The following is a 143,209-nucleotide window of genomic DNA, read 5'->3' on the forward strand; positions in this document are numbered from 1 at the left end:
AGTGCTAGCTAATGACACAAGGATGGTATTTCCTCATTCACTTGTAATTTTGTTCTGAGTGACCATCCTATATTTCACAGTAATTGGAGCCCTTATTTAGAATTACATAGTTGGAGCCAAGATTTTATTAGATCTCTAACCAGTTTAAAAACAAGACTTGCTAAAGGATTAATTGATTTACTATTTCAGCTACTGAAAATAGGAAGGAACTTAATGAGTCATACTAGGTACATACAGTGATACAAAAGTACTGTTTATTTTCAACATCAAAAAGTTACTTGTCTTTGGTTCTGTGACTTGAAAGTCAATATAAAACCTGTTCACTTTATCAGGTCTTAGTGAAATGTCAAAAAGAACTAGTGTAATACTTGTAAAACCCATCCTGAACACAAGCATTTCCTGCTCCCATTTATAAGCAAGTGCTATACACAGCAACCTTTTGGCTGATTGTCTGTAAGAGGGAGCGAACTGTCTCTTCCAGCTCCACCAACTGCTTGGCTTTATCTTCCAGAACTTTTTGATTGTTTTCATATGTATTTTCCAAGTCTGTCAGCAAAGGAAGGGAAAAAACAGCTTAGTTAGGGGTGTTTTAATGCAGTAAAATGTAAATCACTATCGTTACGGGTAAACTGCTACTCAAATTTATTTCTCCTGCAGAAGAGAGAATCTGATTAGAAAAAAAAAAGGGCTGGAATGGCACCTTTTTGTTCCTTAACACTGGGACATAAAGCAACAAGGAAGAAATTTTCTGTAAGTGGAAATCCAAAAGTATACTTTGATTCATGTTGAAAATGATTGTCATTCTCTACTGTGTGGTGGCTTTTACAGAACAGTGAAATGTTTTAGCTTGTTATGGTTAAGACTATTCACTGAGTCTTTGTAACTGTGCAGGAACATCTAAGGGGAAGAATGAGTTCCTGACCTGGCAAAAACAGAAGGAAAACTTAACTCCCTCCCTGGTAGTTACGGGCAGATTTCCCCCTCCTGCTTCAATTAACTTTAATTGGCAATGGGAAATGTTAAATTAATCTGTAAACTGGAACTGATGTATCCTGATTACATTTTGTTTTAATAGCTTTTCAGGGTGGGGTGGGGGTAGTACTGTTTGAAGATGGGGGGTCTTGCTTGACCAGGTTAGTCCTCATCCTAAGCATGGTAGCTATGTTCCTTCCCTGTAGTGGTTCTTGGAGCAGTGATAGGTGCCATAATGTCAATTTGTGTCTCACTGGAAGCTTCAGCTTTTTTATAGAAATCTTGGATTCAAAAGACTATGTTGTGTCCATAAGAATAAGGAAAGCAGATCAAACCTCAGTAACAAAGAATTAACTTACATTTTTTCCCTACTGCTGCTGAATAGTTGGTTTAATAGCATGACATTGCTTCATATCCTAAGATGATGACTTACCTCCTCAGAACAGCCTTACCTTTGAGCAGCTGGAGTTTGCTGTTTGCTTGAGCCAACAAGGCTTTAGCTTCATCTTGCAACATGCCTACTTTCCTCCTAGCATCAGCTGACTCTTCTGTCTTCTTGGCAATAAGATCTTCCACTGTTTTATACTTGTCGTTCAGCTCAGTATTGAGGACCTGTTGTTCCAGATTCAAGCACAAGATGGAGCTCATTCAAAAGACAATGCCGCGGGAGTTCGCATTTCCTCCCTCTCTCTTTACTAATCCAGGTCTAAGGAGAGACTACACTGTTAGCTCAGTTAGCAAAAGCAGAAACAGTGTTGGGGTACTTCCTACTTAATAGTTGGGACTCTAAGAGCTGGGGTGAAGATTCGTTAGTTGCCCTTTTGCAGACCTGTGGCTGTTTTATGGCTTTAATACCAACACTTGGCAAGGATTTATGGGATTCAGTTACACAATTCTGTAACTAATGGAAACCATGGCCCCTAGTACAGCTAGAAAGCTGCATATGGTAAAGAACTGGCACTGCTTCTGGTTGAATGCTTGCATCTGGGGAGGAATACCCTTGTTACTCCTCCAGTAATGAGAACAGCTGCCTAGTTTGCGTAGGTGAAGGTACTGGACAAGTCATGATGTTGATTTCTCAGCTGTGCTTTTCTCTGCAAGGTTAAGATTAAGAAGTCCTATGACCCAACTGAATTCAGCCAATAAGTAAGTTAAGAAGCTGTAGCAGTACCAGAAGTCTCTTGTGTTTACTTGACAGCCACCTGAAATACTACTTAGTGTTTGGAAATAATTGACTTGATGGATAATATGTCTCTCCTGGCAGAAAATACCTCTCTGGAGACTGATGGGCTAACTACAGACAACAGATAGGAGCAATGAAACTTCCTATTACAAAGGTGTATAGCAGACACGCGGACAAACACCATATGGTCATAGAGCAAATTTTGCATCTCTGATACTTAGAAATTACTCTGGTTTTATATTGAGCTAACAATTTTTCTTGGTGCTTGATTCTGTATATGCCAAATTCTGGGTGGTTTGTCCTGAACCTGTCATTGTCATAGAACCATAAATACTCTATGGAAGGGGGAAAAAAAAATCACCAGTTCTCCTGTGGCAGACAGAAAAGCTGAGGGACAGGTCTATGAAAGGCTGACAGTGTGATAGCATGATAGGTTTCCTGCAGCTATTTTAGAACCTGAAAACTTCCCAGTACTACTCTCTCTCTCTGTATCTGGTACCGAAGTAAGTAAAAAGCAGCTATTGTTAAGTGCGGGTTTTTTTGTCCCTGATACTTGACCAATAAATGAAATGGATCACATGTGTTCACTAATGTTCCATTAGCCAAACGTGGGGTGAGAATTTTGTTGGCTTTCCTTTAGCATCTTTTGTGAGCTTCTCACCTTTTTAGCTTCTTCAGCATTTTGTTTTGCAGTAATAATTTTTTCTTCTATATTGTCCACATTCTCTGAATTTGTAGCAGCCTTTTGCTTGAGGTCTTCAACACTCTTCTCTAGCTCAAACAGACGTAAGGTAGCATTGTTCAGTGTTTCTTCAGATGCTGCATTTTCAGATTCAATCTAACAGAAAGAAGGATGAGAGTTACATTCTCCAAAGACACTGAATATAATACTAAACTTTCTGGATAAGCCCTGATGAACTAATTAGTTCATGTCCATAGATCTGGTATAAAGCACAGTGTTTTAGTTTTGCTACAAATGGCCAATTGCAGTCAGCGTGAAAGAGCCCACTGCTTGAAGATGGGGTACGTATGGGGCTGCAAAAGCATTAAGGAACATGGTTAAAAAGTACTTGATTGTACACACAATAGTTGCCTAATCCACAGGCAAAACTTCAGACGTTTGACTCCATGTAATAAAGGACGTGTGTAGCTGCGTATCTTCTAAGCTGGCCAAGCTTTTTGGGTATAGATAGCACCCTGGTCTGAGGGCTTTGAGATGAAGTCTGAAAATACATTATCTGACAAGACTACAGCAATTACCACTTTAATCCAGCATTCATTTGTTTTAGTCTCGTGCTGCAGTGGTGGATGACACTGATAGCATGGCTACACCAATACACTACTAGTATGGTGACAGGTATGACTTTCCAGGGATGCTGGCACACCTGCTGTGTTAGAGGGCTACAATCCTGCTCATTTAACTGCAGGGGTGCAGGATATGGGGTGAGAACAGCCTTTTGTTTTCTTTTTTTTTTTAAGAGCAAACAGTCCCCTACCATCTGCCATACTAACTCAAAAGTTTACGTGAAGGCAGGAATGGTTTAGATTCATTTTAAGTGCGGTCTTTGATTTGCAGTACCCAAGAGCCTTCCCTAGACAGGCTTACACCAGTTTCTAAGTATCAGACTTGGTGCTGTTTCTGTATCTTAAGAAATACTTGTAAAGAACTCACTGAGGTCAGCAGGTCTTGAGTTCCTTTAATATCTTCATCAGCTTGTTTGATGGCTTTTTCAGCTGCATTTTGAGCTTTTTCAGCTTCTTCCAGTGCTGCTTTCACCATGTCTGCAGTGACTTTAACATCTGTTGCACCTTTGCTGTGGAGTAAAACTATGTTAATGCTAAAAATGCTTTTACTTTGGAACTGGAGAAAGAAATAGTCATACACTGCAAAGGGCCATTTTTGCCCCTTAGTGAAGGAATGAGAATCTACATCAGGGAAAGTTAAACACTGCATTTTTGATACAATGAAATTGAAGTCGCATTCAAGCTCTTGGTGATGGAGAACGGCTAATACAGAACAGGGTTGCATACCTTGCTTTTTTAGCTTCCTCCAGTAGCATTTCTGCTCTGGCAATGTCTCCAGCGCTCTGCTGCAGAATGACCTCAACATCAGAAAGGCTTTCTACACGCTCACGAATATCTTCTGTCAGGGCTTGCAGCTGCTGGGGAGTGCTTGGCATCTCCATGTTCAGCACTTCATTAGCCACTGCCTCAATGCTATCCAGGTCAGCGCTGTCTTCTAGTAGATGGAGACAAATGACAAAGATGTAAGTAAAAGCTTCCCCCTGTCAAGTCTGGGTACTCAAATTTTTGTCCAACTGCTCCCTTAAGAAGGAAGATCATGGGAAAACTTCCTCCCCCAGACTTATGGAAAATTAAGGTGTTAAAACTGCTTCCTCAGGGTGCAACTTCCCTCTCAGGAGAGGCCCAGCAGGCGTGTAAGCCCTGCTGGCACAGCTCTCTTGGAAGCCAGTTGAAGATCTCTGTGATTAGCTACACCATGCTGGGCTGTGGGGGGAGATGTGAGCCCACAGGAAACAAAGCCAACAGCTGCACATAAATCTATTTGTGCTAACAGTATACTCAGCCTTGTGCAAACAGGGAAGGAATGGGTTGGCCATGCTGCCGCTTGCAGGCGAACAAGGCCCTCATTTAACCTTTACCTGCTTTCTTACAGAGAGATAAACTCACAGTTTCTGACTTTCCTCCCCTTTAATAGTACTTTGTCTTTCTAGCCACAACTTATGAACACACTTGGCAAACTACAGAATACAACAGCCTCAGCTGAAACGAATGCAAGAACATGTCCCAGTTTGCTCTCACTTTCCTATTGTCTTGGTTTTCTCTTGTTTCCAGATTTCATCATACACACTGTCTGGCTGAAAGGGGGTGGGGGAGGAGACACAACTATTGCATTACCCCTTAGAGGATGATTCAGAGCTAAAGATAGCTTTCACTATCCCAGAATTAAAATAGAATTTAAATGTAAGATTTTTACGCATTAGGAAGTCTCTAATCTGTTTAATAAGACTTCTCAGATCTTCATTGCTTCTGTCCACTTGTTCTTTTGTAGCATTGGTTTTGAGCAAAACTGCTTGTGCGTTTTGTTTTGCTTCATCAGCTCTCTGTTTCGCCTCAGAAACCTAAAGAGAGGAAAATAGAAGGCTTGACTGCATATTTGCTTATGCTTTAAGGCCTGTTTTAAAACAAAAATTCAGTTGGAGTCAGAGGTAATAGTAATGAGAAATGCTTTTTCTCATAAAACTCACAGAACACTTTTAAAAGCTGGCCATGATCCATACCACCAATGCTAGTTTAAACAACTCAGCCTAATGTTTACAGTGATCCATGAAGGTTCACTTTAGCAAGCTCCCTTTCTGAGGATCTTTACAAGCATGATAAAGTTACTTCGAAAATACTTTTCAGTTGTGTAAGCGAGGCACATACTTTGTCAATTAGTGTCTAAACTTGTGTTAGAACTGAAAGTTGTTTGGTTTTTTTTTTTAAATATCTAACAGTTGATTTGGCATATTACCATTCTGGAGAGTTGCTCAACTTCTGCTAATGCACTGAGGATGTCTCTGTCAAAATCCATGGCTTTCTGCCAGGCATTGTGAGCTACGGTCACCAGCCCGTCACAGCCAGGTCCTCCACACTTCTTCTTTCCTTCATCTGTTCGACAGTTTAAACCACCACACGCGGACTCGGCACACGAGGCTCCTGCAGGAGTGCCACACGTCTGCAGAGACACATTAGACAAGGGAAGCAGTCACAGCTTCGTTTCCATTGCTGAGCCGTGAGGTGGATGGAGTAGGACACTGCAAGTAGAGCTGCAAGCTGGAGGTGGTTCCTGCAGCAGGTCCATACCAGCATGACTTTAATCTTTCTTCTGTGCCCCCCTGCACCTTCCTGCCTTTAACTTGCTTACAAATTCCCTGATGCTGAAGCAGCTGGAGCTTATGAGGGAAGCCTTGCCTTGCTTTCATCATCCACTTTTTCTGTACATCATCTTTCACTGGACAGCTGCCTTTAAGCTTTGGTTTCAAGCTGGAAGCTACTACTGTCTGTATGCCTTTTGTTTGCATTCAGTCTTCACTACTGTTGGAGGAAAAACTGGCCATCCTAAGAAGCTATTTTATAAGGAAGAAAGTGTTTAGTGTAGTAGTTTTAGAGTAGTATCTTTTCCTTTGCTCTAATGCCCTAGAAATGAAAAAGAAGCTGAAATGCTCCAAGTTGAACAGGAAACTTTTTTTTCATCTCCCTTAAAAAGCTGTCCCACTCCCATCCACCAAATGTTTGCTCTGATTTCATCTTTCCAGAACACTTTCCAATTTGTGAATTGTTGTCAAGGTTGTGTTCCCACAGAAAATTTCAGGGTAGACTTTTTTTTTTTAAAAAGCGAAACTATTTCAATCAGCAACAATGTATTGAGAATTATCCACTTCTTGGTCAATTGTTTCGCAATGAAATTGCTCAGGAGTTGTTTTAGCCAGAGGGAAAATAGGAAAATTCCCCATTCTTGTGAGGTTCTTTTCCCTTTCCACCCCACCCCTTTTGCCAAATGATAGTCACTAACCCATGTACTTTGCAGCCAAAAATATCTCTCTGGGAAAACCTAGGGGCTGTGCCAAGTTAGCTGCAGCTGTCTCCTGTGAAGTGTAAATGAGGCCCTCTTACCTGTTTGGCATGCAACCCTGCAGTAGCTAGAAAGCAAAAAAAATTTTTTTGTGTGTCCCATGATTACACCTCCAAGCAACTCAGTGTTTATGGCCTTGATAAACATCTACCCAAGATTTTCAGTCCTCAAGAACAGTTAGGCAGGAATGTAAGGAAGGGAAGGGAAGCTAAACAAAAAGATGCCTCTTTCTTCCCTCCTAGAAAAAAAGGAGGGCTGGGGTAGTTGGGAGGGATGACCGTAGTTGTAAAGGACAGGGGACAATTCAGTATGTGAAGAACTCGTCCTCTAACGCAGGCCTGGCCTGCCCAGGGGAGTTAATGAGCAGTCCCCTGCAGCCTGCCTTCACGCAGGATTGTTCTCTGAATGCAGCTGGCCGACTTCAAAGCGAAACCGAGGGAACATCCAGCCTCTCCCAAGAAAAAGCCACCCTTGATCATATTTACAGATGAGCAGGCAGCTTCAACAGCGAAAATGCCCTTTTGATTCCAGCTCCCTGTAAGTTCTGCTTTGTCTCAAGCACGAGGATGGGAGCGTGGTGATGCTGAGGAGGGCGGCCCGTCAGCGTGGGTAGAAGCACTGCCTGGCTGGTCGCTGCACCGGCATAGCGTGTACCCTACAGAGCTGCAAAAATGAAGAGAGGAGCCTAGAGAAAGCAAGCACGTGAACTGAGAACAGGCTTAAGAGGATGGCTCTCTCCAGCAGACTTGCTACAATTTTCTGCATGTGGGAGCTCTGTCCACAGCAAAGGGCATTGGATTAGACCCGGGGTGATGAAAAGATGGTGCTTTGTCAGGGCTGGGAAGGGTAGGAGGGAGACTAACATGAAAAGCTGGTGCCTGAAAGCCAGTAGGTCTCAGAGCCCACCGATTAAACAGTCCTGTTCTAGCCTGCAAAATACCCCATCATCCAAGAAACATGCACTTTTCATGAACAAACTGTATCTTAACACTCTCAAGCTCCGAACAGTTCCTCCCTGCCTGTCACTTCTTCACAAACCCGACTTTTTTTTTTTTTTTGCTACAGGTTTTATACCAGGAATTCTCATCCACGTACCTTCTCAGCCACTTCAGAGAGATCAAGGCTCTGCAGCTTGCCTGCGAGTTCATCCAGAAGGCGCGACTGCTCCTCTTGTTTAGCCTTGAACTGGGCCTCCTTCTCATTGATTAAGTCTTCCACTTCCTGCCGTGTTTGCGCTGACAGCTCCACGGCGCTATCGGGGTGAACAGTGGAGGCATTGACCCTCTCCTCTGCCTCCAGGGACATCTGGAAATACTTGGTGATACTGTCCAAGGCTCCTGCAGAAATCAGATGGAGCTGCTCAGAAATCTGTTAAGTAACCCAAAGTAATTTGTATTACAGAGGTTGGCAGATGACACATCAAGGTTAGCGATATGAATATCAAGTTAAATGAAACGCTAGCCTTTGCAGCTATATTCAGAGCCATTGCAAGGATGACAGAATTTGGCCTGTTGTGGGGAAAAAAGAAAGTTCTATTTTTTTTGATTGATTGACAGTGTGTCAAGTTTGCTGGATTTTGAAGTTAAGCCTTTCTCTGACCCTCGTAACTGAATTCTGCTTGCCCTGAGGGCAAAAGGAGATCCAGCCTTTTAAGTTTACAGGACAACAGTCTGTTTTCTAAGGATTCACTTATCCCATTAGTTCTTGTTGCCTGCCTTGAGATGTCTGGCTTATGGAGTCACTGCTTGGAAACTAGTCAGAGCTTTCCTAAGAAACAACTGCATGATGAAAGATGCTGATTTATGGAACTGTTAGTTTTGGACAACTCCCGGACAGGCCTTGAGCGGGTGTGAGGGACCCCACAGGGGCAGCCACACTCTGCACCTCGCGGCAGCTTTCCTCTGCAGAATGCAGCAAGCTGGGGACTCCCCCAGGAAGTTCTACATCCTACTTCGCTCCACAAAATCCCACGTTCACTGGAAATAATCTCAGACTTCCTGCAAAGCAGGAAATTTAAAAAAAAAAATATTAAAAATCTGTTGTTTCAAGTTGGAATGAAGTCAGCTTTCAAAATTTCCAAAGAATTTGGTGATATTCCTCTTTCTTTCTCCAGCAAATTTTGGTTCTTGGCATATTTCAGTGTGCCAATGGGCACTCAAGGCTTGGGTGGCTCGGAAGGACTGAGCCCTTACAGTGTGCTCTTAGCCACCAAGACCCGGGTAGTTTTTCAAACCAGAAACAGCATTTTAACAGACTGGGGAGAGCAAGGAAGATCTTGAAATCTGTCTCACTTTCAGCTATTGTGTCTCATCTAAAATTTATTAATCGAGAGCCTTTAAGACAATTCTGTGCCCCAAGAACTCGCGCTGGCTTTGCAGTGTGCAGAGGGAGAGAGAGGGGGTGAGGGGGCAAATCAAAATTCCTGCTGCATCAGCAACTCTGCTCATGCACAGAAAGAAGCCGCCCTCCTAGGAACTGAGTTTCATTACAAGTTAGAAGATTAACCTGGTATTTAAAACCATGCACTAATTAAATCTTTGGCTACCCCACTGCTTTCTCCCCCTCCCCTGTGACACTTACCCCGAACATCAGAGATCTTGATGAACTCTAGCTGTTCTGCAAGTTCTTTCACCACATGGTCTAGGCTTTTGGCATCTGTCTCCAGCACGCTCAGGTCAGTGTCTGTGCTATTGCTCTTCACTGCTAAGGCTGACAGGTTTTCTTCAATGTCAGCTATCTTAACTGTAACATCTGCTGTCAGCTTTCTGTAAAACAGAGGTACAGGACTCAACAGGGGGAGGAGGAAGGGTTGTAAGCCTCGGTGCTTCACTTCACTGGAGAGTGGTGGCTAGAGCCGTGCTGAGCTTCTCCCACAGCAGGACCTGTCCTCCCTTGGTGGAGCTGTAAGTGATTTGTAACAACATGCCTACCTAGAATACTGCTTTGTTTCCTTTATCATACAAAACTACTTTTTAATCTACAGCACGTTTATAAACTCAAAGCACCAAATTGCTCAGAAAACAGCTGCTTTGTGTAAGATTAACTGGAGGCAGATTCCAGAGGACTGGTGTAATGCTCTTGTATCGTGGCAACTGCATAGGTCAGAGTTGACTACTATGATCCATACATAATTTGCTTCCCATCCCACACAGCTACAAATGCAGTTTTGATTACTACGAGCTCATGGGACAGATTTGAACTTCAGGAAGCAGTGGGGGGAAAGCCTTAGTTTTAACACAATAGATTCTTTTAACTCGTCTGTAAAGATCCCTCCTCACCAGCTGTTTCTCTAGGGCTATGAAGGAAAACCTCCCGCCCTCAGCATTCAGCATGGCCTCAGTGAGCCACAGAGCAGGCTTTAGTTAGTGGGATAACCCTAAAAGGAAAAGCAAGTGTATGTTACTCGTCAATGCTGCTGCAGAACAGAAGTGGGCATAGGAAGCTACTCCCATCCACGGTGATCCCACCAATCCCAGTGTTTCCTCATTCTGAAAGAATCAGGCAGTATTTAAGCTCTACGATCAATTTACAGCCCCCTCAATAGCCCAGAAGCCTGTTGTTTTCCAGCAGTCCTCCAAAGCCAAGTATTTCTTTTCATCCACAGAGGAGCAAGAACAGATATATATATATACCTACATTAGGGAAATGCAGCTCCTCAGCTGCTCTGACCTCCCTCAGTACACACACAGCACAAATGCAGCAGCAACCCCCAGCTCTCCAGCTGGAGAGGGGGATCTAGAGGGCACAAGCGCATCCCTAATTGAGACATTTGTGGTTTAATCCTTGCCCCTTTGCTTTGTGCAGCCCCCTTTACAATGCACAAACAAGCTCGAGCAGTTGCATACAGGGCTAGAAAGCATCTGTAATCCTACTTGATGTTAAACTGCCCCATCTCCAAAAGCACAAACTACCATCTTTTGTATGCTTACCCCTAAAACAAAATACAGGACTCCCACCTTGAGAAAAATGGAAACAATCCTTCTTATAAAGCTAGTGCTTCCCCACACACACACCAAGTGCTGAGCCCAAGTTTCCAACTCATCAGCTACACATGGAAATCCAGGAATTTAATCTCTCCCCTCTTCATTCTCTTACATAATAGCAGCGTTTGTCCTTTGCCCCAGGGGAGTGCAAGGCAAGCATGAGTGGCTCCGCAGTAATTAGCTGTCTGATCCACAGTGGGAGCAGGACAACCCCTGGCCGAGAGCATGGTAGCTGCACTGCTCCCACCTTCCCCGGCCAGGTTTCGGCTTGTGGGACCGATGCTCACTGCCGGCACCGAGCATGGCGAGGTGCTCCACCAGTGCTAGGAGCCGCAGCGTACCTCGCCCAGCTGGAGGAGTGGGGCCAGGGTGTCCTCAGCCCAGCGTGGGGGCATCAGTCACTCAAGTGAATCCCAGCTCACTGGCACTCCCACTCCTTCCCACACTAGACCTACTTACCCACGTAACTGTGACTGTACTCACTCTGCTTCCTCAAAGAGATTCCCAATGTTCTTCAGGGGCTCGGCAGCTGGATTTTGAGCGATGATGGTTTTAATTTCACTAAGCTTCTCCTCCAGGGTGTTGAGTGTTTGTTGGTATGGGCCAGTGACTCCAGTGATTTTGAGGGCGTTAGCCCTATCCAGGAACTGCTGGGTCCTATTAGCCAGCTCGCTGATGATCACGTCCCAGAGGGCGAAGCACTGGTGGCACGGCACACAGTCAGGGAAGAAGCCTGAGTAGCCCCGGGAGCACTTGTCGCAGCGCAGCCCTTCCACCCCTTCATTGCAGATGCACTGCCCGGTGGCGCGGTCACACTGCGGGGTCTGGATGCCACGAGGGTTGCAATCACACGCTGGAAGGAGAAAAAAAGCATGTGTGAAGGCTATGGTGAGGGAAATGACAGTGATGTTGGCAGGGAGGAAAAAAAAAAAAATGGTTATAATGAAGTGGTGAAATGAGTATAGAAGTGGTCTGTGTCTGGATTATAAAAAACTAATTATGGATGTGTCTGCTTGGGTATGGGGGAACCAGGGCTGAGTGTGAAAGGGGAGAGAGATAGGGAAATATAACTAGGGGAGACCAGAATTTGCGTATCAGAAACAGGCACAATAATGGAGCAAGTATGGAAACTTCTTGCAATGTTTGGATGTCAACTGGATAGCAACTGAAGACAAAGATCCCAGTTTCACTCCTACAGTGAAGAATAAGTAGGGCAAGGCTTTCCAGACAGGAATAGAAATGACAGGCAGGCGCATAGCAGAGGGTTTAAGAGCAACACATAAGTGAAATGGGAAAAGTGAACATGGAACAACCATTTACTGACTCGTCCAGCACAGGGGTAGGGGTCAACTGAGGAATCTAACAGATCAAAAACCAACCACCCTCCCCTGCACCTCCCACAAGCAGCACAATGAAAGGAGATGATAGCTGATTACACAGTACTTAGTTAAGTGGTCAAGATCCCTTCCACAAGACACTGTGGGTGCTAAAAGTTGAGGTGGCTTCAAAGATGAACATGACAAATTTATGGAGTAACAGCCTTTGATAGATCTTCTATGCAGAGGTACAGGGCCTGGCTCAGGACATACTCCTGCCACGGATGGTGGGAAAATATTCATGATGTCCATCAAGGAGCCTGGCACTGGGCTGACGTTTTGGGTATACAGAAATAGGTAAAAAAAATCAAGCAGTGAAAAGTAAAATAGAAAGAAAGAAGCAAAACAAAGAATGTGGTCATGGGCAGCCCTGTCGGAGGGGGAAGAGGGAGGTCTTCTCCAACACAGGTGCTAACAACCAAAAGCCTACACACTGCTTGTCACCCTCAAGTGGAATGAGGATTAACAGGTTTGGGGTTTTTTTTAATTATTTCACACTGTGAGCATCATCTCAGGAGTTAATAGTCACACCTTCCTGAAATGGACTTTCATTCTCATTTTATTTTTGTTACTGTGAACACCTACCTATCTTTATATGCTGGTCAGGTTAAGACCCAGGGGCTCAAGATGGTTGCCAAATTGGAGTGATAAGGTTTGGGCAACACCCTTTTTTAACAAGCTGTTAGAATAAAGACGCAGTTCTTTGGCACTAACCCACGATGAAGAAAAGTTACTCAATTAACTTAGTGATGCACTGTCATTTCTAAAAGCACAGACACACTTTGTACACAATAACGCTATCAGGAGAAGCGTGTCCATGCAGCAGGGCTGCCACTTGACCTCTCCTCCTCCTTAATTATACATCAGCAGCAGAGGAAATTATCAACCTGCGAAGCTTTTAATAAAAGGACGGCAGCAAAGAACAAAAAGCGAGGCCTTGAAAATAGGCAGGTCATCTACCTACCATTGTGGCAGAGTACACCCGAAGCAGGTCAAGCACACATTCCTTGAACAGGAAAAGGACTGCAATACCTGATAAAAGCCTTCACTTACACATCCATTTACCAGGCATCCTTGAAGGATGTTAATGGCTCAAAAAGGTCCATAAATCAATTCACACACCCCAAGCACATGCCCCCTTGAAAAAAGGGCAACACACAAAGCCGTTTTCAAGATTGTACATTGTTTGCTTCAATGCCAAAACACAGTGGTGGTTTTCAGTTCAAAAATTACACAGAGTCTCAGCAGAACAAATCGCTCCTCAACAAAACGACTTTCTTGTACAATGTGAATATGATAGGCAAGAGACAAAAATAACTTCTGCTGCCTGCACAATTGAGCAAAATGGTCCTTTGTTCTTTGAATTATACCCTGACACAAGAGATTGTTTTTACTTTACATCAAAAGTGCTTAAGTAGTCAACTCACCATGGAATATGTTCCCTGCAGGCAAACCCTCGAGTTCCTGTTTGAAGGAGGTCAGTTAACCCTTCTGTCAACTAATAAGGCCCTCAGTATAATGATGAATTGTCCAAATTCCTCTGCATAGAAAGGGGCTAAATGGCATGTGTTTTTTCTCAAAGATCCTGAGATCTGATCAAGTTACATGAATACTTACTGCTGGCAAATCAGATCACTATATTTACTTGCAGATTTAAAAAGCTTAAAGTGAAAAAAACCCCCATGTTGGTAATTCTACTCCTGAATACCTGCGTGTTCAGGAAAGGCAGATGACATGGCTTTATAGCATTTACAGGGTAATGTGGCTTCCAAAACCTCTGGAGCCAGAAAATGCTGGGGAAGGTGAGAGGAAAATTTAAGTACTAACTCGTTTGCAAAGTGAAAACCCAAACTCCACGGCTGCCTGTTGGAAGATGACAAAGAACAAAGAAGTAATTTATTCTAAATGCAGCAAAACAGTTGGAAGAATCATCACATTTCTAGAATTCTACAAAACTTCCAAACTGAGCATTGTGGGACCCATGAGAAAATTGTACAAGGCAGCTAGAAACATTGCTGTGGGTTCTTTCTCCATTTTAGAATTCTCCGTCAAGCCCAGAAGCAGGCAATTCTGGCTCTGCATTACCTCAGTAGTGTGAATCCAACATACATAAAATGGCTTTCAAAAGTGCTGGTTTCACACTTGCTCTTTTCTTTTCTTCATGATCTTCCCAAGTCATTAACTGTGCACGGGACCGCCCTAGCTTTCAAACCAAAGGTAAAACTGAAGATATTTTTACCTCTATTTTTAATTAAAATCACATAGTTTAAAGGAAAACAAGAAAAAAGCCTCCCTCAGTACTGGAATAAGAAGATTCCAGTCGATTTTATTTTCTTTTCATTTTGAAAATTTGGGAGGCATTTCTACATGTTGGTCTCTCTAGCTACAGCCCTTGGACATTCCTTGCTGTGGCACTGACTGAGACATTTTTTAAATTCTCACAAAAGCATCACTGCTCCTCTTACAGCTCACGTCCTGTGAGTAAACCCTTTGTCTCACAAATGACACAGGCATGCCAGTTTGCTTACATGTGATCTTCTTTTTTAAAGTCCTTGACATTAGCCAAGCGCTTCCACCAGAGATGATTGAAACCATCTCTGTTCCTCCATAGAGTCAGTCTCTGAGTACTTTTATTAGAAGCTGGGGCCCAATTTCTGGACACTGTATTAATAATTAAGTTAAGCCAGCCAGAAACCCACAGAAACTGCCCTCCAAGGTCATGTGGAACAGGACCTCCACCATCTCCAACCCCTCTAGTGGATGAGTCCCATATCCTGTGCCCTGGCCACCACCAACAGGCTATTTTAAACCCCAGCAAGGAGCACATCCAAGGCCATTGCAGAGATCATCTTTCCTTTACACCATGGTGAGGATCAAACCCTCCACTGACTTCAGCTGTGGCCAGTTCTCAAGAGGAGGAAAGCAAGCCCAGGCCAAGCCCGTATAAAACCTTCTAGGGTAGTGAGGAGCGCCTCGAACACCGTGGGCCACCAGGCAAATAGCTCAGTGCGTAGGTTTCACATCGTTGCCTGCCTGCCAAGAACACACTGGCTTCAGTCTCTGTGAGATTTCACAGCACAACTTTGTCCTAAAGTAACAAAAAAGCAACTTAGTCCTAAAGGGATAAAAGCACAGTGACACTGGTGGGATCCATGTGAAAGGAAAGGAGGACCTCCTAGCCGGCACAGGCTGGAAAAGCCTGGTGCAGGAGCGGCAAATAGCTCATGGAAGAATAACTTGAGTTACATATCCATTGTTCATGACAGTGGATGCACATCCACCAAAAGGATTCATGTGACATTTGATTGTCACCGCCAATGAACTGGGATGTGAAAAACATAGACACCCTGATTCCTATCACCTGCTAGAAACAGAGCAAACACCATGCCAGAATGATCCAGCATGCCATGCCCAGCATCGTTTTTGGCCAGAGTACCCCAGCATCGCTTCTAGCCACAGCAGAGTTCTTGCTCCTCTAACACCTCCTTCATTAATGTCCAACTATTTCTATGGCCACCATGTGAGTCAACTCCTATGCAGTCCAGTGCTAATGATGCTCTCTGTTACAGCAGTTTTGCTTCTGACGTACTCAAACAGACTAACTCAAACACAATCTTAAAAGTATCGCTTGACTCTGGAGATTTCAGCTCTAACCAGCACACTCAAAAGCCTGATGTAACACCTGAGTAGATGTAACACATCCATTTTTAGCATATGTCTGGTTAATTTGATTTTTTTCAAGAAGAACAAGAAACACACAGGCACATCTAGGGATGCAGAAGTGTTTCAGATATTACTCAGTAGCTAGTGATGGCTTTATACTCCACTTAATATAGTATATGTGGAATAGGGAAAGACATAAAGTCCTATAAGCTCCTTTTAAATGCCTTGCCCATGCTTACGTGACTAGAAATTGGGAAAAAAGTGGTTCATTTTGCACCGCAAAACCACACAGATGTTGAGTTTACTATGAGAAATTTAGATGCCTTCACCAGTCTGGGTTGGAAATGGCCTTCAAGACAAATATTTGGTTACTCTCCCTTCATAGAGATGGGTGGACCAAGGCCAAGGTGAAGGGCTGCAAGTTAACACAGACTGGGCTGCTTGCTTTGAAGATCTGTGTTAGACAGGGATCAAATCTGCCCCTGGGTAAGCAGAGCAGGACGCTGCAGTACCTCCCATGGAAAATACAGTGGAGGAAAAGAAGTCTTTTGAAATCATTGGCCAAAGATTTAAGGGTTTTCAAAGGAGCATTTACTAAATTAAACAATAGGTTTCTGTTTTGAAATGTCATTTTGGAACTGGGTGTATTATTTTCTTTAATTGAGTGTTTAACTCAATCAGATGTTCTTCTGGGGCATACTCCAACTTAAATGAAATCACATTTTTGACAGGAAAATTTTCTAGCCAAATTCTTCAGTCAGGATCTGCTGATAAGCAACTTATGAGTATAAAAGATTGTAGCTGTTCACAAATGCATGTGCACATATGCATTCCATTTAAACTACTGTAATTTAATATGTGGCATATTTACATTTCACTTAATTTAAACTAAGGTGTGTCACAGCAGTTGATACTACAGGTGAGAAGATATAATGGATACTGCAAGGGCTGTATGAAGATCAGTCTGTGTTTAATGCCTTATTGCAAGTTGTTAGGAACAAGCAAGCGTCATACATCACCCTACACAGAACAGAAATAATTTTTGCAGAAATATTTTCTTTACTGCTTAAGATCAGGGATGGAGAGCATCAATGCTCCTCCACAGCAAAAAACCAAAGGGTTTGTTCAAACATGATTTCCTGGCATCATTTCCCAGTGGTAGTGAGGCACTATGATGATAAAACCATTCAGCAATTTGTAAGGTTGAAAGTTTTGCAGAGTTAGCAAATTTCTTCTGAATAATCAGCTATTGATTCAAATTACCCTGTAAGCATATTGCTAACTCCTCAGTGTTACAATTTTCAGTACGAGTGTTAAGATAAGATCCCAGCCTAGAGTTATTAGAGTTGTGCTGCATTTTAACATGCTAGTAGACCTTGCCAAGAGGGTGATTTTCTGGAAACAATCAATATACATTACAATATTTTAAGACCACAGGTCAATTGAAATTAGGGAACTCAAAGTGAAAATTATATTTTTTTTTAGTGTAGAATTTGTCCAACTTCCTTTAGACACTTATCACAGAAGGAAAAGAAAAATCGGCTAATCTTTTTCTCCGCACCGTAAACACCTCCTATAAAAGCAGCCTACGTGACTAGTTTAAGACCCATGTGTTAAATTAAGACTACAAAGCCTATTCTTAAATGGCAATGGGGTAATTTTCAGTGAACAGATGTTTTGGCACCAGGTACATAACAAAGACTAAAAAGTGAGAAAAACAACTTTCTGCAATGTCTGCAATGAGTATTTGATAAAACCTTGACTTTTTTTCATCTTAGTTCAACTAAATTCTGTTTTTTACAATAGGGCTTGATGCTCAAGTCCAACACAGAAAAATACTGACACAGGCATGCTTCTTGTAAAGGGGATATAGCAATACAACCTAACTTTCAATCTCATACAGTACCTTTTACTAACTGCACTCTGTTCTTTTTGTTCAATTTATTGAAACAGTAATGATAGTAAAATTGTCATCTCCTTTATATTATAAGAAACACATAAACTTCAAATATCTAGTGTGCAAGGGCATTGTTTGAGCTGCCTCTGCAGCCCCACCGTATCTCAGAGGCTTCCTCAGAGCCTGCAGCCTCCTGCCAGAAATGCGCTTTGCGGGCTGAAGTCGGCGCAGAGCTCAGCATGCTGAGTCCTGCACTTTGGTTGCCAGGCTTTGGAAAAGCTCCAGCAGAATGCCTGGGAGGCTCGAGTTTGATGAAATTTGTAATCCTATTATTTACTACCTTAGCAAGGATTTTTATGCACACGCACATGTTCACGTGCAGGCTCGCGCAGAGCTGCATATAACTCGTAGCTGAAGCAATGGCCAGAAGAGTCCTGCAAAGGGTCTGGCACAGCCCCCCAGCAGACGATGCTCACAGCACAGCTCCTGCCCACTGTAATCCTCATAGGGACCTGCACGAGGCCGAGAAAGACACACTGGGCTTCTACCTGTCCTCTATGCCTCTCCTGTGCTTGTTTCAGGCATTATGTTATATTAAACGAGTAACTGTTGTGCTTTTTTAAAGCACGGGGTAAGCAGTCTCCGAAGACCCAGTCCTACAGACTCTCTGCAGTGTGCAATCCCCAATGGACATCTGTGGGTGGTGGGAGCATGCCCAGTACTGAGGGGTCGAGATGCTGCCCAAATGTAGGCACCCAGCTTAGCTTGGTCCAGCGGTTTGGTCCCAGCGTGATCTCTGGGGACATGCAGAGACACCAGATGACGCCTTCTCTCCACCGCAGGGAGCACAGACTGCAAATCAAAGCACCCAGACCAGGTGCAAAAACCTGCCTCCCCCAGCTTCTGCTTCACCATTTCCAATCTGATTTCTAGAAAACAAGTCACACGCAGCAGCCAGCAATGGTCACTGCCACTGATGGGGACAGCGGGGAAGTGTGCCCTGGAGTCTGTTTTCCAGGGGAGCATGCTGGGACCTGGGGGCCACATCCACAGCTCAGTGCTGCTGCGAGTGCCTGGGAACCCGTGGCTGGCTGCGGCCCCCGACCTGCCCTAGATGGGCCATTTTGTACATCTCCACATAGCTGTGTCCAGAGGTTATTTGCAGGCACTTATGTTCGCATCACCTCACTTTTTTTTTTTTTACTAATTAAAAAATTTGTAATGGGTGTCACAGCAACATGGGCAGTACAGTCCCCATTTCTCAGCAGGAGCTCGTGTCTATTGCCTGAAGAACTCTTGTGAAGAGCTCACACACTACTGTCCCTTGAGTGCTGCACCCTGCGATTTGCAACCTTGAGCAGAAGCCACTTGCCCTGGCCGGAGGAGGATCCCACCCTGGAGTCATCGGGACTGACGTCTACAACTCCGCATCAGGTCGGTGCCTGCAGCAAAGACTGTCCATCCATACTCACACAGCTCACAGCTCTCTCTCCATTCCCCATCCAGATCAGTTTGTATTTTCTTCCTGAACACGGCCTAAAATGTGGCCATTTTGACTGCTTGGGCCAGCATGAGCATGCCACTGAGGGCAAACGCCACGGTCAGGAGTCTGTGTGTCTCCTTGCAGCTGGAGACGACGTCTTTGTGACGAATCCTCTTCTCAGTTCCAGCTTCACCTTGGCCGCAGGCCATATTTAAGTTATCTTCCAAGGGCATCACTCTGTAACTCCTTAAATGGCACAGTTTTTCAATTTGCCTGCAAACCGCTTACCATGGAGAGCTGCTACCTGCCCACGCAGCAGCTGCACGTCTGCCAGCCTGAACATCACCCCTCCGCTCACTGGGACTAAATGCAGGCCGAGAAGTTGCTTCTCTCCCTGCTGAGGAAGGACGGGAGACAGAGCGGGAGGCACTGACCTCACCACGCCGGGGAGAATCGGCAGCGCTGCAGGGCTGGATGTGCTCCACAAGCGAGGGCGCGCGCATGGAGCCCTTCTGGGGCATTGTGCCACGGGCTGCCACAGCTCAGCCCTGGGCACTGTCTCTCCCCTGTCTCTCCCCACCTGCCACAGAGACCTCCTGTTGGATGCAATCCTGCAGCATTAAAAAGCAGGTTTTCACATGCTCAAAAGGCAGCAGAAACTCCATGAGAGCCAGAAATGCTGGTACGCTGCAAAATCCTGCTGATAAGGTATCCAGATGGACTCCATCAATAAACGCTGATGGAGACAGCTGATACCAAGAGACAATCCCTGCCCCGGAGCCGGCAGGGTCAGCGCCCCTCACCACGGCAGAACACACACAGCCTCCTCGAGAAACCCAGTATGTACTCAGGAACCGGGACAATTCCCCAGTCCTTTCATCTGCTGCATTAACCAAGTAGCTGTGACCTGCCTATCTGGTTAGATAATGGGCTCTAAGGTATCTCTATTGTGAGGGATTTATTAAAGACCACAGAAAGCACATTCCTCCCTGCAGGAAAAAATACCTTAATCTACTGCAAACCCTCCTGGCAAAGGCTCCTATTTGAACAGATCAGAGATACAAGTTTGTTCTGGTCTGGACAGTGTTTGAAGTTTCTTTTCCAGCTAATGAACAGACTTGTTTATAATGAAAGGACAGACAGCATCCAGTTTTCTAAACAAGCGACTTCATGGCGCTCTGTTTTGCAGCACGTAGCTATGGCTAACCCGCTGCATGGTCTCTGCTTGCTCCTTTATTTTCATCTAAAATATAAGCAAAGTCTCCTACTAAATCAAAAACCTTATTTCTTCAGGCCCAGTCTCCCTAACAAGACACAAGAGGAGATAGTGGTCTTCCACTACGTACAACCGAAAGGCAAAGGAAGCTGGTTTCCAGACCAATTCTCAAACCTAAACACTTGCGATATGTTTTCTTATCACACCCGCTTACCTGACAGCATTGCAACCTAACAGTTAAAGAGTTAGTTTCTGAACAGAGGGGTTTGTTTCTAAATGAGGGTCCAACAAGAAATAAAATAAACCAGTCAAGCGCTGGGCCAGGCTCCTGCCCCGCCTCCTCTCCCCGGAGGCACCAAAACCCCGGGACAGACCTCGCCATGCCCTCCTCCCTCATTTCCAAGGTTCATGTGGGCACTGGCGGGGTCACCGGAGGGGCTGCTCCCGGCAGGGGTGTCCCAGCACACCGGCGGGTGACGGCACGCCTGGCCACCGGCCAACGGGTCATTTCCAAAAGGAGCAGGTGGAGCAGGCGTCGGGGTTGGACTCACCTCGGCACTCCACGCCTGGGTCTCCCCAGAAGAGCTCCTGGCACTCCCGGCAGGTCCGGCCTCCAAAGCCCGGCATGCACTGGCACTGCCCCGTGAACTGCCAAAAAAAACCCAACAGGAGACGTGACCACCTCAGCCACTCCGCCCCGTGCCGGAGCGAAGGCCAAGCCGTCGGAGCATGCCCCCCGCTCCCCTCACCTCGTTGCAAGCAGGTCCGAGGGAGCGCGCGGGGTCGCAGCCGCACTGCTCGCAGCCAGTGCCGCTGGCGAGCCTCCACGTGTGGGGTGCACAGCGGTCACAGGTCTGTCCCACCACGTTGGGGAGGCACCGGCACTGCCCCGTGGCTGCCTCGCACGAGCAGCTGTCTGAGCCCTCGCAGTCCTCCCGGACGGTGCCCAGGTAGTTGCAGACGCACTCTGTGAGGGAAAGAGCGTGGCGCCTCAATGTCAGCCTGCCCTCTTGTTACCAGACCGCCTGGAGTTCGCATTGAGTTTGTTCTCTGAGTCCCCAGGGGTGCAGGCAGATGCCGGCACGTCCCAGTGCCCATGGCCAGGCCTGGCTGACCCAACGCTGAATGACACCCAGCACCGTGCAAGACCCCTCCTCATGTCCCAGGCTGGCCACGTCTACGGCTTCTGCCCCAGCACAGAGGAGGTGACAGGAGCCCCTCTCTCAAGCAGCCCAGCCTTCCCCCTCTTCTCCTTTCCTCCCTCTGTACACAACCAAAGCCTGAGCCTGCCTGGCTCCTGCCAGTGGGCTACAGTGGCAGATCTGCTTGGAGCGGCCGATGGAGTGCCAAGTGGGCTCCGCTTGCCCACTCAGCGACCCCTCCGCCCTGCCAGGCTGCGTCTGATGCTGAGGGAAAGGGGGGTCTGCCTCCCCACCACCCGGTTCGGCTCCCCGCCATGCTCGTTGCTCCCACGCCATGGCCCTTGCTCCCACTGTCCAGCCACATCTGCAGGGACACTGGCTCGTGTAAACAAAAGACAAACCCTCACCCTGCCACCCCCACCTCTGGAAAAGAGGTAAACAAAGACTGCTAACAAGAGGGCAAGAAACCCCCCTCCCAAAAAAGCCTCCTCCTTTCAGCACATGTAAATACTGTCCCTGCTCTCCCTGTCAAATGTAAAGGACTTCCCTCCCAGCCAGGAGCCCCGCTGAGCTGCCGGCAGCTTCCCGCAATTCCAGCCGGAGGTAACGAGGTTTCCCCTCCACCCCAAATACTCCTAGGTGAATTAAAGAGTTCAGGCAGCCGCTGCCACCCCGTGACACGGGTGGCAGAGAGGTTGTGGCTGTGTCTCCCCACTCACTTCTGCAGTCCTGCTGCAGGGCGCTCCCATAGTAGCCCTGTTTGCAGAGGTGGCAGTTTTCACCCTCCGTGTGATACAGGCACTTCACGCATGTTCCCGTCTTCTTGTCGCAGGCCTCTGGGTCAGTGGTGTCGATGTTGTTGTTGCACTGGCAAGGCTGGCAGGCACCACCAACCTCGTCGGGGCTCCCAAAGAAGCCAGACGCACATTCATCACATCGACTGCCTGTTTGAACAAACAGGCACAGTGGGAGTTACCATCACGGCTCGCTAGCGCACAGCCCCGTAAATGGCAAGACAATGAAGGCCATTAATGGGGGGCGGTGTTAATTGGATCATGCTCAAAGCAACAGAGGCAATGCTTGGTGAGGCTGCGGCAGCTTGGTGCAGCATGGATGGCGCTGCCTGGGGCACCAAGGCATGGTGCTGCAGCTCAGCTGCCAGCACGCTCACCCCCTCGACTCCACTGCTGTCCTGTCCACCTCTGCTGACCACCGGTTATCCCTTGCCACACTGCCGGGGATGAGGTTCACGGTGGTGCCAGCATCGCCTGTACAAGCTGCTCTGTCCTGGCACCTTCCTAATGCTGCCAGCCTCCAGCAGCAACACGCTGACGCTGGTGCTGTGGTCACATCCAACAACCCATATGAACACACCCCTTCTTGCCGGGAGGTTCAACCCAACCAGCCCCTCTCCACGCACCCGCCAAGTACCTATGTATCCCACGCTACAGACACACACGACTTGCAGTGTGACCGGATCCTGGTAACAGCCGCTGGCAAACTGGCGTCCGCTCTCAGGGCCATCAGGGCAAGGGCAGGGGCGGCAGTGGTCGCCTGATCCCAGGACGGGGTCTCCATAGTAGCCAGCCTGGCACCTGCACAGTGGGGTACACAGCATGCAGGAGACTGCAGGCAAACAGACTGCAGCCTTGCCGTAACTACACTCAGGTTTTCAACCACTGGGAAGAAACAAAGGGCAGAAACATCCTTATGGCTCTCCCATGCCATTCACGCTCCAAGCAGCTGTGCCCACAGAGGCAAATTTGTCTGGCTCACGCCAGCACAAGAGCAGGAGACCCAAGGCAGATGCCTCTCAGGAGGCCTGCAATGGAGAAAGCCTCTCTGAAGCCCTGGAGTCCTGCAAGGTGCTCTCGGCCGCCTGGGCAGGCGCTGCTGGGAGGCGCAAGGCTGCAGGCAGGGAAGACAGTCCCCACTCCCATCCTCATCCACAACCACCAGTGCTGCTCTGGCTCCCAGGGTCCAGGGACTTGCCCTGTGGCTTCACACCACGGGAGCACCAGCGCCAGAGGGGAACAGCTGCTGCACCCATCCTACTGTGGGGAAGGAGAAGGGCTGGGAAGGGGGCGTGCGCAACGTACCTCTCGCAGTTGTGCCCCGCTGTGTGGTCCCGGCAGCTCAGGCACTCCCCAGTGTAGGGGCTGCAGTCGTCAGCGTGGCCGTTGCAGTGGCAGGGCTGGCAGCTGGGGAAGCCCCAGAAGCCGGGCAGACAGCGGTCGCACTGCCGCCCGTACACTCCAGGGAAGCAGTGGCACTGGCCCGTCTCTGCATCGCAGAAGGCGTTGTAAGAGCCTCGGACGTGGCACTCGCATGCTGCAAGGAGAGGGAGAGAGGGGCTGCATTTCCACGGCAAGCCCTAAACGCAGGGCCCCGACCGCAGCACAGCCCAGAGCCAAGGGTTTAACGTACGTCGACATCCGCTCGGCCCGAACCCAAAGGTGCCAGGGGCACATCTGTCGCATTGTCTTCCGACGACGTTGGGACGACACTGGCACTGTCCTCCGCTGGGGTCGCACACTGAACTCAGGGAGCCCTGGGGGTCGCACTGGCATGCTGAGGAGAGAAAAGCATCAGGGGGAGTGAGTACCACAGCACAGGCCATGAACTACCTGCCTCATCGCACGCACATGCCTTCCCTGTGCAAACCGCTCTGCCTGCAAGCGCCATCCAGTTTCCCGGCACAGTTTGCCTTACAAGCAGGTGGTTACGTACATAACGCGGTCTCGTGTAATAGAGCAGAAATGCTGAATATGATGTTCTTGCAGACGTCCGTCATGGGGGTTTTCACAACACTCCTGCTGTTTTCCAGACACCGGTATCTTTGGAAAGTTTCCCAAGCGCTGTTCGTGACCACGTCTTCGCCTGAGCCTCCCACTGTGAATATGTCCAGCGATTTGCAGTATGGCATGAGAACAAGCTACGGAACAATTTTACAATGACAAAGTGTCACTATTTATAAATAGCCTCCAACAAAATTGTGAAAATTCACTATTATCTTGCTTCCTATGATCCTTTTTTGGCCAAAAAGCAAACAGCCAGACAGAACTGGAAAGGGAAATGACAGTATTTTTGTTGGTTTTGGTGGAATAGTTCTGGTACCTACAAAGTTCTTACCAAGTCTACCAAATTCTACCCATTCAAAAGAAAAAGGGTGACATTCATGACATATATGGCACTCATTAGCCTCCCCAAAGAAACTAGATGTCTGTGGAACTAGCTGCAGTCCTGTAAAATACAACAAAAACAACCCACATGCTTTGAGACTGAAGAAACCTACAGTGCTTTACATTGTTCAGTTAAAATCTGACTTCAGCCAGCAACAACATTATAAAGCACTACTTTGGATTTACAGACGCATCCCAGAGTAGATGCAAACTTTCAGCCTTTTAAATATACTCTTCCACCAGAGCATCCCCGAAATAATTTCTGCTCACGGAGTCGATAAGCGTGTACGGGCTCTCCGTCTCCGTATCCACCGAGGAGTACTGTGGCAGCTCCAGGCGGATGGTGTAATTCAGCCCCTTCTCAAAGCAGACGGGCCGGGGGAGAACGACATATCTGGATTAGGAACAGGAAACAATTCTTACTTCAAATGTTCAGCACCATAAAGCGTTTCAGGTGGCCCTATAAAGCAATTGAGATAACAGAAAGCAGCCAAGACCAGGCAGAACAAAAGCTACGATGTGGAAGAGGCCGTTTGGAGGCTTGTGCAAGTCAGAACCGGAAAAGCTTATCGGCAAGGTAAAGAGTCATACCGATGTTCACTCACAGGCTGTGCAAACACTTGCCCCCCTCTTTACTCAGTGAACAAAACAAATGAGACAACAAGAATAAACTTAAAAGCTTTGAGTCTACAGACACAATGCTAAATATGTTTTTATAACCCATTGGAAATTAAATTTCATTCATTTTCGTAGAGGCCATGGCAAACTGAAAACGTGATGTTACTCTGTTTCAATTTTTTAAAATGTTTTTTCTCCTTTTGGCCCATCCAGTTATACTGACCTGGAGCCGGGTGACAGTGAGACGACCTGATTATCATCATCAGGAACTGTATTGCCACACCGGCTACCCGTGGGAATCTTGCCTGGGCGCGAGACGCTGATCACAGCTTTTTCCCACTGATCTGGCAACTGGGGGAAAAAAAAGCAATGGCTGTAAGCTCCTGGGAACATCCAGAGCTGAGGCCAGGAAAAGCATGCACACAGACAGGGTGGTGGTCACTGTGCTGCGGGGAGGATGGGGCTGCAGCTTCAGCATCAATGGGGCATCTACCGGCTGCAGGTTTGGGCTGAGACAAGACAAGGCAAGTGCCCCTGGGCATCCTGCAGCACGACAGCCTCTCTCCCTCCCAAAAAAACGTGACTAGGTGTAGGCGGTCAGCAGCCCCATCTGTGGAACGGCATCAGCGGGGGGCTTGGCGACCTCCTCTCCCCCCACCTCTGGGTACTGCACCTGAGTCTTTCACTGCAGCCGACTGCTGCCAAGCTCTAGGTGAGGAGGTGGGGGGATTTTTCTCTTTCCCTTCACCCTGTGAATTATCCACAGTCAAAACCAACTGCTTGCAAACCCTTGGCTGCAGGCATTCAACATCCAAGACAGGCAATTTGTCTCCTAAGGTGCATTTCCACCCATTAGAAGGCCGTCTGGCTGATGCCATAATTATATTCTAATCTGTCCTGACGGGACTTGTCACTTTTTAATTTGCTCTTTAAACAGGTGCTGAAACAATGCAATAATGAACAAAACTGTAAAGCAAATAATACTAGCGATAGTCAACATCTTCTTGGATTTTCACACATCTCAGACATTTAACTGAGCGTTCATCCTTGTCTTTGAGTCCTGATGACTCCTGGAAGTGCCAAGCTCCTGTCAGTCGTGCACTGGGACAGCCAGCACCTGCTGGGAGGCAGCAATGCCCATACTCACAGACCTACCTGCGGCTCGTAGCGGACCAGAATATCGTACTCCATGGAGTAGGGGATGTTGTCGATGTAGAATTCCAGGTATGCCCCCTCAGGGACCCTCACAAATCCTATGCCTGTCCACGACGGTGTGCGGTCTGGCGTGTACTGGCGCTCTATTATGTTTACTCCCTACAAAAACAGTGAACAGAGATTTTAATACTGATACAATAAATTTGCGAGCCCCATGGGAGTGCATGAAGTGGAGAATTCTCCTGACGGATCACTTCTGGACTGCAGCGTCCATCGTTTGCATCCCAGAGACCACAAATTCTCTTTTAAACCCATATGCATACACACTGTTGCCCTTTCGTTAACAATATACAAAAAGCAAGAAAGATAAAATAAAACAACACTGCACAACTCTGCATCCATTTCTCTGTTATGGTGGGGAATTAAATTTAAAAACTTGCTGTGAGTTTTTAAACTCACCAGCTACGACATCTTGTTCACCGTAAGGACTTTCACATCACAGTCGTAGCAGTAGGGTTTACTGCAGTGGCACATAACTGCTCTATTAACTGCCCAAGCTGAGTGATAATTACTTCCTGATGACACTGGGCTGTTCCAAACCAAACCACTGCTCAGGATAACATTTGAAAAGCAGATCATGGCTGTCATGAGTAGGGTGTCACTAAATAACAGAGATCCTAATCATTGATGGATATTTAATAGCCAAATCAAAACATGGTCACTCCTTTCTGTCTGAGATGCCAGGTTTTTATCTGCTACTCTTTATATAAAGAAAAGAGGAAAAAGGCAACAGAAAATGGAAATTTGTGGTGCTCAAACTTCCCGTTTCAAGTATATCTGCATCCACGAATAGTTCTCTCCATAGAACAACATCCGGTGCATTGCTAAGGAAGCTGCTTCAGCAGAAAGGGATAAAATGTACGGAAATGTCTATATATATACGTATCATTTCAGGATGTCCCCTCATGTATTCTCACACTCTTTGAAGAGAGCCTGGCTATAAGTTATTACCCTTTGGCCTTGCACAAAGGGTCGGAGCTCCCTGGAAAGGATGGCATGTGGGATGTGAGTGGGGCTGTGCAGCTATGGGGAGCATAGGGGCTTGGCACCACCTGAAAATCCCTGCAACTCTACACCACTTCATTTTGTCTCGTGCTGGGCCCCTACCTGGGAATTCAGAGTTTTATTCTGCCACCAGATTTGTGAGAAAGCTTTGCAATACTGGTGTGTTTTAAAATAGTTTGTTCTGAAGGCTTCAAAAGGCAAACCAGCAGCACATCCCCTCACTCTGCTTGGCAAGGTGGGTTTTCACGCTGGGGTCCTCCATCCCCAAGCCTCAGCGAGGCCTCGTGTACCACCGCTCCAGTCACGCAGACACAAATGCACCAAAAACCCTGTGCCAGCTCAGATGCCCTCTGCTGCGGTGCAACGTCTGCTCTGCACTGTCTTCCCTCCCTGCAGTTATCTAAGAGCAAAAATCCTCTGCCGTGGCTGAAACTGCAAAGTGCCTGCATTTTGCCTGAAACAAATAAACGAGGACCAAGTGCCCCAATTGCAGGCAGACATGGATCTGCTGCTTTAGAGAAACCATTATCTCATCTCCCTGACGCCTTGCTGGAGGCAAAAATAATTGATGTAATCACCTAGCTGCTGTTAATGAATTACAAGCAAGGCTGTGCGGTGGTGAACAGAAAGAGCCAGGAGACCTTGATGCCAGCAGGAAAAACAAGCTAGAGGCCACCTCACTTACAAAAACAGTTTTTTGCACAATCAACTGTGGTTTTAGTCATTAATAAAAGAAATGCTACTGATGTACAGAAACTCTAAAAGCCACGGCAACGTGCTTAAATGCATGCTTTGTTCCCTCCTGGTTTCAGTGGCACCAAAGAGAAGAGCCAGTGTGGGTGTCCCACTGCTCTAGAAATAAGACGGGAAGAAGTGGGTGCGGTGGCCATGTACACAGTGGGGTAAAGAGAGGGATGCTGACAGGAAACAAACTGTACAGTCATGATCAAAGAAACCGGTTTAAAAAGAAAAATGGCACTTTCCGCCATAAATTACTACATTATTTATCAATAGTAAGATTGAAGAGCTACAGGATGATGGTTTTCTGATACAATTCAGTTTTGCATTTCCCACTTTTTAATTGCAAAACACTCAGGGTATATAAACCAGACGTTTCCAACACCCAAATGGTGAAACAACTTTCCCACAGCTGTCCAGACACACCAGCCCACTAAAACTGCTACTCACAGGACCCAAGCTGGCCTCCTCCGCCTCATAGATGTAATGATCGAGCGAAATGAAGTAATAGCCAGGCTCCACCTGGTTGCACTGACGTCCAAACATGCGGGGCCGGCATTCGCATTGGCCAGATTCACTCGAGCAGCTAAAATGGAAGAGCAATGAATTTGCAACACATCTTGGCTACGCTGAGACAGCGCTAGAGCTATCTCCCGCTTTGACATTTTAAGTGACACAGGAGGAGAAGTGCTTCTGGACACAGCTGCGTCCAGACACGAGATGTTCTCGAGCTCTGCAGCTGGACCATCTGCCTAGCTAAAATGGCAGCATGGTCCCTGGCGCAGTCTTGGCTCAACCCAACTATTTTTCTCCTAAACAACTCCTAGGCTCAGGCTGCGAGTGAGCACAGGACAGGGACCGTTTCCAGCAGGCACTCTGCATGCAGTTTCCTCTGCTTGGATGGCTAGAGGATTTCAGGCTATGGATGCAGGTGGTTCCCCAGGGCCAGACAGCAGTCCTGGGAGAGCTTCACTTGCTACCACAGACGTAGCCAAGAGGCATGTCTGTCCTGCAAGCTGAGGGCAGCCTTCGGCTCCAGGCTTGCAAGCCATGCAAGCAGCGTATCTGTATGGGCCCAGACAAAGCAAGAACATGCATGACGCTGCATGCCCCAGGACGTCAGGCTGCTCTCGTATGCTGCAAAGCATATCCCAAGAGGTCTCCCACCAATAGCTACACACACGGGAAAACCATACCCGGCTGCTTTAAAGTATGTCGGACCCAGCCAAAGACGTGGAACAGACAGAGCCATCACTGCGGAATGCAGGAGGTCTGTCCAGGGTGACATACAGCAGCTCTACTTCCTTCATAATGAGCCATTTTCTCTTCTCAATGCAGCTCTATCCCCAAACTGCCTTTTGGGGGTTTTATTGTCCCCAGAGAGTCTGCCTTATGTATGAAGAAGCCTTCGGCAGGTTGTATTTTTGCATGTGGCTAGTCACACTTTTTCGTGGGAAGGTTTTTTGGTCCACCAGAAGACACCCCTTTCTTTAAATTCAAGTTGAATTTAGAAACATTTTCTAAAGTCAAACCCCTCTGGTTTCCATGGAAAATCTCCAGCCTTTTCAGGCCCACATTCTAAGAGTAATTTTTAACTGAAACAATTTTTGAAATTGCAGAGATTCACTTAAACGCTCACTTTGAGATGCCAGAAATGCCCTAGTTGCCCCAGAAGGGGAGCTGGGAAGTTTCCCCTCCAGGGACAGCAATGACTCCACCACCTGGGTTACAGCGCAGGGATGAATTTCGGGCGAGGTGTGGCTGCCCCAGGCGCTGCATCCCACACCTTGCATCCCACACCCTGAACCAGAGCCAGGAGGTGGCAATTCAGTTGCTGAGGAGAGGCGCCCCAGGGAGGGCGAAGCTCCCCCTTCCCACTGATGTTAGAGAGCAAAGCTGGGAGCCAGAGCTGGGCTTTGCAGCTCTCCTGCAGCCAGAGGAAAGCGCAGCTGCTCCCTGTCCGTGCCAGGATGCCGCACATCCCCTTCCCGCGTGGTTTTGCAATCACTGGGCTCAGTGCATGGGAAACAGGCTGCAAAGAGCCATATCCCAAACCCTGGAAGCGGCTGCACCGGGGGAGTTGTTATGAGCTGTGCAGCGTAATGGATCCGCACCGCCGGGAGCGAGCATGGGGGAGTAAATAATCATGAACGACCACACTGCTGTGTGCTGAGGGGTAATAATTCACTCAGGAGCGGAGGGGAGAGACAGCCTGTGGGACACTCCCACGGCGATCCCTGCCGCAGATGGGGTGTCCACGGGCTGCAACGACCTACAGGAGGCACACCGGCACCAGTTCCAAACTCCCCCAGCGTGGTCCTGTAGGCTCCAGTGGGAAACAGTTCATCCACCCCATTGGGAAACTTCTGCAGCTTTAGACAAAAGCAGGACGTTTCAGAGGGTTTGTGTAGGGAAGGGAAAAAAAAGAGTGAAGGAACGCGCTGCTGTTGAAAAGCCTGGGGTCAGACACACACGTAATGCACGGAAAACTGCTCTAGTTGGAGGAGCCGTCTGGCTACCCAGCACCTCTCTGACTAGGCATTTAAGCCAGGACTTGCCATGCTCTTACTGATGGATGCATCTTCAAAACCTATGTTTTCCTCTGAAAAATCTCCACCTCCCCAATGGGCACTTCCAGGCCCACATCCCACGCAGCACTGCCGGAGCAATGCAGCAGTACTATGCAGCTAGCGTGCTTCCCCCAGTGCTGGTGGACCAACAGCCAGACTGGCCAAAGGGCCAGTTTGGGAGGAAACCAAGAGCTAGCCTGACTTCCCATGTCACCGCCTGATCATAGAATCGTTTAGGTTGGAAAAGACCTTTAAGATCATCAAGTCCAACTGTAAACCTAACCCTGCTAAGTCCACCACTAAACCATGTCCCTAAGAACCTCATCCACACATCTTTTAAACACTTCCAGGGATTCCTGCTTTGATTCTGTAACAGGAAAGCTTTGACACGGACCATACGCCGGGTTACGGCCAAGGCAGAGCTCAACCCACGGCTGGCTCCTACCTTGACTGACCAAAGGCAGAGCTACACTAAAACCAGTTTTATGTGTGCATCTGCACCAGTGGCACAAATGGAGGCTGCTCAGCACAGAAAAGACACAGATGTCTCCATCACCCCTTACTGCAATCCAGATTTGCCACTTTCTGCACACCAGAGCAGAAACATGGTCCCAAACATCCCCCTCCAGAGCACATTGAGCCCTGGATATTGTGGTTGCAAATGAAGCGAAACTCGCTGGGGTGAATGATCACAGGAGAGTAACCAGGCTGAGACTCACTTGTTGTTCAACGCTCCTCCCTGGTCGCAGTCGCATGGCCGACATCCATCCATGTCATTGCTCAGACCCCAGTGCTCAGGCTGCAGGATGAAACATCACCAGTGCTGTAACCCAGTGCCAATTTAACCCCATCTACCCCAAAGGCACATTTTGAAATACTCAGCATAAGCCACCCCAGACCACCACCACCCCCCCCCAAACCATGAATCCTGCTCCCTGGGTTGTGGGGGTAGACCCACAACCACCAACACAACCTCCTTTCCTGCTCTCCTCCACCTTGTTCACCGTCTCAGAGGCTTGAGAAAAAAATACATCTCTCCACCTAGTTTTAAAAGCGAGATTCAAGAAGACCCCAGCTCAGAGACCTCACTCCTACTGCACCATTTACACCAGTTTGGGCTCCCGACCCATGACGGGCTTGGAAAAATCACAGCCCAGTACATCACACTGCAGTGGAGAGCAGCGCATGGGGTGGCAGGGCTTTGCATGGGGCATTGCCCTTGTGGGGCTGCTACTCCACAACTTGCTTGGCAGACAGACAGATTTGTTTAGCTTTTCTATGTAGTCCACTGTCAGATAAGAGAGATTGTCACTGTTTATACAAACACATCCAGTTATCTGACAGTGTGTTTCTATAACACTCCAGCATGCATAACACTATATGGAAATGTATATGTACAAAATAACCCCTGCCTAAAGTAATGGCCTGTATAGAAAGCAATTTTTTTGGTAACACTGCTTCTCTGACTATTTTGTCTTTCACCCCAGTGAGAGCTCCAGCAGAACTGCCCCAGATCCCTCATTTTCAGACCAACTGCAACAGGTATCCTAACGTCTCGCTCCTTATAGTCCTGGGAATTCATTTTCGGATGCTCGTCTGCCTTGACTGCCTCCCGGCTCCCCATAACACAGCGTGCTTCACGGCTCCTGACATCCCAAGGCGGCTGCACCAGCCTGAATGCCTGGTGCCTGCTTGCAGACAGTCAGAGACAGCAGCCAGCACCTTGCTCTGTGCTTTCTGCACACCGGCCTTCCTCACACCAGTGTCTTCTCATTTATTTTACGCTAAGCTACTTACCAGGCAGTGATTGCACTGCTTTCCTGTCACCAGGCGCTTACAATAGCAGTTTCCTGTCTCCGAATCACAAGGATTCCCCCCGGGATGGGTACCCAGAGGATTGCACGCACAAGCTAGATTGGGAAATACAAAATAGGCAGGTCAAAACACAGGACTGGAGTTACGTTTTAGACAGTATCCAACTTAAATATTTACATTAAAGCTTCCCCTAAATTCCCCAGGACAGAGATTAATTGCACATTTTGCCCACCACCCACCCCAGTAAAACTTCCCTGGATTAGAGACTTATAATTAAAACAAATAAGCAGGATTCAGCTATTTCCACTGAATGCACAAGGAGGATCAGCTGGAGTTTTAAGGGCGGGTGGACTCCAAGCTAAGGCAAATCTACAAGAATGTTTTTCCTTTAGCAAAAACATGAAACAAAGGGGGAAAAAACCACCCCACAAACCAACTTCTCCCAGTTCTAGCAGCTCCTCAAAGAGCTTTTGATCACACATAAAGGAACATATGTTTTTACTCACACTGACAACCCGCTGGGTCATCGGCACTCAGGCCATAGAAACCTTCTTTGCAGAGGTCACAACGCTCCCCTTCGACAAATAATTTACAACGGCATTGTCCGGCAATGAGGCCAGTGGAGAAATCGGTGTAGCGGTCGCAGATGCCACCATTTTGGGAGCCAGCTGGGTCACAGTTGCAAGCTAAGAAGGAAACATCACGCGTGTTTTATTAACTGCTACAGAAGAAAAGGCTAAGACTCACACTGAATTATTTAAACTCAGCTGCTGTGTAGAGATACTCTTATCAGTCCTGCAAGTATTAGACGTGACATGGGTTGAACACGTAATAACCAGATAAATTTCCAGGTTCTTGAAGAGAAAACAAAACCCAGCCAGGCTTGCTCACGGCCTCCAAGACAACCACCTTCCCTCAAGGATCTTTGTTCGGGAGCACAGCACAGGCCAAAAGAAGGCCAGTAAATACTAAATTCTCCAGGGAAAACCCTGGGGGTCCACGGTCAGGATGCCACGGCCATTCCCACCCCGAGGAGCAGGGCTGCACTTACGCTCGCAGACGTCAGGGTCCCGCAGATCTCTCTCCGGGTGCTGGAAGTAGAAGGGCTTGCACTGCTCGCAGTTGCGTCCTACGGTGTTGTGCTGGCAGTCGTCACACACTCCCCCGCTGGTATTCCCCGTCGTCATGTACACAGCCATGTCAAAGTGGCACCGGCTGGAGTGGCCATTGCAGTTGCACTCTGTGGCAAAGACAGAAAGCAGAGTCTGGTCCAAGTGGAGATGCAAGTTTGCAGAAAAGACACACCAAAGTCAACCAAAGAACATGCAGGACTTTATATATTGTTACAAGTTCCCAAGTAACAGCACGTAACGCTCACACCAGACTCCAGTTCTGCATTTTACTCAAACTCACTTTTGCATGCGTTACTATTGCGGCCTTCAGCGGGTCTCCAGGGTAAGTCATGGTAGAAATCCAAACACTGCTCACAGTTTAACCCTTTGGTATTATGTCTGCACATGCAGTGCCCATGGACCTGTCATTAAAAAAGGAAAAGAAGAAAAAAGGAGGAATATAGTTGGTTACAAAAGAGGAAGGGAAAAAAAAACCCATGCTCCAATTAATGCAAAATATAGCTAGTGCATAATGGATATACTTTTGGAGACTTTAATGCACATAACTGGACGTAGAGAGAAATAAACGGCCACGTGACTGTCCTTCACCTTCCAAGGTAAGAATGTCTTCATACAAATTTGTCCCTCTTTCCTTACCGGAACTAATGCCTGAATAAATGTTTTCAGACATGAACAAGAAGAGCAGTTCCACCTCAATAATCACAAAAGCCTCTTGGACCTAAAAGTTAGCTGTTTATTAGCTGTTAACTAGCTACTAACATGCATCTAGTTATATCATCACTATATCATCACTAGCCCAGCATCTTCTTTCCAGCCCTACCTTGGTTCTCAAAGCAAAGATAACAGATGGTTTGGATGGGTTTTATCCATCAACCCCAGACTTTGCCTTCAACATGCACAGAACAAGCACTAAGCCAACCAGTAGCGATTGTACGACAGCCGCTGCCTTAGACGACGGGGACTACCAGCACTGGAGGCATGATTTTAAAGGCAAAGCCAGTCTCGCTGCTGCTCGGATGGAGACATTCATGGAAAGCGCAGGGCAACGGAGCGTACCCGCTCGCCAGCATCCTGCGGCCCCTGGGGCAACCCACACAACCTCCCCATATGCCTCCACATTTTCATCCAGTTAATAACTCACTCATTAACAGGGGTGCTATTACTGCTTGACAGGCAAAAATCATGGGGAAAAACAGAACCCAGAAGGGATGTGGCACTCATGCAGCAGCATACAACGCAGGCAGCAGGATTTTTCTTCAGACCCTGCTGTTACTTAGGGCTACAGTCTCCACTTCTCAGCTAACAATGGATACTAATGCAGGTCATGTTTGATTCACGAATGTGTTTCATCCTTTGATGCCCTTATTCACTTCAATTTTAGGGCAACCAAGTCAACCCACACACCCATGTCTGGCCCCATACAGTTACACTCCCTTTCTGCATTCCTGCCTTTTAATTTCATCAGCTCTTTAATATAATTAGAACAGGAATGCTAAAATAATTTTCACCTAATCTGAGCCCTCTGTGCTTGATTAACACCAATAATGACAGATATGTCTGTTGAGGAGGAATAGTTTTAATGCTTTTCTTGTTTGAAAATTAAGGGTGGGGAATGGGAAGGGGCAGTGTCATCTTTAAATTTGTGTTTTAATCACTTAAAAGAGGCAGAGGCAGGAACAGCTTTATGCAGAAAAGTGTGAGTATTTACCATTCCTTCCACTTCTTCGTTAAAGCCATCCACCGGCGCACACTCACTGGCGTGTCCGTAGCAGAAACAGTTCCCACGAACCACCATGTCATAGATGGCGTAGTAGTATTTCTCTCTGATCTCCATCCTCGAGTCCAAGAGGTTATCTCCCAGCGTGTGCAGCTTGATGAATTTGACTCTCAGATTTGTGATCTTTAATAGGTCTGTAGGGGACACCAAAAAAACCCTCCGTTTTGGAATTATTTACCAGATATTGTATTGAATGGGAGGAAGCCAGGAGTGACTTCCCAAGGACATTTCCTATGGGCAGATTAGATCAGATTTAATTTCAGCACTTACGTACTACGCATCACATCACTTCATACTCCCAAATTAAAAAAAATCACATTATTTTACTACAGGTTGATCACTGTATAAGTTAGTTTAAGCTTAATTTAAAATACTAGTCTATTTTATTGTAGGCATACACAGGCACAAACACAAATACTAAAGGCCATGCAACAGTACCACCAGAAGATACTGGTTCCTTGGGGTTTTAAAATGGGCAAGGATGGGCAAGGACCTAACATTAAGGAACTGCTAACAAACGGACCAGGAAGAGTTATGAGCCTTTTGGAAAAAATCTTTGTTGAAACAAGACACAAATATATTCTTCTTTCTTACATGCTCAACTTTCCTAGCAAATATAATTAGTTACATTTTGCTCAAAGAAGCAACACCCCATCACTGACCAAGTACAAAGGAGAATTTCTTGAGGGATAATCCATGGGAAGACAATATTGAAGTAATTAATTCAGTCTACATGTTGACTTTGATATTATGAATCCTGTGTAATTTCTTATAGCCTTGAAACTAGTCTTGAAAAAGCACTTCAAGCCCATTAAAGAAGAGTTTCTCTTTTAAAATTAAAAAAACATTCAACTGATAAAGCAACTAGCAGGCACTCTTCTACTTCAGTTATTTTCTTCTGCTCCAGTTAGCTTTACACTGAAGGACATGAACCGAAACTGAGAATGCATATGATATCAGAGGTCAAGTTTAAGGCCAAGCACTGCAGTTCCCTACTCAGGCCAAATGCCCCATGAGGTTTCTCTTTGAGCCATGCTCAGCAACAGATCTCTCTACTTTTGCATTCCTGGATTGTCATGACCATACATGAATCCTACAATCATTTGTGTTTTATGACCTCATCTGTGTGATCCAGCCACACAGTGCTACCAAGGCCAACCATTCTAAAGTCATGACTCAGATGTTCTAAAAAATAAAACATGATCCCCTTGATTTTAGATAGAAATGCAAAATTATGTAAGTACCTTTGTACTTCTGTTTCTTTGTTTTCTGAATACTGTACAATTACAGGATCATGTTCCAAGGTTTCTCTTGACGACTGCATGTATTTTGGGGACAGGGGGTCTTTAATGAAAATAAATCCCTGATCAATTAAGAAAAGTACCAACTACAATGATACGTGTAGGAGCAATCACTTGAGTTGGCAACACCTATCATTATTTCCCAACACATCACTGTCTGAGTCAGGAAAAGAAGCCATACCACAAACGTATTCATATAACTTCAAAACTGTTATCGGGGCTAATGCATGGCTTTATTTGTGGCTTACTGGTTTTTGTAAGCAAATAGGTACAGAAATGCTTTCAAATGAGCCTGGAAGGCAACTGTATACGTACTTTGAATCCTTGGACTGTACGGATCTTCAATTCGAAAAGCAGGATCTAAAACACGATATATTACCTGGAGGAAAAATTGTACAACAAAAGGTTCAGCTTTAAAAATCAGAGAATCTGAATTTGTATGGAAAAAATCTGTACCATAAGCATATTGGAAAATCCCCCCTCTGACCTCTCCCTCTGTTGAAGGTTCAATGTCGGAGTATCGGGAATCACAAATGATATCATCCACTTTCTTCATGGGTCCAGTTGAAATCCCAGGAAATGAACTCTCACAGTCATATGCAAAATACCTATATACTTGCCACGTTTTTCCAAAATCAGATGATCTTTCTATCAACATTGCGGCAGGACGGAATGTCTAATAGTAGGAAAACCAAGAGAGATTTTATTCAGTTAATTATTTTTTGCATTTACATTGAGCGCTTTTAAGCATGAGCAATCCACATGCCTGGATTTTAATCTCTCTACACTGAATATTTCCAATATTTGGGAAATATTTTACTCCTGATACCCCACTTTCTGCTCAGAGGCAGATCTCTGCAATAACACACATCAAACCACAAACCATCTGATGGCCAAGAGCTTAAACACGCTTACAATAAATAAGCAAACTTGTAAGTTTTTTGGATTCCAAACCCTCTCTCAAAACTGGGGGTTAAAGCAGGGCTTCAGGCAGACAAAAGGGTTTTTTCCACTGCTTGTGGAAAGCAGCACAGCCTTCTTCCTTGCCTAACTCCTCGCCTAATCTTCTGCAAAGGACCTAATGGGCCTGATCTCCTGCCCCTGGGGAGTGGGAAGCCACTTTCAGTGCCTCCCCTCCTGCTCATAAATTCTTGCTGAGCAGTTACCTTTGATACTTAGAAAAGCCCTGGGATTGCCCACCTCTCTGTCTGTCCACACCACCTTTTGCAGCACCTCTGCCACTCAATGCCAGCCACCCTCTGTGCCACATTAAGAAAAAACTTCCTCTTTAAGGAGACTGGGAGGTTCATCTTCAGCCACTCTTGCTGCATTTGACTCTCCCAGTCCCAGTGACCCTACTCCAGCTGGCCTTGCCCTGACTCCGGCAGGCTGCATTCGCTTCACACAAACCATCGTCTTTCTTACCTACACGTATTCAACTCCAGAACAACTAGCTAAAGAGATTTTAAAAAAGGTTTTTAATCCCTCTGACCTAAAATTCTCATGTTTCAATTTATGAGCTGCATTTCAAAAAGCAGGTATTAATTTAACACCTGGCTTGCACCTACTGAGAAACACCAACACTCTCTTCATTACTTTTATGTATTCAGAGGAGGCCCTCCCAGAGCCAAGCGCAAAAGCATTTCAGTCACAGTCAGAAAGAAATCTTCTTTCTGCTTCCTGGCTGAAAATATCACCCAACTTACAAACTGGTACCTCACCCAACAAAAAATGTAGCAACCCGGAGGTAAGGCAGCTTAAGTGTCTACCACACAAACAAAGTCAACAAATCATCATTAAAACTACCCTTCCCACTCAGTCTTCCTGCTGATGGCAGACAAAGCCCAGCAGCACCCGGGCACGACGGCCACAGCACCCGCGTCAGGTCAGGGGTCTCTCAGGGGTCCCTTACAGCCGGGGGCCAGCAGAGAGGACTACCTTCCACCTCAGCCACCACCTTGGGGCAGGGCGAGAAACCCAAACCGACACGGCAGGAAAGAGGAACCAGCTCTCATCATAGAAAGCTGACGGTTAAAAATCAAGAGATTAATTTGTCTACAGGCAAAGAGCAGGGATTTAGCCCTGCAGGAACAGCAGCCCCTGAAACCTCAGCTGAAGGTTGCCACTAGTGCTTGCCTGCGATTTAGGATGTACGGGACATAATCTGCCATTCCAAGACATCTGTTTGTAAAGAAACAAAGACACTTTGTGTACAGATGTTCCTTCTTCCTGAAGACCTTTCCATTTGCCAAATGAAAACTGATACCATGGCCAATTTTTTTTTAAGAAGAAAAATCCTTGCTCCTATATGACTTAGCTAATGATCTTCTAGAACACAGCCACTAGAGAGAGACACCAACACAAACCCCAGCTTCAGTATGAGTCCTTCTGCAGCCTCACTGGAGTTCAAACACAACTAAAGCCACAAGCCACAACTCAGCCTTCCTGTGCAACTTCAGCAGGAGTTAATAATGGTTGACAGCTCTAAAACATCAGGCAAAACAGCTCACTCAAAGCCCAAATCCCAAATATCAAATAGATGTGAAAGACTACGAGATCTCTTACTTCCTTGTGTTTTAGGGTTTGGGGTAAGGCTGTGGCTTCCTTACCTTGAAGGTCATAATGAGATGAGTGAAATGAAACTCGGCCTCCAGGTTCAGCTGGATAGTCACGTTTTCCAGACCTGCAGGGGCAGAAAAAAGAAGCTGTGCAGCAAACAAGGACAGCCGCCAGCCTCTACATCTAAATTTTGCCAAAGCTCTTCGCTCCAGTGACGCAGGGACTCTTTTCGTTGCCACTTGGCTCTGCTGTCAAAAACGGACATGAGGGTTAGCGCATTACTGAGGTACAGGGGAGACACCAAGCACCTGCCGAAGAGTGTATCGCACATGGGATTCCTGTGCATCACCTGCACCAAACACGTTACATCGAAAGCAGGAGCCCGCACTGCCGTTATTTTAGACTGCATAACATGGCTAACATCACTAGATGTAGGGTAAGGACGAGGACTGCTATGGGCTGGATCCTGGCACCAAAGCACCCAGCGGCTGGTATGACTGAGGATGCTGAGCCCAGACCTGCGTGGTGACCCCAGGCTGTCCTCGCACACTGCAGCCCATCTGGCAGCAACAGAGCCGCGAGCTTCTGCAGCCCTAACACCCCAAATCTCACAGATGGCTGGTGGGGGCCATTTTCCGCCTTTCTTCACTCACTTTGGACTCTCCTGTCCATCTGGGTGCAGGAACAGTTCCTTTGCAACCTGGTTTTGAAATACTCCTAAAGCAACGATCACAGCCGTGCTTTGCAACTGTGAGGGCTAGGAAACCAGTGGCAGGCAAAAGGTTTTCCAAACTCTGTTGTATGACTACCTACGGCCAAGAACTCTACACAGAAAGGAAGAAAAACAGTTACAAATATTGTTTTGTCATGTGAAAAGACCTCTCAGAACAGCTGGATACTAATTATACTGTAGTTAGAAATTTAAAAAAAAAATAATCAGGATTTGCAGAGAGGAGAAAGCGTAAGAAATGAAAATAATAAACCAATAAAGCACTTAGATTTTCAACCAGCTGTAACTTTATGTTGCGCGTGCAGCAATGGTCCCTTCTGCTGTATGCCTGAATAGAAGAAAACATGAATTGGACAGAAAGAATCATTTGTTTTTTATTGTTAAAGGACATTTTCATGACCTTATGAGCTAAGAACTTTTCTGTGTGAATGCTGCCAAGCCTGTTGCGAAAAACATGAATTATTTGGAACGCTAGAACAGAGCCGCTGGAGACAAGCAGCTTGCTAGTCTGATCTAAATGGTTAAAAAGGATTTAGTGAAAATCTTTCTTTACCAGGCAGCAGAAATGTTACAAACATTACCATTTTATTTTAATATATAGTAAGACAGCTACTGCCAATGCATTTGCAGAAATCCCATCCTGTCCAGCTGGCTTTAAGGCTTCAGGGTAGGACTGCTGTTTGAGAAACCTCAATGCCTTGTTTTGTGTATGAAGGCATGCCAAAAGCATAACCATAAAAGAAAAAAGGGCAGAGGAAGAGCAAAAAAAAAAAAAAGAAAAAAGCCACCAAACTAACATGCAATATTTTTTTTAACTAGTTGGCTTGTTTCTGGTGTTCATTTTACTGTTTGGCATATGGATGCAGGAATTCAGGGAGCCCAGGAGGGGAAAGGCAGTTTGCAGGGTAGGAGATGTCCCCAGCTTTGCTCTCCTGGGGTAGGAGGGCAGAGAAGCGGGAGATCTGCAGGCGGGAGGGCGGCCCCCAGCTCTGTGCCCAAACCTCCTCCTTCCACACCCTCCCTCCAGCCCAGCGGCGTGGGGAAGCCCTGCGGTGCTTCCTTGGCAGCGCCGCCCCGGGATATTTACTCCTGGAAGGCTTCTCCCCTCCCGCTGCCCAAACATGAGGGAGATCTGGAGACAGTGTGGGAAACTTTTCTCTTTAGGAAAGGATTCTTGCAATGTGGTGGGACGGCTCTTTCCAACAGTCCCAGAGGGCGGAGGGCTGACGGGGCTTCCTTATGGATTAAGGACCACTTCAGGGAACACAAAACCAGCCAGTTTTACTCAGCCCTCCTTGAACAGCATGATCCTTCACACAGCAGTAATCACCAAGCCAGAGATAATAGCAAACCTGCAGGTACCCTTAAACAAAAGGAGGGAAAGCAGCTCCCAGCCCTTGAAATGGCTCCCAGAAAAACCCCGTACCGTTTTCTGACTGCCACCAGAGCTTCAGGCGATTTGGAGCGAACGTGGTGACCACGTTTTCAATGCGATGACTGTCAGGATTGAGAGTATCGTGGAAGGGATCCTCGGAGTCACATACGAAACATTTTTTGTCCTCCTGAAACAACAAAATAATCAGCATTACTGATTTTATCCGTGGGGCAATAGTTGTTTCCTGCAGATAAGAGTATTTTCCATCCATATCACATTCCACTCATTTTGCCTGCAGGAGTCATCAAAGGTATTTTTTTTGTTGAAATGATAAGTGTATTTACCTTTACGAATTAATGCAAATTGCCAAATGGAAAATATGCCAGGAATTCCATAAACTTTATTTTTAGGAGAAGTATGCTTTCTATCGAAATTGCGATTTCAGGAAATCTCTTCCAGCGCGCGTACTCTCCAAAAGTCAGAACCAAAGGCAGCATCTACAGAAAATCACTGAATTGCTTCTGTACAAATGTACATGTGCAAACCTTCGTCTTCAACAACTTGTGTGAAATAGCGTTGGCTTTTGGGAGCTAGCTTGGGGATGTAAGTTCTTGGCATTAGGGATACCTCTGGTGAGGCTCAATACACTATAGGGTCCATCAGTGGTTTAGTAACTGGATCCTTTCAGCACGGGGTTAACTTTATTCTGAATCCAGCTTGTCAAGCTCTTACCTCAACCTTGCATCTTCACCTTTGATTGCAATCCCAAGCTACGCACATAAACCCAGTTCGCACACGCTACAAGGTGTGCCCATAAAAAAACAGTTGGGTGCAAGTTTGGCACATGCTGCTTGGGAAAGCCAGCCACTTCTTCACCAGAAGGACAAAAAACCCATCATGACTATTACTATGAATGCTATTTTTACATTGTCCTGGTGCCTAAACCCACTACATTCCAATTTTGCAAGGTAGGATGTGAACCGAATCAAAAGGGAGGGCTCCTGCCCAAACTAACTCAGAGTTTGGCGGACTGGAGGGAGCAGAGGAGGGAGAGGAGCTCATCACGCTGCAGCGAGGGAGCTCCAGCACACCAGCAGCTCATCACTCTCAAAAGCTACACAGGCATCATTCCTCCAGCAGGTTTATGGAGACAAATGCAGTGTTTTATCAGCCAAGAATGTGAGAGCTGGCAGGTCTGCGCCACACAGGCTTTCCATTTCACTGATTTTGGCTTCAGTGGCTCCTCCCAAGCCCAGCACTTCACCCCCACGAGCCCCCGGAGACTCCTCCAAGGAGAGAGCACAGCAAGAGCGGGGGTCCCGAGGAAGACATCCCCCTGCCCGCTCCAGGCTCCTCTCCCCAGCACCACAGCCCCCACCTCATGCCACGACTTGCTCCTTCTCCCACCAAACTCGAATCCTGGAAGGCTCAATCCTGCAAAGTGCTGAGCGTGGCCAAGCCCCATGTTACTCAGAGGCACCTTCCCGCATCCACAGCCTGACACAATTTCTTCAATACCACCTTATGGTTCAGAAGTAACCGGGGTCATCCCAAACACTGAACTGGGGCTGTGAGATCGGAATAAGGGCACATGTGAACTCCTGAAGCAATGCTTTTTACTACGGAACTTCAGCATTTTTTGAGACAAGAAAACATAACAAAGTGCCTTTGTTGTTTTGTTCTACCAGGGATGCTAATGTCGTTAAAGAAGTCCTGTTGCAGGCAATCCTGACATACGCCAAAAATGTTCCAGCAAAGCTAAAGCCCGCGTTAAATCAACTATTAGCTCTGGCAGATGGAGCAGTACAGTAAAACTAAAGGTGGGGGTGAGATTTGGTAACTTCAGGGCACAAATGGGCCGAGTGCTACAGCCCCTCAGGCAGCGCTCCTCCTGCTTCCCGTGGTTTTCCTTCCAAGTGCCAGAATCCGGCCCTATTGTCTCGGCAGTAAATTCGGCCAGAGATTATCCCCTCACTTTCAGTTCAACAGAGTCCCACTTATAACTGATATTTTATTCTTCTCCACCGTCCCTTCTGATTCCGAGATTTTAAGTCCGGTGAGCTGCTTCTGGCTTAAATAGTACCGAGCTTTGTGTTTCCCACCAGATGTGCGGGACAGCCTTATTTGCATCCTTTCACGTGGGGACCATACAAATGTAATTACATTACGGGAACAGTGGCCAAAAGACTACCCGGGTCCTACAGACCAGCCTCAGTCAGGAAGCTGTCTAGACGGCTCCGGCTAAGTCTGCAAGTAAAGTATTAATTGAACCGACTGCGGCACAGTCCTCCTTACTAACCTCTCTAAGTAAGGGGGGTCGGGAGCCGAAAGCCGCGAGGGCTTCCCTAGACCCGGCTTGCTTTGACGGGGCCTGGGGTCCCGCACAGAGGCACCGTGCCGCCCCCCCGCAGGCCACTGCCGCACCTCCCTCCCGCAGGCAGGGGCTCGTCCCAGCCGCGGTGACCCCCGCCGCTGTGCGCCCCGCGCTGCCTCCTCAGCCCGGGCCGCCGACGCCCAGCCCCGCCGCCGGGGACCGAGCCCTGCGCCCGCGCGGGGTGCCCCGGGGGTGCTGCCCCCCCCGTCGAGGCGCTCACCTGGAGGTGGCTGACGATGCAGTAGGGCTCAGGCTGGCGGAGGCCGCAGGTGGAGGAGGCGGAGAGGCGGGCGGCGCGGCCGATGAGCAGGTCGCCGGTGGCGGGGTAGCAGCTCCCCTCGGCGCAGCCGTAGCTGTACTCGGGCTCCTGCGCCGCCGCGGACCACAGCGCTGCGCGGCCGCGGAGGGAGAGAGGGATGAGAGAGAGAAGCGGCGGCGCGGTCAGGCTGGGCGCCCCAAGCCGCCCCGGCGGGCGTCGCAGGGGCTCGCCCAGCCCGCCGTGCCCCGACGGCGGCGGGAGCGGGGCGGGAGTTACCGAGGCAGCAGCAGAGGTACAGCGGGAGGCGGCCCATGGCGGGCGGCGGGCACCGGCGGGACGGGACGGGACGGGGCAGGACGGGACGGGGCTCCCCTTCCACGCCGCCGCCGAAAGCTGTTGCTCCGGCTGCTCCACGCAGGCGCCGCAGCTCCACGCGGCTCCCGGGGAACGGCTCCGCGCCGCCGGGCGCCCCCCGGCCCTCCTCCTCCTCCGCCCCACCGCCCCCACGGGGCCGGGCCGGGCCGCCCCACGCGGCCCCTCCCGCCCCGGCCCCTCGCCCCCGGGGCTGCCTGGCCCCGCCGCAGCGCCCGGCCTGGGGGAGGGAGCGGAGAAGCGGCTGCCGTCGAGGAAGGGTAGCCGAGCCGGGGTGGGCGGCTGGGGGAGAGCGGCCCGGCGGCGGCCCGGGGAGGGGGACGCCCGCCCCGCAGCAACCAGGGGGCCCCGAAGGGGGAGCGGGGGGGCGTCCAGCCCCTCGCCACCACAGGCTGTGCCCTTCCCGTTGCTCCCCAGCTCTGGGAGCGGGCTCGGGGCAGGGTACAGTGGGCTCGGGGGGATCACCGCCGGGGCGACCTCTCTCCCTGCCCCTGTCTGTGGGTGTGTAATGCGGGAATGGGGTTTTTGACCCCATTTGCCTTCTGCCGGGGGTGCTGGTGGGGCTGAGCACCTGGGAGGGATGGATGGTGGCTGGAGCATACCCGTGCAGCAAGGCCCGAAACTCAGCCAGCGGTTGGCAGCCGTTGCATATGATGCTCAGCGGCCCCAAATCACCCGGTGCTGTGGTGCCAACACGCGCGGCTCAGGAGTGCCATTCCTGGGCTGGGTGGCCGTGCTGCCGTGCACGCCTGGGTCTGGCCCTGGCGCGGGCAGAGAGGCCCGTCGAGCCCGGGCTGCCCGCTGCCAGGCTGTTCCTCGTTTCCTGGGAGCACGCGGTGCTGCTGCCTTCCCAGGGGCGCTGGGGCGGCTGCGAGGGGCGAACAGCTGTGCTGGAGCTGCTCCTGGCCTCCTGCTTCGGTTCCCTGGGCGCCGCAGGGGGACACGGGGGCTTTGTCGTCTGGCAGCAGTGTTCCCTCAGCACGCAGGGGAAAAGGTTACCAGTAAATAAGCACTGGGGAGCGGGTACGAAGGCTGGATGTGTTTGAAGAGTACAGCCCTGGCTGGGCGCAGGCTGGGACAGATGCCTGGGTTTATATACCCAAGTTTTGCTTTCGCACGTGTAACGTGTAACACATAAACTTGTGTAAATCTTTGCCAGGTACCGGTGTCCCTCAAGAACACTTTGCCCTCGCTATTTGCAGTGCCGGAGCGGAAACACACCACGGTCTGTGTGTCCCGGCAAACCCTGCCAAGGTAGGTAAATATGTTCATTTTCATTTTACAGATGGATGAGCAGAAACAGTGAGATACCAAGTGACTTGTCCTAAAGGTTAAACACCAGGTCTGACACATAACCCAGGATTCCTGACTGAAGAACTCGTGGGGCTGTTTCATTAAAGATATCCAGGAAATCAAACCATTTTAAGCTGACAGGGCAGGTGCTGTAAATCTAAACCTCTTCTGCAATGTGGTCTTGTAAATTCACAAAACTAATTCAGTTTCACAATCCTGTCACGTAAACCGCAGCCTGGCTTTGCTTTTAAGCTTCAATACAACGAACATTTTTGTCCCACTAACAGAAAACGTTTTACTCGGCAGCAGTTAGAAACTGCCCCAGTCCAAGGCAGACAGGCAAGGGGCGTTCTGCAGCATTGCTCCGTGTGCAAGGACAGAGTGTTCCACTGCCACTGGATTTTCTTCTATCCCATATTTTTTCAATTTTTATTGAAGTTTTCTCCTCCTTTTTTTTTCTGTTTCGTAGCCTTGTAGAACTCCTATCCTCCCCTAAACTTAAAATGGGCTAAAGTTGCCCTCCAGAGCTCCTTGCTGCTGTGGTTAGGCTCCTTTGTGCCTTGCCGGGGCGGTGTGACAATGCACTGCATTCCAGCCTGGGCGTGACCCTGCTGCGTGGCATCAGGGATTGAGTTGGGGTTGCAGCGGTGACCACTCACCCCATGTGGGGAGTGCAGCTGCGGCCAGGGTGGCCACTGTCGCCTGTAACCATGGTAGCCCTTCAGAGGTGGCTGAAACCTGGGTGAGACCACCAGCATTCATCTTGTGGGTAATTATGTGCAATGAACTTGTTCATGTCTGTCCCCCTCTGCAGTGCTCGAGAGCAGTAGCTAGTGGGAATATTTTCGTTTGATTGATTCTTCAAATGATAAAAATGCAGTTTTGTGTCATGTCCTATCCCTGTGGTTGGTGAAGTGGCTTTACAGTCTTGGGATGTCTGTGTTCGTGCTGGGTTGGAAGTCTTCTTGAAGACCCAGAGTTCAGAATTTGACTTCAGTGGGACCCACTCAATCACCCATTTTCTTATAACACTGCAGTGGTTGAATGCCTAGCAAATAGAGCTGATGAGATCATTTTTGATTACATGTATCTTTGATTGTATGTGGTTTTGGTTAAATGCTGTGTGCATTTTGATTAATGTCATTGAAGTCAAAGTGCTCTACAGCAAGATAGTGATTTCAATAATTTTTTCAATAAACGCTTTTCTGAAGCCACTTCTGTCCACAAGAAAGAGAGCCGGGGGAACTAAAAATAGGTATTTTTGATCCAGATACAGCATTTTCCCACAAATTAACTTTGCAAAAACACTTTAAAAGTTTTTGCACCACTTTCAATGGGGAATGCTGCACAGCTGTAAACCTCGGAAGCTGTCACAGAATGGGTTTGGCATCCTGTAGCTGCTGGTCCCATCAGGTCTGCTTGCTTTGTGTGTCTGAGCATGCTTGGAGGAAGGCAGGGGAGGTCAGACTCCATGCTGGCTTTCTTGTTCCTGTTTCCGCTTTTCTTCCAGTGATTTCTGTTCCCCCCCCCATGGACGCATCTCCCCTCAAGGCCACAACTGCCTTGTGTTTACAGACTTTTCATCTTCACGGCTTGTTGAAAGCCATATGGCAACTCTCACAGACAATGGTGGATTTTAGGAGGAAGGTCTCTTTCAACTTTCTGCTTGTGAATTCAGATTCTTAAAGCCATGAATGAAATAATTTTGGTGTATATGCAATTAGGAATTTCTTTCTAAGAGCTTCACTTTGCCTGTTTCAGGTGCAGTGCAGCAGGGCCGCATTGATACCTGCAGGAAATCCTTCATTACCTGGAGACCTGCGTGTGAGCAGCTTGGTGAGTTGTGTGCTCCGAGTAAACCAGAGATGCTCAATTTCATTATGGCAAAGTCAATCTAAATACACTTGTCTGAAGTGAAGCCTAGTAACTTCTACAGAAGCCTCGCACCTCATAGATGATTTTTTAACATGCTAAAATTCAGGAAAAGACAAACCACAAATTATGTGCATACCTGCATTTAGGTGTCTGTGTTAGATTATATCAAAGTTATGATTTGATTCCATCATTTTCACAATAGAAGCTATTATATGGGTAATGCGTGTTGTACATTGCCCTGGAGCACAGCTGGTTTGAGTTAGAGAAATATCTCTGAAATCTCATCCATGCCAGCTGTTCCCACCCAAGCCCCCCACTGCATACGAATGCTACTTTAGCTCTTGTAAACACAGAGTGATAACTATGGAGGGTTTATCTTAGTTGGATCGAAACAGTGCTTGCCTTTAGATAAGGATTGTAGATGCTAGAGCCCTGTATTCCTGCAGAGCATTCCTTGTTTTACAGATGTGGTCTGGGCTGCATCCGAGCGCTCTGCAGCAGCACTGGGCTCCTCACACCAACTGAATAAAGTCCATGGTGGATGCTTGCTGTGGGACAGTCCAGACAGGAATGACAGGACCGTTTTTAACTGAGGAAAAACCATCGTTAGTCTGTTCAGCATCCTGCAGGAATATGGGTGGGATTTTGAAACTGAGGCATAGCTCCCTTCGATCTTTTTAAAACCCTAGCCCTTCTGTAGCATTTGCTTAGCTCCAGTCGTCTTCTTTATATTAAGAGAAAAAGAATTATAAACTAAAATTTAGGTCAGTTCCTGTGTTATTTATAGCTACAAGAAACTGCTGTGTGAACCCTGACTTCCATGAAGTGCTGCATGTGGGAGCTGGAGAAACTGTTTTTCAACATTTGCGGCCCTGTAGACTCACTGCTTAAACGTAAGGGCTGGAGTTATTCTCCAGTTGTTGGTTACATTAATGAAAAACATGGGAAATCACTTACAAGCGTAAGAAAAAAAGGTATTGCAGGAGAGGCATTGACAAATGACCCTTAACAACAACTTAAACAATGATTTTGAAGTTGTTTTCAGCATTAAGCATCTGTGCACTGCCATCCAGTGGGCACTGGGGAACTGCTGCCTGTCACCCACCTCTAATGACCCAGCACCACACAGAGGTACTGCGCGTCCCTGCGCTTTTTCAATTAAATAGGGGGACCCTCACATGGTCATGGGTTCCTGGTGACCCTCCCCTACTCTGTCACAGCGAAGAGATGGGGCTGGAGGAGTGACGGTACTCTGGGGGTGCTGCCGGTTGTCAGCAGGGGTGGCTACAGAAGCTCGCAGCCCTTCATCTATGTCACCCCATCCTGGTCTGTGCAGCCCCGTGTGGGGTCGTGGCACAGCCACAGGTTATTGTAGGGTTCAGCAGAAGACGCAGGGTGTTGGGACTCTCTGAGGCAGTTACTAGTAGTTCTCTGAGCAATCCTTTTGCATTTCCAACCCCCTACGAGGAGAAGCCCTGGGCTGTGGGCAGCAGTGTATTTTAAAGCTCTCTCAGAGACTGCATCCTGATTACTTTATCAGCTGGTTTATTAAAAGGTATTTCCTATTTCCATATAAATTCAACTGGACAAAAAACCCAAGAGAAAGTTACATTATTCACTGTGCCACAATACTATATGCACCCTCAGATGAATTTACAGAGTGCCCTCCATGCTGGGAAGCTCAGGAAATGGTAAGCGTGAAGACTTCACTGGCACTTTACCTGACGGCCTGTTCGGACCCTAACTTTTGCATGTCGCATACTTGCTTTCCTGCTCCGTGATTTCATTCTTAATGGCTATCACTTGTTCCTCTAGTTGTCTCAGTTGCTCTGCCTTGTCTTGTTTGGTTTGATTCAGGTCCTGAAGCTTCTTCTCCAAATCTGGAAGAGTAGAGACATGCAACGATGCTCATATTTGTTGTGTAAGTAAGATCCAGGGATTAACAGTGTTTCTTTTCCCAGCAGTTTTAGAGGCAATAAGCCCATTTCAAATGGGGAATGTTACATATGCAACTGGAGGGAAAAGTCTGGCTTCTGGATTGCAAGAGAAACGTGACAGCCTTAAAGAAATTAATTTTTCAGCATGTGCTTTTGTCCATCAGCTAGGATGGGGCAGGACATGGAGCTTTTAAAGCAGTTAGCTTAAATGGAAACACTCAGAGGAACAGTGTGTCCACCGGTGTGTGTAAAGCCTAGACAATTCGGGCATAATGGGCTTAGGTCTCCCTCATTTACAGGAATGTTTCCACTGGTTGCTGTGAAGCTACACCAGTGTAAACACACTGGTTCACTGCCTGTTTCCAGTACACTTATCATCTGGGCATTTGGAGTGACTGGTATGCTCTTAATGCTTCTGCTCAAGGTATCTGCTCAAAGTATTTATTTGGGTCCTGTCCCAAAGAATTTGCTCCGGGGGTGGAGCTTCTGTTTGCTGATGTTACATGGTGTTTTCGGATGTTGAGCCTGGCAGGATCCTAGGCACAAAGATTCTGGATGGAAGTGCCCAGACCTTCACTACAAGCAGAATTAGGTCCCCTGCGTGCAATTACATGAGATGTACTCTTCTGTTTTGGTGACCCTCTAAACCCACCCAAGAGGCTGTGTGAGAAGCAGTGCCGCAGCAGCCGAGGTCTCTGCTACCCACAACCCCTCTGCCTCCCTGCCACAGTCCCACATGTCCAGGGCACATCGGCTTCAATATCCGTGGCAGTGCACTGGGTGATGACACCAGAGTGTGGAGCAACATGACCAAGGCATGTACTCGAGCTCTGCTGTGGGACATGGATGTTTCTCTACGTGTTCAAACAAGCCAGTATTTTTACCTGGTTTGTTCTGCCATTGCTCAGAGATAATGTCTGAAGGGGAACAAGTATGGACTGATGAAAAACAGCTACCCTGCAGCTCTCTAGAACATGAGCCATCACTCGGATAATGTAAGAAAAGACAGAAAGCAGAGGAAAGATTTAAGGTCCAAATGTCCAAAGCAAGCATATAAATCAAAGCTCCAGCTAAATCTGCAGCCAGTTTTATGCAGATTTTGCACTTGCCCTGCTTTTAAACTGTCTGAATCAAATTGCTGCCAAGTCCCTGTGTGGACACTTACTAAACTCTGGTTATAGCAACCAATTTATGTCAGAAAAAGTACAAAAGCCAAATCAATTTAACTGCTTTTAAACTGCTCAGGTAGCTTGAAGCAGGGATTTTCACCAGTTAAATTGTTTTAAACCTGATTTCAGGTGAACCTAGTCTGTTAGTGTCTGTGGGCAAGGACTTCAGTTTAATTCACGACTGTCACAATTTTCACTGCTCGCTGTGGAACTGAGAACACCACCTGTTATTCTTTTAATTTTTTTTTCAGTCTCTTCAGCCAGTTTTTCTGCTTCTTCTTTCAGCTGCCTCATTTTTATTAGTGTTACTTTTGGAGGTCCTCGGGCTTTTAGCTTTTCCTGAAGAATGGTGTACTTTCTTTTAATGTCAGCAAATTCCTGCAACAAAAAGCTGTTACTTAGTTTAAGAGCATCTCACAATTAATCTGGTGCACCAAAGGAGATTTTTACACCTTTTTTGAATATCCTTTTTGAACCAAACTTTAAATCGCTCATTCTCTTAAATCTTAAAAAAAAATCAATGGGCGTACATTGAACAATGCTTTGCAAAACCTGATAAAAATCAATGAAACTGCCAGTGGAGCAATGTAAAGTGTCAAGGGAGGGCGAGGATGTAAATAAAATATGGTTTAAGATTTTTAAAGCTTATGCTGTTTTTACTTTTGATAGGGCTTTTCTGTAAATTTCATTTTTGCTATGAGGCTTAATTAAAATTTAATTAATTACCTGTAGCATAATTTTTTTTTATTTTATTTTTTTACATTTTAGGCTGTAGTAATATTTACTGGGTAACTCTGTTCCATGGCGATTTAGATTGCTGTCGAGGCTGCAGTTTAGATTTCTACTAGGTTTCTTATAACCGGGAAGCTTGGTCATGCTCCAAGCTTGTGCTGTGGGTGCCTGGTTCTCCTTACAATTTTAGCAAGTTTTTAGCTGCCTCAATGCATTCTCAAAAATTTGAGCTACTGAAAAGCACCTGGCCAACCAAAAACTCCAAGTAACTCCCACAGCAATTTTCTCTGAAGGAGAATGGCATGGGATGAATGGCCAGGCTGCTTCCATCACTCACGTATTTTAATATCTGGTTTTGTGATTTGTTCTGTTGGGTTTACTGGTGCCCATGGTGACTATGAGTCTTATACACAGTGCAAGGAAAAATGTCATGAAGTAGCCAGAGAAATGTGTATGTTTTCTTTCATACAAGCAAAGAGAAGTGTTATTTGCCAGAAGCCTTAAAATAAAAAAGAAATTATTCTTAACCTGTGGCATTTTACACTGCATGGCATAAGGAAAATGTTAACACAGTTTTGAGGAGAGTAGGGCAACGCAATTACACTTCTGAATCAAAAATGGTATCAAACATGGAGAGAATCTTTTTTCCCTTAATAAGTGGCAGAAAGGCTTACGTTATCAATAGTCTGGGCTTGCTTGTGTGCTGCTTCTGCCCCTGCTCTTGCCTTTGTAGCTTCATTCTTGTTCATCAGCATTTTTGCCTGCAATATGGCAATTTCATCTTCCATCTCAGACTGTTTTGCTGACAAGTCATTCAGCTCATCGTTTGTCTTGTTCACTTGGTTCTCAGCCTAAAACAGAGCAATTGGAAGGCTGTGGTTTCTTATGCAATGTCCATCCAGCTTGCAGAGTGTGGTAATGAGGGAGATTAGTGTCAACTGATTAAGAAGAGGAGACCCTTAAACATTATGGAATCAGTGTCATATCTGCACCACATTCTGGTTTTATTTAAGTTTACATTAAGGAAACTTTGAGATGAAGTATCTTTTTCTAAAATGTATGTAGTAAATAAAAGATTTACAGTGAGATACCTGTGAGATTTGTGTTCTGATGCCTCGTATCTCTTCATTTAAGTTTATTAAGGTGTTTTTGGAGCGTCCTTGGGACTTCACAACTTTTTTTAGTTTATTATTAATTTCATCCACAGGCAGAAGAGCTTTAGCTGCTTTGCTAAAATGGAAAAATAGAAGCATGTGTAGTATCGTGGTGTGGAGAGCAAAGCAAGAACATGTTTCAAATGCACCCATGCTCACATGCAGGAATGTTCCCTTGAGGCCAACAACAACTGTTAAAATGGTGGTTCGTAAGTTGGCAAAGCAAAACCTCAGCAAGGGACCTTGTGTGGGAGCACACAGGGTATTAATATACCTCTGTATTAAAGGTGAGGCTGGATGCTGTGGGCTGCCTGGTGGTGCACCGCTAGTAAGGAAGACTTGCTCAACATATTTTCTCCCTCCCCAATTCTTGTCGGTTCTTTCTCGCTCATATTTAAACCTCCCAGTGAACCATATGTAATGCTCTACTAGGTCTAACATGGAAGTAAGTAGCTGCTTTGGCCTCTTTGACTCAGCAGACAGAGGAGCCAAGAGCTGGCAGGAGCTGCCTCCTTGCAGCACGTGTGCTCCCGCAGCCCGAGGGGTCATGGCTTGTTCCTGCTGGAGAGGCCCTGTGGAAGTGGCAAGCTGAAATCTGCTGTCATCTGAACTTTTCCTCCGGTGTTACTAGGATACTGCCTGGGGTATGGAGCAGTCCTACCATGCACAGTGCCACCCCAGCTGGAGTTGTCACATCGGTACAAGAATACCCTACTCACTCGGCTTCTTGTGCCTCCACCAGCAGCGTTCGAACTTCCTCCCTTTTTCTGTTTCTCTTATTTGCATTCAGTTTGTACTTCTCACAGTGGTTCATAATGCTCCTGATTTTGCCAAGCATGCCCGTGAGCTCTCGTGGAGTCAGGGGAAGGTTTATTTGCAGAACGTGATTTGCCACCTTCTCAATGTCTTCCAGAGGCGCGCTCTCATCTGCAACAGAAACGGAGCTGAGGGTATCCTGAAGTGGCTCTTTCCTCCCAGTGAAATGTAAATGATCATTATGGCTGCCTACCCTTTGAGTTATGTGGGATAATAAAGCTGACAGGCACAGCAAGGGGGTAAGAGAATTCTCACCAACATTTTGTAATTTAATATTATGCTTCCAGGTACTGCTGTTAGTGTTGTCAGAACTGACTAAAATGAGGACTTGAACCCACTTTGAACTGGGTTATTAAAATTCTGATGTAGAACTGAGCCTGCAGAAGGTTTTAAATCGGTGCATGGCACAGCTAGATGTGTCAGAGCCCATTTCTCCCTGGCCCCCAGATCAAAGAGGTGCTGGAGAGACTGGGGTGTGAATGGAGCTTTCCAAGCCGGCCGGTGGGTGTAATCCCTTCCCTGGAGTCGCCACAATATTGAGAAAGTGGTTCCTTCGCTGGTTAATGAGAAAGGCTAAGATACAGAGGGAACTTGGGTCAGACTCAGATAGGATGGGAATTTACAGTAGAAAAAAAGTATTTTGACAACTCCCCTTACAGATGAGCTCATCCTAGTTCTTTGCTAAGAGGCACAGGCACACAGAGTTAGAGTAGTCAATGCCTTGCAAAGTCTCATCATCACTTCTGTTTTCTGCTCACTTCCCTTTATAGACAAAACCTTGGGTGATAAAACAGTTGAAACATATTAAATGTTTGTGCTAATGCTCCAAAGTAACTCACCAAGAATTAAATAGAAGATATTTACTGTGCAAACAGTAGTGCATTCCTGAGAGCTATTTTCTGTAGAAATATATTAATCTAAAATTACCATTTACATCAATGTAGAATACAGCAGATTTAATGTAACTGTATGCATCTCAGCAGTTACTGTTCTTAAACTTCAATTTACAAAAAAAAAAATTAATAAAAAAAAGCTTTTATAATTGTTAGTAAATGCTGTATGTCTACTAAGAAACATAAAAGAAGAGCCAAGGTGGAATTTTCAATTGCTGTCAAATAAAAATCTGAGAATCTTAAGGACTTAAATGGAGTTTTTCTTCCAATTCAGTAAAATAACTTAAATGTTCCCAAACAAAGGAAATCCTCTGCCCTCGCTCCCATTTGGATGTACAGGTATGAATGCCAAAGGACTGCCAACATACAATCCTTAGAAATTTAAGAGATTAGCTACATTCAAGAGATTAAAAAAATCCTACCACATTTGAACTCCTTTGATGTGCATCTGGTAAAAAAACTTATGGTCTGTTTCTTACAGCATTTTTCTGTAATCACAAGGGTGGAAAAAGTTTTAGGGTATATATGGTTGTTTTGTTATTTTTTATGAGAGCTATGAAGTTCTACCAGAATCCTTTGATTCCTCGAGTTACAGTTTTATGGAGACGATGGAGTGGTATGTGTCCTAATTCCCACGCTCCCTACGGACAGCCTCTATTTATGGGCCTAGAAGAAGGGGGTGGAATAACAATTTGAGGATGCATTGGACATGCCTGGTCATTATATATTGTACGAAATTATCTTAGTAGTCCTTTACTCAGATAAACCAGGAACTGAGGGAATTAGTTGCATGCTTCAAATTAAGCACATTAATAAACGATGACAATCAGAATGTAACAGATCTATTGGAAAATTAATACAAAGTGCTGTCACCTGGGAGAAAGAAGCATTAGAAAAAAAGGGATTGAAAAAAGGTTGCACAGATCAGGAGGTAGGCAAGAAATTTCATGTGTATACAGCCAGATCATTTTCTCGCCATCTATTATGCTATATTATATTGGAATATATATTAAAAATTAGTCAAAAAGAACTTTGCATATTTACCTAACAAGAAGTCTTTCACTTTTCGGATGAACTCCTTAGTGATCTCTCCGTCAACTTCTATTTGATTCTTAGCCCTCTCCAGTTGCCCATTAAATTGTGAGCCTTTCAACTTGCTGTCTTCTGCCATTTTTCTAATGCTTTCAACCTGGAAATATTATTAGAAATAGCAGTGCCATTTTCTGGATGTTATCTATCATTGCTTGGCAAGTTGAGCTCTGACACAAAAATACTTTTGATCCAAGCCTCAGCTGGAATCACTTGATGTGGCTTTGAAAAGTAGTAGGAGACCTGTTTGGGGAACTCCAGAAGTTGCTACATCATGGCCTTCATCTGGCCTCAGAAAAAGCCTAAATCAAGCTTTTTTTTTTTTTCTCTCCGCAACCACTGCTAAACCGCAGCCCCTTCTGTTTCTAAAACAAGGTGCTGGCTGTTATTTTCTGTTGCAGTACTGCAGCATGTCAGTGATCAGATTCTGTACAGAAAAGGCATGTAATTTCATTTGCCTTTTCACATTGGACTTGCTGTTAAAAATACACTTAAGAGGACACAAAGGAAGGTAGAGTTTAAGGCTCGTCCTTGAAAGTTACACTTTGCCATTAAGTTAGTATTCTTGATAATTTCAATGAGAGCTTTAGATTAATCATTGAATTCCACCAGTATTTTGCTTTGCTGGGGGCTATGCTTTGCCTTAAGGAAATGCATAGGTACCGCCTCTCTGCCATCTGCGGCAGGAGGAGATACGCTGTTTCGCCATGCAACAAGAAAAAATGGTGATGTTTTTACTTCTGAAACATCTCGAAATACTTCACTCATATTATCACAGAGCTGCCTGAGGCTTGCAAGCGCCAAAGGCGATGTCCCGGCAGCCTGGCGCTCACCACCTTGGCAGATGCCTTTTGCTGCTGCCCCTCTTGTGTCCTGGGGCAGCAGGCATGTGCCCGGATTGCTCATTTCTAAACCCGTTAGCTGAGTGTCGCGTGCATTTTTTAAAAGAGGAAATGGATGCCCAGGCACCCTGCAGGGACAGGACAAAGCCACAGCAGAATGACATTTCTGTTGGAAAATGTGTTTTGCCTATAACTGTAACAGGCGTCATCTCTGGTTGTTAATAAGAACAAACTGTCTTTACTGGTGTTTTGGGATTTGTCTGTTTTGCTTCCTTAGCACATGTTGCATTGAACACACTTTGCTTGAGTTATTTTTCACTGCTACTGTGCAGCACAGCCGACTACTTGATGCTCTCCTAAACATCACCAAGGGCAGAAAAGCTTCATCTTGAAATTATTTGCAAAAATTACTTAATGGCAAACATAAGAGTAATATGAAGTTGTATTAATAGAGCTTAACACTATGCACAGCAGTAATGCCATTACAGTAAGCATGGGCCATACTCAGGCTACTGACAAATGGTGCCATTTGAATCTTTCCCAATAAAGATATAGACAATACTAGCCTGATGCCACCAACTTCCACAGGCACAGGGCACCATGACCCGTGAGATCTTGGCAGCTGTGAGGAAGAGGAAGGCATAGCTAGAGCCACAGTCTCTTGGTGGGACTGGTACCGAACCATGATAGCTCTATGATGTTGCAACAGGGTCCATCGCTATGTCACTGCCCTTTGTCCAAGGAGCAGATGAGTTTTTGTAGATTTGTGACCTCCCGCATCTCATCCTCCATCCATTTCACTGAACAAATGTAGGTTTGATATACAGCACCTGATTCTCAGGCTCCCGTAGCTGAGTAGTCAAGTTATTTAGCAACACAGCCATCTCCTCAGCTTTCCTGAAGGCATCAGTGGAGAGAGGAAGCGCTCCTCTGCAGTTTGGGCCACCGCACTGCCTTAGTCCCTGACTGTCCCGGCACAAAGCTCCCCCGCAGGCTGCTGTGACGCAGGGCTGGTCTCCCGGCACTCCACAAATCTGCAATAAGGAAGATGCTTATGTCGGGACTTCTCTGGGGGCCTGAGATACACTCCTGGGGGAGGGAAGATGTTTGGCATCGTATGAACATTGAACATAGGATGGGATTTTCCTGAAAAGACGGTGGTCTGGTCTCTCCAAAGATGCATGTGGCTGCCAGTTACAGGTCCCCGTCCCCTGACTTGAAGGATGCAACAGCAGCCTGTGGCTCTGAGCATCCTTGCAGGAGCCATTTGTTGGGCTCCACGTGTTGCACCCTTGCTTCACTCCTCTATGGCAAAGGGCTGAAACTGTCCCTTGGCCATATCCAGCCCATGGGTCAATGGCTTTTTCTAAAGGATCCAGGTCACCTCTCACACAACATGGTACCATGTCTAGCCCTTCATATAGTTTGACACAGATGTTGAAACGAAAGGTCTGGATCGATGATGTCTCCCAGATCTGGCAGGGCTAGCTGAAGGTGCTATCAGGCATTCATTGCTGTCCTGCAGAACAACAGAAATCCCTTCCTCTCCCATGGGTGATGCAAAGGATATGTCAGCACTCCCCATCCACTCCAGGGCAAAGTTGCTCTGCTTAAAGTTACTGATGGAGGAGGTTGGGGTTAACCTTTCTGAGCTTACACTGACGTCCTCTTGAGACTAGGGAGTGCTTAAACAGTTCCTTGTGCTGGGTCTGCCCTGGGAGCAATGGCTTCCAGAAGGGTGGTAGTAACCACAGCTGAGAAGTGCAGCTGTTTCTGACGTGACTGCATGTCTGTGCCAGGGAAGTGTCGTTTTCCAGATTTAAAAATGCATGAAAGCACCCTTTTAAAGTAAAACCTACTAACAGCACCAAAAAAGAGATTTTTGTTTAGCTCCCATTCAAAATTCACAGCGCCTACCTTTTCATTCAAGTTTTGGATGTCGGGGCTCTTGATCATCTTGAGTTGTTCCAGCACATGGCTTGCTTTCAAGGCCTGATGGCCCAACATAGTGAGCGCGTGGTTCCTGGTGTACTCTGAGTATCTTACAATAGGGGTTGCCCCACTGGTCTTCTGTTCTGCCAGCAATGATACTTCAGAGTGTTTCCTAATGTTGCTGGTGGCCTCTGTAGCAATAGAAATAGGGTTTAGTACGGACTGTATTTTGGTTGCATTTAATTCATGTATTTACTTGAATTCTGGACAAATGGTGAGTGACAGGTGATTCAGTTTGTTCTCACTGGTGTTTGATTTGGGACAGCAGGGAGGGACAGGAGCTGTCATTTCCTCAGTCGAGCTTTTTAATCCTTTACTCAGCCACTTGCCAAACAAGAATAGTTATTGATACTCATAAAGCCTGCTAAAACAGATGCAAATACAGTGGATCCCATGTCATTCTTCAGAGTCCAAGGTGTATGAGAAGCCAATGGAAGATACAAAAATATGAAGGGGATCCCATTAATGACACAGACTGCTACTGGTCTGCATTCAACAGTAGCTCATGCATTGCTGCTGTTGTTGGTTTGATAAAGCTCCTGTCATCTTTGCTGTTTTGAAGTTTAAGCAGGAGAACTGTTTCTGCCAGTTGTAAAACCTATGAAATGATCAGCTCTCTGATTGTGAGTCAGGAAAGCATTTGTCCTGTCTGTCCAGCATAGCACCCAAAAGTTAAATGGTCTGCTGAACTGAGGCCAAAATTTAGATTACAAATGGGAATTTATGAGTTTTCTTTGGCTCTGGAAAATCCAATTTCAGGGTTGATGCTTTAAAAAAAAGCATTTCCATAATAAGTTTGTAGGCCAGGCAAAAAATACTTTCCAGCAAGAGTCTTTCTTGTTTGCTTAATGTAAGCTTTTCCTTAAGCACAGTCAAAACGGTGAGAGAATATTCCATTTTTTGCAGATTAATAGCCTAAGGAAAGGACTCAGGCCTTTTGCAAAACACATAATTTAAAGCTGCTGCTGTTGAGGCTTCCCAGATGTCCAGAGAACCCGAAGCTGTCCCCGAATCCCCAGGCAGAAGTATGTGTAATGAGCCAGAACTGATGTGTTGGCAGTAAAAAAGCATTAGAGGTCATGGATTAACATCCCTCTTTGTGCTGGTAACTGACCCTGTTACTAGCTGAAGTCAATGACAAGGCACTCGTCAAGTCCTGCGTGCTTTGAATCAAGCTCTGAAGCCTGTGGCCTTGCTTTGATTGAAGCTGAACAACGTTTAGTTATGATGTGGAACCAGGGCTATTTATTTTATCTTGTAACTCTTGGAAACAATGTACAGTTTAAAGTTAGCTCCTAATACAAAATACCTGGCAAGAGGCTGCTGTAACTCCGTATCTCAGCCAGAGACTGTTTTCTGTGCAACAATTCCATTGCAGGAATATTTGACAGTGGTTCAGCTCTCCATTAAGTGGCCTAAATGCATTTTTCACTCTTGGTTTGCGATGGAGCTGTAGAGCTTCCAAGTTCCTTTACGTTAAACACAGCGTCTTAGCACAGGCTTGATTTACAGCCGAGGAAGCTGTACTCGCTGCATTACCATACCACAGTGGCTGCAAAGCCAGGGGCCAAGATTGGAAAGGCATAATTTAATGAGATTTCATAAACTGCAAACATTCTTTTAAGGGCACTTGTGTCATTTTTTTTTTCAGTGATTTTAATTCATCAATAGATACTGACATTTGCAGGTCAGAGGGCTGAACGTAAGCCTGTGAGGAAGTCTCTGATCCTCTGCAAAGAAGTAGGTAGGAGCTCGTTCCCCATGTGTGTCTAGGGCACAACTGCCAAATGTGCCCCAGATGATGTATGTGGTCACATCCTGCTCTACCCCAGCAAAAAAGAGAGAGGAAAAACCAGACAGAGCCATACCTAGGATGTGCTGCTGGTCCCAAAATGAAGATGGGGTGAGGGAGCCAGGCTTTCTTCCGGATATCAGAGAAGCTGGTTATTTTGGGGAAAACGTTATTTCCATGCTGTTAGATGCTTGGTAGCAGGACGAATGAATATTTGTGGCCCTGACCAGAAATTCAGCTTAAATTCAAGGTCTTCCCCTCCCCACACCCCCGTGTGCTTTTTATAGGGTTGTTTATCTGTCTCCTGAGGCTGAAAGATGTAGCGGGTTTGGAACGTGACCAGAGAGCACCACAGATGCTTCAGCTGTGCATCCACTGACCTCCCTGGGACTTATTGTTTCTTTGGCTGCCTGCCTTTCTCAGAGTCTGCGCAAGACTCAGTTGAATTGGGAAGGGGAGCCTGGGAGAGCTGTGCTGACTGCTCGCGCGGGGACCTGAGCGGAAGAGCCGGCCCCGGGGGCACTGCCAAGTACAATAGGGCAGGGGAGCCCTAAATCTAAATTAATCCCTCTTTTCCTCTCTTCCTTTCCCTCGGCTTTGTATTCTGTTGACTTTTCCTTCTTTTTTTTTCGGTCTTGTCTAGGCCAATTTTTTCTCACCCGAACGAAACATAGAGGAACCGTAAATGGGAGTGCGCTGCCTGTAGCTTGTCTTCTGTGGCACACACCTTATCTTCTGCGGATTCCTATCTTGGCAGCTGTCTCTTTGGAGAGTATACTGCTGACAGTCTTCTGCCACCATGGATGATCTAGCATCTGTTTGAGCTCCCCGACTGATATGTCCCCATCATTCTCCAGAAACCAGTCCGTGATATCGTCATTACTGCTATGCGCAGCTGATGCGGACTATACTTAGCTCAAGCACAGACAGTGTAATTTTTTCAAAAATGCCAAGGAACTCAGTCTGACTTCACATTTTCTGATGATGGAGAGCTAGTTCCTTACCACATAAAGTCATGTATTTTCCCATGGGAGCACTAAGAAGTTGTGCTATGACTCTCTGCTTTAATTGAACAAACCATTGCTGTACAACATTCTTTAAGTATTGCAAGAGGAGTCAGAAATGGGGACAAAATCCTTTGCTGTTCTACTCTATGATCTGTGAATCTATACTATGAAACTGGGTGGCTTTTAAATCCTGATGTAAACATCGGGATTCATGAGACTTCACACTGACATGACACTGGCACATGCATCTGAAATTTAAGATGCTGGAAATCATGGCATTTTAAGATAAAAGGGAGTTTGGAAAGTCAGTATAAAATGTTGCTAGTATTTACATTTTTGTGCTACCATAGGAAGCTAACATCTAAGGATCTTTGAAATGTTGTGTGGTTCAATGGTGAGAAAAACATTCTGAAATTTCATGGAAAATGTTCACCTATTTCAATTAATTGCTGGCTGCCTTACCTTTGAGGTTCAAGTAATGAAAACTTTGATGCAGATGTATTTTCTGTTGTAGAAGTTGATAAACTAGGTCAGCTTCTTCCCCAATGTCTTCTATGTTCTTGTTAAGGTCAGGAAACTCATACAGTGGACTGTGAAGGGGATCCATTTGTTCAGCTTTTTGTCTGAAAGGGAAATGGCAGTTATGCAGAAGTCAGACTGGATTGTTCTTAAACTAGAACTGAGATACACAGTATTTTAGAGGACAAGAGATAAATTTCTAAATGAGCAGAAACATTTACTTGCAATGGCTTATTTAGAAAACCCTTAGTATGAACTGGAAAATTCCAGCATTTAAGTATATGCCTGTGGGGGGCAGGTAATATATATAAGGATTATTTTGTTCACAGATCTATTGAAAACCGTGAATTAGTAGTCCAGCGTCTGTGTGATGATCAGAAGCGGGACTTGATGTGTAGGGATGGCTGGTGGAGCCCGAGGGAAGACTGCCTTCTCAGCCAAGGGATTTTTTTCAAGAGCAGCAGAGCCCTTACTGAACATAGCCCTGAAAATCCTTGATGCCTGAGAGGGTCTCCAGTGAAAGAACAGGATGTCTCAAGATTCTTTCAATTTCAGAAATGGCATCTTCAAAGGCTTTGAAGCGCATGTCACAGCTGGGCATTCGTCCTCCTTTATATTCGAGATTTGCAGCAAACCTCATTAACCCCTGAACAGTCTGAGCGAGGGCAGTAATTTCAGTGTCCCACTGATCAAAACAAAGATGACACTGACGGCAAGAGGGAAAGTCTTTCTCAAAGCCGCGGCTGCACTGGTCGCAGAACCGACCGGTGACGCCAGCGCGGCAGTTACACACGCCGGTGGCTTTGTCACACTTGGGCTGGATGGTTCCCTCCGCGTTACACTCGCACACTGCAAGAAAGGGACAGCAAATTACATCCAGTTGTTGCTTTTCCATGGGAATAACGCATGCAAAAGGTACAATCGCGCATTTCAAGACAATAAAAGCAAACAGGTGTTTGAGTTAGAGCAAAGTGGACTGCCTGGCTAATGGCTTTTCTTCATCTCTGACTTCCATGGTCCCATCATAACCATAGAAGGAACAATATAGATAAATAATATAAACACTTTTATCCATCTCATATACATAAATGTATGAAAGCCTGCTTCTCTAGATGTTTGTCCCATCTCCCCTATGAATATAAAAGGTAAATATTTCTTTTGAGACAGTTTCTAATCCCGTTATTCCCACTTAGTAATACTTACAAATACAATGCATCTGGGGATTGCCAAAGTAATTTTCCTCACATTCATCACAACATCTTCCACTGTAACCTAGCTTACATGGACACTGGCCTGTAAGCTGTAAAGACAGTTAGGATTAAATAATTATTTCCTGCAGAGTCATATGGCTGGATATACATTATTTACTGGATTTCTTTTTCTCCCTGTGACTTATGTCATATAGCTGTATGGGGACTGCAGTGACACTGCTTGCACACGGTCTTTGGACACCATGGTTTATGCAGTATTGGTCCACCTTTCCCATCTTCCTCCTGAAGGTTGTGAAAACAAAATGGACTTTGAGTGGTGGCTTTACTTTAGTAATATGAAAGATTTTGTACGTTCCAGTCTACAAATGCTCTTTGAGAACTCATCCTCTGACTATGATCTGAGAGAGGATTCTTTTCCTTTGCAAAACAGATTAATTTCTTTTTTTTGCTGGAACAAAGTAGTCATCTTAACATTTCAACTTTTAACTACATGATATATTAACTGTAACTGAAAACCTCAAGGGGACATTATGCACATTGCCCTGAAAAATTTATTTTGAAATTCAGCTATTAAATTAAACTGCAGGGAATTACAGCTCTGATAACTGGTACAGCTCAGAAAAACAGTAGTAGTTCTTTGAGGTTAAGAGCTACATTTGCTAGGAAAAATAATAAATCCACTAAAGAAACTGGAACAAACAGAAAGCATATTAAAAGGAAAATGTGAAAGCACATCAGCAAGAGCTTGGGATAAGCTCCTGGTGCTCTGAAGTCAACAGCAAAATTGCTCTTGACTCCATGGGACCACAATTTCATCTCTCTATTCTGAAATGCTGTTTTATTTTTCTACATTCTAGCCCTAAAATGTGCACAGGAATTAAAGATGAGAAAAGGTACCCTAGCAGTCAGATAGATGAGGCATAATTAATGTAATGGCCACAGCTGCTACTTTATGAAAATAAACACTTAAAAAAATACTCATAAGACTCTTGGTCCAAGCCTGGACTTCCTTCTTCTCTATAGGTATACTTACGAGGCAGTTTTTTCCTATGTGACATTTTCTTACAAAGTATTTCTAAAGATCCACTTGACAAAGAAACACAGGCAAAGAGAAATTGCTTACAAGCACAGCCACATTATCAGAACAGCACATTTGATGTAATGACTCAAAGCGTGATTGCATCGACTGCAAACTTCCAAAGACTTCTTATTTTCAGGGAGCATGACAAAAAAACTATCCTCATTTAGAAGAGGGTCCCCACCATGCCATGCCAAAACAGCACCACCCTGGTTCCTGGAAAGCAGAGTAATTTTCTTGCCTGGTTGCACTGGTTGCTTTGGGAGTTTATTGGATCACAGTCACATATCTGACATCCTTTTCCACTACCCAGGTCCCAGTAGCCAGAGGCACACTGGTCGCATGTCACGCCCACCACGTTGGGCAGGCAAGGGCAAGCTCCTGTGGCTGGATCACACAGACAGGCTGCGTCCCCCCCCGGGCACATGGCAGGGCTAACACCCGCCGGATTGCACATGCACCCTAGAAAAAGAAGGACAATTAGTACATCAGATGATAATATAGACAGTTGATGGACAATCAGAGCTGTATATAAAGCCCATGCTGTAGGTCTACTAGTAATCTTGAACACATTTTTCATCTCATACAGTTTACCTATCTTTCCATAATAGCTTACATATCGCTTTGAGCAAAATTACTGGGAACGTTCAGTACTTTTAATACAGGCACAAAAATGAAGGCGTAGTGAATTCTGATTCTTATTAGAATGAAATGTTAAATATGCCGGCTAAGGAGAAGCTGATTTACAGTAGGCTCTATCCAGCGTGGGAAACCCCAGTAAGCCAAGTAAGATAAGAAGCCTTCCTTGTGAGGAGCCAAAAGTTCTTGCTTAATCATTTCTAACAGATATCTTCCAAGAATGAACAAGGAATGGGCTTGAACTGTATTTTAGAGATTCCCAGAAAAAGAGTTTCTTGAAAATACCGATAATTGTCTGGCCTGTAGAAATTAGATCCTCAATCAGGCACTTTTGTGAAAATAGTCTTTGAGAAACGTTGGGAAGAAACTTATGCTTTGTTTTTTCTTGCACTCCTGCCTTTCTGTTAAAAGTGCTGAGTTATTGACAATGTCCTCATGGAGTCTATTAAATTGCCTGAATAGTCTCATTCTAGCCACTTAATGAAAACAACTGGTAAGACAGGGAGCTCAGCAAGGGATCATCTGGTTAACTGAGCATTGCTTAGTTGGCATCAGCCAGCAAAATGGATAAACGATTATCTTTGATTCCTTTACTTTTGGTTCCTTCCCGAATGCGCCGAACGCACATGTATTTTTCTAACAGAGAGTACAGATTTCATTTCACAAATGAGTATTTCCTAGGAGTGTTATTCCGTATGAGATTTAGTGAGGCTTGTATGACAAAGAATTTAATAGATGCCATGTTAACAGTTATTTGTGTCACTGGATAGAAATATATTTGGTATTCTCATATTTTGCTCCATTGATCTGCTTTAGTTTTACTGTCCCTCCAAGGGCTAACCTCTCTCCATAGCCTAATTTCTTTAAAACTTTTCTTGGTAGTAATACGCAGTTGCAGTGTGGTTGCTTACTTACTTCGACAGTTTTGATTGAGGCCTGAGCCAAAATACCCTGGTTTGCAGAACTGGCAGTTTGCTCCATGGGTGTTGTGCAAACACTTGGTGCATTCCCCGGTGACCCTGTTACAGGACTCTGGGTCTGTCACATCGATGTTGTTATTGCAGGGACATGGTGCACAGTCAAGCCGGGGGCTGCCTGGGTTTTTGTAGAACCCACTAGGACACTCGTCACACTGATTGCCTGTTGGAGGGGAAGGTAAAAATATTTGCTGGCTGATGGGAATTCAAGTGAAACGTGTAATTTCCAGTAATACTGTTAAAAGATTCAGACTGTCTGTTCAAATGCACATTTCCAATGGAAAATATCCACCTGCTTTAAGACTGTTGCCCTTTCATCCTATGATTAGTTTAAATTACATCTCCCACACCAAAATCTGAAGGAAACACTCTCTCCTCATCCCAAGTCATTTTTACCAAGGAAGCCCTTTCAGTAGGAGTAAATAGGTACCCCCTCACACAACACCTCCAAACATCTTTTTCCAGCAAAGTCCTTTCAATGGCAGTAGTATGCGTTGGCCATATTTGTAGGATTTTCCCTGGGGCCTTCACCCCGACAGCAGCATGGGAAGGTGGGGAGTGCCCTTTTCTGGAGCAACCCAGAGCCCAGCAGACCTGCCCTCCTTTCCGTAACCCAGCAGAGGATCCTCAGCAGGTCAGGCGAGCCCTGGGACGCTCTGTCCTTGCTTGCTGGCATTGCAGTTACTTCTGCAGGCTATCCAAATGCCCGCCCTGATTGGGGTGCTACCTCTCTGCATCTCAGAAACCTTTCTGGGAAGGCTGGTGTGGCTGGGACCTCATCTACTGGCTCTACAGCAATCTACATCGATTACTCAAGCAAAACTGCTCTTGACTTATAAAGGAACCTGGCCTAAGTAAGGATGACAGCATTGGTTTCGTTTTTGGCAGTGTTTCCCATTAGGGTTTGTTTCCATCACTGGAGGTCTTTCTAATGCCCAGGGGGAGGGAAATATCTTCAGTTTTCCCTGCAGAAATTCAAGCTAAGTCAACGGGATCTTAGGAAGCAAGGCATCAGTTTGCTGCAAAAATATCTGCATTTGAGACAGCTGAGAGTGGAAATCTTGTTTCTAAAGTGGCCATTTTAACGGTGAAACAGTCACTTTTGAGCATAACGACAAAGAAAGATTCCTCTATAGGAAGAAAGATTTTCTCTGATTAGGAAATCTTATCAGCTCTTTTTGATGCCCTGTTCTTTCTTATTTGGGCTTCCAACGCTTTTTTTTTAGGGGTAACGAGCAACTGCATTTCTACCCCCCTCTCCCCAGCAGGTTAACGTAGTGCCCCTGGAAAGGAGGAGGTTTCCAGAGAGTGGCATCAGATTAATTAATGGCTTTGCTGTATCCGTGTAGGTGAATCCCTTTTTCAAACACTAAAGCACAATTCCCACTCTTCTCAGTCAGGACTTCCCCACCTAATTGCAGTAAATTTGAGTGTTAACTATTCTTATCATCTATTTTATTACCATTAGCTCTCTTGTCATTTCTGAACAGAGGATGGGCAGTCTTTTTTCTCTCTTACATTAATTTTAATACAATCAAAACCAGTCCTTATTTTTCTTTGTACCTGAATATCCCTCGAGACAATCGCAGACTAGTTGTGCAGACTGGGAGTCTTGGTAACAGGAACGTGCAAAATACCTATTGCTTGTAGGCGGCCCTGGGCACATGCATGGGCGGCAGGGTTCTCCATTCAGAGGGTTTCCGTAATAGCCGTCCACGCACCTATCAAAGCAGTAAACACAAAGCAGTAGAAATTGTCAAGTGCTCCTTTCAGTCCCTGCAGGTGAATCAATTTATATGTATGTATAATTAATTTAACATTCCAGGTGATTGTAATGCTATCCCCATTAATTGCTACAGATATATCAAGCTTCAAAGATGTTCTAAAATGGAAAATCAGAGCTGCATTCCCAAAATCTGGAGCAAAAAGAAAAAAAGCTTATGTTTTCTTTGCAAGGAATATTTCTGAAGACTGTCAACTACTCTGGAACAATTTTTATCTAAAGGATAATACATACATATGACATATCACACATGCTCTGCATAGACAGCTAAAAGCCGCCGTGTAAAAATTCTGTATGTTCACCTATCACCACATACATTCATCTATTTCCATACACACACACAACAAATGGTTGGCATGACATTAGAAAGCCCTGGCATGGGCAAAAAAGCAACGATTCATTCAGAGCACTCAGAGAATAGTGCATATTTTAGATGCAGCATATGTATTGAAATCAGCCATGCTCCGTCTGACATGTTCTGCAAACCCGGGGTGACGGCTGTTTTGAGGCAGTGCTGGCTATGCTGTTACCCAGACAGGTGGGGGGCTTTGGGGGCTTCTTAGGGGCTCAGCCACCCCCACGACCCTGCCTGCCACCACTGCCTCTGCATCCCGGCCCCCCGTGGCCCCGCATCTGCAGCAATGCAGCGGCTTCTGAAGCATCCTCAGTGTTTGATCTGCTTTACTATGGCAAATGGGAACACAATTCTCTGTACGTATACAAGCCAGGCTAAAAGTCTTGGCTATTTGATTATCCTCACCCTGGGGTCTGGAGCTCCTTCAGAGGCACAGGGCAACAAATATTTCAGTCTCCCATTTTTAATCTATTTGCCACATACAAGCACAATAGCCAAAGGTTGTATTGTCCAAAAGCACTGCAAGAAAAGCTCAACAGGTTTCATGGGGAAATCCTCTTAAATGTGAATGACAAGGTACAATCCAGCCAAACGAATTTAATTCTGACATCTATGTTGAACTCTGATACTGCTGCCAGTGTATAGAATAAAAAAGAGGAGCACTGTTTTGAACGGAGCTGGAACATGTGGGAAAAGTCATTTGCTGGTCATATGGAAATAATATGAACCAGCAAACAGGGCATGTTTATTTAAGCTCCTCAAAGATAATTGCAGGTATTAAAAAGAGTATTCAGCACGAGGTTAGCCTCTTGGCAATTTAAAAGCTGGCAGGAGTCAGCGTATCTCATACACAGCGCTTTGCACATGTCTCCGAGCACACGGTGCCGTGGCACCCATGTCTCAAATGCCTTCTTGCAGGGAGCCCACTGCAATGCTGCGTGCATTCCGCGCCCGCAGTCCTCCCACAGGCTTTACGTGCACCTTTCCACATGCATTTGCCAAACAAATAGGTACCTGCCATTCAGCAGCTACGTCCAGTTTAATCCTGGGTTTAGGTATGTGTTTCCCGCTAAGATCATTGATGCACTCACGGGGATGTAGGTGGGCCCCCAGCTACTCACACATTTCATAGAGCACCGATGTTTGGGTGAGCTTTGCAGCGCTGCCCATCAACTTACCTTTCACAGTGGCTTCCAGCCGTAAACCCACGGCAGTTCAGGCATACTCCGGTCACTGGGTCGCAAAGCTCCGCGTAGCCGTTACATGGGCAAGGACGGCAGTGGGGAAATCCAAAATATCCAGCCAGACATCGGCTGCAGCGCTGACCATCCACCTCCCGGCGGCAGGAGCACTGCCCCGTCACCTGGTCGCACAGCGTGCTCAGGGAGCCTTGCGGGTGGCACTCGCATGCTGGAAAACACCGAAAGCAAAGCTGCGTCCTGAATGTATTCCCACCAACCCTGCTCATCACTGACACTGCTCGAAGGCAGTGCGAGCAGCGGGGATGGGAAACTTGTTCTTTGTGGAAACATTTTTTATAATGCTTCACACGTAATCATGGATTCAAAGCCCTAAAAAGTTGGGGTATGCAGGAAGAGCCAGATACTGGTACTGGTACTGGTGCTGGCTGCCAAGTACTCACCATAGCAGCCGTGGAAGCTGAAGCCGTAGCTACCCGCAGAGCAGGTGTCGCAGCAGCGTCCCACGACATTGGCTTTGCACTGACACTGGCCCCCCAGTTTACTGCAGCTGGCATTCAGTGACCCTTGGGGATTGCACTTACATGCTGCCAAGGGCAAAGAAAATCAAAACAGGTTTGGTTATAAAGGAGTGTGACTGCTGTCATAAACTTGCAGGTTTTACACTTAAAAATAGGAAGGAAAGAACTTGATTATTCTCATCAGGAGTTCACTAACTACTGATGGCCATGGCTTGGATTATTTGATGCTGTAGCATCAATGGTGATGGTGTACCAGGCACCAGCACGTGTCTTGGTGTTGGAGCTGCCACATTCAGGGCACTGCCTTCAGCACATATTTGGGACAGGACAGAAGAGGGCGTAGCAAAGTGTAGATCCAAAATGGAGATATCCTGAAGTCTAAAAGGGTTTGATATAAATCTATGTCTACCTGCAGCACTGGACACAATCTGCAAGCAGTACTTAGACAGCCTGCACCTGTGTATTGTTTGCTGCTTTCTGGACACCTTGGAGTAACTTGTTGAGTGAAGCTGCTCTGCTAACTCACAGAGGATGTTTGTCCAGGATGCTCAGATGCCAGTGCTAGAAAGCCAAAATGCCATGTTTTGTTGGAAGAATCCCATCCCTATGGCAATTGGGCTAATGGGGAGTCAGCACAGCCCAAACTTAAATGAGGGGGGTCTGTGGCTGCATAGCTGTGACCACATCACATGATGTGTGAATGAAGCATTGGTCCTTCAAAAAACAGCCCAAACCAACCAGGTGCTATCAGGTCCATTGGAGGCAGGGCTCCCTGAAAGTAGCTGGCCACCAAAGTTGTCCAGAAAGGTCCCTCCTGTTACTGGAAGTGCAGAGAAGCTCCATTTCTCTGGACCCAACACCAGGGAAGACTCCTGAGTCACTGAGCCCAGCTGTCCTTTCCGCAGTGGGTCCAGGAGACTGCTTGGGGCTTCAAATCCCAACTGCCGCTGCCCTCTTGCTGGGACATCACTGAGGTTTTCTTGGTGAATCTCTTCCAACACATCAGCTTGTGTGCCATCATGCCTGGAGTCCTACCAGGTCATCCAGCTGGCCTGCAGAATCCAGGGAGAGGGCTTAAAAACTCCTCTGTCATTTTACAGCAGCCAGAAAAGTAGGAAAGTTACTGCTTTGGCCATCTGGTGAAGCTGCATCTGATTGAAATGCTCTTCAGAAAACACACAAGCACTGCCATGGTCCCTGTCATGCTGCTCCATGAAGTTCATCAGGTGTGATGGACTCCGAGAGCCATGCCACCAAAAGGCGTTTGCAGCGCACCCAGGGTTCAGCTGGACGTATCCTGCACGTCCATACATACCACATGCTGATTGGCTTCACTTACCTACACCACCACAGGCTGAGTGCACTCCCGTCAACACATCCTACAAACTCAAGGGAAAAACAGTAACTGTTCAAAAGAGCTGCCTGTGCAGGGTGCTCCTTACCAATGGCGCCGTTGTGAATACGGGCTGACATGCTCACTATGAGCCGTGCACACGCTTCAGGCAGGATGTGAGGTCCAACTTCTGATGCAATTTCAATACAGTGATACTTCTGGTACTCATCTAAATCCTTTTCACTGCATAAGTTCTCCACAGAGCTGATTCTGGGAATAAGTCCAAGCTTTGGCGTTAAGAGGGAAAAGAAAATATTTTTGCTTAGATATACTGAAAACCAGATTTTCCCACATTCTCTTACTGTGCTCCGCACTGCAAGGATAGAGGCCTGGAGCACTGCGTTTCCTAATCTGCCGTTGTGCTGCTCAGTCATCTAAATTCACATTTATTCTGAAGGTCTAGACATTGCCCGAGTTCTTAAAAAAAAAGAGACTGTGTATAAAAAAGTCAGTTTATAATAAGACCTCAGATATATGCTCAGAACTGTTCTTGCTTATAAGAGGTGCCATGTTGATGACTCCAAAAGCAGTATATGGCCAAAATTTTTACTTGTATTACCGAGACAGAGAAAAATCAGCTGAAGATTCTATGTCCAAGTATGGCCAGCCCTTGTCAGGTCCAGTTCTACAGAAGTAATTAGAGGAATGGACTTAAAAATATTTTTCTCAAGAGAAGGACCCAAAACTAACACCCAGTTCCTGACTTGGTGGAAACTTGGGAAATGTCTGGACCTGATTCCCGGGAAAGTACAGAACTAATTTTATTTTTCCAATGTCATCTTTAAATATATCCATGATTTTTTTAATTCGATTCAGACAAATTATAGAGATTTTAAAAAAAACTAAGTGCTGAAGAACTGCATGAATTTATATCCCTGACCACAGCATCTTGTCAGCATATGTGGAGTGTGCTCATAATAAATGAGAAACAGATAGAGGTACATACTCTGACTATTAATATATGCAACAAGTATGACTTGATGAGTTATTATGGTATTGCTCCATGAAAATTAAAACAGATACAATTCTGTCTTTCCATACAAAAACATACAAACACAGTGCCAATGGAGGTAAGTAGAAGCACGCTTCCCTGAATTTCTATTAAAACACATTATAAAGGATTTTAAAATATTTTGAGTAAGTCTGTGTAAAAAAATCACACTGGTATAAATACAGCCTCAAGGGAATTGTGACGGAACTACTCACTGAGTCAATCAAGATGAACGATTTCTCTTTCGGGGCAGAGGGCTGAGAAAAATACACATCCACAGAATATTCTGTTCCCGGCTCCAGGCAGACTGGAGTTTGCAGAAGCGCAATCCTGTTTAGCAGAAATAAAGCACAGTTATAGCCAGGAGTCTGGACAAGGCAAGTTTACTGGATGCTGTGAGCGCTCTCTCCCCTCTGTGTATACATCCTAACGCCTGCAGCCCCGAGCAAGCCCTGCTGCTGCGGGGAGCGCACCCGGCCCCACTGCTTGCAGGCTTTGGGAAAGCTGCACGACTTCTGCCTGGATGATTCACCAAGCGCAGTTTAAACCTGGTGAGATTAAACTGAAAATGGCAGGTTTTACTACTTCAAGCAAAGGAGTTTGCAACTCACTGTTCATATTTGTCCCTTCCTGGTTACATCCTCTCGGCTCCTCTCTATTCTTTACATAGGTCCAAGCTGAAAAGCTGGTTTTGAAAATAAGCTAGGACAGTGACTTTAAGTCAATGTTTCCTTTCTATACTGAAATAGCTGCAGTTGGATCTTCGCCAAAGCAACAACTAACCCCAGCAAGATCTCAGGCTGCTCTCCTGGCTTGGGCAAACCTTTGCCAGGCTGAGGACTGGAGCATCAGTCTTCCTCAGAGCCTATGTGGTATTGTGGTGTGACAGCAACGGGAAAGGCCACACGTGTGTTTCTAATATTCCCGTTTTCCCACACATTTATCGCTCTGCAGTGCTTCAGTAAAAGATTTGTACACAGAAGATCTACAGGTGAAAGGACAGGAATAGTCAGACCTCTTTGTAGCTGGGAGAGGCAACACATGTGGCTCCTGTGAAAGGCCCTTGTTTTTGCAGCGTTGACCTGACAAAATACCAGTGGGCTGGATGGCAACACTTGCTAGCCAGTCTTCCAAGGACTATAAACAAAGGACAAAAATTATGGTCATTTTTCATATCTGAAAAACCCACATTCTCTTTGCCAGGGTTAACAAAAGCCACCTGAATGACTGCACACTGCAGTGACAAAACAGATTTTCTCTTTGTTCTTTACACAACTAAGAAAACAATGTTATTTGTGAAAAACTCATTGTATTTGCAATGGCTAATTGAAGAGCAGAGACTGAAATGGGACCTTAGCTGGTGCAAATGGAAACAGCTCTGTTAAAGTCATTGGAGTTGTTTCCTTTCTTAGCACAGTGTTGTCCTGGAGATATCCTTCATTATCTGCCCCCTCTCACATCTAATAAGGAATAACAAACATAAAAGACTTTATAACAAAAGTCTTTAAGATTCAACTGTTTAATCTAATCCTTGGAAAAAGCTACATCAAACCAGCCCACTGCAAAATTGTTCTCACGTTTTAAGACACTGGGAGTTTTGTTTGCCTCAGAATGACAGTAAGAGAACAGAATACAACAGACAGAAGGAGGATCTCGAGTGGTGGGATTGTCCCAAGGGAACCGCAAAGCGGAAGAGCAAGGCATGTACAAATATTGGTACCGATAAAACTCTTGCTTGTGTTTTTGAGGACATGGGTGCGGACTTCGGTTTAACCAGATTTGGCTTAACAGATTTCCCTAGACATGTCTTCATCATTGAGAAATTTTGTCCAGGCAAAAAATAAGATTTTGGCTATTTTCCTACAATTTTCACACATCTCGGAGCCCAGCTGGAGTAACTGGGAAGCTGGATGTCTGCAAAAGCCCTGGATAAATATCTACTCAGATCACTCCTGCCTGTGCACATTTTCCTGCCCAGAAAATCCCAGCTAGAAATACAGGATGCCCATACGAAAGGAGCTCCATTTTGCATGTGTCTGATTTGTGAACAAAAGTCCAGTCCAAGCAAAGGTACCAAAAGAGGAACTCCAGAAGATGAAATCTTGGCCAATGCTTAGAAAATATTTGTGATGCTGACTTTTCAGATATGAGTGGAAAGAGTTAAGGGGATCAGTGGAGGGCATGTTGCTCTGCTGATAAGGACAAAAAGGCAAACAACTTTAAATTTAAATATAAAGAGTGGGACAAGTTGCTGTGTCCTATTATTGACAAAATAGACCCTGCATCTATCACAACTTCACAAGACACACAAGACATCACAAGTACCTCAGGCTCATAACGAATCGTGATATCAAATTCCATAGAAAAGGGAATGTTGTTGATGGCAAATCTCAGTCCAGCTCCCCTGGGAACGCGGGCGAAGCCGGGTCCTGTCCATGTGACAGACCGGCCAGTGCTGGGCTGCCTGAAAACCACCGACACAGCCGAGTCCTGTCCAAACTGCACTGCACCCTGCAAAGACATATTGACATTTTCAACAACACACAGAGTCAAATTACAAAAAAAACCAAACTCATAAAAATAAAGGAAGTATTTTTGCCATGTTATTTACTTATTTCAGCCATCAGCCAGCCTCATTTTCTGAACAAGCTTGCGATCAACACTCTAAGAACTCTCTCCCAGATGTAGCATGTTTAGAGTCACATATAGAGAAAAACTTCCTCTAGCTTTGCAACAACAGCAACAAGAAGGATTGGAATAATCCATCCATCTCTGTATATTTTGTATCTCCAGGCATTCACATTGCAAACCTTAAACACATTAAGCTTGATTTCATACATGGCTGGACTTTTCATTATAGCTGAATAAATAAATATCAATACTTACAATGACAAAGCTGACAGCATTTAAATGTAGTAGGTACCATGTTAACAACTAGGTACACTTAAACGTTGGAAATGTCTTGCAAGAAAAACAAAAAAAAGGGTTTTACCTTTCATGGGGGCTCTTCCCTTCTAAACAATTCATTGAACCTGAGCCTACAATGGCACTGGACATAGCAGAGGAAACCTGTTGATGTGAATTATAAAATGTCCAGCCCAACTGAGTACCAAAAAAATCGATTTCATTTGTGTCAGGATTGTAATGTCTAGGACTGTGAATCAGATATTACCTTGCCCTCTGTTGCAAAATAAAATTCTAGCATTTGGTGTAACCTTAAGTAATTATTAAAGTACCAATTTACCTGTTCCAGTCCAGATTTTCTTACACTTCGTTTCTTGCTCCTGCTTAACACAATCTTTCCATTTTCAATTGTGAACTCATAGCCTTGCTTTTGGAGGTAGATGTCACACCTTGGAAGGGTGCTTGGTTTAACCTACAAAATGAAAGTAATGAGAGAGGGGACAGCACTGTCTCAACAATGTTGAAGGGTAGGTAAGCAGCTAAATGAAAATCCACATTCTTAAAACAAGCTCTGTTCTCTGCTGGATGAAACTCTAAACTATGGCCCAGCAGCTGCTGGAAACCCTTTTCCCTCACTCTCTTACAATTAACTTCCACTTCCTCTTAAGCTATGTCCCAGACATCTGTTTTCCATTTAATTATTGGACTGTAGGATGATTACTGGTTGTGATTATAGCTAAATATTTATGGATGTGACCTGCAAATAAACATTTTTTTATTATTCCTTCGCTATAGCTTCTGGACAACAGATCGGAAAAGAAACGTGAGTAAAAATGTAGGCAGCAGCAGGAATGCATTCCAGATGTGTACTCTGCATGGGGAACAACTACCCCCATTTGGGGTGGGGGGGGGGAATCAATTTTTCTAAAAACATTACAGATGGATGCCAAATTCTTCAGGAAACTGGGCTACAGTCAGTGCCATTATATAAGGCAGCAGGAGCAAGTCCAATGGAGCAGAGAGGAATTTGATTCTTCCCCTGTTGGAGATTCCCAGAAATATCACAGTTCGTGATAGCTGTTGGCAACTCAAACACCTTCTTCTAATTTAAATAATTAAATCAATTTCTCTAATTCGTGCTAGACCAGCCCACACTTGTGGGGCAGCAAGGACAGCTTTGCAGGTCACAACATGCTGTAGTGACTGTGCCTTGGTGTGACGGAGAGAAAGACTTCACTGTCAGGTTCAAATTAACAATTTATTTGAACTTCACTCACAGGTCCAATACGCCACTGTTGCAGGTTCTTTTATGGATACAATGGAGGAATGCACTATTGCAATTAAATACACAATTCACAAGCGTGCTAGATATTAATACCTTACCAAAAAGAGTACACTAATCGCGATCTTAAAGCATGCCAAATACCATACGTATGTTTCTTAATCACTTACCCTCTCTCTCAGGTAAGGCCTCTCAATCCCTGGGAAGTTACCTTGTACAGCGTCCTGGACAAGGGGGAAAGAATCTCCTACAGGCCAGCTGTATCTTTGGAAAAGTGACTCTCCCCATTTTTCTGTCCAAACCTTACGGTTTTTATTCCCTGATTTGATGGGTGGGGGCAGGCTTATACAGGAATGTTTATCTCTGGTGCCTTGATGGCTCGGCTCCTTAGTCTATATGGTAATTTAGTGATGTCTAGCACACAAAGCTACTGAATAGTGGTGGAATGGTACTCAGGGCATTTTGTTTGTTAAGGGATCATTCAGGCTCCATTCGGGTTTCGGCAGCAGTGTTCAGACAACCCCGGGCTGAGCCGTTTCCGCAGCTCCCCCCAGGTCGTCTCTGCATAGATAAGGATTTGTCAAGGTGAGACAAAGCTGAGTCGCATCACAACTCCCTGCATCTCGCCTTGGTGCTCCGAAACAGGTTTAGCCGGGTGATCCCATACACTTGGTAACAGCCACAGTTATGGGACAGTCATGTCCATGAAGAGCAAGGCTGAACTGAGGACAGTCACAGGACATGCTTTGTATCTTCCTGCTAAAAATCTGCTCCGGCTGCTCCCTGAGTGAGGGCTCCTCTCCTCAGCCTTGGCTCCTGTGCCATGACTGCATGGATCCCTTCCCAGTGTGATGCCTAAAAAGCCAACTACGTACCAAGGGTGCAGAGCCAGAAAGGGGCTTTGCATGCTCAGCTTCATAAATATAATAATCCAGCGGTAAAAAGAAGTAGCCTGGGGCTGGCTCGTTACACTGGCGGCCCACGATGTTGGGAAGGCAATTGCACTGACCGTCCTTTGGTGAGCACCTAGGGTAAGAGTTGGTAAAGGGAGGGTGTCAGAGTGCGGGATGGCTGGGTCCTCACAGCACGAGAGCAGCTCAGCTCCACCCTTGTTTCAGCTTTGCTTCGTTTCTTCCATTGGTGGATCGCCTCCCCTAGTAAACTTCTTCCTACTACCCACCCCTTCTGTTTCCTCCTTCCGATGCTGGATTTATTCAATGCTACTTTTTCATCACTTAGGAGGCACGACATGCTTTGTCCTTCTCCATCCATTCCATACCTGAAGCACAAATCCTTTTGGTTCCTGAGCATCCGTTACTATCTATGCCTGTATCCATTTCTGGTATCTGTTCCTATATCTATTACTGTATCTACCACTATTCTTAAGTATCAATCACCCATAATTTTAGAGGCAGGACATGAGATCAGAAGGATCTTTGATTTGATGTGATATGGTAATTTTCATACACTTACACTCTTATTTAACACATCAGATGACTACTAGCTTTGATATACCTGCTCACAAGGAGCTGCTTTATGGTATCGGACTATGTGCTCTTGTGTCTGAAGTCTTAACAGCAGTAGTGAAGACCCCAGCCCAACAAACTCCTGAAGGAACCCAACTGAAATCAAGCTTGCTTCTGAAATTGTATATTTTGAATAGGAGCCAGTATGACAGAAAAAAATGAGATATTTCTAGCTTTTAAAGTAGATGTATGAAGCTAGGTTAAAAATGTAATCTCTAACTTACTTGTAATTTCTATTAATATTGGGGCCTCTGGTTCTCTCAAACCATGCAGTTTATATTTTATATTAAAGAAATCTTGACTCAAGCTGATTCAAAGTTGGCTTCAAAGGAAAAAGGTAAATCCCCTTTAAAATCCCAAATAAATTTCCAAGATTCCAACATGACTTTACACTATTTGTATGTGATGAAATTATGCCTACAGTCTATTTTCCCATTTGTACTAACACTCTGTTAACATAATTAGAAAGTGTAGCATAAGAGTTTATAAAAATTAAAACCAATAAAAAACTTGAAGAACATTAACTTACAAGTTATTCTGGGATCCACCAATGTCACAGTCACACGGAGAACAGCCATACAAGCTGTTGCCAAGACCCCAGTATCCTACCTGGGACAAAAAGAAAGTGAAAGATTTTTTACAGCAAATATTTAAGTACGTAAAGCACAACAGAACTTATTCCCCTGGATGAACGATGCTCTGGAGCACTCCTGGACTGCCTGTCTGTGCTTGGCCATGTGAGATTGCTTCTCTTACCAGACCACATGGGTGCTCAGCCACTGCAAGAATAGCCAGATATCTACCCGTTTGTGCAAGCAAGTTGCTCTGGAAATAGCAAAGATGGTCTAAGAACATGATTTTGCATTTCCTTTCTTTCCTGTGAGTGCTCTTCCTAGTGCAATTTGATCACACAAATGTTTGCAAGCAGTAAAAAAGAACCAGATGTGTCAATGCAAAATGGGAGCACACGGCTGTAAAATTATTTTAAATTTTGACTAATTGTTTACTTTTCTGGCAATGAAAAGGTGGGAGATGGGAGAGGGGACTTCTAAAACCACACACAGAAGTAATAACAAAAACTGAGTACGTACAAGGCATTTTTCACAGCGTCGCCCTGTGGCAAACCGCTGGCAGAGGCACTCTCCGGTGGCAGGATCACAGATGGAGAAAGGCAAACTGCCGGAGGGATTGCAGTTGCAGGCTGCAGGGAGAGAAACACACAGTTACCTCTGTGGGCCCCATTGATGGCAGCAGGACTGGCGTTTGCTTTAGACGTGGCATCAGCGTGACAGGCAGACTCTGTCCTCCGGACAGCTGCTCTGCAGATGGACATGCCCTGGCACACTGCAGCCCTCGGGCTGCCCTCGGGCAATGGACTGTCTCCCCAGTGGGGACCCTCTCCAGGGCGAGCAGGGGCATTGGTGGAAGTCCGGTGTGGTGGTTTGCTGTGTGCTGATCTGCACTGCACAGTCCTTGCATGTTCCTGAGTACCACATGGTGGGCATAACGTGCTCACAAACCCACAGTGTGCCTGGGCAGGGGCGGGATGTGTTTTTCAGTGAGCCTTGCTCAGAGGAACAGCTGGCTGGAAGCTCTCATGGCAAGGCAGCAGCTCTTGCCATCTCGACACTGAACCGTGCAGTGCAGAGTCCAAGTAACCTAACAGTGATTCCTGGGATCCCCTCTGCAGCTTTTCATTCAACTTTGTGCTGATTTTGATTCTAAAATTATTTTCACATGTTTTAATCTCCCTTTGCAATTAAATTGCATATTTAACAATGCTTCCATTAACAACAGCCTGATCCATTGTAATATACTATGCATTCTGCAAGTGATTTTGCATCTTTTCCGCCTCAGATGCTGCACCAGGTACATTAAATTACATTGACATTAAATTATAGTAGGCAAGTGGGTATTTTGTGAAGCAGGTAGTATCTATGCATTTGTGTGTGCATCTGTGCATTCAACTACCTCCATCTCTTAAAAGTGCTTTGGAAAGAAGAACAAAAGAGGTGGTTTACATACGCTGGCAGCCCAGAGGGTCACTGCCGCTCAGGCCGTAGTAGTTCGCCCTGCACTTGTCACAGCGAACACCCTCCACGTTCTCCTTGCAAGGGCACCGGCCCGCGACCGTTCCCAGAGCCAGATCTGTGCGGCTCTCACACACGCCGTTGTGCAACGTACCTTCTGGGTCACAGTTGCAGGCTACAGACATGGGCAAGGAGACATATAAAAAAAGCACATTTAGACATGAGCATGAAAACGCAATTTCAGAGCTGCAAGTAGGCACAAATTCAGGATTCTTGTAAAGATTGGAGACATTCATCCACGCTCGCTGTGTTGGATGCTTTACAGTGAATGCACAGCTGCTGTTAAGAAATATTATGAGAGTGTTTCCAAGATCTACTTTCTCTCTGGAGGAGAGTTACAGTCCTCACTTTAGTAGAAATATACCCTTTGCTTTGGGTAGAAACAGACGTTACTCATCCACTCCCCACCCTCTTCAGAGCACCTGGGGAGGAGAGGGCCCTATAACTATAAATTATAACTTTTGGGGATGCTCTCATGAAAGCTGTAGGGTTGGAGAGGGGTACTAAGTGTGAGCCACCTCCCCAGAGCTGGTCTGGGTTGGTCATAGCTGAATTATTTACCGGAAGCAATGGGTTCAGCAGGGGACACTGCCTTCATAACACATCCTATTTTTTCCTAAGGCACTACCCATTTCTCACAACAGAGCTAACATCTACCACACCACTTCCCTGGGTAATCTCCCCTTGGCTCCTTAAGGACTTGTCATGCCAACCAATTACTACAATTAAATTATACTCAGAGCATTTTTCCCATCCTATGTTAATACTGAATTTAGCTCATCTTTCAGAATAAGGACTTTCATGCCTGAGAGCTTCTTTTTCTTATATATGGCAGGTATCTAGCAAAAGTTATTGCTCCTCCCATCATTTTGCACCTCTCCTGTAATCCCTGACTATCACAGAAGCAACAGCACTATTACTGTTCATATTTGATGTTGTTCAAGACAGATGATAGATCTGCTGCATTTCAAAGCTCAGTTTAGCAATGAGTTGGAATATGCATCCCTTTTCACAATGCTGGTTCAAGGATGTTGTCGTGCAACTACTTCGTAAGGTAGTTTGGATGTTACAGGTTTGGTAATGTTTTTATAACCTTATGAACATTTAAGTATGGGAATGCCATAGGGCTCAGAGCAAAGAGAACCAGAACCACCCCATTTTGAGTCATTCTTACAGAAGCTAAAGAAGCAAAGCTTACGGAGGCATGCGTGGGGGTCCGAGACAACTTTGAGTGGATCCCGGTAAAAGAAACGTTTACACTGGTCACAGTGTTGCCCCGTGGTGTTGTCCTGACAGTCCTCACAAACACCACCGCTGACCCCACCGCTGGCCTGGTACACGGCCATGTCAAAGTGGCATCTGCCAGAGTGGCCATTGCAGTTACACCCTGAAACCAAAACAAACAGTGGGATATTTCACACCACGATTCCCATTATTGTGGTCTTGCCACCATTGCTGTCTACCATTAACATGGGGTTACTTGTTACTGATATGATTTCAGTGCCCCAGCAAGGTTATAGCTTCCCAGGCCTTGTGCTTTACAGCTGGGGGGAAACACGGGAGACTTAGGACAGCACTGGGCCGTACGCTTGGAAAAGTACCCATGCAGGTGAGTGTGCCTGATACGCAGCGGGGAACACTGCTCCACTGAAGAAAGACCTAGTGAATATTTGTTACAGACCCTAATATATTATTCTTGTCTATCCTACTCATTATTGTGGAAATAAATAATTTAGCCTTGTCTAAATTCTTCTTTCATTCACAAGAAAGACCCTATGCAAACCAATGAATAATCTTTTTTCCATTGGTTGCCTTTTCCTCTTGTTTTTTTCTCTTCATGAAAAATAAGAACATGAAACAGCTCTCCTTGTAGGGCAACACAGCACCGATGGATACAGGAATCCACCTAGTTTTCTAGATGAGGCATGGAAAAGTCTCCCTCCCAGAAACTCGGCCATCCTATTACGAATTGCACTGGGATTGTGCTACACCCACCCCCCAGCTATTGAGAAGGAAAATAATATGTTGGAGTTACGTTTGCAAGCATTATCTTGTGCCCCTTCAGCTGGCCTCCAGGGAGCATCATTGTAGAAATCTTTACATCTTTCACAGGACAAACCTTCAGTGTTATGGTGGCAGATACATCTCCCGTGGACCTGCAACGTGGTGAGAACAGAGAGGAGGTGAGGTGACATGAGAAGAGAGGAGAGATCTGCTCAAGGTATGCCAGCAAGATTAGGAAAATTCAAAGCTCTCTGGCTCCCTCAGCTGACATAATTCTCACTTATTTGAGTAAAAGGTCTGGAGAGTACCTGCAAACTTTACCCAAATAGTTTTAAAGCCACTGAGCAACATTTAGAAAAAAAAAATACTTCTAGAGATATCAAAGGAGACTTCAACTTTTTAAATTCTGTCTCTCTCTCCTGACATGTCTCTGTATTGAGATACATATTTTCCAGGAGAAAAATCCTCCTGTTCCCAGAAGGAAAGAATTTGCAATTGTGTTCCCAAATCTTTTAATAATCTATTTTTCACGGGTTAACTTTGCATTATCAGCTATTCTTTGTGCCAATGCCTCCTCTCCTGCTGCAGAGCCCCAGAGCCCAGCTGGAGGGTGGAATGCACCCAACCGGTGGCCATTCAAGTCTGCACACACCACAGGCTACTTACTGCATTACATTTGCACCGTTACAGCTCTGGTATTTTGCTGCTATTTTCAACATGTCTTGTCTCAGTTGCTTTTGAAACACCATACTAGTGCCAACAAAGAGACAGCTTTTGAGCAATCCAGCCCAGGGTTTTAAAGAAAGAAGCTGTATTGAAACATTTTACAACTGGGGGTTACAAATGGTTAATCCAATAGTCATCAGAGAACTTCCTTCCTCTCCCTCGCTCCATCTCTTTCTTTCCCCAAAATACCGAGTAGGGACTGCCCTTGTTGGAGACAGCGTTAACGACGCACCATCCCAGACTGATGGAAAATATCTCCCCGCAGATTCTGCACAGGATCACACTGGCTGGCGTGGCCATTGCAAAAGCAGCTGCCCCGCACAACCATCTCATAAACAGCGTAGTAGTACTTCTCAAGGGGATCACTGTGCCTTCTTCCAAGCAGAGCATCCCCAAGGGTGTGGAGTTTAGTAAAATTGATCCTTAGGTTTGTCAATGTAATGAGCTCTGGAAGGAAAGAAGAGAAATCAAGAGCCCAAGTTCACTCGAAGATGAACAGTATGAAATCTTCAGCTTGGATCAGTCATCCAAGAATTCCCGAATACTGAAGAAATAGTGAAAATGATCTGATATTGGCCAAGACCAGCAATCCATACAGTGCCAGGGCATGGACCCACTCCTGGCACACAGCTGTGTCAGCGCAAGCACCCTCCTTGGTACGGCTCTGGTTGGGGCCAACCTGTATTTTCCCAGTCAATGTCTTCGTGGGTTCATGTGCAGCTCTGGGAGTGCTCCCAAAAGGCAGTGTGGATTGGGCCACCTGATCCCAGAAGGAAAGATAGTTCAGCTGCATGCAGGAGCTCTGCAGAGCTGTGCTGTTTGCTCTCAGGGCTAGAGAACAAGATTGGCCCATTTTATTTATTAATAGCGATGCCTCCCTACGATCTTTTGGTACCTAATTTTCAACACCATTGACGTACACCAGCTGAGCTTTTCACCTTTTCAGTGTACAAAACAAGCAACATAGCAAAGTATCTCTGGAGAAAACCTGCACTGTCCATACCTTGGATATACGGCACATATGGATTTTCTATTTCAAAGCTGGGATCCAAAGCTTTTAAAACAACCTGCAAAACAAATTAATACAGCTCTATAGATCACTGAAGCTATTCTTTTTGGATGTAAAGTCTGTTACCTGAGAACCATTGGTTACTAATGCCACTCTACTCATGCCATAAAAGAAAAAAAAACAAGGCCGTGGCCATGATTCAGCAAGTGCTCTCACCCTTTCAACCTGGCCTTGGCTGAGCAAGGCAAAAAGACCTTTTGGTGGATTGATGTGTCAGGAGGAAGGAAAAGCAGTGCCCTAGAGTGATGTAGAGATGGGACCAGCACCTACCAAAGGGATCAAAGGACAGGACCCTGCCTTTAGCGGCGGAGGCTGATGGAGAGTCAAGATCTCTTATGAAGGTGACTTCCATGTAAATTTGGAAAGCAGAAAACAGCAGTAGAAGGTTTTGTACAAGTTGTTTTATGAGTTCATTTGGATATAAAGCTGCAGGTAAAGTGCAGTGTTTGTCTTTCCCTCTTACTTCAGTAAGGTCAATCGCACTTCATGTCTCAGAATCTGTACAAGTGGATCCGATGGAGACAGACAAGAGACCCTCAGCTCCAGAAAAATAGTCACATATGATCTGAACTCATACAAACACAGACACTTGGCAATACCTCGCCTTCAGTGGAGGGCTCGATGTCTGAATATCTTGAATCACAAATGACGTCTCCCACACTTTTTGCTGGACCAGAAGAGATGTTGGGAAAAGAAGCTGCACAGTCCTGTGCAAAATATCTAAATGCTTTCCAGGTCTGACCAAAGTCGGTGGAGCGCTCAACCAGCATTGCTGCAGGCCGAAATGTCTGCAAGAAACATTATTTCAAGAATTCCATAACCAGGTGTTGATAAGACATCTCAGGGGTTGTTCTATTGACAATGCTGTTTGGGGGATGCCAACAGCTGCCAAATAAAATTCTGTGTTTGGGAGCTTGCAGACTCCCTACAGGGCTACTCTCCTGGTTACATGATCCTCTGAAAAAGCCAGATTTCTCATCTGAACCCTCTCAGCGTAGGGAAGGGCAACCTTCCACATAGATATAAGATTACTTTCTAAGTAAGGAAGTTTACCATAACAATGTAGGAATTATGTAGAAAAAACTTTTTTACCATCTGGATCATAATGGATACGCGTGAGAACACTGAACTAAACTTGAAAGAGCAACCTCAGTTCAGAAATGTCCTAAATTTTAGGACTTAATTTTGCAATGTAAGGGGTTTTTTCAGCTTTAATTGTCAGATTTATAGAAAATAGGACCAGAAGGCACATGAATAGGAAGCTATTCAGTCTATCCTCCTCCCTTAAGGCAGGATCAACTTTAACTTAACCATTCTTGACAGGTGTTTATCTATCTATCTAACCTGTTCTTACAAACCTCTAAAGATGGAGCTTTCACTGCCTCTATAAGCAATTTATTCCTGTGGTTAAGTAATTAGTGTATAACATTACATAAAAGCTTTGGTAAAAGATGTACCTTAAAAGTCAGGATAAGATGGCTGAACTGGAATACAGTTTCTAGGTCCAATCTAATGCTGACATGGTCAACTCCTGAAAAGAGAATGAAAATGAAGTGAAGAGCACAATGTGCACATTGGAGGGGTTACTGAGACAGCTTTCCTGTGGGGAATTTGAAGATGCCTTTTCCAGCACGGCAGCTAGGCTCTTTAGGGCATCCCCTGTGCACAAATTCAGCGTGTGGCTGGGTAACTCTCTTGGGGGCAATGCGATGTGCTGCCTTTCTGGCACTGGCACTGGCACCAGCAATGCCGCATGTCACTGAGACTGCAAGAGATGGTTAAACGTCCTGTTCGGACCATTCGAACTGTTGAGTGATGGTGATGGTAAGGTTCTGGGTTTACATCTTCCTGTATCCAGTAAGATTTTTTTCCAAATGTATTCAAGTAATTTGCTTATTTCTAAGAAAAAAATTAAACCTAATAAAAATATGGGGTTTTCTTCATGCTAAACAGATCTATTAAACCCTTCTATACTGCCAGACCTGAAATTTGTCATGAGCAGAGCTATCAACCCAGGCATCTTCCAAAATTGCAACAAGTATAGAAAAAAAATCCCTACAATTCACACATTCTCTATAGAGAGTTGCAGGAGCTCAGCTGATATCCCCATTGTTCACATCTGCATGCAGCATCCCAGGGCTTCTGCTGACCAGGCTGTGCATGAGACCTCATCCCAGAAGAAAGATGTCGAGAGCAAGAAAAGATCCTCTCACAGCTGGCCCACAGCTTTATTGACATTGATGTCCAAAACTGGTGACAGTTCCTTGCTAAACTCCATGAAGAAACAAGGCTTATGAATTTTAGTTGGATACCCAAAATAGGGGTAACATATTATCTTAATTTTTCGATGCCTTAATTTCCAACCAGTCAAATATTTTTTACATATTCACGATATGTCAAATAAAATAGAGTAGATGCTATTCCTCCTATTATGCCTTCGCAGAGAAGCTGTAAGGATATATAAATGGATGTCAGTGAAGAACTACTACAAAGAAGCTTGTGACAAAATTAACACGTGGCAATAAGGGTGTTGATAGCCAGGCTTCATTTAATTATTTCCTAAAGTATTTGTGCTTTACACTGCAAGCACTATTTTTTTTAAATAGGTATTTGTGTTTTACACACTCTGTCATTACACATCTGTAAGCAAATGTACCTTTTGCCACAAATCACATTTCCCTGAAAAGCAGACACTCTGTGAAAAACACATGGCCACTGTGTATAACAGCACTGCCGTGGGTCCTCTGGCCAGCTCTTGGAGACACCGTGCTTAAAATTTGTCTGTAGAAAAACAGAACTTCTGAAATCCTATATTGTTACACACAAATAGGTTTAAATCACTCAGTATTACTGACTCAAAGAATGGATGTATCTCTTCATGAAGGCAATGTGATGAATCCCAATTACATAAATAAATCTCACTGTAAAATTTAGCAGTAATATTTTCTCAAAGAAGCTTACCATTTTCCGACTGCCACCACTTTTTTTTCCTATCAGGCTCAAAAGCTGTGATAACATTTTCAACCATGTGACTGTTGTGTTGCGTATAGGGATTATACGGGTATCTGGAATCACAGAGAAAGCACTTCTGTTCAGCCTAGAAAACAAAACGAGCAGGATAAAAGATGAATTTGGTCTCTTCTCTAAAGATCCAGTGGATGTACATGTATTTATGCCATTGCAAGATTGGAGCCTGTCATGTTGCTTTGGGTGCCTGTGCTTTTAATCACTCAGGCTTTCCTATATAAAGGAAAAGCCCAAGAAAATCATCATATGCACAAACCATGCATATAATAAATGTTGTCCTTGGTTTGCACCAGGTACTCTATAAACAATACACTTTTTCAGTTGTGGAAAAGGGATCTCAGTAAAAGCAAAGAAATAAGTTTGTCAAGGTGTTGATACTGGGTTTAGCTGCCAGAGGGTTTGTTTTGCAAGAGTTTCTTGGGAGAAATTTATTTTTTAAAAGTTGAGCTTTTATTCATGTCTCATAAGCGCTGTAGAAACTTTCAGCCAGAGATGGCAGCAGGGAGACACAGTGGATACAAGGGAGGACTGGATCTTTCAAGACCTGAAGAAGCCTTGAAGAGGAACATTCACTAAATCATTCATAAATTTTTTTCCTCTCTCTTTTGCACATTTTTTAGCAGCTCAGAGACCCAGCCGGGAACAGCAGACAGGTGCTGTTGTACAAATGGAAGACAAGGCTGGAGCCAGGTATGGTGTAAGTAGGTGGTCTGGGCTGACACCACCACCCTGACCACTGTCAGTGCCTTTTGTAGGCATAGGGAAACTGGAAAAATTTAAAAACCATGCCAAGTAGGAAAACCAGGATGTCAATAGGATGAACAGGTCTTGTTTGAAAATGTAACAAGCAGAAGATGAAGGTGGAAATGATTAGCCAATATCTCAATGCTGAATGAGAGGCTTTTGTCTGCAAAAGGGCTTTGAAAAAGCGAGGGCAAGGAGCTCCTATTTAAGGTGATGAGGGGGATTGAGTGGGAGACGTAAGGAGAGGTGACAAGGTTAACATGCCAGGCTGGGAGATAACCCGTGCTGAGCCATGCGGACAAGCCCAAGCAGCATGCGATCGCAGGGCGGTGCCATGGGGAAGCAAACAGCTGGGGATGCCCAGGGTGGGCTGGGGCGGCTGCACTACGCAGATGGACTCTACGAGACTGGGCAGAGCCTGAGTGCAAGGACTCAGGGATAAGCCAAAGTGGAAGGTGATGCCCAAGCTGTGTGCCTGGCTGGCAGGGACTCTGGCAGGGAGAAAGGGGGACAACACAGCACCCCAGAGGGAGCTGAAGGAGGGGGCACAGATTCGGTGCCCTTGGCTGGGAGGCTGGCAGGGATGCTGCTGAAAACCAAAAGTGGAAGTCGGTGGCAGGAGCCAGCCTGGATATGACCGCGAAGGGGACAGGCAGAGAGGCACCCCGCCTGGCATGCTCAGGATCTACGGAGAAGTATTAGGAATGGTTTGGACATCTTTGTGTTATGAAATCACCTGGAAATTATTCACATTTAAATACACAAAGAGATACAGATTTACAGGTATGGTATAATTCATGTGTTTTAAACATTACAATAAATATAAATTATATTCAGTCATTCTATACCACACTTGACGAAATGTACAAATGTACAATTTAGAAGACAAGACAGACATACAAAAAATACTCTGTTATCTCACTTCACAAAGCTTTGGTAAGGAGAGCTCAGGTTGTCAAGGCATTTGGCAGGACTGCACACACCCACTCTCTGGTTTATATAGACACATACAATATGACACTCAATCAACGTATGTTTAAGGTTGCTCCATAAAAATCTTTTTATGCCCCAAAGGACAAGCATGTGCATGTCCATGTAAGGCAAGTCTGGCAGATCCCATTTGCCTCTGAAGTGTGCAGCTTTATACTCTACTCAACACTGAATCCTCTTTCTTTTCCTTTCAAAACATGTGCAATTAGTAAATCAAATCCTAGGGCTAAAAACCACTTAACCTACATTTAGAAACAATAAGACACATTAAAGACTGAAAATGATTTGCAGTGCTTCTTTTCAAACACAAAGCAGTTGAACTCTAATTTTTTTTTTTCAATCTGAATTTTCAATAAGACATCCCAACTGAGTCCTGGCTCTTGGCAGCTTGCCACATTGACTAACACAAACTTTCACAAGTAAGGTTTGCTCTCATCATGATGCCTGACACAGGTCATCAGGAGGGGAACAGGGGGAGGAAGCACTGGGCTTTGGAAGATGCAAAGCTTCCTGGCCCGCCTCCAGTAAAGCATTCAGGAATGTGCTGGTGAGAAAGAAAATCGAGTTGAGTGGGAGTCTCTGATATTCCTTAGGTGACACACACGTTTAAGGGGAGCTGGTACAGCAGATCACATTGCCAGAGCATAAGCTTCTATCTCTCAAGCCCTGCAAAGCAGCAGAATGTGTAGCTCTCATCCTTTTCAGGAGACAGTCACCAGGGTCAAGATACATTGAAGCAGCATTAAATCACAGAGATTATTGCAGAACAGCTGTTCCTTCTCATGCGTCTGTACTTACATAATTCAAAGGATAAGTACAGGCAAGTGAAAATATTAATTTTTTATTGATCTTTGATGTCCTCTTAAAAAGAGAAAAAAAAAGGCAGTCATCCAGCTAAGGGCCAGAAAGATGATGTCTCTGAGATGGCTCTTTATGCCCATCTACCAAGCAGTGCCAAGACTCAAAGCACAGCCAGCAAGCTAGTGGCCAGGAGCCACTTGTTCAAACAACGTGGGGAAAAACAGCAAAGGGTGAAGAGCAGCTCACAGGCTCTTTTGGAAGAGGACAGAGGTATTTACATTTTGCAGAAAACCATAGTTGCAATGAGTACCTTGGAGCAGTGCCTTGTGCCATCTCAGTATGGCAAAGCTTTGCACTGTAGATGTGTCAGAGCGTTTTGCCAGAAGGTCATAAACTGTAATTATTTTCAAATGCTTACAAATTAAGCTGTGTTTTATTAGCTTCCTCTTCAGCCTACAGCTGGTATTTAGTGAAAATATTTATATCTGCGACAATTTATTAGCTCAGTGGGGCCAAGTCCTCCAAGACATGCAAGAGGGGAATTCCCATTTCTGCCTGCCCGTGGCTCCTGCACACCCGCTGGTCCCCCACGGCCCCCATTGCTGCAGCCAGAGAGCAAGAAGCATCCTCTGATCACCCACGTTTCAGGACTGCCCACCCACAGAGCCAAAGACTGAACTACACCACCAGGTTTCCCTTCTGCTGGAGATGGCTTTCTGCTTTTATCAACGTTGGTCTAATTTCAGCTCAAAAGACATGAGAGGACATGGTGTGAATCGCTTAACAGGCTGCCTCAGGTCTCAAGACTGTATGCGACACGTGCTCCAGCAAAGGCCTGTCAAGGCAGAGCCTACAGCCTGCAGGACCGTACGCCTCCTGCTAAGCACTCACGCACAGGCAAACTGTGGTCTTCACCTCTGAGGCATGAGTGGGAAAAGGATGCACAGAGCAAAGCATCTTCAGAAATCCCTGTGCTCATTTGCATCTCATGGATGTTTCTCCCTCTTGAGAAGCTACACATCACTGTGGAGGCTGTTTGCTGCCAAACTCTCCATATGCGCTGCAACAAGGCATAGCCTTCCACCAGGCTTATGTCATGCTGTCTGACGTTTTTTCGGACAATTTCAGTAGAAACTTCCTAGTCTGGGCAATTTCCTTTTACAGATGAGAATATTGTTAGTAAGAAGAGTTGAGTTCATTAAAAAAGAAAGAGCAAACCAACCTCTAGGTAGCCTATAATGCAGTACTTCTGAGGGCTGTTCATTCCACAGGTTGATGAGGCTGTTAATTGCTTGCTGCGACCCAGGAGGAGGTCCCCAACGACCGGGTGGCAGGACCCAGCACCACAGTCATCCTGCGCATGCTGGAGTCTTATCAGCGCTGAGAGCAGAAGAAGATCAAAGAGAGATGAAATTGTTTTGTATACCCAGCAGTATTCTCCAGACAAAATCAGTTACATCCTAACATCAGCAGAAAATTAAATTATCCTTTGCCTGTACTCCTTTTGTCCTGAATAATATCGTTTGGTAGAATCTTGAAGAGCTTTGGTAATGAACACACCTGCTGCAAAATCATTATAAAAAATATAGCTAGCATATTGCAAATCTATGCTAAAACTTAAATGCTCAGCACATTATTGCACAGTAAACATGCCAATCTGCTACAAGCAATAATTTATTATTCTTCCTACCCTGGTATACCCATAGCCAGCACTCCTGCAGCAGAATCACAGGCATTTCAATTGACTGTGTAAGCAGAGCCAGATTTGGATTAATTCTGCTGATTTCTGCTCTTTTCCAAGTGATAATGGTGGAAATGAGACCAGGATTGATGTCAGGGATCCCTCAGATTTTCTGATGATTTGCAGTGAACCTCCTGGTCCAGTCCCAGAACCCTCCGTTCAGACCCCGTGGATTGGTCATTAATAATTAAACAAAATAATTCTGAATTCTCTAAATAATTGCAGGATCTTTTGGTTTATTTTGCCTGAAACAACTTTAAATATTTTCCCCATTATGTTAAGACTTCCCTTACAGGGCTTGTCCTTTTAAACAAGTTCTGTCCTGAAACCCTGAACAGGAATGGGTACCTTGGAGGCTTTATCTGTTCAGCTTTACTTGGCTCAACTTGTTAAAAAAAGTGCAGTTAAAAAAATATGATCAATACATGAAGATCCCACAGAACACCAGAAGCAGTAATGCAAATACAGCAGTAAATATACACTATTTTACAGCCAGGTTTCAGTCTGTGGCTCAGGCTGTACTTCAGATGATGAGTGAAGCTGGACTCTTTAGGTATAAAGCCATGTATATGTTTGGTTAGCCTGTCGTTCTTTATTTATCCAGATCCATGATATTAGCTGTCAGTAGATAATGATTGCCCCTTTCAGGACCTGATTCAGACTCAATTACAACAGTTACTCAATTAGCTTTTATTTGTATTTAAAGGTTTCATATCACTCATAGCTCCCAGGCAGGAGAGTGGGGAAATACAGACTCACTGCCACACGTGTCTTAATAGTGTACATAAAAGAAGCACTCTAATAAAATCTTGGAGAGATATATAAATCACATGGTAATATTTCAAAATTGGCCTGAATAAGTGTAACATCAGTACTTACTGAGGTGTAACAGGATGGCCAGCCCCAGCCTCATGCCTCCTCGTGAAACTCAAACCGGTGCCACTGCAAGAGAAGAACTGGTGGGTGCTCTGCCTCACCAAGGCACCCCTTGCGCGTAGGCTTACTCAGAGCTAGCCTTTAGTAAACTGACAGAGCCATAATAAAAATATAAAGGTTAAAATGAAACACTGGCTTTGATTTTGTTTTAGCAATAATTTCTCCTGACAATTGTCAACACTGTAATCAGGATGAAAGCAGAGGGACACCTCACAAGTGCTTTCAGAGAAGGCCATAAAAACATATTCACTCTTAGTTTAAAGTAAAACCAAAATGCTATCAGGAGAAGTACTGTAGTATTTGAATATAAGCTATTTAATCCTAACTAAGTTCAGCAGGACTGTTTGCAGAGACCTAACTCCTCTGGACATTCATGTTTCTTGCATTGAATTAGAACAATGACTGAGGTCCTAATGAAGACACCACTGAGAAATGCCTGAAAGCCAGGTGCTATGAATTTTGGCAGAGACAAGATTATAACCATGTCTTCAAGTGCAGTGAGTAAAAACAGGTAATGTCAATATCCGTGCAAAAGACTCGTCCAGGGGATCCTCAGTGTGAACCCAAGGGAGGTTCATTGTGGCATTTACTTCACACCCTTCCTTCTCCTACTCGCCTGGAGGAAAATAAGACTTGCCAACACAAAACCTCTGTTGGAAAAACAGAAGGCGGCCATGGGTATAAAAGACAACCCAGCATCCTGCCACCAAGTACAGCTCCAAAACCACAGCCTGCCCCCCATCTTTGCACCTTCCACCTCTTTTTCCATCTATAGGCACCAGCGGGGCCAGCACGCCCTGATGAAGCTCCAGCTTCTGGGGCATCCCCATGTGAGCGTGCCCAAAGTGCTGCTTCCCGGCTCTGTTCTCGTTCCTCACCTTCATACGGCCGTCGCTGTGCTGAATGAGCTAAAATGAAATAACGCCCCCAGAGCAGGGGGAACAAAGCAAAGGCGTTCAAAGTATTTCAGATGTTACAGGCTCCACACAGGCTTGGTTCACACGGCTCTATACAGCACATGACACAACAGCCATATCATCATGGCTATTTCAGCAACCACAGGTAGGGAAAGCTATCAAGGGCCACCAGCGCTTCGTGCTGCTTCAGCTCCTCTCACCTGCCACGACCACAGAGAGCCTGGCATGTGACGGTGAGACGATGCCAGAGAGCATCTGCGCAGCTGCGCCTGGCTCCCCGGCTACGGAGACAGCTGGCAACAGATCCGGTGTCTGAGGCAAAAGCGAGCAAACATTTTCCTGATGAGTTGGACTTTAAATTTTATACTCTGTCAGAATGATGGACAGACTCAGAGATGACTTAAACTGCGACAGCACTGCAGTAAAATACAGGCATCCATGGTAAGAGTAATCTTGGAAGTTGTAAGTCCCAGTCCCGACTGTTTAACACTGTGACGTTCAATAGCAGTGACACTCTTTAAACATGACTCACTTTAACAGAGAAACAAGGACCGGCAAAACCCCAACGTATTTTAGTTCCATGCTTAGCAGGAAAATCAAATACTGAAGAGGTCTTACCTGGGTTTCAGACAGCCAAGTGTTTCAGCTGGAAATGAGCACAGCCGACTGAGGGAAGCAAGCAAAGGCATACCTGTGCGCTTCAGCTGGAGAAGACAGCGCGTCCCCCGAGGCACCGAGGTGTAGGTGAGAATGAGACTCAGCCTGCAACCTGCCAAAGGCTTGATTTGTGAACTCTTTCTGCCGGAGCTTCTGGCATCAGCAAACATGTGCAGTGAAAGAAAATTGTGACAGGTTAAGTTCACGGCAGAAAAAGTTCATGCAACTGAAAAGAGAAGACTGGGATTCTTAAAGTGCTGGCAAACAACTTTTCATTGTTTAATTAAACAACTCTTCAGTTGGCCCGGTCTGCAATCAAACATCAAAGTCTTCACAGCTACTTAACATCAGCAGTCTAGTGGCACTGGTTTATCTGGACATGGCTAGAAAGGACAACTCCTCACGGCAGGGGTGCAAACGGTCTGGGAGGGCTGATTTTGGGTTTTGAGGTGACTGTAAACATGCCTCCCTGAAAGCTGTGATCGTACCCATGTGGACGTGTCAAGCCAGCTTCGAACTACCTCAAGCTCTGGATCACTGCTGTGAGCACTAGGTTTTTTTCAACTTAAAGCTAAAGACAACGTGACAACTTGAGTTACAGCTTTGCATTTCAGCACAAACTTTGCCTGTAACGGCCCACAGTGGCAAGCACGGGGCAGGGTGGTGTGCGGCGTACGGCACGGTCGCAGGAACCACGGTGGTGGAGCAGCTCCGATATGGTGTTCACCAGCTCATGCACAGAACTGGCCAATGTGTCCTGGTGTCTTTGTTGAAACCTGTGGCACTTTGATTCCAGTTTTCAGAATGGCAGGTTGTCTTGGGTATACATTTTTAGTTGTGATATATTTGTTAATCAGTTCTCCTCTGACTGCTTGTAAGGCTTAATTCATGATTGTAAAGTATCATAAAATCCTCAGACAGAAGGTTTTCTATATGTGCAAAATACGTTTTATAAACTAATCATAGTTTTTCTTTTGGTAGTTCCTATTCCTTCAGGAAAAAAAAAAGTGTTCTTTAATCCTATCGCAATGCTCAGTACTAAGTGTCTTCTGCCATTAATATGATCATTCACTCTAGAAGAAATAATTCATATACTTACATTTTTTGAAATTGTTTTGCTCAAGTGCATGTGGAAATTCCTTGTGGGAGACTTTTTTCAGGCTAATTTAACCTGCATTTGGTTTGTATTCATGCATGACTAATTATTGTACAGATGGTTTATATTGAGTGGGTTTCAATAGTAAGAAATAACAGACTAAATGATACATTAAAATATTTACTTTTTATATGTAAGCAGTATGTCAAGTGCTCTCTGAAAGAGTGACATATACATGAAGAAAGTATTACTATTATTATGATGCTACTAAATTATAGAACAGTTGACATTTTATTAGCATATTTGGTAGGGAATTCAGATTTTGTTACAGAGAAGTTATGTGAAAAGTAAATATCAAAGAAGATTTATTTGCAGAATATAGCTGGTCCTGTGTTTTGATTTATGTAGGACCCCAAGCAAGAAGGAGGTTTTAAACCGCTTGAGGCAGGGATTAAGAAACTTCTTTCTTGCTTGTTTAATCTCTCCACTGGTAAAGGATCTGGATTTATAATGCATCACTCGTCCCATGCTGGCTGGAGGGTGGATAGCATTGGTGTGTGATTTTTCAAGTCATCACAGGTCCTACGGTTGTCATTTCTTAGGCCCAAGGCATATCTGTAATACACACAAAGAACAGGAATTGCTAGCACTTCGGTATATATTCCCTTCACAGACACCAACCAGCAGCGAGGGAGCGGGCAGGAGTAGAGGCACCAGCCACGCTTCAGAGCCTGGCCCCGGGATGCCAGCTGATGGGCGGTCAGCACCAGCCCGTACAGATATGCATTTTCCTTTGATGGACATTCTGAATAAAAATGTCTCTTTGGGTATACGGATTTTTTCCTCTGTAATAAAAATGTGAAAAACATCAGGAAAAAAAAAAAGTATTTCTGGTTTTCTTTAAAGTTTCAGCAAGAAATAGAATCATTTGAGCCCGGGATTATTCTTGCCATGTGAAAAGCAAGTATTTAATCTAAGCAAATCACCTGGGCTTCCTTTAGAGTCAATGGAGAAAGACAGGGATCCCTACAGGGTCCGTCCTACCACCTTCTTTAGATACTTACCTTAAAGGGATAAATCTCCCTTTGGAGGTATCTGCTACTTTCCTTTGGTTATGGGCAGCTCAGTTCCCTACCTTAGGACAGATGCCTGTATTTTAAGCAACTAAACTGTCCTGAGATTAACCCCATCCATAAAGAACTGGCCAAAACTGTAAATTAAATCTAATGGTCCGAAAAGCAAAACCATCTTGCTACCTTTGTCTCTCTCCTCTTTTGTTTCTGCTCTCATTTCTTCAAGCGTATCTTATGCTTAAAGTGTAATTTCTCAAAGGCAAAGACTGTGCATTTTTTGGTTTTCTACACATTGGGAGAATGTAGCACTGAATAATAAAAACAGACTGAAGTATAAGCTCCTCCATATCTGGAATCCTGGAGCAAACAGCTACTTTAAAAATTGTATTTAGTAATTGTTTAAACGAGCTTTTTCACATTTCATAAGGATGTAAAGCCTATAATTTATGAGAAGCTTCTTCGCTTTCTAACAGTCACAGAACCCCATGGTGCCCTTCACCTTTTGTACGCAAGTCAGATATTTGACGTCTTTGGTTTTTTCACCACAAACAAGGAATCCAGTTTCAACTTGAATATTAACTCCCTGGCAGGCACAGCGTTGCTGATTGTTGTAATCAACGCTAAACAGAAAAAAGACAGAAAGGATGATGAACTGTATTGTTTTAAAATATTAGTGTGATTTTCAAAGTGCTATTCAAGATATATATATTCAAGATATAATGTTCCATGTTATTTCCTAAGGTCCTGACACTTCCAAGCTGGAAATGCAACTGGCAGGATGAGAAGTCTGGCACATACCTTGTTGTGATCTCATGTTAGTTTATTCAGAATCGGTGAGTTCATGCAGTACAACTGGACAAGGCTGTTTCTAGGAACCTTCTCACATCAATAACCAAAAGTGCTTGAAATTTTTCACTTTTCATTGCTTATTGGCCTATTAATCAGAAATAATTATTCTCCCTAAATTCAAAAGAAAAATGGATTACTGTGCATGAAAACACAGCAGAGGGGACTAGAAATAAAAAAAGAAAAGGAATATGCTCAGTAAGAAGCAACTGAAGACAAATATCAAAAGAAGCCTGACCAGCAGGTTGAGGGAGGTGATTCTCCCCCTCTACTCCGCTCTCGTGAGACCCCACCTGGAGTACTGCGTCCAGCTCTGGGGCCCCCAACACAAGAAGCACATGGAGTTGTTGGAGCAAGCCCAGAGGAGGACCATGAAGGTGCTCAGAGGGCTGGAGCACCTCTCCTATGAGGACAGGCTGAGAGAGTTGGGGTTGTTCAGCCTGGAGAAGAGAAGGCTCCAGGGAGACCTTCTAGCAGCCTTCCAGTACCTGAAAGGGGCCTACAAGAAAGCTGGAGAGGGACTTTTTGCAAGGGCATGTAGTGATAGGACAAGGGGTAATGGCTTTAAGCTGAAAGAGGGTAGATTTAGATATTAGGAAGAAATTCTTCACCGTGAGGGTGGTGAGGCACTGGAACAGGTTGCCCAGAGAAGTTGTGGATGCGCCAACCCTGGAAGTGTTCAAGGCCAGGTTGGATGGGGCTTTGAGCAGAAGGAAGGTGTCCCTGCCCGTGGCAGTGGGGTTGGAACTAGATGATCTTTAAGGTCCCTTCCAAGCCAAACCATTCTATGATTCTATATGAGGAAAAGAAAGCAAAATAACTTTTCCAGCCTCCACAAGGTGTTGCAGCCTGGTCTCCAGGGCTGCCTCTGGCCCCTCTCCCTCTTCTTCCCTCCCAACTAGGCCTCCTTGATGAACCCCAAGCTGCTTCACCCTTTATTGGGCCTGGGGGTATTGACAAACCCCATTACCAGTACCCAGCTCTGGCCGCTGTGTCCAGATGCCATGGGACTGTGCCCTTTGGTGCCATGCTGCATGGGATCAGAGGCACAGCAGTACTGATGCCAGGTATGTGGAAAAAGGCTGAAGATAAAGCACCAGCAGAGGAGAACTGTTAGATCAGCACAGCCATACAGTGAAGCTGAACTCATAGGTGCTCTAGATGCCCTCCCAAAGGGGCCTGGTCCCTTACCACAGTCCTCGTGAATAGTCTTTCCCCCCTTGAGTCAGTAACCATGGTTCCTCAGGGCTTGAGATACAGCCCTGCTTTTTGTTTTGTACATTGTCGGGGTAGTTATGGGGAGCTTTTAGATATATTTTCCAGTGACGATTTATTATAACTGAATAATAAAGTTAAAAAACCTGTGGAACTGGCATCCCTCTGTGGAAGGCTGCCCTCCAGGTGGGAATGCAAAGCAACATCCAGCCTGGGGAGTCAGAAATAACTCTCCTCCCTTGGCATGCCCTGCTCTTTTCTTGCACTTAGTAACACTTCCACAGCTGTTTGGAGAACCTCTGTTGCCTCCACTACAGATTTTGAGACACCAAGAAAGACCCAGACTGAAGAAGTACTTCCCCCTCGAGTATTTGCTCCTACAGGTTGTTGTCATCCACAGCTGCCCGGGGCGTTCTGCTGTGTCCCCACTGACCCTCCACAGGGGAACAAAGGGAAAGTATACCAAGGAAAGCAAAATTACCCTCCCAAGCACACTCTCTGGGTTCCTGGCTTTATTTGGCCCCATTAAGTCCACATACAAGTTTCCTCCATGATTATGAGGAGAAAACTGCATTTTCAGGCTTTAAAGGAAGTGCCATAGGCTATATATATAAACCCCACAACTGTAGGAATTAACCACACGCATTTTCTCTCCTAAAACAGTGTCTCCGCTAAAAAGGGAGAGTTGTTTCAGACTTGCAGGAGTTAAGAGATGCTATGTTTATATTGATGACTTTAGCATGAATATTCTAAAGTCTCTGCAAATAAAATAACTGGAAAAGATTTTTAAAAGCCATTATTGGCTTCGCACATCTCACTATTTTAGCTACCTGGGAAGGTTTGCTTCTCAGAGAATTGACACTTGTTTCAAGCGGTTCAAGCCAAGGTGCTCCACGTTAGTCACAAAAAATGGCTATTTTTGAAGACAATTTGACCAGATATTTTTTTTGAAAGACATTTGTTCAATTACTTTATTGTTTAATTAAACAACTGTTCAGTTGGTCCGGTCTGCAATCAAACATCAAAGCCTTCACAGCTACTTAACATCAGAAGTCTAGTGGCACTGGTTTATCTGGACATGGCTAGAAAGGACAACTCCTTACGGCAAGGGTGCAAACGGTCTGGGAGGGCTTATTTTGGGTTTTGAGGCGACTGTAAACCCAAAATCAGGGGGTGACTGTAAACATGCCTCCCTGAAAGCTGTGATCGTACCCATGTGGACGTGTCAAGCCAGCTTCGAACTACCTCAAGCTCTGGATCACTGCTGTGAGCACTAGGTTTTTTTCAACTTAAAGCTAAAGACAACGTGACAACTTGAGTCACAGAAGAGTGTCCTGACCCCTTCAGATTGCCTTGCAGAAGTGTCCTGAAAATTAATTGAAACCCTGGTGATTGCCAGATTACACTTAGGCTAGATAAAGCTTAACACTGGAATAAGCTGCCCAGGAAAGTGATGGAGTCACCCTCACTGGAGGTGTTCAAGGAATGTGTGGATGTGGCATTGTGGGACATGGTTTAATGGGCATGGTGGTGTTGGTTAATGGTTGGACTTGATGATCTTACAGGTCTTTTCCAACCTTAGTGATTCTGTGATTCTGTGAAAACAAAAACTGCAAAGTACACACAACACAGGCCAGAGGGTATGGTCCTTCCAACTCTGCCAGCAAATTGACTCGAGCAGCATGAAGAGCAGTTGTTGAATTAGAATTACCTATATGCTTTTAGAGTCAATCATACTTTGTTCTAAAATATCAAGCTGTATTTTGGCAAACAAATAAAAGACCAAAGAAGCCCCTTAGTAAACCGGGGACTAAAATTCTATTATAGCTTTATAGTACAGTTTGTACAAGGACAATATACACAGAGCTAGGATGACGGCAATAGTTTTTCACATGACAGCTACTACCCTGCAACATAAAATAATGAAGCTTCTCAGTGGAAAGCTTTTTTGACCTGTTTCCATCTGTTAATAGGGCATAACAGAGCTCTTATTCTGCTAATGGTCTCTGTACTCTTGAAAGTGCTGAGAAAAGATTGTCCTATTTTTATTCACCCAAATTTGTGGAAATGTTCTGTTTTAAATCCCTCTTATTAGATTTTCCATACCTGTCAGCCTAAATTATCCTAAGTATTTTTCTCTAGGTTAAAGTAAATTCTTGTGCAAAGATTAAATTGATGTTGTTTAGAAATAACCTGAGCTGAGAAAATCGCTCTGGCCCCTGCGGAACCTTTGTGGCCTACTGGCTTAGAAACGTTTTGTTACCAGTGCAGAAACCTTCTACACTGTAGTCTGTTTGGGAACTAAGGTGTATGTTTGGGGTTTTTTGGGGGAGGAATAAACAAAAATCAGAACCCAGGAGACCACAACTTAAAGAACAAAGGGAAAACAGTCAGTTCCACAAGCTGCCAAAACAGCCTAGGAAATTCAGACCATCAGGAGGAGAAGCTGACAGACAGAAGGATGACAACTTCAGTTTGAGGAGAGAAAACAGTGGAGAGAAAAATGTGTCCACTGGAGGACAACGGCGTCAGCAGCAGCAGCAAGAGCATCCACTGCAGAGCCACTAAGGCCCAGTGGTTAGAGAGCTCCCATGGGAGCCACTGGCTCTGGTCCCCTGGTCAGAAGCACAAAGTGAAACCAGCTCTTCCACCATCCTAGGGAGTGTCCGAACTACTGGTGTCTGAAATGAAAGAAGTCTGCCCTCATAGTTTCTCCTTACTTTTTACAAGAACTGCAAATTTAAATACTAGGGTTTATATTGACATGGAATAAAATAATTTTGGTTCATTTAGTTCATTTTGGTTAGTAAAAGTGCGATGGACTGAAAATCACTTTTCTTTCTCATTACTTTGTTGGCTGGAAGAAAGTTTCTTTCTCATATAATTGGAAAACAAGATCACTAGAAATCTGAAAAAGTATGTTTAGATTGAAATGAACAAAGCTTCAGGAAGCTGCAGAAATGGAAAGGTCTGCGTGGTGAAATAACTGGGAAACCCAATGTTTTCCATCTGTAGTCACCAATACCTGTGATACACATGGTGTCTGGCTTGACCACAACAGCACACTCACACAGCCCCTCTCCTGTGGTCCCCCACGAGCTCCCTGGTTGCAGAAGACAGCAAGCGCAGAGCAGACAGGTGTTAGACGAACCAGAGCGCAGTCAAAAGCTTCAACAGCTACACATACTTTCTTTTGCCTAACTTGGCAATATAAACAGCTGAACGGACATTTTGGAGAGTCTCCATTTTCAGTCCCAAATGAAACTGAATACAAAGGCTTCTGGGGAGTATTTAAATCTATCAACATATACATGTTAATTACCTAAAAGTGTGACAGAATGATGTCTGGCTGACCATCAGCTGTTTAATTTTATCGGTGCCTATCCTGTAACATCTGGAATCTGTATGAAGACAGGAAGCATCACACATAAGTCACACATAAAATAAGTGAGGGGAATGATTAGATTTCATCATGGACCCTAACAATATAACCAACGCAGTAGCACAGCAATAACACTGCATGCTAGCAAGTTGGAAACTGCTGCTGCATAGATTTATATAATTTTCCCAGGTTCAAGAATATATAACCTCTGCTTTATCCTTCTCTCAACTACTTAATTGTACCAGATGGGAGAAAGAAAAATTAATGTCTCCCTTCACTCTCCTGATCTCCCCTTGTCACATGGAAGGGAAGTGCTGTCATCGCCAGGCAGGACCAGCTGGGTACAATGGAAACCCAGCCAAGCACAGAAAATGCCAGCAACGAACCTGGAGAGAAGGAAATACCTCTTGCTTTCAAACGCTATTATTGAAGCAGTTGCTTTTCAGCAGAAGAAGGCAGGAAGCAATCTTTCCCTTGCTGACCATCTGTGCAGAGTGCATTTCAACAGCAATTGGTTTGCTTGCACATTGCCCATGCTTTCTCACCAGACAGTTTGTGACCATTATCCCGAGCTCCCTGCAGTGGAGTTGAGGGAGTAGGTGTCTAAGAACACCGAGCCAGATGGCACTTCAGACTCTCCGCTATATCCTGAAGGGTAAGCAGCCCGCAACAGAAGGTGCTTCACATTGGTAGGGCAGAAAAGGACCAGAGCTTTGGGGAAGCCAGGGTCAGTTTGAAGTTGGGGATTGAGTGGCTGGGAGAGGGAAGAGAAGCAGCTGATTCAGGTACAGTGGCAGGTAAAAGATTTAATGTTTTGAGAAGGTCCGCAGATACTCACAGGGACATGGACTGGGCAAGGAAGATGTGGAGAGAGCTGGGCAGGGGATTACAGAGAAGATGTTGGAAGTTGTAGCTGGAAGTTGTGGCTTAATCAGATGGACACGAAAGGAGCGCCGTGTGCTAGGAGTTCAGAAAAGTATTGTCATGCAGGAACAGAGGCTGAAAAAAACCAGGGCTATCCACAGGCAGGGCTACTGAGTCTCCATCCACTGTGTGGGCAGCTCTGTGCAGAAATACATCGTCTGTTTAAAGAGTTGTGATGCATTGGACCTACTGGGCATGTTGAGGTGCTCACAGAAGAGTGTCCTGACCCCTTCAGATTGCCTTGCAGAAGTGTCCTGAAAATTAATTGAAACCCTGGTGATTGCCAGATTACACTTAGGCTAGATAAAGCTTAATTAACAGTTGTTATTTTTGCTAGGTTCAGCTCTCATCATATTCAAATTGTTACAGAAAGTAACAGGCATGGTAAAACAAAAAAAAATTAACCCCAAAACATGGAGTTAATGTTCGTTATAATTAAAATCAAAACAATTTTATTATAAAGCAATCCCTTTCTAGCAATTTGCCAAGATTTTCTTATAACCTGTTTGGCCTGGCAGATCAGGGGAATAATTTTCAAGAAAACTCTAAAGATTTACTTCTTATAGAGCCCAAACAATCAAATGCGCATACTTACCTACACAGATTTCACAGCAAATTTGGGGAATTTTGTTCTGCTGCTTAAGCATCAACTTACATGCATACTACTAGTATATTTGTAACACTACAAGGGTTGAAATGACTTGAAAAATTTTGATAAAATATTAGTAAGACTATGTCAAACAACTTATTATTTATGAATATCCTAGTATCAACATCAGCTCACATATGATTTATCCAGACCTGTCCTGAACCCTGAAAAAGACTTTAGTGTCTTTTATGCAATTAACAAATAGCAATGCCTTTTCCTTTATCAAAGACAAATCATTCATATCCTTCCACTATGCAAGCTAACACTGTTCTCAACCAGGTAGCCCAGCAGAAGCCCAAATTCTTCCTACCATTCAGATTTTTAAAACTAATGATACTTTTCAAGACTAAGCTTTATGCTGGGACTAAGCAAACTTGTAGCAAAGGAGTAAAACATTATGATTATTTGTGAATACAACTTCAGAGAAACTTTGAGAAACCTATTTATTAATGGTCATGTGTTTCTTCAGGAAAACTGTTCTAAAGCATGGAAAACAGAACATTAAAATCAAAGAAATAGTGGAGGTCACAATGTACACTAGTGTGTCTTTGTCTCCTGATAGTTGCTGGCCTTGTGCCGAGTGTTTAGACAATTTAAGAAGCCATTATGCGAAAGGATTATTGTTTTTATGTAACTTAATTATCAAAATATTTCTGCTTTGTAATCATGATCTAATTACTAAAAATAGCCAAGTGGTGATAGATCAGGATTTATTACTAACCTGACATTTGCAGTCTAGACAGGAATTCAGCTCAGTGACTGACGTTCCCTGCCTCCCCACACACACCATACAATCTATCAACAACATACAGCAAATCTCTGCTGAATGAAAGACACAACTTCGAATCAGTTATCTGTCGACACCAAACAATTTAAATTCTTGGGAAAAGGAAAAAAAACAACAAGATTACACTGTAGTGTTTTTAACCGCAGCTTTCACCGCACTTCACTCGAGTACAGTACTTATCCCAGCTCCCCTGAGTGAAGTACAAGCCTCATGAAGCACCTGTAAAAACTGCATTTTAAATGTTAGCTAAGTCACAGAAATATTCAAAAGAAGAATTAGGATTAATTTATCTTAAAAAATATTTGTAGTGGTAAATAATGTTGGATTACTTATTAAAACAATGGTGATTCCGTAAAAGAGTTGTCCTATTTACACGATGAATTAACAGTAAATAGGATTGTTTCAGATAGCCTAAGTAGCTTTAACATATTTTTCCCTTCAGTGAACTGGACTGTTCTGCTTTTTGAGACCCTATGAAAAGCAATTTTCATGAAGATCATTTAAAAAAGGATGTCTCAAAGGACCAGAAGTGGGACTGAGTTGGAAAAACGATGTAGAAGAATAGAGACCAAGGCCTCCTTTCACTGTTATCTTGTTTTTATTTAAACCAGCTACAGATGCACCAAGAAAATGCAGGACCGTAAATAAATACCACCACAATAACCACTTGCATTACTGCACGGCAATGCAATCCCAACTCCTGCTCACGGAGAGGCGGTAACGCCACGCAGGTTTTGGGCAAGGACACAGCGCCCCCGGCCGCGGGAGGCGCCGCCGCAGCGCTGGGGCAAGGCGAGCCGACGGAGGGAAGGCGGGTTCCCGCTCCCCGGCTGGCGCCCGCCGCACCCAGGCCGCGGGACCGGCCGACCTCGCCAGCCCTGCGCCTCCACCGGGCTGAGCGGCACGGGGCTCCTTCACCGGCAGGAGGCACAGACGTGTGGCAACCTGTGGCTATACAAACCGGTTTTAAGCATTAGCTACAGTGGGGGACGTATAAAGGCCGAAATCCTCCAGCCATCGAACAGCTTCGCCGCCTGAGGGGCAGGCGTCAGGCACAGCCGCCCCTGAGGTAAAACGGCGGGAGCGGCGGCCCTGCGGCGGGCGGCAGCGCAGAGGGCCCCGCTCTGAGCGGGCCTGCGGTTCACCCAGCACCTCCTTGAGCACAGAACCGACGCATGCAACCGACAGCGCGGCTCCGCGGCTGAGAACGCAGCGTCCAGCTCCCCCCAGCGGCCGGCGAGGGCTAAGACGGGGACGGCGGCGGCCCCTTCCAGCTGCCTCATCTCTCGGGTTCCTGCGAGCGTGGTTCCTTCCGATTGGCTGAGGGCATCTCCCGCCGTCATCGCCGCTCTACGGCGCCCGGCGGCGGCTCCGGGGCCCGCTCTCCCTCACGGCCGCCCCTCACCTCCCTCACTGCCCCTACGGCCGCCCCTCGCTTGTCCCCGCGCCCATCTACCCTCCCCCAGTTCCTCCAGCCCTCACTGCTCGGCCCCCAGGACTGATTTTCTTCCCCTCCACCCCCTTTCCAGCCACTCCCACCCCCTTATCTCCATATTTGCTTTTCTGCACCTGTATTTCCTCCTCTTTCTTCTTCCTAAATGCCACCTCGATGCCTCCACGTTCCGGTAAAGCGACCGCTCTCTCCCTCTAGCCCTTGCCTCGCCTCATCCCCTCCCCGCCGCCATCCCCTCCCCGCCGCCTCCATGCCCTCCCCGCCGCCCGCGGGCTCTCCCGGCCGAGCGGCGGCCGATCCCCAGTCACTGCCGCTACCTGGTTCGTTTCTCTCGCCCTGTCTCGCTGAGTTTCAAAGTGCCTTTTCAGCCGTCGTGAACCACCTTTGCAGGCGACTGTAGCAGCAGCAAACGATGGGGGCTTGGTTTTGGTCTCGAAATGTTTTAGCTAGGTTTTTAATTTTGCCTTGTGTATCTTGCATACGTTTTCCAGCACGTTAAGACTGAAGTGTGTTGAAGCACAGGTGGGGAATCTGTGCACGTTTACATTTGCTCCTCTTGTTTGGTCTACCATCTTTGTTACTGCCTTTGATATCAACGTGCTTCATAGCCTAATATTCCTGGGAATTTTTTTTTCTGTCCTGCTTCGTTTGTGGTTTGCTAAACTGTACGGATGTGAGACATCTTAAGTGGTTTCCCCTCTTTGCACGCATCAAGGGACTTCATGAATCGCCAGTGTTAAGAAGTGCTGGGTTGCTTGGCAAGGTAGCTGTATTTTTACACAGATGACTGGACTCAAGCCTCAGGGTGCTTTGGGATCTTGTTAAATACCATAGTGACACAAATGTGTATAACGGAGCAGCTGAGGAGCAGCCCCTTGGCTTGCCTGCGTGGCCTTGCAGTTGGCAGCTGGATTTCTTCCTCCGTCCCTGCTCCCTTCAGAGTCCTGAAGGTAATTTGGCAGGTGCTCATAGGCTGCCACCACTGAGGTGTGATGAGGAGAGCAGAAAACAAACATGCAGGGACATAAGGAAAGGGGCACAGTTTGAATTGGAATAGTCTGGTACTTGGTAGACGCAGTATGATCACTGTTAGGTCGCTTTAGCACAGTACAGTTGAATATATAGTGTCGGTATAATGCAAAGTGTTATCACAATTTTCTCCATTTTTCTTAAATTCTGAAAAATGTTTACTGCATTTTCCCTCATAAAATCCTGTGGAAACATCTGTAGTTTAAAAAATGACTATAATGGTGCAAAGCTGCAAGCAGTTTTGTCCCATGCCACTTCTCCTCTATAAGAGGCATCTCAATGCGGTGTTAAGCACTAATACCAAACCCATTTTTGTCTGTGAGCAGATTGGATTGCTTTAGTTCATAGCCTGTGAGAACATCTGTTGAGCATCTCTGATGCACAGCTAATAACCAGATCTATCAGTTGCTCTTTCCCGGCCTCAGTGCTGAGAGCATTTCAAAGGCTTAGCCAGCAAAATCCCTGGCTGCTGAATTACACCCTAAGGCCATTGGCATGTCAATGTAAGAGCTTTAAGTGCTGTAGCTAAAACTGTCTGCTGTTTCTGAGATGAGGAAACAAACGTACAGATAAATAACCAGGCCAAAAATATGTTTATCTCTTGTACTATCATTCTCTGACCCCCTTTTTCTTTCTGACTCTCTGATCCACTTGTTATTATAGTTACCAAAATGATCAAAATAGACTGAGCAGAATTCAGTGACAACATCAGCATGTTGCTGTATCTTCTTTCCTTCCTTGAAACCCGCTGTCTGCCTATCCCCAAAAAGCAAAAAATACTCTTTGAATCTGTTCATAGTACTTTCTCATTTTCAGGTTCCTTTTGTTCTCAAATGCTGTAGATACCCAGATACCCAGTTGTTTTATTCAAATTGTATATACTTTGGCATGCTACTTGAGACTGTTTTGTTATGGATCTACTTTTTCCCCTAACCATTAAAAATATCAAATCTGTATTAATGCTGTGAAACTCATAATTTTCCGTGTTTCTGCAGTGTGGGTTTTATTTGCTTGCCTCATTATCAAAAAATACTGGAGTCTTCAGTCTCTCTCCTTTCTGATCTATGAATATAAATGTTTGGTGTAATATTTTTTTTTAATCTTACACGGAGCACTTTTCCTTGAATAATTTTGATGTCACCCAAGATGTTAGTACTCCCCAAAAGATATCGGAGAGCTCCCCTTCTGGCGATAGGAAGATGTGTAGGTTGTCTCAGCTACTCATGAACTTGCGGTCACTGTGGCAGTAGCATAATGTAACCCCACGATAACTGACTTTCTAAGACTGTTTTGGTAGCAGCGCAGTTGTAAAGACTACAGGGGACACCAGCATAGAGGAGAATGAATTGCTGCAATTGTAAGGAAAAAATCTGGAGATAAACCAACATTGCTGTTATTAAGGGGGTAGGGTTTGTGGTGAGAGGCAGTGCCTTTTTATTAGCACCACCAACACGGGAAAAGGACAGAGATTTGGGCATAAATGAGCCATCTTACTTTCTTCACTGCAGGTCTGAAGACTGGCTTGTGAGCTTAAAATCTGTCTTTCCCCACTATTATAGCTCACTGTCTTAAAGCCTTTCCCCTCATAGTTAACCTAAGAGAAGACACTGCCTCTTTTCAAACATTGCCTGCTTTTATATCCATAGCATCTGAAACAATATTACCACCGCAAGCCAGGTTATAGTGCTTTTTCAATTTGCTTTTGAAGATACTGAGTAATTGTTTGATGTGTATCGAGTAACTCGCAGCTTCACAAATTCTTGTTGATACCTATTTCCCCCTCTCCGGAGCAGTACGTTCCTTCTGTTTGAATATTACTGTGCTGGTGGCTCTGGACCGCAGCGCTGCAGGGAGCTGAGTTCCCGAGAGCCCAAGACACCTGAAGGATCTGCTGGGGGTCTGGGCACGAAGCTCCGCAGGGAAGCGGAGCTGCAGCCCGTATTTCACACGGGCTATGTAACTTACTACGGTTTGGGAGGGCTCAGCCCCCCGGCTGTTCCCGGCTCTGCTCTCCAGCCGGGGCTGGCAGCGAGGGGCCCCAGCGCGCCGCACTCGCGCTACGGCAGCCGCCGCTCCCTCCAAGCCGTAGGGGCGGGGAGCAGCACCCATTGTTTCCATATATACGTATTTTTGCTTACTCCTTCCCGCTCGCCAGGTCGCTGATCCGAGCCTCCCCGAGGGAGCAGCCGCTCCCCGCCGCTGCCCCGCTGTCCTGGGCCGCGGAGGCGGGTGGCGCATGCCCGTGGGGCGGCGAGCATGCGCGCAGGCGGGGCGGGCGGGGCGCCGCCGCCGCTGCCGCTCCTCCTGGTCTCTCTCCCGCCCCGGCTCCCGTCGGCCTGTGCCTCCCGCCGGCGTCGGTGGCGGAGCGAGCCAGCCAGCCCCGGGCCACGCGCGCTGCCATGGTCAGCGAGGCGAGCGCCGAGCAGGGCGTTGCGGCTCCCCTCCCCTCTCCGGCCTCGCCCGCGGCGCTGGGTAACGGCGAGAGAAGCAAGAGGTAGGGCAGAGTGAGGGGAGGGCGGGGGGCGAGGCGGCCGTCCCTTCGCGTCCCGTCCCGTCCTGTCCCGCGGCTGCCCGGTGTCTGCCTGCGGGCCTGCGCCCGCCTGAGGGCGGCGGCCGGGAGCGCCCGCGGCCCGCACAGGCGCGTGGGCCCCGAGCTGGCGGCCGCCTCCTGGGGCCTCCCTCGGCGTGGGCAGCCGGGCGGGGGTCAGCCGGCCGGCGCTGGGCGCGAGGCCCCCGGGAGGGGATTCAGGCGTGGGTCCGCTCCGCGGGTGTGGACGCGGATGTTCAGACGCGCACTGGCGCCGGTAACGGCTTAGCTTCCAAGTTGGCCGAGTAGTCAAAAACAGCCCGTGCCCTCCAGGTGGGACTGGGTTGCGGGTCGCTTCGAGCAGGCGCTCTGGTCTCAAGTGGTGTTTATGCTATGCCTTTTCCTTTTCTTAGCTTCTAGTAATAATTTTTTTTAACACAGTTGGCTCTTGGATTCATAATATGTTACTTTCGTAGCGATGGATTCCAAATTTTATACTTGGTGGTTTTGAGGTACGTGGGTTGAGATGGGCATTGGGAAGGTATCAGATGTCTGTCTCCGTTTGTAACGGAAAGTGAGTCTGTGTATTTGGGATCAAAGAAACGAATGAACAAATTGGATATGTCTGGCTAGATTGCAGAAATCCACGTGCTCACTGACTCGGGGTGATTTAGAAAGTTTCGTAGTAAAGTGCTCTCAAATTCTCTGGGTTTATCTTGTACCTCTTTATGGTGTTCTCCTACGCATGTGATAGCAGAGAAGACACGGGAAAAACAAAGCAGTGCTAAGCTGACTTCAGTGCTGTCTGTGTAGGATAGCAGACAACCCTGTCCGGTGTTTCCTCTGTGCTAACAAATGTTATGGCTCCAGTCATTGTGTCCAAGCAGCTGCTTTGCTATATCTGTGCTCCTAAGTTTTCCAACTTTTCCTTAAGCTACTCTGAGTGGAGTTGAAACAATTCTTTAAAACACAGTTATGTAGTGTAGTAAGGACAGGACCTTGCTTCCCTGATTTTTTTTTTTTTTTTGATGCTGTATAATCAAACTTCTGTTCTAGCACCCATCTTCTCTGCCCACTTAAACTGTGATTTCTTTGAATCCTCTGCAACATAAACAGTATCATTTTGTTGGTCCATGTGGGCTGACTTGACTGATGCTCCCAACAAGTGCAGAGTCTGTATCTTCTCACTAAAGTCTGAAGTGAATTTGTGTAGTGAGGGAATTGCAGGCGTAGATTGTGATTCTTCATGGGTGAACTTCCATTTCCAGTAAAGCCTATTCCTTCGTTATTGCACAGTACAAAGCCTGCTCAGCACCAGTGAGGGGCAGAGCAGGGAATAGCTCCTGAGTAATCTCACTAGGCCACGCTGGAGACTTGACGTGCTCTTGAAGTGGGGGAGATGAGTTAACAGATTTTTCTACAAAATGATGATGAGGAGCGTCTCACGTGTTGGCAGTGTAGGTTAGCTTGCCTGCCTTGGTGTCTTTAAGTAGGGGATGATAATATGACATATTCTCAGAAAACAGTAAATGCATGATGGTTTTTGTAGCTTCAGAAATTCTGGGCAAAGTGCAGCATTTCCTCAGAAGGAAAACAGCAGTGCCAACTTGTTAAAACATGCAGCGTATTGGCGGGACCGGGTTATGAGCATATTTGTGTGATTTGGAAACAGTTTAAGACAGTATTTCCTGGGCAGGCTGCTTCTCTCAGCATCCTGCTGCTTAACGTATCAACGACTCCAAGCAGAGAAGAGATCATGTCATGGACAAAAAGGGTTCTGAAGGCTGGAGCAGGATTTGATACTTAATTTGCTTTGGGGCACATTTTTTAAGAGGAAAAAAATGCTAATTGTATTATTACCGTAAAATTCCACAGCTGTAAAAATGTGAAATGTGCTTTTTTTTTTCCCTTTGGCATATAGTATGTTCCCACATTGGCTGAACATAGCAGCCCAGAGGAGTTTGACATACTCCTGAGTTTATGCAGCTGATTAGGTATTCTCTGCTAAGTCAGTGACTTCCATGCATTGTCAGGTCGGTTTAGCAAGTGTGCTTTAGAACTGAGTTGTTTTTTTTAATTTAAAATTAAAAATATCCAATACCAATAAGAATTTATTTGAGAAAGAAATTAATTATAGTGATTAAATGGTGAATGTGCTGGATGTGGCTGGAGTGTAAGCAGCAGGGTCCAGGCCAATTTTAACAGTTTTCTTGAAGCAAGAGTGACCATCCAGTTGTTTAGCATGTGTTTCTTGAAAACATATTTCTTATGGTTTTAATTGACTTATTATTGCTTTATAATTATAGCCAGTCGATTTGAGCGATATTCCTTGTGTCTTTTAATCACAACAATTTATTCTCAAATCAGAGGGGATATATGAAGAAGGAGGTGGAGGAGTGTGCTGAAGATGAGGCGACTGAATCGGAAGAAGACCTTGAATTTGATGAAAGAATTGGATGCCTTTCCAAAGGTTCCTGAAAGCTATGTGGAGACTTCAGCGAGCGGAGGCACAGGTAGGCCTTACTGAGAGGCTGACATGATTCGTGTTGGCTGTTAGCTCGTTCTAGCATGCTCTGGGAATAAAAACTTCAACAGGAGGAAGACAGGCGTCTGTGTTCATTTGAAACTAGCCAAAATTGGTTTCTCGATTTCTTTTGTGGACTGACAGAGCTCATCTCCTTCAAGTAAAGACATAGTATCTTATGCAAATAGATGCATTCATCACTCATCTCAAGGGAGATTTTTGTGTAAAACTGGTGAGACTCAAACCAATGTAAAGGTTCACTGTAGAAAATTCTAACCAGTTACAACTGGAAGTGCACTGTGCCAAGGCCGTAATAAAACTTTCCCATTTGTTGTCTCACTAAGCCCTTTTCTTTGTGTTAGGTTTCTGGATGAGACTGTGTCATCATGAGCTGAAATGCAGGTTGGATTCAGCTCTATGTCTATGCTTTCATAAAAGAGGAAGAACATTCTCCAGCGATGTCTAAGAGCTGGTTAAGTTAAGCATCAGGATGAAGAGCAGCTTTCTAAAGCTTTTTGTCTTGAAGGTGTAGTTAAGAGTAAGCAAAGCCCTTTGAAGAACGAAACACTTTATTCCAGGGCATGTTCTTGTACTGTCCTTATTAGGCACTTAAGCTTCTCTCAAAAAGCTGTAAGAAGTACCTTTTCTATATGTAACTGAACAGAAAATTGGGCCTGTAGGTTGGGTTGGGTTAGAGGTAGCCTGATCTGGAAATAGTGACCTCATCTATTGGACTATTGAAATTGTTTGCAGTTAGATAGGAAACTGCTAGCAGTTAGATTTTTGTCCTCCATTTCAAACTCTTTCGTGCAATTATGTCTGAAACTCAGTTGAATAAAAAGTACAAGAAGCAATTGCAGTCTACAGATAAGCCTTTGAAGTCATTATGCCTCTTGTAGTGTAGAAGTAGATATCACAAGGATCTGTATTACTTTGCTGTGTTTCCTGAATTGCACTGTTAATAATTAAAGGATTATTGTATATAAAATAATCTCTAAGAGCTGATTAAATAACTCTGTGTTAATGTTAGTCCCAGTTCCTGAGAAAGCAAATGAGTTGTTTTTATATTGTGATTCTTAGAAAAATAATAAATCCTTAAAATTTCCTTTTTTTTAATATAGCACCATCCTTCATGAGAATTTCACTTTGGTGAAGGGTGCCTTAAGGATTTCTCAACACCAGAAGTTACTTTAGCACTCTTTGGTTTATCCCAGTAACCTTATAAATGACAATATAGGATTGTTTTATTCTATGCCATTATAAAATTTGAATATAGTATTCCCGTTTCATTCAGGATTGACGTACCAGGCTTACTTTCTGGTGTGATAGGGATGCAAAACATACCAAGACTATATTATCAGACTTTCAGTGCCTTAAAACCCGTTGCAAAAGAGGTACCGGTCTCTCAAACAGGCTGATACTCCAGTTCTGGGGCTGGGAAAAGGGCCTTCAGAAAAGAGAATCTTCTACAAGACTTTATTTTCCTGTTCAGATCCACAAACACCTTTGCTCAGAATTACCCAGAAAGCAGCTACGACTCTAATTGTTTCCCTGTGTTTGGATAGACAGTATGGCTCCAGCTTGCCTGTTGCATAGCTGGGGTGAGTCTGGCCTTCTGGGCTCCAAAAGGAAATGGATAGCTGGAATAATTAACTGATTAGTGCATCTGCTTTCACAGTATGCATTGACATGAAGGTTTTCATATATATGATGGTTACAGAGTTTCAGCTGAAAGCTAGAACTTGAAATGTTGCTGATCAATGCAACAGTCAATGCTGCAACCAGTGGTTTCTTTTCTGATGCCATAGGACAGTGGCTGTATTCCCCTGCTGCCATCTCTGGGCTGTAGACCACTGTGTAGTGAATTGAAGCCTGTTGACAAGGGACTTGTGTTTTTTCTCAAGTTGCCCTTCACAGACTCTATAGAAATACTCCACAGAACACAGATGGAAAACATATACTGTCAATGAGCTGTACAAATCACTACTGTGCTCCATAACTGAAGGTTTTTTTCAACTCGGCAAAAGCCATGATTTAATAAAAGGGGCATAGCAGGTGCTTCTGTGCCTCTGTTACCATGTTTCTGAATATGTGCAGCAGGATGATCTTCCCTTTGCATTCTACAACTTCGCTAGTGTGATGAATAGGCTGCTTTGGAGATAAGTGAGGCACATATACCATTAAAATATACCGTTAGTTTTCTTCCTAACAGCAATTTCAAATCAGTTCTTCATTTATTTAGCTGTTGGTAGAATGGATAGCTACGTGTTGCTTATTGCTAGAGGGAGAATTGTTTGAAATATTGGGGTGGGAGTCCTCACTGGGCAGCTGTACACAAGAATATAATAAGGGCACCTTTTTCTAACTGGACAGTACACATAATGCATATTATCTCTCTTGTCTGCCAGCTTCTTGGCTCTAAAACTAGATATAAAAAAACCTGTCATAAAAACTTAGATTGTAGACAAGTGGAGGCTTGAAGGGACTTCAGGGTGCACCTTCTCCTAATTTCATGCTTGAGTTTAGGATTGAGTTTGCCTAGACCATCCCTTACAGGGATTTATGGGCATTTTGTTTTGTATGCGGAGAAGGATCTAGCCTGTTCTTAAATCTTCCATATAGGGATTTCAGAACTTCCCCATCATTGTGGTATTTGACTGTACTTAATGTAAAAATTTCTTCCTTGATGCAAAGGTAGGACTTGTTCTTTTCCCCTCCTATGTAAAAACAAAACACTGTAGATAAGAGAACGTTTTTCAAAGAGCGGCTTGTGGATTTATAAATCAAAGATACCAGTATTGTACTGGTTATGCTCAGATTCTGTAATGTTAGAATTTTGTTCTGCTTGTATTTCTGAATAATATTTCTCACAATCTAAACTTCTTTTTTATTTTTTTCCTTTTGACCGCTCAGTTTCTCTGATAGCGTTTACAACGATAGCTTTCCTGACTATAATGGAGTTCATGGTGTATCGGGACACGTGGATGAAATATGAATATGAAGTAGACAAGGATTTTACTAGGTATTTTTTATTCATTATAATTCCTTTTAAAATTTAAGTTGTCTGCATTTCAGGAAAGATTAGATTTAAAATGTTCATGTGACTTGCAAGCAATTTATGATTGACATTAAAAATGAAATACTAAAGGGACTTGATTTTTTCTTCTGTTGATTGATTTGGATTTTTTCTTTTCTGGAATCTACGAAGAAGAGAAATTGAGATTTCTGCAGTGAAGAAGTCAAAATAGTGTAGGTTTGTTGGTGGCGTCCCCTGAGGAATTATTTGCTAACAATTCATTGGACATTGCAGTACGTAACTCCACATCAGCTATGTAAACCCACCAGATTCACATGACAATTACTCTAGTTTATACAGTTAATATATTGCCATTACACTTTGTGCTGCTGGAGATGAATCTGAAGCACTCAAACTTTGATAGCGTTATCTAGAGATTGCTGCTGATCTTGTCTCCAGTTACAGCCTCCGAGATCAGCTGAAGATATATTTGCTGTTGGTTTCACGTGCTTGTCTGGATGGCATTAGCCTTTCTTCATAAGGTGGTCAGGCAGCCATGAGTCCATGTGAAGTTAATGGAGATTTTGTGCACTGAACACCTTTAAATGTCATTCATTTGGAATGGAAATAACTTTAAAAGCTGTTTGACTAGTTGCTGTGGTAACAAGCTAAAGATATGTGTATTAATTGGATGTCTTGTACATCAGAAATACCAAAGGTTTCTGTAATGAACAAATAGAAAATACGAGAAATTTAAGGGATATGCATCAAAAACTCAAGTTAGAGTAAATTCATTCAGACAGATGGGAGTTTCACATTTAGATCTTCGCTAAAGTAGGTTCTTTCCCTAGTGAAGCTATCACACGGGAAGGATAATTTAGTGGTTAAGAGACTGTTGTGGGACTTGGGAGATTTCCTGCTGCAGGTTTTCCAGTTTGATTGTGGGCTCATCACTCAGCCGGTAGTTCTGTGACAATTTAAACCAATGGAGATGACTTTAACTGCTTTTCTCCTGTCTACTGACCATGTCTGATCCCAAGTTGAGCTGGTGTTGAAGCACTTGCTTATGTGATTTGTTTGTGGTCAGCGAAGTTCCCAGAAGAAGCTCCCTGGAGGTGATAGGACTGTATGACTATAGCGAGGGGATTTATTTGTTATAGTTTAAATGAATTTTGTGAAACTAACATGAAAACCAATAGGAAGTGCCCAGAGTATTGGGGAATGCCACACAATCAGACTTCTGGTGTGATGGAGTTTTTTGGTATGTTGTTTTTGTTTGTTTCTTCCCTTGATGGGAAGAACTATGTTTCACCTCCCCTCATTATGGAAACATTCAGGGTAAAGGTCTTAGCATACAAGGCATTTTGCTATTATAATGTGGGAGCATTTTTGAGAAAAGAACTTTTTCCAGAAGCAGTGCTGGCAAAACCAACGATCTTTATGACATGGCAGCATTTTCTGGGAACTGGTTTTAGCAACTTCTCAGCCTGATCCTGAATGTCACTGTCCTGAGGAATTCTGATTAAGATTGGAAATACAATGGCCTGTCTTAAGGACAAAACAGGAGGAAGGTGCTCAAATATTTACTCTGTTTTGGATTTGTAACTCCTACATTGTCCTGATCCACTGCATTCTGTGGAATTTGCACTGTTGTGTGAAAAAAAAAAAAGTGTAAAATATTGAAAACTATATATTTTTATTAAGAGTGTGACAAATTCTTGGGCCAGTAATATTTAAAAAAAATCTGTTAGGAGTTTAATAGTAAAATTCAACAGGGAAATCTGATGCTTTTATCTCTTAAGTTATGGGTGATCATCAATGCTTTAATAATTAAGTCTGTGTTGGTTCACCCAAATTTTAAACAGCTTAAGTTTATGTTTAGTAGTGTAAATTTTGTTATTTGACTGTGGTTTTGCATGTAATCTGAGAATTTTGGTAATATATCTCTTGATACTTGTCCTCAATGTTACTTATTAGCTTTTTGCCTTTTTTTTTCTTTCCAGTAAGTTAAGAATCAATATTGATATTACAGTTGCCATGAGGTGTCAATGTAAGTATTCCATCAGTGAAAGTTTTGAAACAGTTTAAAGGCTCTTCAGAGTATGCATTTGCTTGCAACGTAGTTGGATATTGTTCAAAATATTCTAACAGTGAGATTTCTTCTGATCTTGATGGTGTGTAGTGATCTTGATGGCATATGACTGACTGAAAGAATTGGTAGGAGATGTGAAGAAAAGTATTTATGCCACCTCATTTGCATCTCGCAGAACTTTGCTTTGTCTGTCAGCAAAAGAAGGATCTGTTGTTCCAGTCTCTCTCTAGCTGGAATATTCTAAAAGTTCATTGTAAGACACAACTCAGCAGCAGGAATGTATCACAACTTTTATTTATTTATGAACTTAGCAAATATTAACTGGTCTATTGTTTAACAATACTGGAACCACCGGGTAATTTTATCCTCCTGATGAACATATGGATGCCTTCCCATTTAAAGGCAATGCTTACTTTCTTTTGACATCATTTAGGTAATGAACCATTATTTGTATGGACTGGGTTTGGTTGTCCTGGACTGAGAAAGAGAGAGAATACTACTTCTACCAGGAATGCAAGCAAATCTTCAAGACTCACTTTTTAGGCTAGGTTAAACCTTGCATTAATTGTATGGTACACCAGTACCATACAGTTTGTGTTTGTCTCACAAGTATTAATTCATAAGTCATTCCTTCTTACTCTTAAAATTTATTTTAATATTTTTCAATTATTTTCCAGTTAGCATAACAAATTTCGAAAATTCTGATTTTTTTTAAAATCATCTTTTAAATTTGAGAAGTAAACAAAACTTTATCCTCTGTTTTGACTAGTCTTGGTTTGGATTCAGTGCTTATGAAACAGGAAAAAATATTTATGCGTAGCAGATCCTAGAAAGCTTGTGTATGTGGTTCCTACAACATCTCTGAAGGTGTTGTATCAGTGAGAAAATACTGCGAATCTGAAAAGTTTGTTTCTGGTCACTGTGCATCAGTTGATGATACTCTGATATGATAGGTTGAAAAGTAGGATCCTGTGGTTTCCTCCTACCCCCCAGTAATCTGCTTCTTGCCAGATTTGTTTTTCTTTTGGTTTGGGCTTTGTTAACAAGGAACAGTCATTTATACTGAAAGTTTACTGCTGTACTGTGGAACTTCATTTCAACTTGAAATTTTTTGTTTGTTTATGATCATCTGTATGACTCATAATATATTTCTCCCTGTTTAAAATAGATGTGGGGGCTGATGTTCTGGATTTAGCAGAAACAATGGTCGCCTCTGCAGATGGGCTCATCTATGAACCAGTAAGTTGATTCTTACCTTTTTGTTTAAAAAGGAAGTTGCTCTTTACTTGATGCAGAGCACTGCTGGGCTGGCTTGCTTGCTTGTATTTTTTTCCCCACAATTGGGTTGCACAGAACCTCCCCAAGGATTGTCTGATCCTTGAGTGAGGTCTGCAGTGCTTAGCCCAGGAATCTGCTAGGGAAAAAGGCTAGCATTGGGATTTCTGCATGTTTACTCTCTGCAAATACAGGAGAATTGAATACAGCAGACTCCCAGATCAGTGCTTCTTAACATGATAGTGATTTCTACAGCCAGTTACTTTCACATGTGCAAATTCTAGGGATAAATGCTAACAGTATTTGATATGGAAGGAAAACTATCAGAGCTGGCATAAAAAAAGAATTGGTGTAACTGCTTTTTAACTAGAAGAATACTATGATTCTAAAAAGGGGTAGAAAGTCACCATGATAGCCTTATAATATGGAACGGCATTAAAGATCATAAATTGGGTTAGTACCCTTTTAATTTCTGTATTGTGAACTGAAGACTCTGGAACTGTGTAAGCTTATGCTCTTGAAGTGGTTTTGCTTGCATAATACAATAAGCTTTGAAGTAATTATGCTGTATGAAAGTAATTTATCATTTACAGAAAACCTATTAGAGAATGTAAATTCCTGCTGTAATTATTACATTCTCTAATAACTGAATCATATTCCAAATTATAACAGTTTTGTCCAAATTGCTACTCGTGTGTGTGAGCAGGAGGAGATGGCTGAATGGAAGGATGTGCTCAGGAAGGGGAAGGAGCTTGGTTTTGTTTGTTTGTTCTCCTTGGAACATTTCCTCTTTTTGTCTGGACAGTCATCTTTGCGCTGCTGTAGCTGCTGCATGCTAGCAGTTGCCCCAATGATGATGATCTTAGAAAGAGGAAATTTCCTGTACTTGATCTCTTTTGGCCATAGCTCTGGGTAGACTTGAGCATGAATTGCAATTGAATTTCATGTTTGGAGTACATCAGTGTTAACAATACATAGATTTGAATTTGGTGCACAGATGTTACTGGTGATACTCTTGTGCTGATAGAAGTATAGCAGGTCTTAAAGAACTACTCAGTGTGGGATGACCCTAGACATAAACAGTCTGCACCTGGACCCGTGTCTTTCAAAGATTGCTCCTCTGCTTGTTTCATTGCTGGTTGCATCAAAACCATGCATGTCAGTTATATGACTTAAAATTAAATTGCCACTCACTGCTTCTTCTAGCCCATGTTAGTCAAAGGCTAGAGGGGTAGAGACTGCTGACTCAAGTTATGAGAGCTTTAGGAAAGCATGCTTAAGTTATAAATGCAAACAAGTGAATAATTCTGGGGGGGAAGGCACAGGAATTTCCATACTTGAACACTAAAAGTATTATTGAAAGTGCAAAGTCCTTTCATAAACTACAGTATGTGGTACTAAGTGTGAAGTTTATTGTAACTCCCCACTGCTTCCCACACCCCAGTTCTCGTCTGGGTTTCACGGATGGGACTTCAATGCTTCCTGCATGTTTTATTAGATGTGTTATTTTTGTTTCAGGTAGTATTTGATCTCAGCCCACAACAAAAAGAATGGCAAAGGTAAAGCACTGAGATGCATGTCTATGTATGGTTTATGTTATGTGTACAGGAAGTGACTTCGAGGAACACCAGAGTCACGTGACAGAACTGTGTCTTGGGTCTAACACCTTCAGCTTGTAATTTAAGAGTGCAAACCTGTGGAAAGATGTTAATTTACTTTGCTTTTCTCATGATTTGAGATCTCTGTTATGGAAAAAATTGGCTTTGGGCTTATTTGTGGAATTGGGTCATGCAGTTGCAAGCCAAGATGTATGGACTCGCTCAACCTATGTTTCCAAACAAATGCTTGGTAGCACAAATTTTAATTACGGGTTCAGACGCGTAACACGGATAGCTTGATATCTAAATGTCAAAGCTGAACGATAATAACAGATTGGCACATTCTTGTGAAAGCAAATGAGTTTGAGTCTTTCATATAGCTGAATTGACACACTGTTTATCACTTAAACTGGAATAGCTTGGTTATGTGTGTCATTGCTATACTGATAGTCTTGTATCAGAACCTGAAGCTAATTTGGGAGTCTGGCTAGTTCTGGTATTTTGGTAACACACTGCTGTGAACTCCAGACCTTTAAGCTCTGTATAAAATATTATTCTCAGAGTTTATTGTAACACTTTAATACTGACATGAACCTTGCTAAGATCTCAATTTATAACCTGCAACTGAAGCTGATAATTAATTGTGAAGTTATTTTTTGTTTTACTGTTGCATGCTTTCACACTTGTCTGTGTAATCTTCAGGATGCTGCAGCTAATCCAGAGTAGGCTGCAGGAAGAACACTCTCTTCAAGATGTGATATTCAAAAGTGCTTTTAAAAGTGCTTCTACAGCACTGCCGCCACGGTAAGAAAAATAGGGACGTTATGTCGTTGTTCCCCTCTCCCCCGCCCTCTTTAATTAGACTTCACATTTTATTACGGTTATGATTTTTTTTTTTTCCAGAAGAGAAGGTTGTAAGAAAAGAAGACCTTACTGCTTTTTAATGAATTTTATATGCTTGATACTTGCTTTGGAGAGCTGTTGTTTTATGAAAACCTCTGGGGTTTCTAACCTGGAGAAGGTTTCCAGGTTTTGTGTGTGTATTTGTAGTTATATATATGTATACATAATACAGACACACATGTAAATATATACACACACCTTTTTAGTCCATTTTATCTGATGCTTCCTGTTTAATGTGAATTAGTAATGCCAAAGCAATACTAAACAGGAGTCTTTTTTTTTAAATGAAAGAATACCTTTCTGTCCAACAGCTTTTAAAAAAAAGTCCTGCTATTAGCTGTGATTTTATGGTTTTAAAAGAATCAACCTTTGAATAAAAATGTATTTTGTTAGTAAATGCCCTGGTCTAAGATAGCGCTGTTAAAATTGCGTGGAGAAACCTTGCTGTTTACACTTTATTCCAGCTATGCACAAAATGCTGAGAGACTAATGCATAGAAGGCTTGGTCTGCCTGACTCTAGATGCTATGTGATTTATTTATTTATTTTTTTTCCCCAGGGGAAAATGCTTTCTACACAAAAGCTGAAATTCCTTTTCCCTTAAAAACAAACAAAAAACCCCACACAAGCAAGCCATAAATAAAACAAAACAAACACCAAAAATGCTGTATGCACTTTCCATGTTGTAATCTCCCTGTTTGAGGACTATGTATGTCCTTCCTTCCTAAGGCAAGGCTAAAGAGGGCTCAAAAAAATCTGTTCTCTCATGTAGTTGATGTCTTCAGATTCATTAAGTCCTTCTGTGCCTCTGTGATACTTGTTAGTGCAGTATTTGAGATGGTATTTATGCTTGAGATGTGTTTTTAAAAAAAAATAATTTTCCTCTCCCTGTGAGGAGCAGATTTGGAAATATGTTCTGAGTTGTGGACATCCCAACAAGTGTGGGAAGAGGAAGGTTTCGTAAAAAGTAAATGTTGAAAGCTGTTCTTGCTACAGTGTTGTTAACGTGACTAATATGTTTTGTTATGTTCATTGTACCATTAAAACTTTCCCAACAAACCATTTTTGGTAGAAGTAATTGGAAAAAAAAAAAAAAATCCCCAGGGCAGCAAGATATACTTAGTCTTACGTTTTCTGTTCACATGTTCAGGTATTGTAAGTTAGCTTTGTAGGCCAGATCTCTGAATACAAGTACAAACGAAAGCTTATTGGTTTCATCAGAGTGACCTTTATTAGATTCCTTCCCTTCCACCATCCCTGCTATGATTCCAGAAGAATACGGTAAGGAGAGGTAGATGGTAATGCTATATCTTTATGCTAGGAAATGAAATCTAACTGTACTTGTGGCTGGAAAGTTCCCCCGCGGAAAAGGACCTGGGGGTGTTGATCGACAGCCGGCTGAATATGAGCCAGCAGTGTGCCCAGGTGGCCAAGAAGGCCAACGGCATCCTGGCTTGTATCAGAAATGGTGTGGCCAGCAGGAGCAGGGAGGTGATCATGCCTCTGTACTCGGCGCTGGTGAGGCCGCACCTCGAATACTGTGTTCAGTTTTGGGCCCCTCACTCCAAGAAGGACATTGAGGTGCTGGAGCGTGTCCAGAGAAGGGCGATGAAGCTGGTGAGGGGTCTGGAGCACAAGTCTTATGAGGAGCGGCTGAGGGAGCTGGGGTTGTTTAGCCTGGAGAAGAGGAGGCTGAGGGGAGACCTTATCGCTCTCTACAACTACCTGAAAAGGGGTTGCAGAGAGGTGGGTGCTGGTCTCTTCTCCCAGGTGACTAGTGACAGGACTAGAGGAAATGGCCTCAAGTTGCGCCAGGGGAGGTTCAGGCTAGATATTAGGAAAAAGTTCTTTACTGAGAGAGTAGTGAAACATTGGAATAGGCTGCCCAGGGAGGTGGTAGAGTCACCCTCCCTGGAGGTATTCAAGGAGCGTGTGGATGTGGCATTGTGGGATGTAGCTTGATGGACATGGTGCTGTGTGGTGTTGGGTGGGTTGTGGAATGTTGTTGTTGTGTGGCGTGGGTTTTGTGGTTTTTCTTTTTGTGGTGGTTTTTTGTTTTTTTTTTTTTCTTTTTCAGGTTGGACTCGATGATCTTACAGGTCTTTTCCAACCGTACTGATTCTGTGATTCTGTACTGCTGTTATTTCTGTTCGTGAATATTCTCAAGTACTCTTTGTTGTTTTTGTTTAAACAGGGAAGATAATTCGTTACAGTCTCCAGACGCATGCAGAATTCATGGTCATCTCTATGTCAATAAAGTGGCAGGGAACTTCCACATAACTGTGGGCAAGTATGTTCTGTTCAATTCCTGAAAATAAGAAAAAAAAGAATTGACTTATACATTATATACAGTGCATGCATGTATATGTATGCTTTTAAACTTTTGAGTTAATGACTGGTTTTTATTAACCTTCCCATACACATGCTTGGTATTATTTTCCATGTGGTATCTTTTCTTGCACAGTTAAAAACAAATTTCTTGATAAGTTTACTAAAATAATGCAGTGCGTCTTTGCATGCAGTGTAGTGGTTGTGAATTCCAGTGTCTTACAGGATGAAAACTTGAAAATAAGTTCTCTGTAAGTGTATGACGTGGAGTGAACTGCTTGTACTTGCCTCCATTCTTTGGGCCTGTCCAAACTTCACCTTTCTGTTAGTACACAGTTCACTAACATGGATGAGGTGTAGATACATGCCATTTCAGTGCTGAGATAACATAGTTATAGAACCATAGTTGGAGAGCTAAATGCCAGTTCATTTTGATTTGAGGAGAGACTTTCTCATGTGCTTCAGCAATGGTGTTAGCTTACATATGCTGCATACAAACTTGTGTTAACTTTTCTCTGTGCTCTCCAGCTCTGGTGTCCTCACTTGTCGTCTTGCCACCTCTGTCGCCAGAGATCTTAGCATGCAATCTGTACTCTAATTTATCCACGTGTAATTCCAGCTGCTGTCTTTGAGTGGATATTTCTCCAAATGTCACTTCTGTCTGGTCTTGTACCACCTTTCTGATTTGCCCCTAGATGTCCAACTTCTTAAGCCCTTTTCAGAGCTGATCATTTCAGCCTTTCATCTGTACTGCCATCACTTCACTCTTCCTGTCTCTAGTTCTGCAACCCTGAATAATCTTTTGCTTTCCTTTGCTTCCTTTTGCTCATCATTACATTTGTACTTCTGCTAAATTCCTCTTTCTTTTCTTGTAGGTTCCTTTTTTATGGCTTTCCTCACTGGCTGCTTTTGTACCTTATTGCCTCGTTATTTATTGTAGTCCTGTCTTGACTGATCTCATTGTCTTTCTCCATCTTCTGCTTGTCCAAAACTTACATGCATTTGGTAACGGTTTAACTTAAGCTAAGTTGGGAAAGTTTCCTGCGTCATTGCCTGGACTGGTAGTGATGAAGCGTGTCTGAGAGGCTGTTTTACTTTCCAGACAAGAGTTGCACTTTTCCCCCTGCTCTTCATGGTGTTACCAGCCTCTGCACTGTACTTTCTTTGCAGGTCTACAAACAGGTGTCCAGACCTGAAGTTAACTTGCTTAGTCAGGGGGCAAATACAGAGTGTAGTTAACTTGCTTAGTCATGGAACAAGTATGGTAACGTTTTCATTAGTCACTTGAGCAGTTCTGCAGCTTTTCTTGTGGAAGGCATTGGTGGCTCTCCTAGTAGCCTTATGACTTGATGTGTTTTTGACATTTCTAAAAGTGCAAGACACTAATTTTGTGTAAGAGGGTTTTCATGAGTCTAATGTTCCTGTACCTTGTCATTCAGGCTGTCTGTACTTGGCAGTAATAAAAATGTCTTTTTTTATATAGATACACACAATTTTAATATATATAAGTTTGTAAAACATTTATATAAAGTATTTATTGAAATAGAGGGGAAGAGATTTTTCTACATAGTCCTATTTAGGAAAACTGTGTCTTCTGTGTGGATGCATTAAACAAATTTTTCATAAAACATACCTTGCTTTCTTTAGGGCAATACCACACCCTCGAGGCCATGCACACTTGGCAGCCCTTGTAAGCCACGAGTGTAAGTTCTTTCTATCATCTCCATAGGAACGAGTATAATTTCGTTCAGACTGCTGTCTTCTAATTCATATGTTAACATAAGTTGCTGTTGTAAAGATGTTCTAGCTGGGCAATTGTGTTGCAGCAGAAAGTGATGTTACGACTTACTTTCATACATTTAACGCTATTAGTATTATCTTCAGGTTGCTTCTACAGTAATGATAACACAGAAATCTTGGATGTATTTTGTTGTAACACAGATACCATAGAAAAAATTCCTGTATTTCAGTCCAAAATACCTATTTCCTGCAAAATCTGTTTTTATAAAGTTAAAAATTTCTGACCCTTGTCCTTAGAAGCTTCATTTCTAGTTTACAAGTCTAGATACTAAACGTGTGTAACTGCTGTACTTAATGTGAGGCAAGGGTGACTTACTGTGAAAAATGAACTTGGTGTTGGTTAAACCTCCAAATGTCTGCCCATGAATTTATGTCGATACAAGCGTATAATATTACAGAGCTCAAATACCTTTGCAAAATCAGGCAATGTAGTATCTTGGTAGTTGCCTTATGCTTCCTCTGTACATTTCATTTGTGAAATTTTAGTCTCTTTAATACCATTACATACAAGAACCTGAACTGTAGAATAACTTCAGTATTTGGCCAACTAGACATTTCATGTCATGAAATTTTAACGCCCTTCAGCTCCAGATAGAATTATAACTTATTTTAGAAGTTCTTTTCTAGGAAAATTGAATTTCTTTGTTAAATATTTTTGGATTTGAGTTTTGTTTGAAACATGTACATAGATGTATTGATATAGTCATAGGCACAAATCCAATGAAATGCACACCAGTGTTTGAAATATTCCAACTAATGCGTTTTCCAATGTGAGAAATGGGTGCATCTTTCTCTCTGATAAGACTACAGAATCACATAGTTTAAAAATGTTGTTTCATTCCTCTGTATTGTCTTTCAGCCTATAACTTCTCTCATAGAATAGATCATTTGTCATTTGGAGAGCTTATTCCAGGAATTATTAATCCTTTGGATGGAACAGAAAAAATAGCATCAGATCGTAAGTGTTGTGTGCTTAAAAAAAGCATCTTGTTTTCTGTATTTTTCCAATAATTACATTGAAAATATTATCATGTTTCATCAATGTTGTGATTTACAAACAGCACGTCCCACTAAATTTGGTAGCCAGCAATGTGCTGTTCAATTATCTACATGGCGTCTTAAATGGATGATTTCTTTTTAATATCGGTATCGCTGTACATTGCTGTTTTGCTGAAGTTCATTTGCATTTTCTTCCAGATTTGTGTTATGTTGAAGTTACAGTATGTCTGAACATATTGCAAAGAATTTTGCAGCAGTATGCTACAGTGGAGAGTCATAGATCTGATTGTTGTTGTAACGGGGGAAAAATAAGTCTGATTTGGTTAAAGAAAAAAAAATAGCATCAGGAGTCTTGGATTCTATTCCTGTATTTGGTTTGTCACTTGCATGGTGTATTTTGTGAGGCTACTACAGGAAGGGTTTGTGTATCATTTTGTTTCTTCATGTATAAATGAAGGAGTATAGTAACCTACTTTACAGAGCTACCTACACCTCATCCTCTGATTTGCATTCCCCATGAGAGTGTCCCCAGAACCTTCTAAAGCTGCTGTTGTCTCGAAGCCAGTCAGTCTGCTGGCTGTTGAGCCAGAATGGTTTAGGGTAGTTAAAACAAATTGCTTCAGTCTGTCAGTGTTTGTTCTCTTAGGAAATTGCACGAAGGCAGAGCAATCATAAATACATAAGGATGCTGATTGTTCTAGAAGTTGGTCTAATCGAAAGAAAAACCGTAACCAGTTTAGAAGGGCTTCCAGCACTCTATGGACAATTCAATGGCTAAAATGTATTCAAACCACTGTTGAGATGTATGTATCATGCAAAATGTGACTGTGTGAAACTTGTTCAGTTCTAATGTCCTGGAAAACACTATCTATGCATTTTATGTGAAGCTTTGAGTGGCCCGACCTTAATGAATCTTTCCATTACAAGGGTAAAATGTAAATTTCTCTGAGTACAAATGTGACATAGGCCTTGCCCATGGAAACTAACTTTGTTCATGCGGATGGTGCTGAATTAGTCTTGACAGTGCTGGGGCTCCTTGAAGAATGTGCCTAGTGTAAATGGCTTAGCTGATTAACTATTTTAAATATTATTTGTTTGATTTATTTGTGAATGTCTCAGATGGTCTTTGACTCTGTACTTAATTCAACAGTGAGATTTGTTTTCTTTTAGACAACCAGATGTTCCAATATTTTATCACAGTTGTGCCAACCAAACTCCATACGTATAAAATTTCAGCAGAAACTCATCAATTTTCAGTGACAGAAAGGGTAAGTAGGCTTAAGAGAAAACCATGCAGAGAAAAATCTAACAGTGATTGTTCTTAACAAAAGCTCAAATGTGAAAACGGAGACTTAATTGTACTGTGGTTTTGAAAACTCCTCTAGTGTGAAGAAACTCTTTGTAGAATGTTCCAGTGCATTAGATTTATCTCTAAATAATGTAATACTGGTGGTAAAATATATATGCTTGATGACACATGCTAGCTTCTTGCATTAATGTTTTGCATCTGTAGATCTGGAGTCTGATATTAGAATTAATGATAAATATCCAGTCATTTCCACTTCACTAGATGCTAATAGTGGGGGTGGTGGTGAAATCCTGTAAGTTTTAGGTCTGTAATCTTGTGTGTAGCTTTACAAATATTTCATGCAGCGTTTTATCCATGCGGGAAGCAAACCAAAAACCGCAGCTCACTTGAATGTCATAAACTTGGTTGTGGAGTGTTAGAAATGGAAACAAAGGTAGTTTGTATGAAAACCTAATCACACAGAAAGCATCTCTGTCTCTCAGCTGCCTTGTTTAGCCTTTGTTGAACCATTAAGTTCAATTATTCTCCAGACTAGAGAGCTTCCACTTCTGGGCTTGGAGAGGCTTTTAATTCTGAATCCATAAAGAAAGTAGTTATTGCAGCATAGTACATGGGCATATCATAAGGTACTAATTTTAAACACTGCTGTAAATAAGGAAGAGGCTTTATGTGTATCAGTTACATGTCTCATTTCCAGACACTGAACTATGTTTTAATTTTTATTCAAAAGCCAAAGAAAAAAATATTTGCAAAAAGTTTAAAAACGATAGATAAAGCAAGAGGTAAGAAAGAAGCCTTGGGTTGAAAGAAAATTCAGAGATTAGGATGGCAGTTCACTGTAATACAATGTGTGGTGTTCTCCAAGGGATAAAAATCTTTGTCCTCACAATTCCATGCTGTGCTTCTGAAAAATACATAGCTAGGAGAAGTAGGATAGAGGTGATGTCTTGGGGTTCAACTTGGGACATGCAGGCCACTGAAGGGAAAAGATTCACTCTAAAACTCATGAAAGTTGGAGTAAAGAGAGGAATGATGAGGAATTTCATAATGCAATATACTCCCATCTCCTGCTGGTCTAGCAATCTGCTTCATGTTTTCTCTGCGCTATGTCTGCAACAACTAAGGCACTCCTTAAACTTCTGAACATCAGGCAACTGCTTATCTTACTCCTTATTGCATTTTTTCATCTTGTATTAATTTTTACTCTCCTGCTGCTGTAAAGATACGGTTTCTGTCAATTAACTGTGCAGTCTTAGCTCTTCAATTTTTCTGTGGGGATGTATTTTTTATGAAAGTTGGAACACAGTCACAGGTTGCTTAGGAGAAAAGCTTGTGAATAGTGGAGGTAAAGTGGCATCACATGCTTGCTCTCGCTGTCTCAGTAGGTAGCCTTGTTGCCTGTAAAGCTTGTTTGTGTTTATCTTTGGAAACCAAATACCCCTAGCAGATTAGCTGGGAAGGGCTATTAAGAACAGTTAACGCTGAACAACTTAATGCATTTATTTTGGAAGAGCAGGCAAACAGGCAGACCTTGAGAGAGGTAGTCAGCTAGTGATGGCTAAAACTTGAATACAGTGAGGTTTAATTGCCAGTGGTGAACAAACTGGGAAGCAGAGTTTGAAAGGTGTGGACAGAATCATCTTCACTATTGTTGATGTTTGAGATGCTGTGTCTGTCTATGTTAAAAAGATGTAATTATAGCAAGGCTTCACTGATACCTGAGATACCTGATGCAGGGGTAGTTATCTTCAGCAGGTTTTAGCAACCAACAGTTAAATCTTCTGCAGCAGTAGAAGTTAGAAGCAGACCAAAATGGTTTGCGGAAAAAGAACGATGTATCTTTTGAGGGTGGAGTTTGGGGCGTTTTGTTTAACTTCGTATTCTTTTTGTCACCATTTGACTTCAAAAGACCAATAAGGCTTAGGGAAACAATAGAGGAAAAACAAACAAAAAATTTTTTTTGTCCCTTGCCAATGGCAAGGTTCCGTTTAAGTACCTTCAGTCTTTTCTTCCTTCTTAGTATGCCTGATCATCCATCCTCTAATGCTGAATGTTGTCATGCTCTTGAAATATAGAAAGCATTCTGTACTGTTTTGGGTTGGTTGTTCTTTTTTGGGTTTTTTTTAAACCATTGCAAAGTTTCTGTGACCTGGTGTCATAGATTATTTTGGCATCCTTTTTACTTTGGTTTGGTAGCAAAAGAAGCAATATGGTTTATGCCAACGTTAGCTGACTGGAGAAGTTGCCTAGTCTGTATTTTCCACAGTGGTATTCTGCTTTTTATTTTGTATTTTGTTTTTGAGCACAGACTGTTAAATCTACAGGTGAAATGGTGCTGTGATATATTGCTTTTCTGTTCAGTCTTGCTTGTGTGTCTTCTCTACTCTTATTAGCCTAGACGTGGCTGAGTTTGTCTTCAGTCAATTATGTTCTTTTCTGCTGCCCTTGTATATTTTCAGCCAGACTTACCTGGCAGTGCATTTGTCAACACCTTTCACTAACAACAAAATGATTGCAAACTTTTGAAAGAAACTTAAGATTGTATTCAGTTTTTTTTTCTCCTGAAACCTCTTTTAAAAAGTAGAGATTTATAGCAGCTGCACTCTCCTCTTTGGGGTCTTTTGGTTTAAGAATTTGGGCAAATGAGAAGAAACTGTAGAAGTTCTTGGATTAGGACTGAGGCATCTGATCTGTTTAGAGTAGTCATGACAAGTTAGTTATTTTTATTATTACTATTTCTTGCTGGGTGACTGTTGTCTGAAATGACCTGACTGACAAAAATTTTGAAAAGAGGCTTGATACTGGTATTCAGTTTTGGGACCCCAGAAATCTTGAAATTTTGATCTTTTTCCTTTTAATTTTTTTTTTCATCAAAGTAATAGGTTATGGCATATGTGTAAGTATGCACTGGGGAGAAGAAATGGCATTGGTCTAATTTAACTTAAGCTTCTGAATTTCCATTATGGTATATTCTAGTTTAGGGTCTTCCCTGATACTTTTAAGAATCAGCAGTTAAATCCTCTGTGACATGTGAATCTAGGCATATGCTCCAAGGAAGGAGGATGAAGCCTAATGAGTTTTAGATGCAGTATGTAGCTTTATATACACCCTCTGGGAAAACTGCCATAGCTAAGGCTGTTCACCAACTTAAATGTCTCCTGAAGGTCTCATCCTGATTTAAGTGATTAATAGTAGCGTATAAAGTAGAAAGATCTGGGGCACTGTATTATACCAGTGCATTTGCTTGAGTTTACAGGCTAGACCAAGACTGTGGCACTTATCCTCATAGGTACCAAAAGCAACCTCGTTATAAACATCCTTGTTTAAAGGACCATGTAAGCAGATCTTGAGAGGATACTACCAGAGCCTGATAATGAACATTGATTTGCAGCACAGAAGACCAGTATCCAGGAAAGTAAATTATTATTTAATGATGCTTTGACTTTTAGAAGGTACTGGCCGAAGTTACCTTGATGTTCCCTGGTCTTCTGTTTTTTTGCTAACTCTGATTAAGTAGCTCTTTGTCATCACATCTATTAAGATTGTTTTCCTTGTGACTAATAAGAAGTGACTAACTTACGTTTCTCTCTTCTTCTTTCAGGAAAGAGTAATTAACCATGCAGCTGGCAGCCATGGGGTGTCAGGAATATTCATGAAGTATGATATCAGTTCACTTATGGTGACGGTGACAGAAGAACACATGCCTTTTTGGCAGTTCTTAGTGAGGCTCTGTGGCATTATTGGGGGAATTTTTTCAACGACAGGTAACTATCAGTGCTTTCTGTCTTAAGTTCTACCAGAATTTTTCTTTGGTCATGGTGACTATGTTATGGATAAATTATAGGGGAGTCCTGAACCTCTTAGCAGGTTTAAGATGAAATGCCTGTTTGCGTGCACTGAAATGTGCAATGAAAGCTACTCATTTTTGGTGTCCCAGTATGCTTGTTTCTGTTGTTCTGAGGGCCTGTTGTTTCCTTTTTGGTAACTATAGCATAGTTTATTTACTCCTGGAAGAGCAAGGACATAGTTACATATCTAGATAGATATATATACACATACACATAAACACACACTGACTTCTGATATTCTGTATATTTCTTATAGTTGGGATCCAGTGCTAAATTAGTGCTGAAAGTTGAGATAAAATTTCTATCTGAAGTAATTGGGAGGATTTTCCTTGTGTAACTTGTCAATGTACTGTAAGATTTGTTCCTTCAAAGAAAATAAACTAAGTTGAAAAGACACGAGTCACCCTGTTATGTCATGACTAATAAGTATCTTGATTACAAGTTATTTCTTTTCTTGGCTTTCACTTGAAGAAAGCATAGTAAAGAGACCTTGAACTAAGAGCTCTCTTTCAGAGTAGATATTTCTGTCCCACAGAATGTATTTTTACCCATAAAAGCTGGGTAGAGGGAATTATATTTGCTTGGATAGCTTTGGTTTTGCTTTTATTGATGCATTTCAGAATGTTAGAATTCCCCCTGCCCTTGATGTTTCCTTTTTTATATTAATTTCTCGGTGTTTTACATAGTGGTTTACTGCACTGTATCCTGTTTCAGTATCGTGTAGAGTTTTGTTGTAATACTTCTGTAAATACTACAGTTTTACTACTTGTGACAATTTAAATCTTGTTTGACATTGCAGGAATTTTACATGGCTTTGGAAGATTTGTAGCAGAAGTTATTTTTTGCCGTTTCAGATTGGGCTCTTACAAATCCATATCGGTAAGAAAAATTTTTTGTAAGTATCAAATAAGTGGTACAGCTACCTGAGGATGGATGATAAGGACAACTTTGGGACTCCGTCCCAGCAGAATTTAAGATGCTTGCAATAAACCCTCCTCTTGACATACATATGAGCAGAGATTCAATAGCTTTTAAAAACAGTTGGAAAACCTAACATGTAAGGAAGCAAGGCGTTTCCTAAGAAGCTGAATTAATGAAACTGAGTCTCTTGGAGATTCCTCTGCTACATTCTCTCCATTGTCCTTAGTATATTCTTTTTATTTTCATATTGCTACAAAAATCATATGTTTTCCCAGGCCTCGTCAGTCTCTCTCACATATTCTTCTTCTGATGGCTTGCTGACTGCGTGCTGCAGAGGTTCAGTGTTGCTACTGATTAGCCTGCAGGCTACTGCCAAGCAGTGTGAAAAAGCTGAGCAGTCTTTACCTGTCTCTTCATTGGGCATCAATAGGATTGCTCCTCTAGCAACTTGATTTTGTTTTACTTTTATTTTTCCCATTTAAGCCTGTAGGTAGCCTTTAAGCCTTCTGCCTTTCTCCCAAACTTGGCTGAAGTTTGCCAGCTGGCAAGGTTATCTGAGTGGGGGGAGAGGAGAGAAGGCAAGCAGGTCTGTATAATTTTTGTTTGGGAGGCCAGGCAAAAGGTATGCAAGAAATGCCCAAGAATAAGGAAGTGTGTGTTTGGGGGATGGAGGGGAGATTCTGTTTCTGGACAAGCCATTAATAACACTTCGTTTTTATTTGACTAGGTCCCACTTCCTGATGGCCACACAAGCAACCACTTACCTCTAATTACAGACAATAGTACACATTAGCCTCCTGAGAAAACTTTCTTTCTTCCTGCCTGATACAGAAGACATCTTTTTATAATAAAGAAATCATTGTGCAATATGCTAAGACAGTGCTGATGGGCAGCAAAAAATGAAGCCTTTACAAAAAAACCCAACCCAACAAAACAATTTTGTGTAATTTTTTGTCTTTCTAAGTGCACATGGAGTCATAGGAGGTTGTGAGACCAGTGAGGTGGACCATCTTCTGGAGATTAAAGGAGCGTTGCTGCCAATTCATGGTCAAGCTGAACGTCTTCGTGATGACTGCCATTGACCACTGAAGCATCTTAGTGATCTTGGTTCTGTGCCTGGGAAGATTAGCAGACTCCAAGAAGGAAAGACTGCAAGGGGGATGTGTGGGAGGGCCGGGCAGCAGGCAAAGAGGGACAGTAATAGAGCTGGGGTTTCACTTAGCTGTACAAACTAGGGTTTGGGTTTTCTTGTTCTCTTGTAGTGGTGTGGCCGAGGGCTAAGATGCTGTTCTTACAGGTGGGGAGCAATCCTAGAAAATCCTGAAGAAGAGGGAGGTGAGAGAGAACTCAGGGAGTAAGGTGGAGCCCAAGCCATAAAATTGGTCATAGCCACTGCCTTACTGTAGTCCCACCATTCCTTAATGGAAGAAACGTAATGCGGAGCAGAGGAGTTCCTCTGTGTTTTCACACAGCTGCTTCACCAACAGTGAGAATATCGCTCCTGGTGTTGATGTGGAAGTGCCCAAGGACGCTGGGAATGGGCTCCGGTGTGCACAGTTTTTTGACTTGGAATAAGAAGCCTTTTAAATAAGGTATTTGACTGTAGTTTTGATAAAAGGCAAGACTCCCTAGCAAAAGATCAGGAAATCTTTGTAAACCTCTTTCTTGGTGAAGAAATGGCTTTGATGGAACCTTCGTTGTACCCCTGCTGCTAGTATGTAAGCCATGGTATGTAAATCCTGGAGATGGGGAGGAAAAAGAGCAAGAAGCTGCCTTGCTTTGGTTCGGCTAAATGCTGCGGAAATGTGGAATTCAGGGCAGTTGGGAGGTCTGCTAGCCCAGGCAGGGAGTGGTGGAGTTGGTAGTAGGTGACTTCAGGGGATCTGACTCATTTTGCTGCAGACAGATGATAAGAAGGGATCTGCAGAATTAATCCTTATTGTTCATGAAGGTTTTTGTAAAATAAGAGAGCAATATCAGTTTTATATTGTAAATATGCTACTGAGAATGAATGTTATTAATGCAGATGGTGCTTTGAGAAACTAAACATCCTCTTACTGCTGAACTACTGGCATACACCTGTGGTTAAACAGTTACTCCACCAGGGTAAAAAATGAATAATATGATTCCTTCTCAGCAAAACTGATTTAATAATATATTAGGAGATGATGCTGACCCTGGCCTTACTCACCCTGGAATGAATATTATAATTGAGAGGACTAATTATGGAAAAATAAAAATCTCTTGTGGCGTTGTCAGATTTTGCTGACTTCTGTTAACGTATTTTACGGGACACTTGGATCTTGGTGACGAGCACAGTGTAAATAATGTAGCTGATTTGCTATGCAAAGCAAAGGGCTTCCTAAACGGAGAAATTATATGAAATAGTAAATAAAACATGGGAAATGAGGAAAGGCCTTTTCTCAGTTCGACGGTTGACAAAGACAGAAGTTCAAGGAAGCCAAGTCCTTGGGGTTAACAGCCAGGTTTGGGGTGTTCTCTTTTGTGGGTTCTTTTTTAACGCTGATTAAAACTCCAGTAACTTGAGAAACTTGTCCCTGGTGAGCAAGAAAATCAAAAGCTGTAAATTTTTGGTTACCATTTCTCTTTGGCATTTCCCTCTGAGGTTTCTTACCTACTTCTGCTCGGACTGGTTCTACTTTGGGCCTTGTCCTAATACTTGTTTCTTACCTGCCTGGAACAGACTGTACTGGTGGGAGATACTGATCTCAGTTGACCTTCTGTACCAGAACTTAAATGTTATTTTCTATTCTCACATAAAATAGCCAAGCGGCTTGGTGTGTCTTAAATCCTTGTGTGGCGTATTCGTGTTGTTCTATCTAGAACAAAACTTGTGTGACGGCTGGTTGCTAACGGAAGAAAATTTGGGATCGGCTTCCAGATGTGAGATGCTGCATTGCAGAGTGAATACAGGATCAGCTGAACCTGTTGCTGTGCTGTTTGCTTTCTCTCCACAGAGGGTTTGGTTGTTACAGCCAGTACGACTTACCCTTGTACCACACCTTGTCATTAGCTTAACCAGCATGGGCAAGGGTGTTACAGAAAAAATAGTAGTTTTTATTGCAGTGACGTTTTTTGGTCATGTTTATTTACGTTGTGTAAAAGTGAGTATAGTATGGAAAAATGAAAGGAATGGGTGTCCCAAGGGAAACAGAAACCCTGACGTTGATGTGATGTGTGTTTTCTGAAAGCGGGTATAATAGATGAAAAATACCACTCCCTGGGTCAGGAAAGATGGTCAAAATTATGTATTTTTATCTTTGTCTCTTACACAATGTTGAAGAGAGAGCACGGGAAGAAATTTTTAACCTTTATGAGGTGTGTTCATAGCACGCCATTTGCAGGCTACTCTGGCTCCCCTGTCCCCTTCAGCTGTCTTTCTGGGCGAAAAGTCTTCCCCGCTTCCAGCTGGTTCTGCTCCACTGCTGCCATGCTTTTGGGGTGTAGGTTGTGTTAGCAGGAGCACACTCACCTTGACCACCTCCAATACCTGGGAGTGCTGTGCCTGGATGTGGGTGTCTCCCGGGTCCCTTGAGTTGCGCCCCAGTGGCGCAGAAAGCTAGCGCCAGCCCCAAGAGATGGGGAGGGGATGGGAGTGGGTATTTCTCAAGTAGCTCTTGGTTTTAGGGCTCAAGAGGAAACACCGAGGTGGGTTTTTAACAGGACAGACCACCTTCGGCCCTGTCGCCTGTAAGCCAGAATCACGCTGCGTTGACAAGAAGTCACTGTAAAATCTCTGAGTTAAGGTGACACACTTCGCTACTGTGTTTCTGGATGCATTTCACAAAAGATTTCTAATTAGAGAAAGAAGGTGAGGATGTAGCCCCCCCCGGCACCTGCATGAGTTCAGTAGGGGCACTTGCCTGCTTTACAGTACAGCAGAAGATGGGACGAGACGTTTCAGTGAGCGGGGAACGCCATGCAGGGCAGGTACCCGCTCTGCAGAGGAGGCAGCAAAAGCAAGCTAGCAGGGTAGAAACTGAAGATGTGATCAAAACCCACAGCCATGAGAGAGAATTCTTGGAGGGGAAAATTGATCATGAGCTGACATAGAAGTAAATTCAAGTAATTTATAATAATGCTGTCTTCTACATGAGGGATGTGCTGTGCTCTTGAGTCATGTGAGATGTGCTGTGGTGGGTGTAGGTGAACAGCGTGACAGGGGAGGCTGTGCCAGTCAGGCTGTGACATCCTATTGTACGTTGTGGCTACTGTCTTCACGCTGCTGGTTGCTCTGTCTTTCTTAACCACCTTCTCTGGTGTGTGTATTGGTGCCTATTGCAGGACAGACCACGAGAAGAGAGTGAAGTGGGTGTATGCATGGAAATCTCCGTACTTCAGGCTCTCCTTTCTTCCCCCCTGACTTTTCTAGCAGATGTTTTGGGGCCTTCGCTGGCAGGCAGGTGAGGAAGAAATCCATGTGTGTTTGTAGCAGGAGAGGGGTTGTGTTAAGTGACATAGCAGACTTTCTTTAAAAAAGCAAACCCAAACTGCTCTTGACTCCACTGAAGTTCTCATCCTAGAAAGGGGTGAGTAATTTGAAAGAAAATACAGCTCTTTCCATCTCAAAAGCGCCCTGGTGGGGACCTGCACTGTGGGTGCAGTTCCTGGCCTTTCTCTGCAGCTGCTGGCTCTGCCCTGGGTGGCTGTTTGTGTCCGTGGGGTGGTCCACAGCAGGACAGGGAGATGTGCCGGTGGAGTCGGTCCTGCACGGAGCTGGCCAAGGACTCTTCCCTCCTCTGCCTTGTCCTGCCCGAGATCCTCTTAAGCTTTTCAGGGACCGATTTGACAAACTGAGCCCTAAGCAGTCAGCATAGTTGCTTAGGAACGGTCAGAGGCAGATACCTATTTGGTATAAAAGCAGCTGTGATTAACTGTACAGACAAAATCAAGGTCAGGGAGGCAGCTGTTGCCTCCTCGTTGTGCTATCTAGTTCTCTGTGAGAAGATCCAGTACTGAGGATGTCTGGTACAACGTGTTACTGATGCAGTAACATTGAAGCAGGAGGGATGTGATCACCTTGGTCACATCTCTGGTGGCACTGATGATACTAAAACTCCCTCCTCTCTATTTCTTCAGAGGTAACCAAGCACTGCAGCTTTTTTTCTGGGACGATGGGAAATGAGAACAGCTTGTTTTGGGGATACTTGCAAAGATCTCCATCCATTTTTAAAAGGCACCCCAGAAGGCAGAGGTGTGGGAGGATACATCTACTATATGCTTCGCTTATGAGGGTTGGTGCTTAGTTGCAAAGTTACTTCTCGTTAAGGACACTTTTTTTTTTCTACCAAAACTCAGTTGATGCAAATTGTCTAATACTTGGCCTTGGTGGTGGTCTGTTTTTTAGATAAAATATCTTTGCTTGCATAAATGCTTCAAGAAGCCTTAAGGGACTCTGCTGCCTTCGGTGCCCTGGCAAAGGGTTGGAGTTGTAGGTCTGTCCACCTGCTGCCCTTGCACGCTGCGCTAGAGCGCTGGCATGCATTTCAGCTGGTTTAGTTAAAATGATAGGAAATCCTTCATCTTTTCCTTCTGCCATGGCTTAGTGTCCTTCCCAAAGCATTTCTGGTTGCTGCTGGCCCAGGAGCAAGGCAGTGTCACCTTTTCCTGTCTTCCAGAAGAGTTTTCTGAGAGCTGGTCCATAAAATCATTCAAGCAGAACCCTTTAAAGCTGGGTGGCACAGTGTGCTTTCTGTGGGGGAGAGCTGAAGGCACGCTCTGCAAACATGAGCCTCTCCCTGGCTTCGACATACCAGAATTCAAGGAATATCTCATTGTGTCTTGTTTGTTTTCTTTTTTTTTGTTTTGCGTATATAAATAGAGATGTTCAGAGTCCCAGGACCAGCAACTTGAGGTGTGGAAAACACAAAGCCAGACTGGGTTGAGTTCAGGAGGACCACGGTGTGGTGTGGGGACAAGAGGCGATTGCAAACAGATGCCGGGCAGGCTCAGGGCGAGCAGAGCTCCTCCAGGCTGCCGTGCCTGTGTCTCTGCCTGTGCCACCACAGACTGGAGGTGTCACGGACCGCTCCTCTGAGCGAGGGCCCTGTGCTCCCCTGCCCGTACCAAGCCCAAAAGCCGTTCCCCAGGGAGCCCATGGGTGGGCTGGAGCCATGGGCAGCCTGTGGCTGCCGTGCGGGACCCTCACGGTGGGCAAAGCAAGTTGGGGGGCAGCTGTGTGTTGCTGGCCTGTGGGAACACGCAGCCCCATGGCACGTGGGTCTGCAAGAGCTTCTGCTGGAGCCGGGAATCTCCCAGCCTTTGTCCTGTGGCTTCTCCAGGGCGGAGAATGACAGGTCCTTGGTGAAACCATCTTTCAGTGGTGATGGGGCAACTGAGTAGCAACAGCAATTTTGCGCTTTGCACTTCTGATGTCTTGGAAAGATGCCTGTGTGGAAGGGGAGCGGTGCTGGTCAAAGCTGACATGGTCAAAGCCCAGAGGGATTTTAAACTAAAAAGCAAAGTTAGTCCAGGATAAAGGCTTTGACTGAAGAAAAATGGCTAGGTGTCATGTAGCAGAACTAAAACCAGTTCCCTGTCTGTGGGCCCTCATCTCCAGGCCTGGATTTAGGCAAGCTGGTGACTTTCTCACGTCCCCCAGGAAGGACCATCTCTGCTTCTCTCCGGGGCCAAGGGCGCTGGCATCCTCTCAGCAGGAGCCTCCCCCCACACCCGTCTGCCTGTGCCTCTGCCATGTGCTCCTCGTGGTGCGAGTTGCACCACGGAGCGATGTGTCTCGCAGAGCTGCCCAGCTTGGGCATCCACGTGCTGGGAGCTTCTAGGAGCAGGGCCGCGCGGTCCCGTATGTATCTGAGTGGTAACACACTGGAACAGGCTGCCCAGGGAGGTGGTGGAGTCACCCTCCCTGGAGGTATTCAAGGAGCGTGTGGACGTGGCATTGTGGGACGTGGCTTGATGGGCAAGGTGGTGTGTGGGGTGGGTGGTTTTTTGTGTGGTGGTGTGGTGGTTTTTGTGTAGGGGTGGTTTGGTTTTTTTGTGTGTGGGTGGTTTGTGTTTTTGGGGTTTTTTTTGTAATGGTTGGACTTGATGATCTTACAGGTCTTTTCCAACCTTAGTGATCCTGTGATTCTGTATCTGGCACCGGTTTTATTGGAACTGCAGACACTGAATATTGATTTTTTTTAATTCCTGCTATTTTTGTTTTTTCCCCAGCTCCAGCAACGGGGGTTTCAGACTCTTCCAGCAGGGCTGACTGCTCTGCAGCAGCTACTTCTGAGCCCCTGCAGAGCCCGGGTGTTTGTGTCCCTTCCTGGGTTTGGCTGTAATAGTGTAAAACCAGGGAATTGTATGTTTTGTTTTTTTTTTTCCTTGCAGACTTTCCTGTAATTACAAAGTGGGAGCATGTTTGCCGTAAGGTTTTCCAGTTGCAGAGTACTCGGCACGTACTATTATTTTGGAGGAGAAAAAACAAAGGGGGAGGTGAGTTTTGACGCATGGATAATATTTGAAAATTACTGTTTACGGAGGCTTAATTACCTGGCTGGTGGTTGGCTATTAAAAGTGAGTATGAACAACTGTGGCATTTAAACTGAGCGTGGCTGCCGAGCAGGGCCGGGCAGCCCGGGCCTCCGGCTCTCTGCCCGTTAGGGGCTGCTGTTGCTCTGCTTCAGCCGGAGCGTGGGCTCTAGCGGGGGACTTGGAAGAAAAGTTTAGAAATTCACTTCTCAAATTTTGAACTTCTTTGCAGTAATAGGAAACTCATTAAACCTTTACTTGTGTGTATGTGATTTAACAGCATCCTTTGAGTTTTGCCTAAACCTGACAGTGTTAGACTAACGCAAAAGAGTTGTTGCTGTAGCAGTCTGTGGAGGCATGCGGAGAGGGGAAACGTCTTCCTTTAAGTGGCCGCCATTGCTGCAGGGGCAGCGGATGGGCTTTTAGTCCTCTGTCAGCAGCACTCAGAAAGGCCTGGCCATGGTGGAGAAGGTGTCAGCCCCATTGTGTGGATGGTTTCCTCGCCAAGAGGAGGGCTGGGGGGTATGTCTGAGTCCTGGTGGCTTGTCCCAGCATCTGAGGTGGCCTCCCTTAGTCTTGGAAGTTGAACCACAGGTGCAAATGGGGTACCATGGGGTCAGCACCCGCTTAGTCGAACCCCAGGGCATCAGCCTGACTCTTCTTGCTTTGCCCACCCATGGACGTAGCTCAGCAGAGTACTAAGTTTCAAAGCAGCGGGCTGCAAAATGGCAAAATTCACGTGAGTTTTATGTGGGTGTTCATCAGGAAATGCTTATGATAATGTAGGAAGAGTGCTAGTGCATAAAACTGCCTTCCCCATAGATTTGCGTAAGGTCTTGCCCAAACCCGGCGGGGTTCAGTGGCATCTTCCTGGCCGGCGGGCTTGAACTGTTGCTTCCTCGCCCCCGTGAGAGGCGTAGGGGCAGGCACTGGGCAGCCGTGGGCAGGATGGGCTCATTCCAGAGCATGGTGCACCTCCCTGGGAGGAAGGTGCTGGGGGGATGGATGCTGCCAGGAGCAGCTGTTTTTGGCTGCCCTGTGTCTGCCAGCCCCCAGAAGCACTGTTGCACCAGGGTGGGTGGCTGGGCTTGATGTCCCTCAGCTCTGCCATGGCCTTTACTGAGGAAAACTGAACAGGTTTTTCCCCTCTTCAGGCTGCTGTGGGCTTGGCCAGGGAGCAGCAGTAAGGGAGGGGAGCCGTGCTGGGGGGCCAGGCGATGCTAGGGCCGGCCGCGGGGGAGCTGCCATTGTGTCTGCCGGCAGCTTTGTCACAACAAACCAACCCAGCCCCTGCTTCGCAGGTTGCAAACATTGCTGCTGCTCTTCTGGGGCTCGTGGCTCGGTGGCCAGGTCTGCAGCTTGCTTTTTTTTTTTTTTAGATTTATTTATTGTGACCTCTGATGGTAATGGTGTGAAGCTGATGTTTCTGAGCCTTGGCCTTAGCTCAGTAGTTTTAAATTCTAAATTGCAGAGCCCAGGAGCCCAGCGGGGGGTGGTGGTGGCAGATGGTTCTTGCTGCCTCGGTGAGAACAGATGTTTTCAAGGCAACCACCAAGACGTCAAGGCAAGAAAAAGCAGAACTGAAGTTGAAGTTAATGTACGTGCAGCACAAAGAGCTGGGTGCTTCCATTGCCGCTGTATGATTTTTCTCTCTACAACATAAAGGCTTGTCGTACCATGCTGTGTCCTCTTGGCCGATGGTCCTGCACGGGCTGGGCTCTGCGGGAGCTGCTGAAACTTGAGCAGGGGAAGAGGTGGTGATGCTGGAGGTGTGTGACCCTGTGAGCTGAGTCACTGCACTCCTGTCACCACTCCTGTCCCCTCCAGGGTCTGCAGGGGAGCCCAAGACCTCTCCTTTTCCTCTGTGACTACTTATGGGTCATCCTTCCCTTGAGAAAGGATTTAAAATGGGAGCTGGTCACAAAGTATTTTTTTTCCCTTTTACAGCCTCATGACTAAACAGGCCTGTGCAGAAAAGAGATGGTGCAAATAGCGAGCCTGGCCTTGGGGTGCTCCTTCGCAGAGTTGTGGCCTGTCCCCCGCACGGCCCCTGGCACCCCCTCCCTCCACCCCACACCAGCACCCAGTGGGTGCTGGTCCCTGAGCCCTTCTTCCCTGGGTGGGTGGTTTTACTCTTGAGTGGTTCAGTAAACTACCTCCAACCGCAGGAGAGTTGGCTGGTTTGCTGCTCAGTGGGGAACCACAGCCTTTGTTGATTTATGCTTTTTGGGGTGGGGGGAAACATCCCCTGGGGGTGTGACTGGTGCAGGTGGTGTGGTGTGACGGAGCTGAGGGAGCCCAGCACTGCCCAGGCGGTCGCTGCCACCGGCTTGTCACCCCGAGCACCGATGTTCCCACGGCTGCTGTTTAGGCGTTGAGTTTTGGGAGGGGACACGCAGGGCTCTGGTGGGGAAGGGGCAGCAGCTGCCTTTTAGCAGTGCGCTGAGCCGTTGAAGGGGGCTGAGGTTTGCTTTTCTCTTCCCATTTCTTTCTGGCTGGGCAGGAACCAGCCCACACCCCAGCCCTCAAGCAGGCGCCTGGGCTGGGGTGCCCCTGGGGCAGGTGGTGATGGTGCAGGAAATGTGAGAGCTGCCTCAGCCCTGAAGATCACCACCGTGATGGTGCCATGAGGGCAGGGCAGTGCTCTGGAGAGGACGTTTGCTGGGCGGCCCTGTGCTGCTGCCAGCCTGCTTGCCACCGCTCCTTGGTGCCTCTCGGAAAGAAGAGCCGTGGGTCTGTCCGGGCGCTGCACAGTCACGTTGTCTGCCTTGCCCTCCCTGCCGGGGACAGCGCTGCAAGGGTGGGGTTCGTGAGGTCTCAATGGCAGCACCAAAGCAGGATACCTGGCCCCCCGCAGCGGGAAGTATGCCGGGCTGGGCTGGCAGCAGACTGTGCTGTTGAGTATTGTCACACCATCAGCTTTTCTTCTCTTTTTTTTTCTTTTAATTTTCTCTTTTTACCCACCCCCCCAGACTACAAAATGGTTTCTGTGCTTCTTGGCTGGATGGGAGTGGGGTGAAAGCCCACCACTGCAAAGAGCCCTGCCCCTCTCCCAGGCACAGCCGCGCTGTCGGGAGGCAGCGCCAAGAGGTGGCACGGGAAAAGCACAGCAAAAGGCAGAGAGAGAAATGGTGCAGAAAAGGAAAAACACTGGAATTGCCACAGAAGATGATTTTAATTTCTTTCCCCTTTTCTATTCATGTTAACTTTTCAGGTCGTTGATGCTAATGGGCTGTGGTGGAAGTGAAGTAAATAATTAGATATGCCAGAGACATAACATTGATTTTTAAGTCTCTTCTTGCTAATTAGTGACAGCCTTTGTAGGGACTGATGGCAGGGCTTAACAAACTTGACAGTATTTGCCTGCTGCCTTCTCAGGCTGCAAGAAAATCAAAGCAACACAGAAGAAAAGGAAAAAAGAAAAAGCCTGAACTTGCTTTTATTTTCATTTTGTTTTTAGCAGAATTGTATTAGGTTAGTTTTAAAAAATTACTGGGGTTTTTTAATCAACCTATGGGTGTATCATAATTTTAAATAACTTTTTAAAAATAATTCCAGTTTACTGCTCAGTCCAAATAAACCATGTAAATGGTAGGTACCAGTCAGCATAAGGTCATTGCAGGTAAAACAGTTGTTTCACAATTTGATCATTCTTGTAATTTTGTTGCTTAATTGAACAGGACCTAGTGTAAGTATTGAGGAGTCTTATTAACGGAATCACTAAGGTTGGAAAAGCCCTGTTAGATCATCAAATCCAACCACTGAGGTATCTACAGCTACAGGCACTGCTGTCTTCTAACAGTACCTGCACAGCCCACAAATATAGTGAAGAAAGTTCTTAAAGGTGAATGCTGGAAATTTCACTTGCTGTGGCTTCTATGTTTTTACTAAACTAAGTTTCTCTTTGCTAACACAACAATAATGCATCTTGTGGGTTGTTTTTTCCCCTCTTAAAATCATGACTTTTAAAATACAGATGTGGAATAACTATGATTCTCAGGTCCCATGTATCTATAAACTAATAGAATTGTTATAAAGATACATGCCTACCTAACAACAAAAATAAAAATTGGAAAAGTTAACAAAATGGTACACTGGCAGGCTGATAAATGTAATTTTTATTTATACTTGTTCAAAGGCCTTGAAGAAGGTTTTATGTAAGAGACTGTGCAGGACAGTACAGTCCTGGGATGAGTTCATAATATGGATGAAGAACTAATTCAGACAGAAAGAACAACTGCTAGTTCTGATCCTAAAATTTTGTTCTCTTAAGACAGGTAGTGGGAACTGTACTTAAAGCACTTTAAATACTTAAAGTACTTTAGTACTTAAAGGCCAGAAAATAAGTGAGAAGAGGAATTGTTCATACGCTTTTCTACTTGAAAGACTGATAGAAAAATAGGAATATGATTGTCTTTTCCTCATTCACTGAGCCTCATTCTTTTCCCTTACTACTTTCTCATGTCTCTGGTGTCTGAAGAGTTAATCATAAAATGTATTATTTGCTTTGCTTGCTCCAGGTAGATGGGTATGGTAATTAAGTGGTGGTAATCACAAATGCCCATGTTTAGGGATCAACTCACACCCAGGAAGCCTCATTCTCTCTCCTCCATTACACATCCCAGTTTTGCTCCAAAGTGGTACATAAAGAAGTAATAGGATAATTCTGTATATAATACAGAAAGTATGTGAAATCAGGCTGTTACAGGGGGATTAACCAGGAACTGCTTGTAAAAGAAATAAGGTTAAAATTAATGTACAGATGAACTGTCTCTCTGTCAGAACAGCAACCAATAAAAAGGATGACCCTAATTAAAGTCAATAGCACAGGAGGGGAAAGATACTTAAAAAAAAAAAAAAATCACTATCTAGTC

General features: G+C 44.6%; 3 protein-coding genes across 3 annotated transcripts; 1 reads left to right on the forward strand and 2 right to left on the reverse strand.

Moving 5' to 3' along the window:
• Positions 1 to 232: 232 nt before the first annotated feature.
• On the reverse strand, positions 233 to 44,515 carry LAMB1 (laminin subunit beta 1). Its single transcript, XM_059816349.1, has 33 exons — positions 44,479 to 44,515; positions 44,164 to 44,333; positions 41,621 to 41,756; positions 39,515 to 39,588; positions 37,393 to 37,581; positions 37,221 to 37,284; positions 35,536 to 35,738; positions 34,108 to 34,228; positions 33,746 to 33,934; positions 33,201 to 33,380; positions 32,677 to 32,789; positions 31,599 to 31,678; positions 28,760 to 28,895; positions 26,507 to 26,665; positions 25,575 to 25,702; positions 25,004 to 25,127; positions 24,282 to 24,486; positions 23,979 to 24,122; positions 23,651 to 23,882; positions 22,983 to 23,146; positions 22,271 to 22,495; positions 21,159 to 21,376; positions 20,961 to 21,057; positions 11,258 to 11,627; positions 9,372 to 9,556; positions 7,887 to 8,128; positions 5,691 to 5,894; positions 5,154 to 5,298; positions 4,187 to 4,394; positions 3,828 to 3,969; positions 2,817 to 2,993; positions 1,425 to 1,584; positions 233 to 546 (listed from the first exon to the last, which is right to left on the reverse strand). Exons 1-33 carry the CDS (start codon positions 44,513 to 44,515, stop codon positions 410 to 412), a joined length of 5,358 nt encoding a protein of 1,785 aa, XP_059672332.1. The 3' UTR covers positions 233 to 409.
• A 4,967-nt stretch (positions 44,516 to 49,482) lies between these two features.
• LAMB4 (laminin subunit beta 4) lies at positions 49,483 to 91,648 on the reverse strand. Its single transcript, XM_059816236.1, has 34 exons — positions 91,615 to 91,648; positions 90,217 to 90,374; positions 86,394 to 86,529; positions 84,890 to 84,963; positions 84,032 to 84,220; positions 83,367 to 83,430; positions 82,596 to 82,810; positions 81,669 to 81,789; positions 80,832 to 81,020; positions 79,569 to 79,748; positions 78,635 to 78,744; positions 78,073 to 78,152; positions 76,893 to 77,043; positions 75,076 to 75,207; positions 74,157 to 74,342; positions 72,847 to 72,968; positions 72,047 to 72,161; positions 70,890 to 71,067; positions 69,370 to 69,513; positions 68,906 to 69,137; positions 67,153 to 67,310; positions 65,528 to 65,752; positions 64,215 to 64,435; positions 62,888 to 62,984; positions 62,158 to 62,533; positions 61,628 to 61,788; positions 58,292 to 58,497; positions 57,205 to 57,408; positions 55,488 to 55,632; positions 53,454 to 53,661; positions 52,672 to 52,810; positions 52,255 to 52,431; positions 51,073 to 51,226; positions 49,483 to 49,622 (listed from the first exon to the last, which is right to left on the reverse strand). Exons 1-34 carry the CDS (start codon positions 91,646 to 91,648, stop codon positions 49,483 to 49,485), a joined length of 5,421 nt encoding a protein of 1,806 aa, XP_059672219.1.
• Positions 91,649 to 108,117: 16,469 nt separating this feature from the next.
• On the forward strand, positions 108,118 to 133,642 carry ERGIC2 (ERGIC and golgi 2). Its single transcript, XM_059816523.1, has 14 exons — positions 108,118 to 108,193; positions 110,594 to 110,739; positions 113,664 to 113,772; positions 115,770 to 115,816; positions 117,027 to 117,097; positions 118,652 to 118,692; positions 119,434 to 119,535; positions 121,828 to 121,923; positions 123,609 to 123,664; positions 124,621 to 124,719; positions 125,931 to 126,028; positions 129,671 to 129,833; positions 130,717 to 130,796; positions 131,566 to 133,642. The coding sequence occupies exons 2-14, from the start codon at positions 110,634 to 110,636 to the stop codon at positions 131,629 to 131,631; spliced, it is 1,134 nt and encodes a 377-aa protein (XP_059672506.1). The 5' UTR covers positions 108,118 to 108,193; positions 110,594 to 110,633; the 3' UTR covers positions 131,632 to 133,642.
• The last annotated feature ends 9,567 nt before the right edge of the window (positions 133,643 to 143,209 follow it).

Source organism: Gavia stellata, chromosome 4, assembly GCF_030936135.1.
Source record: "Gavia stellata isolate bGavSte3 chromosome 4, bGavSte3.hap2, whole genome shotgun sequence".
Lineage (NCBI taxonomy): Eukaryota > Metazoa > Chordata > Aves > Gaviiformes > Gaviidae > Gavia > Gavia stellata.

Bases quoted from the DNA above. Each gene is read 5' to 3' on its own strand.
- ERGIC2 (XM_059816523.1), top strand. From the start codon at position 110,634: ATGAGGCGACTGAATCGGAAGAAGACCTTGAATTTGATGAAAGAATTG. The intron at 110,740-113,663 runs GTAGGCCTTACT...TTGACCGCTCAG, and splicing joins TTCAGCGAGCGGAGGCACAG to TTTCTCTGATAGCGTTTACA. The intron at 129,834-130,716 runs GTAACTATCAGT...TTGACATTGCAG, and splicing joins GGGAATTTTTTCAACGACAG to GAATTTTACATGGCTTTGGA.
- LAMB4 (XM_059816236.1), bottom strand. From the start codon at position 91,648: ATGAGGCTGGGGCTGGCCATCCTGTTACACCTCA. The intron at 90,375-91,614 runs GTAAGTACTGAT...TTCTGCTCTCAG, and splicing joins GGCCATCCTGTTACACCTCA to CGCTGATAAGACTCCAGCAT. The intron at 83,431-84,031 runs GTATTGCCAAGT...TTTGTTTTGCAG, and splicing joins AGCCCTCCACTGAAGGCGAG to GTTGTTTTAAAAGCTTTGGA.
- LAMB1 (XM_059816349.1), bottom strand. From the start codon at position 44,515: ATGGGCCGCCTCCCGCTGTACCTCTGCTGCTGCCTCG. The intron at 24,487-25,003 runs GTGAGCAGAAAT...ATTGTTCCGTAG, and splicing joins CGTACACGCTTATCGACTCC to CTTGTTCTCATGCCATACTG. The intron at 9,557-11,257 runs GTGAGTACAGTC...TCTGTTTTACAG, and splicing joins AATCTCTTTGAGGAAGCAGA to AAAGCTGACAGCAGATGTTA.